The following is a 144,179-nucleotide window of genomic DNA, read 5'->3' on the forward strand; positions in this document are numbered from 1 at the left end:
ATTGATATATGATAGCCTATTAGCTACCATATTGCCTTTATTGGGCATAGGGCTGGAGCCTGGATAATAATAGCAAACATATAGCTAATAAAAATTTCCAACTGTTGCAATCCACAGTATTTCCACTGTTGCAATCCTGCCTCCTGCCAAAATAACATGCAGAACGTAATAACAAGTCAACTCAAAACATTTCCTCCATGAAGATTGTGTAGCCTAGTTAGGGTTATGTCAGAATGGACATACTGGTGCATTATCACTTGTACAGTTGCCGCTTAAGTCAGTTAAGTGAAGACAAATGCTAGTGACTCTTTTGTATGGGACTTAGTAAATAACATGGGTCTTTGTATGCATGGGAGTGATGGGACTTTGTGAATAACAAGTTTGTAGGTCATAAATTAAATGGCTTACCACGGCCTAGATATGGAATTTACGGCTCAAAGAAATGGAATCACGGCTGGCAAACCCATGAAGCTACGGCTCTAAGAAATGGAAACATGACTGGCAAACCCATGCCATGAAGCCACGGTAAAAAAATCTGGTCGTAGATTGCCAACATCAAGTAGAATTAGATATAGCTATTCTATGCCTGATTGGGCATATCCATACATAAGATACATTACCATATTATTGATGTGATATTACCGTAGCCCATAGGTATTGGCGTATCCATAAACATGCCCTTGAGCCTTTACAATGAGATTGTCCACTGCAAGCTTCATATCAGCAGCCATGTAGCATTTCTTCTGTAGGTAAGCTTACAGGACTGCTTATAATTTCACAACATTTTAATCAAGTTGAGTGAATTTACTATAGCAAAAAAAAAAAGATTGTAAAAAACATATCTGATACACAAAGGAATATTTTAGTGACAACCAATTAACCATAATATTTTTTGAAAAAATATTAATACTTCAGGTTAATTACCTTTCATTCTATGTTGCCAGACTGGTGAACAATTCTATCTATGACATTCTATGCACAATTTTGTAATCACCAATTATTCATTCATTTTTAGTTAGAGGAAATCTTTTTGCTAAGCAAGATAAATATAATAAAAATTATTTGGTTTAATTGATTTTTTCATTAACTGAAGCCTTGCCACCCTTTGCCAAACCTAGGTTCTACTTTAACATTTAAATGAGTTTTTATGGGTGTCCCTTATTATCCCATCATGCGGAAATGGCCGCCATTTTGCTTTGGAATGAGATACGCGAATTCTGTCAATCACGTTTGTAAGCCAACACCTTTGTGCAACTTTTATGTAAGTAAAATTTTTTAATATGGCCAATTTTTTTTTCTGCAGATCTTAGCAGAGGTACTTTTCCAAAATCTCACTTCTTACACTTTCTCAGAAATTTTTTAAAGGTAGTAAATGTATGATTTTTTAATTTGCTTTATGCAACATAGATAGTAAAAATGTTGAACTTTACACCACTATTTTTTGCAAAATTTTTGCAAATTTTTTTTGCAAAATTTTGATTAGTTTAGCTGTTATGACATTTTTTCAAAATGTGAGATGGCTGTCCCGATTTACACCACCTGTCCCTTATTACCCTGTTTGACGGTATACCATCAAATGGGGTAAAAAGGGATGGGCAGGGTAATAAGGGACAGTCCTCCAACATTTTGTAGAAATGTTGTAAACGCTAAACTAATTAAAATATTGCAAAACTAAAAATAGTGGTGTAAAGTTCAACATTTTTACTATCTATGCAGCATAAATCAAGTTGAGAAATCATACATTTATTACCTCTGAAAATCCCTGAAAAAAATACCCTGAAATGATCCTGAAAAATCCCTGCTAAGGTCTGTAGCAGAACAAATATTTGTTGTATTGAAAAATTTACTTACATAAAAGTTGCACACTAGTGTCAGCTTAAAAATGTGATTGACAGAATTTGCATATCTCATTCCAAGAAAAAATGGTGGCCATTTCCTCAAAACGGGGTAATAAGGGACACCTCTAAAATTGCATTTACAGTAGAACCTTGCTTAGCAAAGGCTCCATTTAATGAAAAAATCAATTATCAATAAAGAATTTTGATTAGATTTACCTCGCTCAGTGAAAAAAATTTCTCTTAATGAAAAATTACTGCATCAGTCATCACAAAATTGTGCATAGAATGGCACAGATAGAATTGAGCACTGGGCAACAAATAATGAATAGTTATTAACCTAAACTATGATTTATTTCTTCAAAAAATATGACAGTTGTCACTAAAATATTCCTTCCTGTTTCAGGTAGGTATGTTTTTTACAATCTTTTTTGTTATAGTGTCACTTGACTTGATTAAAATTGTGCAAAATTAGAAACCATCCTGTAAGCTTACAGATACTGAAGAAATGATACATGGCTGCTGATATGAAGCTTGCAGTGGACAAGGTCATTGTCAATGCTCAATGGCATGTCCATGGATACAGTAATATCACATTAATAATACGGTAATGTATGGATAAGTTAATATTATATCGATGAAGAAAAACCAAGCAAAAATCCCCAAAAAATTCATTTATTCCACATTCACATCATCTACAAAGGAAGAGGAGGACTTCAGAGTACTGTTACTCTGTTAGTAATAGATGAGTACACTCTGCATGCTTCGAATGTTTAAAATTTAGTTTTATTTCAAGTGTCCCTTTTTACCCTATTTCCAGATTAATTCAGGAGCCTTCTATATTGCATCTAGCACCTTACAAATAGCATATGAAATTTTTTTGGAGATTCCATATGATAGCCCTTGCAAAGACCTTGAAAATGAGCCCAAACTTGTTTATGAAATGTTTCATGGTAAGAAGTTATTAACAAAAAACACTCAAAACCGTCCCTTTTTACCCTGTTTGATGGTAGTATAATACTATATATATAAGTAGCCCAGCAAACTATCACGGTCATGCTCATGGATACCTCATACCAGCATGATCATAGTCTCATTGATAAGATACTTGTTAAAATCTTGGGTAGATGAGGAAATTAACAATGAACTGATTCTAAATAATCTCTGGTTTGATAATAACACTAAGCTGATGACAGATGCAGGATGTGATAGAGGATTGGAATTTTTCTATGTATTTTGGAAATGTTTCAGAGCCATAATGCCTGATGTCAACAGCCACAAAATAAGCTTGCTAAAGGTAAGCATGGCCATACTGCATCTGGCTAAACCTCTTCCTGCCTAACCTACACAAGTTGCAACATTTATCCACCTATAACAAATCACAACATTTATCCGCCTAAAACAAATCTGAGCAGACCTGACCCAACCTAACCTCATTGGCTGTGGGAAGTTAGAAAGGCGGTCCAAGTGTGCTGGTTCAGTCAATCATTGACTGCAAGGAGGTTATGATCTGGGACAGTTTGAATACGTTAGGCCAGAAGAGGTTAGGCTGGAGTAGGTACAGCCGGATGAGGAACTGCCTGCTTATGAGCAAGCATGTGAAAACTTTAGATGAAGACCTACGGTGCTACTATCTTTTGGCAGTGTGTTGCTTGTCTGGATTACAGAGTTCAAGCATAGTCTGCGGCAGTTAACTCTGAGGCTGAGTAAAGTTAATGCATGGTGAAGCTGGGCATTGGCTCCTGGGCTTATTTAAGAGTAAAATTTGTGGCCTCTGGCTGCGCCCCCCAATTCTCAGTTGGTAGTTATTTAGGTATGGTATTATTATTCATGCAAGTAATTCTTGGTTGTCTTACTCCCAAATATCAGTTGAAAGTTATTTACCCTTTTTTTTATTATTCATGTGATGTTGTGAATGCTAGTATATTTTACTGGCTGCATATACATGCTGTTCTGCAAGTTTTTATACTTTGTTTTGTTTTTTACAGTACAATACAACAGTGTAGAATCAACCCATTTAACGTGGCTGAAATTTAATGGATATTGCATCAAATCCCAGAAAGCTGCATTTATCAACTTATCTTTTCCAAGATACCATCTAATGTTCATTCTTTACTGACTTTGTGCTTAATTTCTGGTAAAAATGGTCCTGAAAGCTAGCAAGGTAAGTGTACCAGTACCAAACTAAGAGAACTAACCCATGGAACTGCCTACCTCGAATACTGAGTACTGATATAGCTTGATAGTTAACCTAGAAGATAAAGTAAGAAATAAAATACTTGAAAAAAACTTTTTAAAAAACCACGTTTTTCTTGTGGACTAAAAAGTAGAGAATAAATTATGGCTTGCCCCAAAAAACATGGGTTGGGCTGTACATTCACCAACAAATTTCTAAAATTCGTGTGTTGTGTGTTTTTCGCTTTAATAATAAATCTGCCCGACCCACGTTTTTTGGGGCAAGCCATAATTTATTCTCTACTTTTTAGTCCACAAGAAAAACGTGTTTTTTTTAAAGTTTTTTTGAGTATTTTATTTTCCCCTTTTTAGTCCTACATAATATAAATTTTATTTCAGTTGGCCACGCAAATGCATGAAAGAAAATTCTTTTCGCAGTTCTGTATTCGAGGGGATACATTGGTGCATATAATTTCATTTCATGCACCAATTGAATAAATTCCACGCATTTCATTGAATAAATACGCCTGGAAACGTGCAACAAATTATTGATTATTGTATTGTCATCGGGAGCTGAGCTTCCCTAAAAACTTCAGAACGCTAGCTAGTGGGAAAGTTGGTGAAATATCGATTGCAAGATTTGATCATCACAATCTTGAAATGTGGTGTTTTCTTGTCATGTAACAGAGAAATATAAAACTTTTTTGATAATAATTGATGTTCTCCAGAAATATTAAAATTTGTCAAATAAAAGAAACTCATTATTAGACTTGTTTTGAACACCCTTTGGTAAGATAGATTATAGTGGATATTACAAGATATTTGCAATGAATGTTAAATTAGTTGCAATCATAGTTTACACTGACTGCTCTGCTATGGAACTTTATAATTAGTACCTAAGCTTCAGTTCATACCCCCAATTCTTGAAATGTGGTGTTTTCTTGTCATGTAACAGAAAAAAATGTTATGTCAATGACTGTGCCTGAAGTCTTCCTTTTGATTCGGACTCTCTCAGTTGGGAGCAGGAACTGCTGGGTCATGTCCACCATGTGGACCTGACCCTTTGATAAAAAGGAATTAAAAATGTTCTCAGGATATTGAAGTTGAAATAATCTGTTGAAAACATAGCTTTGGTTTGTATAAATGCATCTAGGCTCTAGTAGGAGCTGTTTTATTAACTAAAGTTAGTAACTTTAGTAAAGGCCAATTTTATTTATTGGCAGTAGCATTTTTTCCCAGAACCACTGTTATGAATGTCATAAAGATAAATATGACTTCTATCAAACCCTTCTAATCTTCATTGCTTGTGTGCATCATCAAAACATAAATATTGTATGAATGGGTCACAATTTTCCCTAGTGTGCTTCTACAGGCCAGTGCTCAACATTTAGCTTTTATTCATATTATAACTGCATATGAATATTTTATTTGATGTTAGCATCAAAATTACCATGTATTACCTATATTAGAAAACTATAATCTTCTATTACATCTGTTTAACTACTATTACTTTTGACCTATTTATTTGACCAACATTACCATTTACTGGTGGTACTTGAACAAATCTCTACTTCAGGTATTGAAAAAGAAGTCGCCAAAAACATCGCAGATGACACCCAAGCCTAAAAAGGCCAGACTGTCTTCTAGTTCTCCAAAAATAGACAGCCAAAAATCCATCCTTAAAAAAGTAACTCCTACAGCAAGAGAGAAAAAAAATGAATCCAAGAAGGAGCTTATGGTAAATTTTTACTTTTGCCAGTTTGTTGTTTGATATAAATTTGCTCATCTATTTAATGAGCCATGTGGTTTTTATGCAAATTAAGAAATTCCCAGTTTTATATGTTGAGTTTGCAGCTCAAATAAATTGTATATTATTGCATCAGGGAGTTGGAAAATTTTAGTAATGTCCGAAATTGATTTGTGTCTAGTAATTACCCTTGCATCAAGCATTAATGATATGTATGATTCCATTTAAATAATTTTTATTGCAAGACATGCAACATGTAGGACTGCCCAATGAACAGATAAGCAAGTGGATAAGTTTAATAATTGACTTATCTCTTGGTTTGGTCCAGTTGATAGTGTGCAAACAGATTAGTTTGCTAGAAGGGAATTTTTCTAACAAATTTAAATATAAATTTCCATTCAAATTGAGAAAATATTCAATATTAATGTGAGTTATGTGACTGACCTTTATTTCATCATTGACTAACAATATTACATATTATTGTTCCATTTGGTGCTAATAACTGCATTCAGAATCGCCCAAGAACTACCGTACACTAGTGAAGGCTAATTTCTTTGTGTGGTCTTGTTTGTTACTGTTTCTCATGTTTCATCTTTGCTAATTGGCATCATATTAAGCCATAAACTGTTTTAAATTAAATATTTTGTTTAAGTGAAGTATAACCTATGTATAAATCTTCTATCTAATATTTTTATTTATGTTTCTTCTACTTGAGGCATGCCTGAAGAGGTCACCTGAAACCCCACTGGCGGCACCCACATCAAAGAAAATGAGACGCACTTTGAGCTCCCAACCTGAAGAGAGTCGGGAGTCCAGCATCAAAATTAAAACTGCAGAAAAAAAGCCTAGCAAAGGCATAAAGAAAAAGCTTTCGGTACTTTTGTTATAATAACACCTTTTGACTGATATAAAAGTTTTTATAGTTTGATGCTATAGCCAATGAGCTTCATTTTAAGTCAAATATAGTTATTACTTTACTTTAACTATTTACCCTCATGAAGTATGAAGGCCTTGCTAAATACAAGCTTCCCTACATGATGGTTAAGATGTTATTGTGCATTCTGTTCTGAATTTGCAGACACCTAGAATTGCTTCCCCTCAACCTGAAGCAGTTGATGATTCCCACAGTATGAAGGATGCAGTTACCCGCCAAAGGTCTTTGGTAAGCTTAGTTTGTTTGTGTGCTTGATTGAACCGTATTATTGATTATGATGTACCAAGCTTAATGCAAATCTATGAAATATGTTGAAAGAAGACATTTGTTTGATTACATTACATTTTATGAAAAAAGCACGGGTACTAAGTTTTCATACTAAGTGTGCTAAAAGTTAAGAAAAGTTGAACTGTTTAAATCCATTTATCAATTGATAATCTTGCAGTCTTGTATTGGTATATACCTATAAATGCTCACCAGGCAATGAATCTTAATTGTTTTCTCTCAAAGATGTTGCCAATAATGCATTTTTTCTATCAAGCTATAAAAGTTACTGATGGTAGTATCAATTAATACTGGGTAATAAAATTACATTGATGGTCATGGAGAGTTATGGAAAAGTCATGGAATTTATTTCTAAATACCAATGCCTGTAAATACCTACTGTAGAAGTATTTTAATATTGATCTAATTGAACAATTTTGCCGGAGGCCATGGAGGAGTTGAGGAAGTTGAGCTCTCCTTCAAATTCTTCATCTTATCTTTATGATGGCTGCTCTTTCAGGGTTACAGTGTGCAAGTTGACGATATCAACAAAGTGACGAGAGCAAAACTGATCCAACACTTTGGCAAGTTTGGTACGGTTGTGAAACTTGGTTTATCCAGTCAGCCTACTAAGATCTCCAAGTCCTCGGCCTCAGAAGTCAGAGGCAACGTTACCTTTGCCAGCAAAGATGTTGCTGACTTGGCAAAAGCAGCTAGCCATCTAGTAAGTTCACATAATGCAAATTTAAGTGGAATGCTGCTGCTGGAATATTGAATTAGTCAATTCATATGCTATTTTATTTTATAGAGAAGTAATTTCAACCAATCGCTCCAAGATATTTCAAATTCATACTAATACATGACCTTTAGTACTTGTATGAGAAATTTTTATTCTGATGTACGTATATGTGTATGTATGAGATAATTTATTATTGATTTAAAGATTAATCAATAATGATTTCTGCTAATGAACTGTAGATGTTTCCTTGCAAATCACCTAAAATAATGACCAAAAATGTCACTCAAAAGAACTTGATTGTTATTTCACTACTCATCCATCAAGTTTGACAGGTTGATGGATGCGAGATAGTCATCAGACCTTGGACGCCCATCCTACAGGTCAGTGTCCGCCTCGAACCACCGATGTCTTCAATCATTGAGTGTATCACATATGTTAAGGGGGAGAACACATAGAGAGAGACCTATCTGACAATTCTCCAGCCGAACTCGCGGCCGGTCTCCAAGATTCAGTGAATATGGAATATCTCCCGAACTAATGAATACAGCTCGACGAAACTTTGCACACGCATTCATTAGGACCTAATGGTGATGTTTAGGTTGTAATAATTTCTTCAATTTCGCCTTTGTTTACAACTTTTACGGTCAAACGGGCCAAAATTCGCAGTGAATATATAACAGTTTCTGAACTAGGTACTTAACGTATTTGAACGTAATCTTGGAGACATATGTATTCCTAAAAGCTCAACGGCGATGTTTAGGTTGAGCAAAAGTTTTCAGCTTAGGCTTTATTTGCAAGTTATTCGGCCAGAGGGAGATGCAACCAGCATTTTTGCGGCTGATTCTCAAATTTGGAGTGAACTTAAAATACCTCCCCAAACTAATAAACTCAATAAAACTTTGCACAAACGATAATGGTGATGTTTAGGTAATGAAAATTTTTAAATTTCGCCCTTGTTTGCAACTTAAGTGAACTAATAAAGTGGTAATGCTTCATAAAAATTAGGTTTATGTATATTGGATTCTGCGTATAGCCTTATACTTTGCAAACGAAGGCGGAATTGAAAAAATTAGTACGACCTAACAATCACCATTTGGTCCAATGAAGAATGTATGAGCAAATTTTCATCGAGATACGTTCATTAGTTCTGGAGACGTTCCCTGTTTCGAATCTTGGAAACCAGCCGCGAGTCCAGCCAGAGAATTTTCCGACAGGTCAGAAAGAAAGAGTGCGGTCTCATTGATGTGAAATGATTTCCACTAGAGCCTACTTTGCTTGCAAACTTGTAAGTGATAGAATAGTCTTATATTACAGATGCTTGGTGCTGGTGAGGTAGCTAAGGTGTGAAAAATTGTTCTAAAGAAGTAGTCAAACTACAAGTTCGGCAAGTTTGACTTTGTGCACTCCATTGAGGGATTTTATCAGGAGGTTTTGGCTCATATTCTTCACAGATTTTTACCTTGTCTGCTCGGAGTCTAAGCGTGCGGAATCTTTAATCAGTCTTTAACTCATTGGGAAGGAAGTTATTGGTTTTTAAGTGTGGTAAATCAACGGTATCCCGACAGGAGCTCAGGGAGCATACTGAGATTTTATGGTCTGGTGCCGCGTTAGCATCATGTCCTCAGCAGATGCTTTTTTGCATCTGCTGAGGACATGATGCTGCATGGATATACCGACTAAGCCGCCATGTTAATATACTGACTAAACCTTCGAAATGCTTATTGACTCATTATGATTGGATTTTTCTCAAATTGCGGTAAATTTTCCTGCAAAATCTACCTCTTTCATAGACTTATTCCTCCAGCTTGTCGAAGGAGCTTTAAACTGACCATTCTGGGTATCTTTCCTGGAAGCTAAATTAGTTTATTGATGCCTTTTCCATCAGCTGATATATTCCAGCAAGCGCACTGGGGCTTCTAGATCTTACCAACATCTGTGTTTTTCAATATCCCTCCCTAGACTTAGATTATTTCAGTTTCAGGCATCTAAACGGTTTATATTTTAGTGACTAGTAACCGGTTCTCTCTGTCTTCATACCACATCGTTACCGCTGCTGCTGATCATGCAACAAGGCATTGTGCAGTCAACTCATTGTATTGGTTCCATGAAAAATTTTGGAATCGAGATGCGATAGTTTTTCTTTAATGCAACAAATATTGTGGTTTGTTTCATTCAATGGTATACATGAGATGTATTTTTTGAAGGTGAAATTTATTGCCATATTTTTCAGATGGATAATGAAGAGAAAGCACCTCAAAGGATAAAGAAAAAGGTTTGTATTTGTGACAAATTGCTCTCTTTTGTGTAGACCACTTCTGCCCAAATTAAGAAATTGAGGCTATTTTGATAAGTGACTTTCACGCGCAGTGACGTTTTAATTTTAGATGTATTTATATCGTATTTTTTATTGTAGACGTTGTATTTTCATTCGGAATGGGGTCAAACAGAAATTTGACAGTCGAATCTATTGGATATATTATTAGCATTGTTCTGCTATAAAAACATGGATTCCATGTTCTGCTATAAAAATACCGACGTATTATTCATTCATCAGATGGCTGGGAGCATAGAGTTGCGGGTTTGAAACAACAGCAACCTTTAAGAATTATGCAAGGTCTAAAACCAGCGATAGTCCAGATTTGGCCCATTCAACTCTGACACCACTATTTCTATTAACAGTGCTACAACAAACCTGTAACTATACAGTCAGTATTGGTTCAGACTAACCAATATTGATTGTATTGATTTGATGAAAGGGCCTACTTTAGTAAATGCTCTATTTGTAGTGAATGATATGAATATTGAATATGTTTTTTTTTCAACAGTATACCAATGAAGATAAGGAACCTCGGGGGATAAAGCGGAAGGTTTGTATGTACGATAATTTTAATTACTGGTATATTATGTTGTTACTTCTGCCGGGATTGAACAATTAAGGTTACTTGCATTGGTGACGTTATCGCAAGGTGACATTTTAATTGTAGTTGTATTCATATAATATTATTCATCATCGACGTCTAATTTATGTTCGGAAAAGAGTAAAACAATTATTTGATAATCGAATATTGCCTTCGGAATGTTAGACTGATATTCTTAGCACGATATAGATAAAGAAGTTGGTGTTGGCTGGGACTCGAGTGCTGCCTAACATTCAGTCATCTATTTCAGAGAAATGAAACTGCCTCTCCTAGCGGTCATAAGATATTTGTTGGACGTCTGCTTCCCAGTGCCACGTCCGACGATCTCGAGAAACATTTCTCGGCTTACGGCGAGGTTTGGGGTGTTTCTCTCCACCACGATAAAAAGAACAACCCGCCAAAGAAGAGTTTTGCTTTTGTTTCCTTCGCCAACGAGACCGCTAAAGATGCTGCTCTCATCGCTGATCACGAGGTAAGACATGTGCATAATGACTTCAATATTAATTTCTGTCAAGGTCTCGGTAAATGCAGCTTGGTACGCGAAGTCTCAGCTTGGGGAAAGGATTGAGTCTAGCTTGGATTTTACACGTCAAACGGCGTTACAGCACCTAATTTGAACGTCACCGGAGTTTCAATTGTATCCCGCAAGACAGTCAGTGTGCTTAATTTTTTTTTATGTTGCTGAACAATGTGCACCGAGTTTTCAGTGTCGACATTACCCTAGTTATAGCAAGTGAAATTGCTTAGCAGCTTGCTAAGCAGCTCTGGTAGATGCGTTATCTATAGGTTTGAGTTGTATTTTGATGCAGCATATCATATTATATTTATAGCATATTGATGTAAATACTATCTGGTGTTGAATATTGTTCTTTTCAAGAGTTTATTTCTGATCATAGTTCTCTAATTGCAGATTGATGGACAACCTATCTATGTTGATGACAGCCGAAAGCCTCCGGTGAGTATAGCTCCTTTGCAATGAATTCGTTTTAGTCCCTATTTACTTATTAGTGGTCGTTGTTGGGAATTTGTATGTATCATTTCTACTTATTTCAATGTCATTTTGACTATAGAGGGCTTTAATAATGGCCATACTAGGCTACCGTGTTGGTGAGAAATTATTGCTGCCAAATCCATCAACTGATTAATCCCACCAAGCTATGAAGAGATTATCATGATATCTGGTACTTCAGAACTTCAAGGGCACGTAACATTTTGAATGATCAATGAAAAAATTAAGTGAGCATAAAAGGAGACAGAAAAGAAGGTAATAGCGATTATGTTCAATAGTTGAAGGCTGCGACAAAATATTTCGGCCTTTATGCTACGACAAAATAACGGCATCGAAGGAGCCGATTCGACAGAAGTTGTAGGCTATCCCAGGTTTTAGCCGCGGCGACCGGGAACGCTCTCGCCAATGGTGGATGGGGGTGTAAATGGTACGATGAGGGCCGCTGTTGATGACAAACGCAGTCGCCTTCTAGAAGAAAATTCGACGCGCGCTGCAAATCGTCCCAGAGGTAGGGAAGTGCCAGACTACGAAGACATCGAGACGTCGGAAGGGAGGCCTTGACCTGCATGCACAGCCCGTGAATATCGCGTAATGTCAGTGTTAAGTGATAGTATTTTAAGCTATCGCACATGAGTTGCATTGTGGGATTCATAATAGATTGCAGTTTATTATGTACTGTAGTATGAAAGTTATAAAGTATGGCATTGCCGTAGTTCAATCTAGGCCTCGAGACAAGCGGCCGACGCTACGAATAACACCTTGCCGTGAACCGTGGAGGCTGGACTGATGGCCCTGAACCACAGCTGGGGAACCGTTGAGACTGGCCCAGGGCCGTCTGTAGTGTGTAGTGAAAGGCCTTTGTTGTTGCCCTATGTGCTGACAAGCATAACGGGCAGTTAGAAAGATACTCAATGTATTCACGGCATCGAAATAACCCCTTCCGCTTAGTTTGTTCGGTGTACATTCCAGTGGTCAAGGGTCGCTGGCTGTGTGCCGACTTTGGCGCCGAAACGAATCTCTTACAGCGCAGATTGTCGAAATGACTGCGCCGCGCATTTTGCCGAATAGTGATGGCATTAGCTGCAAAAGCAGGATTGTCATGTTTGTTCGAACGGTGGGACAACCCGCTGGAGCAGTCAAACCCTTCACTTCGAAGCCCGACATTTATCGTCGTAGCATGGGTCAAAAGTACGCTGGGGGACCCGGAATGAAGTCTTTGAGCGCACGGGTTTAACTCCATGGGGTAAGTTGCGCGAGATCGTCGACTGGTAGCGCCGACCACGAGTCAGGCCGACACAGTCCAGACGACTGCAATCGCTGTCGAAATCGCGCCACGGAGCACAAGTAACGGTTTTTTACTATGCCGCTGAACGAGCGCATGGCACAATTGACTGAAGCTGTCGGTGGTCTAAAATCGCTATTTCGATGACATTGACGGCAGAAGGTCAGCACGCGTGACAACGGTCAGCAGTCCGCCCATTTCTTGCGTCGGTAAAGTTACGTGACAACTATGCCAGAGGTGGATAACTGGTCATTCAGCCGACGTGCCCACGAGTCGTGTCGTCTACGCGACCCCTTCGAAAGTTTTGATTGCCATTGATAAAAACATAATCGGTGTGAGTCGCACGTCTGGTGAAAATATCACTTAGTTTAAAGAACAACTAACGCTTCATAGCAGCCAATCCACGGCGATAAATGATAGTAGCGACGCATATAAGGACGCGCAGGCAACCCTAGCACACAGCAGCTCAAAAGTGGTAGGTCGGGCGCCTGTGTCAAGTGTGGTCAGGTGCACGCCCTTGCCAGTTACGGTCGCTACGGCGCCATAATTCGTCGCAAAAGTGGCAGGTCGCGTGCGGGGCTGTTCGCGCTCGACTACATGCAGTCGTTCAGCGCGAAAACGCGCGACAGAACCAGCGTCGTGCTAAGTCTCGGTCAGAATGATATGGAGAGAGGGCGCGCGACGGATGAGAGAAAACTCATAAAACTTGCGGTTCATATGAATCGGTGTTCTCCGATTCAAGATTAGTTATCAGACTATAATTTAGAATAATATTATGTTCTCTAACTGTGACAAGCTGTGTTTGAGACACATCTAGAGAGTTTTTATTACAGGGAAGAGTATCCACCTCTCCCCAGGTGTCCATACAATATCATCACGTATTGATTGAATGATACACATGTTGGGCCTGAGTTCTCTCAACAGTATACCCATGGTGCTTTCTTTTTAATCTATCATTTTTTTATGTTGACAGCGAAGATAAGGCATCTCGAGGAATACAGAGAAAGCTTTGTATTTGTAACGATTTCATATATAGTTTGTTGAATTATTCAGCCGAAATTAAATACTGTTTATTGAGTTTACCTTCATTAGTGACGATTTAGTTATAGATTTAGTCATCTTCCATTATTCATGGCCAACGGTAAATTTAATTGGTAAAAGAGTCGAACAAAAATATTCAAGTCGAATCTCTCGGATCTGTTATTCGTAATATGAAGCTAATACTGTTACCATGATCACTGTAGATGATCGAGATTTTTTGTGTTGATTTGGACTTGATTGCTGCCTAACTTTCCGTTGTGTTTCAGAGAAACGAAACTGCCACTCCTAGCGGTTATGAGATATTTGTTGGTAGTTTGCATCCAGATGCCACGCACGAAGATCTGAAGAAACATTTCTCAACTTACGGCGAGGTTTTGAATGTTTTCTTACACCACGATAAAAAGAATAACCCGCCCAAAAATAATTTTGCTTATGTTCGCTTCGCCGATGAGACCGCTAGAGACGCTGCTCTTGCAGTTGACCACGAGGTGAGACATGTGCACAATGACTTCAATTTGAATTTCCGTCAAAGGCCTCCACTGAGAGCAGTAAAATTTGTATGGAATTGAAGTAATGGAATGCACTAAGTTAGGGTGAGAGGGAGACAGATCCATGACGCTGTCCCGAGGTAGAGCACATAAAGGCTTAGCTTGTAGGAAAGAGTTCAGCTAGAGTGGTACACTCCGTTAACAGGAGAGTCTCGGTCAAAAATCGAAAATTTCGGATTTTCCGGTTTTTATTATCATTTTAAAGGTCCAGAAATTGCGCATCTAAAAAGCCCAATGCCATGTTTGTGCGATCATTTGTTCTTTGACGACAGCCAGCGGTCGAAGCGCAAGTAAAACATATACCTTCAATGATCATAAAGTTCAGTTTTTTGGCTCTCTCGAAAAGTTTAAATTTCAATCTTTAAAACCTATCTCCTCCTATGATTTTGAAGTTACAGCATTGAAAGATATACCATTCGATTTGGAAAGTAAAGATCTAGAGGATAGTTGTAGCTTTTTGTAATTCTGTTATAGTTTGGATTATATATTGCAAAAAGGGGGAGGAAGGGGGAATCGGAAAACGGACGACAAATCACGGTCCTTACCCGCAAAAATAAGAATTTTGATAAAAGCTACAACGAATCGCTAGATGTGATAGAAGACACCTAAAAAATACATAGAAACATAGAAAATACATAGAAAACAGAATTAAGGGCAGATATCATTTGCACCCGAGGTTGTAGCGTCGTGACACGACAACCCGTGGCGATTAGGGTTAAACGTCGCTAAAAGTTTCAATTGTATCCCGCAAGGCAGTTAGCTTGGCATATACTTTGCTATTGAACAATTTGTACCGAGTTCTCCGTGTCGACATAACCAAAGCTCTAGCAAGCTGAAATGCTTAGCAGCCTCAAGTTGAACTCAAATCCTCAGAAGCGTTACGAATTTGTTAGTGGTATTTTGCTGCAATATTTTGCATTATAGCATATTGATGTGATTAATATTAGATATAGACTATCTATTTAAGATTTTTATCTCTTTTTTTTCTCATCGTGGTCCTCTAACTGCAGATCAATGGATCCCCTGTACATGTTGATGACAACAAAAAGTCCTCGGTAAGCACAGCTCCTCTGCAGGTAATTTCTCGCATAAGTCACTATTTCGTTGTTATTAACTGTCGTTATTGTGATTGTTCGTGTATCGTGACTACCTGTTGCGGCATTACTTCCACGACACCAGCATTTTTTTCATCAATTAGATTTATTTGCTGTTGTTACTATTAACTGAATAGATGATGCAAGATAATTGCGAGTTGTTTACTGCAGTGAAGAGAATAGTCTGTCTTTTGAGCGTGTGAAATTGTAATGGTATTTTTTTAGATTTTCCTTCCACAGTTTTGACCAGTTTCTTGGAACTAAATTTGTGAGTCTTCATATATATTTTTATTATAACTTTTTTTTCATTTAAAGGGTGGCAGATTAATAGTCAACCCAGAACGGAAGAAGCAGAAGAAAAGCGACGATAATAAAGTGTTCATAAGCAACATCCCCTACAGCGTCGGGGCTGAGAGCGTCAAGGAACTCTTCTCACAGTTTGGGAAAATATCAGACGTGCGGATGCCACTCGACAGGAACGACGAGCGTTTCAACAGAGGCTTTGCCTTTGTCTCATTTCTTGACAAGTCGTCGGCTGACAACGCAATTGCCTCTGAGGATCTTCAGGCTAGTGATGCTGAATCCCTGACTTTGTCCTCGTAAATTTGTAACAAAATATCTTATTATATTCTTTTCTTGAGCTGATGGTTATACTTGCTTATGAAATCAACAAATGAATAAAACTAGATATTTCGTATTTCGTTAACTTTCTGATTTTGGACTCATGTGTTCTGTACAAATCAATGCTCCTTGTTAATGTTGATATCACCGTCCTTAGACGTTCTTGAGCTTCCATTCACGTGTTACTTGAAGAGTAACACCGCTTCAGATATCGAAGTTTCCTAATCTTCTACGAGTATATTTTTCAAGTATTTTAATGAATGTGTCAACGCTGACTCCTTTTGTCGCGGAACTTAACACGTATTTAATTAGTTGTTTTTTACGGCTAAACCACGAATATGGAAGAACAATTGGAACGAAAACTTTTCAATTCATTCAAACTTAGTAGCCTTTGGTTCAAATACGAGTCTAAATGCCTAAAAATGAGATAAATTATTAGCGTATTATTAATATTGGCAACAAAATAATGTGAACTTTTTCTAATCCAAAACGTGAAAAACCATTTATCAACATTTGACTAAGCCCAAAAAAATCTTATTTACTCCTGACAATCATGTTTTGAGCATATCAAGTCTGAGGCATGTATGAGAGAAATTAACTCTTTTTGATATTGATATACCGTAACTGCGAGATTAAAGCAAGTCCTTACTTTTCATCCACCACAACGATGTAAGTGACTTAGAGACGCACACACGCTCAACTCAGCTCCTAATGTTGACAGAAAAGTATGATGAGTATAAGTTGGTGGAGTTCAGAATAACTTCCCAAGGATTTATAAGTTTGTATAATTCGATCTTAGTGTTACTTTGAATTGAAGTATCAATGTGGTTGTTTCTTTTTCAGATCGAGGGGCGCACTTTAGCTGTAAAACTGTTCAGCAAGATTGAGGTACCGTACTTGATTCCTTATTCTTCATATTTTTTATACGTTTATATTTATCTGAACGTAGAAAAGACAGATTTCCCTCCAAACAAATATAGTCAATCCCGTTTAATTGGATTACATGGAGTTGCGGTGGTACAGAGAGACTGTTTCTCGCACCCAGCTACCGGGGTCGACTAAGGGCAAGTTCTTCCGTGAATCTAAGCTCATAGCTAACTCGGCCATTCATTCAATTCTGGTTGATAAATAAGTACCTGGCTTGTCCAGGGTGTTGTGCAATGCAGTCAAAATGGTTCTGGTGGGTTAGCTAGCCAGTGTTGGTCGTATAACTACCGGTGGCCTTAGTGCCCTGGAAAACTGAACAATCACCCTTCTCCTTCCCTAATCGCCATTACCAGGATGGGCAGTTGATGAACCCAATAACGATGTAGTAACAAAATAGTGTCGCTTATCAAAAGTTTATTTCAACTAAGCGGCTGATCTGATGAATTTGAATCAACTATACTCTCTGCTACTTATTATAGTGCCATAAATTTTGTAATAACTTCTGTTTTCATTTACTTCACTTATTGTATTTCAGAGAACTAAAACTAACACTCCACGCGATCACGAAGTATTTGTTGGAAGTCTGCATCCAGAAGTCACGTCCGACGACCTCGAGAAACATTTCTCTGCGCACGGGAAGGTTTTAAACGTTTCTATCCACAACGATAAAAAGAACAACCCGCCCAGGAAGAGTTATGCTTATGTTTCCTTCGCCAACGAGACCGCTAAAGATGCTGTCCTCGCGGCTGAGCACGAGGTGAGACATGTGCATTTTGACTTCAATATTCCTGCCTTTGGTGCCAAAAAAAGCAGTAAATATGGTCTCAGGGTTTCTGGAAATTCAAATTGGATTGATAATTAGTCAGAACTGAGTTAACGTGGGAGGAAAATAGATCGATGATTGTGTCCCGAGGTGGAACACATAATGGCTTAACTTGGGAGAAGGAGTCCCTTAGCATGGACGATTTACGCTAAGATTTGTTTTAGCACCTTATTTAAACTACGCTAAAAGTTTCAGTTGTAACTTTCAAGGCAGTGTGATTGACTTAATACGTTGTTTTATTGAATGTTATGGACCAAGATCTCAGTGTCGTCTTTGTTCTGTTCAAGCGAGCAAAATTGCTTAGATAGAAGCGTTACTAATTGGTTTCAGTTATATTTTTATTCAGCATCTCGTTCATAGCATAGTGATGGAATTCCTATTAGGTGTTGAATTTTTTATCTTCCAATGTTCATTTCTGATAGTGATTCTCTAATTGCAGATTGATGGGCACCCTATATATGTTGCTGAATTACGAAAGAAACAGGTGAGTACAGCTTCTTTGCAGTGTATTCTTTTTAGTCTCCATTATCTTGCTATTAGCGGTTGTTGTTGCGAATTGTTGCGTCTAATTCCCAATTTTTCAAGCGTCAATCATAACTATTAAATGTAAAATGTGCAAAAATGTATTTACGCTCTAGCCGCTCATTTGCTCATCGTGCTCTTTAGTTACAGATTGACGGTCATGCCTTGGGTGTTGAAGAAGGAAAGGTCTCGGTAAGTAGGCAAATCATCCTAAAGAATTTAGTCACTTAATTTTTCGAGTTTCTCAATACTTTTTACAGCACTTCTCTTTAACTTCACTTCTTGTTGTTTGTCAGTCAGTCTGTCTGTCTGCTACAAATCTTATAATCGATATTTAACACACTTCTACCTGTCCAATCGATCTGAAATTTGGCACACTTGCGTAAAGTTGGAGACAAAGCATGAATCGATTGACAGAACAAATAAAATTTTATAAATTAAAAAAAAATTTTCATTATTAAAAAATGTAAAAACAATTTCGTCTGCTACAAATCTTATAATCCATATATGACATAATTTGACATGTCCAATCGATCTGAAATTTTTTACAATTGCATAAAGTCAAAGACAATGCATGAATCAGTTAACAGAATAAATAATTTCGAAAATTTACAAAAAAAAATTTATATCATAAAAAATGTTGAAAAATATATTTTTTTAATATTTGAAAATAAAATTAGAAATTCATTGTACATGTGTAACATCTAAGACACTGGATTCTTCAGAAGTGTTGTCTTTTAAAAGTAGATTTTAAACGCATATTATTATTCTTTCAAAAAACTCGATGAAATGCTATAACTATCTTCATTCCAAATAAACAAACAATCGTTTGTCCGCGGCTTGAACACGAATGTAATGACAACTATTATTTCAAATCGACGAACAGCCGCCGTTTGACCTTGGCTTGAACACGAATGCAACAAATATTGTTTCAAATCAACAAACATTCGCTGTTTGACTTCGGCTATAACACGAATATAACCAGAGATATTATTTCAGATGGACAAACAGTCGCTGTTTGTTCTCGGCTTGAACAGGAAGACATCAGCCGCGACGCTTGCGCTTCACTTCGGTCGCTACGGGGAAGTCTCTGGCGTCGCAATGGAGGAAGACGCAAGCGGCGGCAGCTGCGCGGTGGTCACGTTCAGCGACGATGCCAGCGCTTCGGCAGCTCTCGCGGAAGATCACCAGGCGGGTTATGAATTTGCTTACCACATTCATTCTGTTTAAATAAAAAAGTCAATAATTTCGTAATTCTGTCAGAAGATAACCTGTGGCTTTTCAAGCTACTCTCACCAGTCACATACGAGAATGCGGAGTCGTGTACGTAAGCGGTTTTTGATAGGACGACTCATGATATCTATACCTTCCTGGCCTGCAGCGGGTTTTTATTTATCTTGGTTTGTTTGTCTTGTTGTAAAGCGTTTCAGCTGCATGGCCTTTCTTAGTTTCGTTTGGTATGGCTGTAATGTAAAATTTGTCGTTGGTAGACGTCGTACATACTTAGCAGGTCTAGAAAATTGCCGTGACACAATGGATATTTTGAGTCACAGTTGAAAGAAAAATTGATTATTTAACACGTTTTTCTTTATTTACAAATTTAGATTGAAGGAATCAGGGTGGTGGCTCATCAGGGTAGAAACTTTGATGAAACTGATAGTTCTTTTTTTTCAGATCGACTATTCATTCGTCACGATTCACAGGGTAAGATTCTATACGCAAATGGGCTAGATCTTGTTTCACTATTCACAATTCAGGTTCAGTATTTGAAAATTGAACATCTTTTGTCGCTAGTAAAACTTTTTCCTCTTGCTCATAACATTATGAATTACATAATGCCAGTTCCTGTCGAAAAGTAGAAGAAACGTGCGAATTTTTGGCTTGAATGCTTTAAATTTCATACCAATGCCTCGATAATTATTTGCATTTTAAAGATACGAAAAACATATTCTTTGACTCATTGTTCGTTCGTCTATAAGTGAAAATTAATGTTATACATTTAAGTTTTATTATAATTTTATTTCCCGACAGCACAAGATCACATCAAACAATGAAAGGTCCAGAAGAGACAGAGGAAAGACGTGTGACCGGCTCAACCGCAGAAGTGATGAAAATGAAGATGATAATAGTGATATTGATGAAAAAGAAGACGATGATAGTGATATTGATAACAATGAAGGCGATGATAGTGATATTGATGAAAAAGAAGACGATGCTGACAGTGATATTGATAAAAATGAAGGCGATGATAGTGATATTGATGAAAAAGAAGACGATGATGACAGTGATAATGATGAAAATGAAGACGATGATAGTGATATTGATGAAAATGAAGACAAAGATTGTGATAGTGATGAAAAGGAAGATGCGAGTGTAAATGACGGCCGGGACGTGGATAAAAATGGAAGTCGAGAGGGTAATGAAAGCGACTTGGATGAAAATGCAGCCGGCGAGAGTGAAGAAGAAAGTGATTGTTAGCTGAAAAGTTTGATCGTCACCTGGCGAAGAATTCTTGTGGATCCGAAACGTGACGGGTCACTGATTGAAGACCAGAGGGCTAGCGTTGCAAACTCGTGTGCCGTATAATTATAAAAAGTCGACCACGAAAGTGATGCAAAAGATTTTTTCTCGGTATGTTTGAGTTATTTTACCGAGTTGCGCTTTAGAGCTGCGTTTGAAACGTAGTGTCTGACTATTCTGATAATGATAAGCATCTGAGGAACTTGAGAAGAGTAAAAAATGAGCATCCAACAAAATATTGTGCTTTTCATTCTCATAAGTGAAGAAATTAAAAACTTTCACTTACATAATAAATAATATAATAACTTACAAATTTAGTTACGGAGTCAGGATAATGAAACTGACTTCTTGTTCACAATTTTCCGCGGTTGGTACCAATTCTAACAATTTCTTGGATATGAATTTATGAATTATAAGATAAAAAGAAAAGGTGCTACCGAGTTGGCCAAAGTATTCCAAACTAAGTCTAGACCAAAACAATATCTTAGCCGTATTGGCACCCAACTATGAGTTTAAAGTAGTACATTATAAAAATTTCATTTAATATAAAATTGAAGGACTTTAGCTGTAAGAGTGAAGATCCAAACGAGTTTTTTTATTTAATTTTAGGAAGATAACATTGCCCGTAAACCAAGAGTAAAAATCAGTCTACTGTTATAGCAGCGATCTCATAAATAAAAGGCATCACCAAAACTTGATCATTTTCAGATATACAAAACTACCGAAACGAACGCGAATTACAATTATGGGCACAAGAAATAATACTGAAAGTTCAAGGAGATCTCGGAACATCAGAGCTTGAGAAACCTCATTGATAACGTTAATCGTTAAAATTTGCCAGATTAAATCTAGAAGAATTGTTCATTTTTCTTAAACCTATTTTAATACAAAATATTGAGTATTGCACACATATCTCGTCGACCAAATAACAACGTTGAGTTAATAACGAAAAACAAAATCCTACAACACTAAAAATCTTTGGTATACACAGCACAAAGTAACAATGCCTATAGATTTTGATTGATGAACAATAGTTATTAGAGGAGGGAATTATAGCTGCATGAAATTGTAGGTTACGTATGCGTTACTAGAAATTAGCGTGCAAGTAGTTTTGAACATTGCTTGAAGACGGAGGAGTATTGTGCTTTGATTTGTTCAAGAGATGTGTACCAGCAAGGAGAGTAGCTAGGCCTGACCGGTACAACTTTGTGAGCCAGATTAACTTAATTTGGACATATGAATAAATATTTTATAATTCATAATTTTCATACAAATTTTATGAAAATAAATTTTTAAATTTATTTTCATTCATAATTTTTATAATTCATGCCTGGATGAAACAACGTTAAAATTTTTCGCGAAAATATGCAATTGGGAAGAGCACTTTTCTTTAATACTTGCGCTGTGACAGATGACATCTGTCAGAAAAATGTTTTGAAATAGAAGCACCAAATTATAATTACATGCAGGACCTCGCTGAAAGAATTCAACAGCGTATTTTTCAGAACCTGTATATTCGATACGGATTGGCAAATCAAATAACCTTATTGGACTTATATTTAAGTTGAATTTTAGAATCGCTTTCAACCATTCAGGCTTAATTCGCATGATGCAAAACTAGTGTGTAGTGTCTATATAAAGATGCATAAACGTCCAAGTCGTACCGAATTGACTTGGAGCTGCTTTGTTATATATACTATGAACAACCGTGAGAGGCGAATAGCATTGAATGCATTCAACAATCCATCTGGAAATCGTATAAAAATATACTTTTTTTCAATCGACGTCGCATCGTCCAACAAGAATATCGTAAAAATCCATTACTTTAAATAACAGCTAGAATAAATTTAAAGCTATAAATCAGCAGCAGCAGCCGTTTTTCAAAAACTTAATACAACTGATTTTTTTACAATTATTAATGAATCTGAATTATTAATGAATTATCCATTTGTGACACAATAGCACCGTAAACCAAGTGTAAGAGTTGAAATCTCAACAAAACTTATGGTTTAGAATTTTTCTAATTGGCCTGTCTGTTTTGAAAAAAATGCCAAAGAATACATTGTAAAACTACCATAAAATTTTGGCATTGTGTCGCAAGGGATAGTCAGAATATATTCTACATAGAAAATCTAAGGAAGACCAGGGCAACTAGAGGGGGGAAAATGGACACTAACATCACACGAAGATAATGCAGGTCAAATTAGGAACAGACAGAACATGCTTCAGTAAACGGATGAGATAAACATATAACTTGATAATCTTATGGAATGAATTCGACTCGGCATGCCGCGTTTCTTGCTTTTGACGGGACAAGTCGGCCATATAAATGAAAAAGTTAACCATCGCTGTCTGTAAATCAGAACACCAGCGTCCCGTGCAACCAACTTTCTAACCCGAAGTAATGGGTGCAGAGCATGAAAGAAACATCATGTATACAATTCATTTAAAAACTAAATGCTAAAATTTACCATTGATCCCACGTCTACCCATATTAAGTGCATAACTAAGAATCGTAAGAAGAATTTTGGAATCGACAATTAATCCAATCAACTTTGAAGAATACGAAGTCGGATAAACAGGCAACATGAAAATCGATCAGCATTCCTGATTTTCGCTGGGGAACACGGCCAAGACACTTCGGTTATAACATCAAATTTAATTTTGTCGACATCAGCTTAGCGTAATTATAATGATAGAAATGTAAGTACAATCCACCTTTAGTAATCTATGTTGCCAAAGTCGATTAAAAAATTACATTTTAATAATCCAGGAAAAGGTGCCTATCATCGTCGCTAGCCCGTCTTTATGACCAGGCCAGAAACTACCACTAGCCCGTCTTGATAGCCAGGCCAGTAACTACCACTAGCCCGTCTTGATAGCCAGGCCAGTAACTACCACTAGCCCGTCTTGATAGCCAGGCCCGTGTCGAGACCCAACACTTGCTTGCTGAGCTCGTAGACGCTGAAGCTCACAGCCACCATGGGCACGGCGCGCAGGTAATTGATACTCATGCCCCTGTACAGGCCCCGTACGATGCCGTCCGTTTGGTAAATCAGCTTCAACGTCAACCACATGCTCGTCCTGTCCATAAAACACCTCTCATACATAACAATGTACATTAACAATAGCTCGATAATCAAAAGATTCATATAATTTGTATCAATAATAATTTGATGAAATAGATCTTTAGAATGCAAATAGAATAAATTTATACTTGAACAAAATTTACAAATAAACAGTAACCATCAATAGGTTTTTATAGCAAGAGGCTCAATGAGATGCATGAGGAAATGATAGGGTAAGTCAACTAACCCATAATGCTGCGTCTCCTTGCTCATATAAGCAAGTTGCATGCGTCTCCTGGTGACGTCGAAAGGATAACTGAAGCTCTGAGCGACTGAACCAGCGACGCCACCAGCCAACAGCTTGGCCGGTACAGCCAGCATTAGACCACCTTCGAGCACAGGTCTATATATTAATAAAGTAGAGCATCACCATTACTGATCAAAATGCTGTGTAGACGCCATATCCGAACTTGCTCGCCATCATGTGTTAGCTCAGAAATACCTGTCAGATTTTGTGAAAATGTCAGTAGCTGAAAGAATTGCGTTAGTTGAAAATGAAACAAGAAGCCATAATCTTCTATAATACTTGTGCTAAACAAGATATACAACCTAACGACGATAATTAAATATCATCTTAAATTCAGGTAGCAACACAGAAGATACTAAATGTGTTAAACTAATAGACACCTTACTTCGGTAAGCATCCCACAAATACTCAAATTATAGTAAAAATAACTTTCCTGCACAAACAATAATGTATCCCCACCTGTGTTGTGATCACACGGCTTACAAGTTATGGATGGCAGATAGACCATACACAAATATTTAATTTGTTCAAAGCAGGAAAAACTGAGACCAGCGTACGGGATCATCCCACAGACTGTGGGAGTGAAACCTCTGTACAGAGCTCGAACGCCACCTTCCTGCAATTAGAAGACCAATTCCAAATTGATACCAATTACCATCAAAGAATAAAAATTAGGAAGTAGAAGTGCAGTTAACTACAAAAATTATCACAAATTATATTGCACAGGGCAATTTATACCATTTTCTGAAAGATCACCTTTTATTTTTGAACTCTCAAATTTTCACTCGAGTGTCTGCTTGTTAAAACAGCATATCCACCTTGTGGTTACCTCTGTAAAATACTATCATGACCATTGATATTTATTATTGATACAGTTGATCCCAACCTAGTCGGGCTTTCATTGAATTGTGATACCGAAACTGGCATCTATTTTATACCTCTTTCACAATAGTAGCGAATGCATGGAAGATGCCGAGGTACTTCTTTTCCACTTGAAAAGCCAGTCGTGCTCTGACAGTGTCTAGAGGATAAGTCAAGAACACAGCAGTCACGCCAGCCAGGGAGCCTGACAAACCAGACACCAGTCTTCCTCCACTCGGGAACAGTCGGTTTAAATGCTGGAAGAAACAAATTATTGGAGACTGAACTTTCATCTACCTTTCAATAATTACCTTGATGAAATTGACAGGAATTAACTTCTTCATATTCAATGTTAAATGACTGTTTGCTGAATGAACAGCTATTTAAAGTGTTGAACCACAGCTCTTATGAAGTTTCAATAAATTGCAAATTATTTTCCAAAAAAATGTGCTAAGAACACCTCACTGGTCCTATAACAGCTGCTGATATACGAGCACAAAAAGTATTCCTGCAAAAAAAAAAAAACTTTAGATTTTTCACACATCAATAACTTCAGAATACATGAAAATGTAAGCAAACTAGGTATGCTACCACATTCTTGAACCCAACTATCTTCAAAATAAAATAATTTTACTTACCTTTTTGTACACCTCAAATGAAGCAAATTGAGTGGCAGCATAAGGGAAAACTCTGACCATCTGAGCTCCGTTGCCTTTGTACAGAGCCCAGCCGGATTCTTTTCTCACGATTGCAGCAAGGCCAGAAATAACCCCTGCAAAGAGATAACAGACTTAATATCATACTTAAAACGTGAATAATTAGATACAAAAGTAAGCTGAAATGCAATTGACAGATTTTTGTTAGCACACTATTACAAAGTCACTTCAAGGGAAAAGATGAGTTCATAAAAAAGTCTACGATTTCCCTTCAAGGTGCATAAAATTGGATACTTCTTAATAAAAGTATATAAATGTTACTGTAGATGCAATTCCGCAAGAATTATATGTTTACTTGTGATTACCAGAAAACAAATAGTTCGAGCTCATTTTAAACACCAACTGACATGCAGCACAATAAGTTTCAAAATTTGCTTGATGATTAAGATCTTTGCAACTTATGCATGACTACAAAAATACACTTGCACTCTCCCTCTAAAGTAACTGAAAGGCTAGAAAGTGTCAGATTGGAAAGAGAGAGAGACAGAGTGGGAGAAATAGAAATGGAATGCAACGGGACTAGTTGTTGCAAATATGAGACACAACTATGTTTGAAGCCTTTCTAGCTTTTCCAAGCAACTTGCTCAGAAAAATTGTTGGCAAGTAAAAAAGGTTTTCATGTGTCACTTTTTGGGCTTCCTCATCTTTCTCATTCTCAACAAGCTATCCTCCAAATACCCCCCCCACCAAGCTATCTACTTTCCACTCATAATAAAAATTATGAAGGAATCATACATGTAATTCCTCCCACCAGTAAGCCATTAAAACCAATTCCCCTACTCTTTCCTCACCCCTCCATTCAAAATCACCCTCGTTTCTGTAAGCACATAATATGCATAATATTCAGGCTCTGCAAGCATAATAAATCTTATTCCATTCATTCCACCTGCACATACATTCACTCACACTTGGCCAATCTGCTTTAATATTGTATTATCAACAACCATTTGACCCCTAGCACACCAGGCAATCAATGTGCCTATGTACCATGCAGATCACATCAACACTGCTATCTGCACTCACCCTTATGTTCCATCTATAGATCAATATTTCTTGAAACTATATTTCATCATATAATTTTGTATCTAACAAGAACATTTCATTTTTGCTTACATAGGCCTACCGTACCTGGGAATTCTTCATTTTTGTACATCTCATTTGCATCCTATATAGTATACAGGGTGTCTAAAAAAAACGATACCCAACTTTGAATGGCTGTAACTCAAAAAGTAATAGAGTTAAAAAATTTTTGGAAGGTCAGGCTTTGTTCCCTATGTTTTTCTCCATCTCTCCACCAAAAATCAGACAGATCGATGTAGCCATAAGCGTTGGACAGAACTTTCAGTGACGTGTGCTAAAAGCGTGCTTGCGCAAAGTTTTAGTAAAATCATTTTGCATAAACATTACCTTGTCTTGACATGTTTTCTTTTCGCCGTTTGATTTTTAGCGCATTTTCTCATTTATGAAAAAATGCACTATTGTGCTCGCCATGTCCGTCTGTCCATCCGTCCTTCTGCCCGTCCGTGACTTCATGTTTTCGTCAACAAGAAAATCTTTGGTGAGAGGCAATCTTTGGTTTTGAAATTCTCTCTCACCAAAGATTGCCATCATTGTCTTTCACCAAAGATTGCCATGATTGTGTCTCACCAAATATTGCCATGATTGTGTCTCACCAAATATTGTCATGATTGTGTCTCACCAAAGATTGTCATGATTGCCTCTCACCAAAGATTGCCATGATTGTCTCTAACCAAAGATTGTCATGATTATGTCTTACCAAAGATTGTCATGAAGCAAGCACGATTTTAGCACATGTCACTGAAAGTTATATCCAATGCTTATGGCTACATCGATCTGTCTGATTTTTGGTGGAGAGATGCAGAAAAACATAGGGAACAAATCCTGACCTTCCAAATTTCTTTAACTCTATTACTTTTCGAGTTACAGCCAATCCTGACCTTCCAAATTTTTTTAACTCTATTACTTTACGAGTTACAGCCATTCAAATTTGGGTATTGTTTTTTTTTGGGACACCCTGTAGCCTGTATATCCTCTCAATTAGGCCTTATTTCATTCATATATTATAAACATACAAAAATCGGTCCACAATATAGAGTTTGTGCAAGTTACATAGAAAATGTCACTGAGAATTCTGGAATATCAGTAGTTATAGGAATAGTTTAATAGGAAGATTTTATATAGTGCTTAACCAAGCACTTTCTGTAGAAGAGCAGCAACTTGTGTACAGTGACAACTCAGGAGTCAGTAACAGGACAGTGGTTTGATTTGCAAATTATTTGTTATACCTGAATAAAGAGTACGTAATTCTGACTTCACTAATATTATAATATTGAACATAGATTGTGATAAAAGTCCAAAGATTGTCAATAGTTATTGAGCAACAAAAGGCAGGATATGTACTATTTTTCCAGGACCTATACATGCTAGAACTTCACATAATTCCTAAAAAAGCCCAAGATGCTGCAGAGGCTATGTGAGAAATTGAAAAAAAAACAAGTACCCATCAATAAATGATAACAGAAATAAAAAAAGAAGAAAGAAATACACCACATCAAACATACCATGATTTCTATAATGTGTATTGTGAGCTTGAAGAAGGATCTTGATTCTGTCCAGTGGTGCAACTGTTGATTTGGCACACATTCCAGCAACTCCTGAAAACAGAGAGCACTTGAGATATTTCTAAAATTATTAGCAAAAAATGAAAGCCATTTCAATTTGGCATCATATCAACAGCAGAATGATAAAAATGCTTCATATTTTGACAAAGATAATATATTTTTATTTGCTCTTTCTTCACATTTAAAAACAGGTACAAAGGACATAATTGCAGATGAAGTACACAAATTCATTTGCACATGGATTTATTTTATACATCATAAGTCATAAATAGATTGATAATACAAAAAAAGAAAAAAAAATTAATTTCAACAACTTAAACCAAACAAATGTTGCTGTTCATACCTCCAGCAAGAAAACTACGGGCAATAACAGAAAAAGAGAGGGAAGTCATCGGAGTATTTGAATCCCCCATATTCAGTGTGTCTTCAGCTGAAAAGTTCAATCTTCAATGCTCTCTAATGACAGAAACAATGATTATTCTGAAATATTTGGAGAATATTATGCAGCATTAGTTGGCAGGGCTGGAAAAGTCCTATTTTTTCTGAAATATTGTGGCTCTAATATCATATAATTTCAGTACNTTAGATGTGTATAAGAGACAGGCTTTAAATAATAGCTTTTTTTCGTGGGTCACATTTTTAATTTTTTAACCTATTAGATATGCAAACTTTTCAAATCTTTCTATTGTGTTATGTAGCCTCAGTATTAGACCTTTAATGCCCATTGACAAAAATTTTCTATGTCAAATAGTTTTTGAGTTGGAGGGGGTTTTTGTTAAAAAAACGAAAAGTGGTCTAAGTTACCCCGCCGGTCTAAGTTACCCCATTTTACGGTAGGTATGAAATTGAAATCTCGCAGCTCTAATGTCATGTAATTGTGTTTGATTGAAAAAATTGCAGTTTGCACTCCGCATGTATGACATAATATAATTGTTAACAAAAATGCATGATCTGGCCACAAGATTCCAAATGTATCAAACATTTGTCACATTGAACAGTTGAAGCCACAAGATTTCAGAAAAAAAGTGGGGAAATTCTAATCCTGACCTGTCAGTGGTTTAGTTCAGAGTATACCAAGGTTAGAGCAGAGAGGTGTGGGTTCAATTCCAGCTCTGTGCGCCAGTTTCTGGTCAGAATCGGCAAGGAGGCCGGGCGGTTAAGCAAAGAAAATTTGAAGCAGTGAGTTGCGGGTTCATGCCCGCAACATGTTGTGGATGTCTCTTATACACATCTAGATGTGTATAAGAGACAGGCATCTGAGGGCATCACAGACCTGTTATTGCTCTCATTCTCGTACGGCTTCAGAGCCGTCAATCTCTCTAAGAAGAACTTGCACCACACAACCCACTTGCGTGGGTGTGAGCCGACGGACTTGGAGTGCCAAAGACACACGCCCAACAACACGCCGCCCCACTGAACGCAACATCCAGGCCCGCAGGACGAAAAGGCATAACACAAGGCCTCGAGCGCGAAAAACCCACACAAAGTGAGCCAACACACAACAAGACCAAGATCACACCCCACACCCAAACGGGGACCCCAGAGCACGCCACAGGAAGCTAAGCGCACNGGCTTAACCTTATACACCATGCTCACCTTTACCGCCCACCACACAACCACCGCAGCAAAAGCCTCTGAGCCTCAAAACGTAACAACATACAGAAAGCACTCTCAGGCACTTCTTTTGGACAAGACAAGGAAACCCTACTACAAACATACAAAGCCATCAGCTGCCCAATAATTGAGTACGCCAGCCCAGCCTGGACTCCTGTCACCTCTCCTACTCCTACGTCCTACCAAAATCACCCGCCTCCAAACAGTTCAAAATTCTGCTCTCAGAAGTTGAAAACCATAACCAGTTGCCACAAAACAACGGCCAAACAACATCTTCACTCCGAATGTCAAATGCTCACTGTTCAACAACATACAGACCTCCTCTCAGCGACTCAGCCCAGTACCTTCTCATTTCTGCAGAGTCACCTCCCTCAACACACCTGCCACCAAATCACACGACCGCACCCCCAACCCCACAACATAAGATATACTCTTTTCACCAAATACATAAGTGCCTTTCAACCTTCACTCCCTGCCACTGGCACTATTAACAATGCCACCCTCAAAGCAGCTAGCAGCACTCTCCAGTCTCCACTCCAACTGTCCAACGCTGCCATTGACTTGTACCACCCACCGCCACCAGTTCTGCTCAACGGCTGGCCTCCTCCGCTCCCAACAAGAGATAAATCTGAACAAACACTTCAAAGATCCCCCGGAGTCCAGACGGACCCTAGCACAGCTTTGCTCCAGCCACTGCATACTCCTGATCCTGAACAGTTACAAAAGCAGAATTCATAACAACATCAATAACCTATGCAACTACTGCCACCTCTCCCCAGATGATATGCCTCACCTCTTCAACTGCCCTAACAACCCAACTCCACTCAGCACCATAGACCATTGGAGGGAGAGGAGTAGGGACCCATCTGTGCGCATAGTGGCAAACCAGTGATTTTTTAGAATCAGTTCATTTTTAATTTTCTCATATCTATTGTATGATAATGCTAGTATCCATGATACTTTGCTGGTCTACTTATAGGACTTGAAATTGAACTTGAAGGAGAGTCTAAAAAACTCTCTGCTTTGCCACTATGATAATTTCTGCGGTCGTGCGGCGTGCGTTGGCTCCAGCCGTGGCTGAAGTCTGGACCAGTGACGCCGGGATTGGGCGCGGGGCAACAACAACATGTTAAGAATCGGGGACAGGCCTACGCATAGTGGCAAAGCAGCGAGTTTTTTAGACTCTCCCTCAAGTTCATTTTTGAGTCCTATAAGTAGACCAGTAAAGTATCCTGGATACCAGCATTATCATACTTAAGAAATTGGTTTAAATCTTGAGTAAATAAGGAAATTGAAAATGAACGGATTCTATAAAAGCTCTGGTTTGCCACTATGGGCCTACAGCTACGGGCTATGGCCTAATAAACGCTGAAATGGCTATATTAATATTTTACTGCATATTTGGAAAATTATTACATATGAAACATAAAAAGTTGATATCAAATTTTTCAACAGCTAAACAATATAAACGGTGATCGCTGTGAGCAGCAGAAGAAAATTTATTTTTATGCATCAATGCTGTACATGTACAAGTTACAACGTGTACATTAAGGCTTGTAGTCAAAATGCAGCGAAGTCTGAGAGGGAGGTTTTTGCAACCATCGTGTAAAATCCTTGATCTGCCCAAAGCTTGGCCAGTCGCTACCCTCGAGCTTGTACTCTTTGTAATATGATATCCTAGCCAGACTCTCCTTCGCGGCAACTGGTCGCTTTCAGGTGGCCAAGAAATGGCCAACGGTCGGCTATAACTTATTGGATAGGCCGACCACTGGCCACGTATTATTCTTCGCCCCTCATTGACTTCGCCTTTACCATGCCACCCGTTGTGAACTGACAGTTGAGCAATTTACGACGTCTCTTTCCCCTCAAACATTGCACAACATCTCCATTTGAGCAGCTAGTAGTATATGAGGATTTTCCCTCCGCGTATCAGCAGATTCGATCATAAATATTTTTTGGTAGGTAGAAAATATCTATAACAAGGAAGCTGATCAAGGAATGCCAAATGTACCATTCAAATTTCAATTGACAATAAAAATTACAACCCGTTTATATCTCGAAAAAAGTGTAAAAGTCGCAGACATGATGAACAATAATATTCAAAGTTTCTTGAAATTTCCTCTCATTAAAACTCTTCTAATACAAAGTTTACATATTTTTTATTACTGGTCGACGCTTATAAATAAATAGCTGGGCCTGGGTAAGTATGGAAAAATCCTTATCGACATCTCATTTGCGAGTGGAGTAAAGTCTATCCTAATTAGTGAAGAAACGCTTAGGGAAGAGCCGAGCCTGTTCCAAGGCCGAAGCCTCTCGGTTTTCAATCAGGGCCTTAAGGAGCCCCTAAGTTTAGTGCCTCTCAGGACAAGTTGAAGTCAAATAAAATTGTACCGGGCAGGATTGCACGGTACGAAGTTTAAACTATTATAATATTTTAATATTATATTTTATATCATGATTTTATGTCATAATATTATGATAATATAAATTAAAATGATTTATGTTATAATTATTGATAATGTGAATAATATTATGATATTTTATTATAAATTACCTACAACGGTAATTTAGACAACAGAAATGACTTAATCGACAATTCTACGGACCCGCCTGCGGACTCGCACAACTGGGCCACTCATAATTCCTTAAATACTTAACGGATCTGTATGAATTTTGGAATATGAGTATTAATTATCGATACGCTGCCGCAGGAATTATTACAGATTTTTACATGAATTATTTTTTAATTAAAACCAATAAACGTATTTACTCTTCTTTATCTTCACGTCGTCACAGGACAATGTCATATTTGTTTGGTAAGTTTGCAAGGAAGGGAAAACTCCGTACAAATTATTTTCATTGTAGTAATATAACGTTAAAGAATTTCTTCGGTTGTCATAAAATAATTTGCGACGCAAAAAGATGCTTCATATTTTTGTACGTTTGCTTTTACATATTTCTGGGGTTGATTATTACTACAAAATTCATTAGTTTTTACTACATTTTTGCATCGAAAGTAAAAGTTAGTTTTTTTTCCTCTCTACAGTACGTGAACGCCTACAATGCGCTGATTATACTGTTGGTGATGACCATCGTCACGGCATTTGCTTACCATGCAATTCGGAACCTAGACATCATAAAGCATCACAATGATCAAATCAGCAACGTTGATGACATTTCACTCATCATATGCCTTCCTTGTACTCTGCTCTTTGCTTTCTTCAGCATAGTGCCCTCAGTACTAAGCGGCAGCGTTTTATTTTTGGCTGTCAACATTATGCAAGTCATAAAAACCGTACTACAAACCGTCCTCATCGGAGACGGTCTCCGAAGATGTGCCAGCTCTTCGAGCTTACAACAATAGAAACCCAGGCGAGAAGTCTTCACATTCTACTCGACACTATCAAAACTAATCAATGTAAAAATCTGCAATAATTCCTACCGCAGTGTATCAATAGTAACTACTCACATTCCAAAATTCCAGCAAATTCGTTTTGAAGTATAGCAGTTATGAGTGGTTCATGCGTTTGAGTCCGCAGGCGGGTCCGGAGAAGTGTCGATTCCGGCTCGCGGCCAGTCTTACGGCCAATTCAATATACGGGATATATAGGTATTGAATATACATTCCTAGCCTCCCAACGGTGATGTTTAGCTCGTGAATTTTTTTTTTTCTATTTTTTCTTCGTTTGTGAGTTATAAGGATATACGGAGAAATGAGCGGAATTTCTGAGGCCGATTTTTAAATTTACATTCACAAAGAGTATTAACATATTGTCAATATTGCATTGACAATATACGTATATCCGTATAACTCGCAAATGAAGGCAAAATCGAAAAAAAAATGTCACGAGCTCAACATCACCGTTAGGTTTCTTCCTTATTCGTCGTTTCATTCAAATTTGTTCAGTAGTTTAGAATAAATTTCTTGGTCACTGTAAATTTCGGCCCGAATTGCCATATAACTCATGAATGAAAGTGAAATGGAAAAAACTTGTAAAAGAAGGTAAAACCGAAAAAAATTGTCACGAGCTAAACATCACCGCATGTAGGCTAGAAATGTATTTTCAAAGTTTCGTGCAAATCTGTTCAGTTGTTTATAAGAAATTTCTTGGTCACTGCTAATTTCGGCCCTAATTGCTCCATAACTCACGAATGAAGGTGTAGTTGAAAATTTTGCACGAGCTAAACATCACCGTTAGGTCTTGATGAATATGTGTACCAAGTTTCATTGAGTTGCGTTCATTAGATTTGGAGATATTCCTTGGGCACTGAATTTGTAGATTGGCCCTGAGACCGGTCCTGAGTCCAGCCGTAAATTTGTCCCAGACCTCTGAGAATCGCCCACAGTAGTGTCGTGTAGTTAACGATTCAACTGTGCGCCTGCTGCCTGCATAAAATGTTTACATTGCCTACAGCGGACAGGACAAAATTTAAAAATGTTTTGCTAATCACAATTGATGTGGTTTTTGTTTGAATTTGAGGAAAACTTTTCTTCAAGAAGTTCGATGGGTTTATAAAGTTATTTCCTAACCGCCAGGAAAATTGGGGTTATGGTTTACCTATCTATAGTCTATGAAGGAGAATGACAAAATCTGCGTGGCTTGATGGGTTCTAATTCTAAATTATGCCTTCCATCTGATCTGATAGTACGGACCATTTATTTAGTACCTAACTCTTAATGTAATACATGTGTCTTCTTCAATGGTAATGGTAGCGTGTTACCTACTTTTCTAGGCTTCCATGACCACAAGTATGAATGATTCATTGCTAAAGTCATTTAATCTTCATTAGGACATTATGGATATGTTCGACATGAAGTTATAATAATTTTGTACACTATTTGTCACTTGTGTCATGTGTCAAATTTTGCTAGGTACCGTATCTCTAATCTCTAATAATGGAAATGAAACGGAATTTGCCTCCATTAATTGATTCAGATCTTGAGGTGAGTTGCTTGGTCTTCAATCTTCATTTTGCTCTTTTTTAACAATTACTTACCTATCAATGGACTAATGGAGCCAGGCAAGCCTGCTCAGCCAGGTTTGCAAAGTAAAGTCAAATTTAATCTAAAATGACAAGGCTTTGAAGCCATTCTTGAACCTTGAACAGAATTTTCCTTGAAGTGTTGGTAAAATAGGTAAAGAATGTTGTTAAATTAAAAAATAATCCTCAAAAATAATGTGTAAATATGTTTAATTTTTTTATTTTTCTAATATAAATTTGGAAAAGCTATTTAAAAGGGTGGATTTTTGCAATAATCATTGCCCTAACTGGAAATTCTGAAATAAACAGGATATTGGATATTAATATGTTTGTTCAAACCAAGTCTCATGCTTCTCAACTTCTCAAGTAAAAAAGTGCCATCAATTCTGCAGAATGCCTGAAATATATATTTGAATAGATTTGAACTCTGTGGTACAACACATCATTGACTGTTGACACAAATTCAGGGCTGGAAAAGTCCTACTTTTTTTCTGAAATATCCCAGCTCTAATATCATATAATTTCAGTAGGTATGAAATCTTGCAGCTCTAATGTCATATACCGTCATAGTGACAAACCAGAGATTTTTTAGAATCAGTTCATTTTTAATTTCCTCATTTACTTAAGATTTTAACTAATTTCTTATGTATGATAATGATTTATGATGGTATCCAGGATACTTTACTGGTCTACTTATAGGACTAAAAAATGAACTTAAGGGAGAGTCTAAAAAAACTCTCTGCTTTGCCACTATGTATAATACCGTCAAACAGGATATAAAAGGACGGTTTTAAGCATTTTTGTTAATAACTTCTTACCATGAAACATTTCAGAAACAAGGTTAGGCTCATTTTATATCTTTGCAAGGGCTATCCAATGGCATCTTCAAAAAAATTCCATATGCTATTCGTAAGGTGCCAGACGCCATAGTGACAAAGCAGAGAGTTTTTTAGACTCTCCCTCAAGTTCATTTTTGAGTCCTATAAGTAGACCAGTAAAGTATCATGCATAGTGGCAAAGCAGAGAGTTTTTTAGACTCTCCCTCAAGTTCATTTTTGAGTCCTATAAGTAGACCAGTAAAGTATCATGGATACCAGTATTATCATACTTAAGGGGACCGCCCTAGCATACGAAAACTTCAACAGTTATTATCCGATTGTCATGAAACTTCACATACATACGTAAAATGTAAAAAAAAAACATTTTGCTCCTATAAATTTTTCGAAAAAATTGATAGAAAACGTGAAATTCATAGAAAACGGCTATAAAGGGGTACTTTAGAAAATCTATCTCCTCCCACAAATATCATCCTACAACATCGAGACACGTATCAACAGGCCTTCCTTTGTGGAGTGACCAGCGCGTCATTTATCCTCGTAGAGTTTTGTTAAGGGACCTAAAACCCGCCTCCCTTTGAGGAGCTGTCACAAAGTCATTTTTCGACGTACAGGGACGATACTTATACCGTTCGATGCGCAAGAAAACAACCTTTAAGATGAGATAAGAAAACAGAAAAACTCAAAATTTTCAAATTTTAGCTAGGGTGGTCCCCTTAAGAAATTGGTTAAAATCTTGAGCAAATGAGGAAATTAAAAATGAACTGATTCTAAAAAAGCCCTGGTTTGCCACTATGCCAGACGCATAATAAAACCATCCCAATTTACCCCTGGGAAAGGGGTAATCCGGGACACATGCAATAAAAGTTAATTTTAAAACGTTTGAAGCATGCAGAGTGTACTCATCCATTACTAACAGTACTTTGAAGTCCTCCTCTTCCATTGTAGATGATGTAGATGTAAAATAAATGACATTTTCTGTGATTTTTACTTGTTTTTCCTTTATTGATATTATATTACCATATTCATTAATTACCATATTATTAATATGATATTACTGTATCCATGGACGTGATGGACATGCCATTGGGCATTGACAACGACCTTGTCCACTGCAGGCTTCATATCAGCAGCCATGTAGCATTTCTTCTGTATCTGTAAGCTTACATGATGGTTTGTAATTTTGCACAATTTTAATCAAGCCAAGGGATTTCACTTTAACAAAAAAGATCATGAAAAACATATCTGAAACAGAAAATAATATTTTCGTGACAAGCATCATATGTTTTGGAGAAATAAATCATAGTCTTTGTCAATTACTTTTCATTATATGATGCCCGGTGCACAATTCTATATATAGCATTCTATGTACAATTTTGTGATGACCGATGATGCACTAATTTTTCGATAAGTGAATTTTTTTTTCACTGAGCGAGGTAAATGTAATCAAAATTCTTTGTTGTTAATCAATTTTTTTGTTAACTGGGACCTTTGATAACTGAGGTTCTACTGTAAATGCATTTTTAAAGGTGTCCCTAATTTCCCCGTGGGGGTGTCCCGAGTAGCCCCACCATGCGGAAATGGCTGCCATTTTTTTTGGAATGAGATAGGCAAATTCCGTCAATTACGTTTTCAAGCCAACACCTGGGTGCAACATTTATGTAAGTAAAATTTTTTAATACAGCAAATATTTTTTTTGCTCCAGACCTTAGCAGAGGTACTTTCCAAAATTGAACTTTTCACACTTTTTTCAGCAATTGTTTAGAGATAGTAAATGTTTGATTTCTTGACTAGGTAGCTTTATACATAATAGATAGTAAAAATGTTGAAATTTACGCCACTATTTTTAGTTTTGCAATATTTTGATTAGTTTAGCTGATACAACATTTCTACGAAATATGGGACGCGTGTCCCGATTTACCCCACCCGTCCCTTTTTACCCCTTTTGACGGTATTTTTGTTTGATTTAAAAATTGCGGTTTGCACTTTGCAAACGTGTCATTTCATAAAATTTTCCACATTACTACTTCAACACTCCAGGCTCCAGCTAAAATATCCTGCTGAACAAGATAACAATAAGTTAACCCAAAATGTTTCCTTGAAGATTGCATAGCTGAGGTCATGTCAGAGTGGTCAGACTGTATTATCACATGTTCAGTTGCCACTTGTGTGAAGACAAATGTTAGTTTTGCTGTTTGACTGTTTTATAGTAAAATTAGAGATATGGGGTAACATGTGCAAGGACTTTTTAAATAAGTTTGCGGCTCATAAATGGCCTTTTTTGGCCAAGATATGGAATTCATGGCTCAAAGAAATGGAATCACAGCTGGCAAATCCATAAAACCATGGCTTGAAAAATTCATTCGTGGCTCGCCAATTAGATATATACCATGCCTATAGCCTGATTCACAATCATACCAACGTTAAAATATTACTATGCCATAAAGACAGTAGGTACTAAATGTACCAAAACTTTCAAAATTGGAAGGAATGAAGTGAATATTAACATAACATAGCGATGTCGGCGCTAGAGTAGGCTTGATGTGGCCTATCGCCGATTCTTACTTTTCATTACTTGTTCACAGATCTAAAGTCGTGTCATTTGAATGGATCTTTTCAGGACTGACGATAGTTTGTAATAGCTACTAGACTTTACCGGGTTTGATATGGTGCTAGGCATTTCAACTCTGAACATATATTTTTCCATAGCTTTATCTAGTCTGTTCTTGAATGCATTCATACTCGGAGTGCCAACAATGTAATCGGGGAGGCTGTTCCTCATGTCGGTGATTCGAAGCGAGAAGAAATGTTGTTGCATGGATAAGTTGCAGTGCAGTTTTTTTTAGTTTATAGCCGTGGCCCCTGGTGTTAGTTCTTGTTCCAAATTCTAGTTCAGTAATCCTTTGGGGACCTTGTATAAACCATGAGTATACTACTTGTATACGTACTTCAATGAGGTCCCCAAGCAGAAGGCGATAACTGAGGCTTGGAAGCTTCATAATCTTTATACTTTCTTCATAGGACTTGCCCTTCAAGACTGGAATTATCCTTGTTGCTTGTCTTTGAACATTCTCTATTAAATTTTTGTCCTTTTCAAATCTTGGTGACCACACAACATTTCCAAACTCTAGATTCGGGTGCACAACAGCAACGACAACTGCTTCATCGCTTCTGCATCTAGGAACTCGGAAAAGCGTCTGATTAGTCCAAGAAGTTTGTCGGATGTATTAGCTTGCATTTTGACATGCTTCAAAAATTTCAGCTCCTTGTCGACATATATATAAGGTCCGAGATCTTTTTCCACACTAGACTTTTCAATCATTACTCTCTCCTTGTAACTATGTCTTCTCATACTGCAATCTTGCTGTTCATTGTTCTTCCCAAGATGAAGTACTTCACACTTGGCATATCAGCCACATATCAGCCCAGTTAACTAAATTGTCAAGATCATCTTGCAATTGCGCTGTATTTGACGCATCCTTCACTGTATTACATTGAGACAATTAATTGATTCCATGGTAAGATCTAAATATTCCTCCTAAATCTATTGTTATATGCTAAACTCAATTTTATTGCAAGGGCAAAAATTAATACTAGTGTGTCTGTAAGGGTCAGGCAAGTAAAATTTTCTATTGGATCATAAGCACTTTATCTCATCTCATCTTACAGGCTGATTTGAATGATGAAGATTTCCATCATTCAGTGAATTCAAATAATACATGTTTTTTATACTAAATTATTTTTCAGGGTGAACTCCATTTGGTCTTGAGTGGTGCATCAGTCACTCCTTGCCTGGATCCTCACCTGAGTCTTGCTGTCACAGGAGTGTGGTATGGTGACCCAGAAGCCTTTGTATGCAGGCAAGTATTTCTACCCAAGGTTGGCTGCCTATTTCTACTTTTGGTTTGGTTAGAAATGCTCAAAAAATTATTAATATTTCTGAAATATTCATTCAAATCTACTTTTGCATGTGATACTCTTGCATGCTGTGAGTTATTTCATGTTAAGTAAATAAATATGAATAAGTATCATCTCTACCTAATCAAAATGTAACCATCTTCAATTTGAATGATTTCACCCTTGATGTTTTTATGTTACGGTATCCCAAAGTTTTGATAAAAGTTATGGATTATGAGATATGAAATGACCAATGACCATGTGGGTAGGTCAGTAAGAATGTCCCCTATTGCATGTTACTCAATGTGCAATTACAAAGGTGCAACATGGCTAAACAAGTGAAAGTTTTGGAAATAATTGTTTCTGTAAAACATGTTGTGGTGTTCACCAGAATTAAAGCCACATGACTGACTGCTATTACTTTTGGCTCTATAAGGGATCAAAATTGATGAAAAAAATTTTTTTTTTGCAACCTAAATCATCAATCTAGGCATAATTAACTCAAAGGGTTGAAGCTTCATTTATTTTTTAACAGGGTAAAGCTTACTTTTACTTCATCAGAGACTTGTCTTGTATGCAATTAATATGAAAATTAACATTGAATTTCAGGATCTATTTGCTTCATGTAGACCTAGTCTCAAACCAATTATGAACAATGACAAGATTTTAGCTGCGAAGATTTTTGAACAAGAATTATAACATTAGGAAAGCTTACAAGTTATCTAGACATTCCAAACAATTTCCCAACAAGCCTATAAAGCAGGGTAAAAGTCTTGCTTATTGTTCTATTCCAAGATTTCTATTCCATGCAGTCAGTACAGAAGATATACTTTCTCATGTGTGAGACAAGTTTGTCTACCATTTAGATGTTTGCCGTACAACAAAAGAGGAACACACTAGAGACATATATATATATATGTATATATATATAATGGCCAGAGAATTCGTCAATATAAATTTTCAGGGTCGAACAATATTCTTCAGATGACATTAGTTGATCAAAATGCAGGTTCAAAGGAGTAATATCACTTTATTGATGATATTACTCCGATATTATTTATTATTACTGACGATATTACAAGATATTACTCCTTTGAACTAATGTCATCTGAAGAAATTACTCGGAAATTCTTTCAGAGTTCAGACTCTGAAATTCAGAGATTCGTCTGAACTCTGAAAGAATTTTCTGAGTAATTTTTAGTCCAAAATTTTACTGTTGGTCCTATTTACTCATATTATGTACTTATTTCCACCAAAATTTCAATGTGTAATGCTTTTTCTAACTTGAAAATGAATGCTTGTTGCATTCGAAACGTCGTTAATAAAGAAAAACTACTTCCTTAAACTTGCCTTTTTATCTACCGTCATCTGAAGAAAAGTTCCACTTCCTGATAATATAAACCAACAAATTCTCTGGTCATCAATCGCACACATATATATATGTATGTATGTATGTATGAAATAACTTTGAATCTTTCTCTTTTTATTGGTGTATAAATTATTATTTTTGAATTTATACCTGCATAAAAATGAGTTTATTGAATTTTGTTCATAATTGAAAATGACCCTGTATTTGCTAGCCCATTAATTGAAAATTTGTAATTATCACCACAAAACTGTTACTTCTATTATTACGACAGTCAGTACTTCTATGAATTTGGTAATTTTGCCTGCAGAATTGGTGTCATGTATACCTGCTTCCCCTTAGTAACCATAGACTCAATATTGTACCATATTTCTTAGCTTAAACTTTGAGCACAATTAGATTTGTATTGATATGCTATGTATATGTAAGTTTGATTGTAAACCAGAGCATGCTTTTTATTAACAATCTTCTAATTTTTTTTTAATGTGAATGACTGAATGGGAAAATAAAGTGTTACCTACTCAATGCACAAATAAAGCGTGAGCTTTACTGCAGATATGTAGATGAAATTTTTGTTGTCATTTAGACCAAAGAGCACTTTAGTAAACTGCAAAGAGCTTTAGAACATAATTCAGTTCTAAAGTTTACACATTACACTGGACAAAATCACACATCACCCTTTCCTGGATATATAAGCATGAATTGAAGATAATTCCTTTGTCACTAATTTTTGTTTACCAAAAACCTGCTGATGTCAGAAAAGTACTAAACAAAGAAAGTCAATGACTTCAATGCTATAAAACCAGCACTGCAAGCTGTCCTACAAAGAGCACTCAAGACCTGCACATCCGAGAGTGATTTGAAATCTGAACTTAGACTTGTAAACAAATCTTAGTAAATACCAATAATGGGTTTTCAAATAGAACATTTGATACTAAAATATCAAATTAGAAATCAAGAGAAAACCAAACTAACAACAAAGCAACATCTATTGAAACCATCAAAACAATCTTCTACCAAAACCGAATGAACAGCGGCTACAAAATAAATGTAGGTATGAGTCCTACAGTCAATCATCCAGAATAATATCAAGAACACAATGGATAAAAAAAAAACTTCTAATCTACTACAAAATAAGAAAATTAAATTCCTAACAATCTTTGTTCATCAATGTAAAAAAGCTGAAGTGCTACAAGAAACAAAAGTTGTTTATGAATTTTCATTTAATATATAAGGCTGTAGACTTATTCAAAATATAAACTACATTGATCTTTAATAGCAGAACCTTATGCCGCCGATTCAAATGACATCTGCAATTTAGAGGACTTTGTAACCACAAGTGGGAGGCTCACAATGAGAGGCTCAATCACCCAAGTGACATTGGAGTCCTGCACCAGCATAGTTATGCGGTGCCCCAACCCTTTGAGACAGGCAATAGCTGAGGCCCTCATTATCAATTGCAAGTCTCCAGCTATTAACCTCCAAACTACAGGATTTTTCCAGATGATGAAATTATCTTCAGTGTAATTTTAAGCTTAGATTTCAAACTGTATTCACAATACCCTTGACTTGTACTACTGTCATTTCCAAAAGTTTAAATTGAAGTGTTAAAAAAACCCTTCACCTGCTTGATAATGAATATAGTATATTCAAAACGTTGCATTCTATTAAAATGTCATTCGGTAACTGGCTTTTTGATCTCCTGGCAGCAAAAAAATTTTGTTCTACTAGTTGAAAAAAAAAACAAATGAGAAGATTGGTAATAAAAAGCATGCTCTGGGCTTCAATCAAACAATGACTACTGAGATACAAAATTTCTTTGTGATTTGAGATGGTCAAGTGAGAACCCCTTGTGAAACCTGCCATAGAATACCATCCTTGACAATTACTTTTTATTTTTTTTTTTTCAGTAAATTTGTTTGACTTACAAGAAGTTAATATTCTCAACATTATAATTATTAGAAAAAATCACTAATTAATGTTGTAATATTTTTTCTCGCAAATCTGTTTATTGTTTTATTTTTTTATTTTCTAATTTCCCAACAGAATTGTCAGTGCTCAAGAAAGTGGCAAAATTTCCTTTGGAGTAGTCTGTGATGGCCCTGCTTTCCGCCAGTACCTATTGGATGCAAAGAGATTAGTCCTTACCTTACATACAATTGAGACACAAGAATGTAATGCAGTTGATAATGATGATTTTCTCCACACAAATTCTCAGGCTACAAAAGTGTTGGAACCTTTGCAATTTGACAAAAATGCTTCTGTTTATCATGTTTTGAAGCCAGTTAACCTGAGTCCCTCAAAGAGGCCGCAAAAACAGAGCCCAACAAAGCGGTCAACAGGAAGATCCGTCTCTACCGTGACTGCCGCTGCGGACCTCCCAAATTATCTGCATGGCACACCTCGTCATCGGTTACTGGAGAAACGCCGCACCTCATGGCAGCCTGGTGAAGAAGTTGGTCAAGTTGTTGTTGCGAACCTCAAACTGAACTCTAGAGGCGAGCTGGTGCGTATATGTGACATCATAAATCTTTTTGGTGATCACCGTGGCACACTGGATGTAACTATGGTCTATTATGAAAATATTTTACAGTCGTACACACTTTTGGATGAAGTAACCAATTTAAAGTCTGGTGTAGTTCAGCAGTGGGATCGAAACTCGAGCTATAATTACTCTCCAACTGAAAACAAAGAAAATGAATGTGATGGGCTAAGAGAAGCCAAGCTGACAAAGGTTTCTCAGACGCATGTGCTGGATGATCTGACTGAAGTGTCGTCCATGGGAAGAGATTTCGGCTCAGATGAGAAGGAACTGCTGCACAACGAGAGACCAGCGTCGGAAAATGAGCCTGACAAATGTCACTCTTCAAACGTCTCACTTACGGATGAGAGCGTTTTGGATTATCTGAGACAACTTGACCCCAAAGCTTTGGTTGGTGAGTATGGGATGTTTAGTATTGTCTACTGAGGGAGCAGCTTCCCTTGCAACATTTGCAGTAAGGTAGAAAAGTAGTCTGCTATCACCTCGAATTTTGATGAAAGATTAGATGAAATAACGATGAAGTGATTGGTATATACTTCATGTAATATTCTTTTTAAAAATAGTTGTTAAATTGTTTTAATGTAATATTATTTCCATCCCAGAGTGTGGAGCTTTAAGGCAAGCTGATCTTCCCAAGTTCCTGAAACTGATTCAAGATTGCACTATTGATGACAATGCTTCTTTAGCTTCCAATGCTTGTGCACCTGCATCTGACCCTGAGCTCATTGTTAATCCCGATATCAAAGATTATGACTCACCAATTCATGGTAAGAATGTTGATGGCAACATTCCCGAGACTGTTTCTTCTGATGTGGAAAAAACAAAGTCAAGACATAACTTGTTTGGATCTTTGCGCGAAAGGAATACTTCTAAGTTGTATTTGAATCAGGTTGCACAATCAGCTGATGCACATGTGTCAGAAAAGGCCAATGTTTTTTGCTCCGAGCCCAGCGTTATTTCGTTGCCATCTGGCGTGTGGCCGCTGGAGGACTGCAACGATTTTTCTGCTCCTTTTCGCGGTGCTGAGAAGAGCGTTTTGAGCGACAGAGAGAGATGTAAAGCTGACAAATTCCATGCAATTAGATCTGAATATGGCGGTGAAAATGTATCCAGCAATATGCCAGGTCAATCACTCGTGAATCCGCGTATGGATGAGGGTGAAATTTGCTATTTGCAACAGGGAAAGTCACTGGATTTGCTATCCAAGTTGAAATACAAAGCATTTACTCCCGAAGGCGAGGAAGTTGTTATGGACGGGCGCAGCATTGCACGCTTGACAAAAAATATGTCAGACTCCATCAACGGCGATCAATCGGCGCAAAACAACAATGATGTCGGTTATAAGTCATGTGGTTCAGAATTTCCAAGTCATGAAATCGCAGGAACTCCAGGAGTTTCCGGGAACCGTCGAAAATTTCGTGCTTTAGAAAAGCAACATCTTGATTTTCCCGAAGCTGTGAAAACCGTAGAAATGAATTCCCGAAATTGCCCCATACTAATCAATTCATCTGATGTAAGTGCGTCGGCTGGGGAGAGACCTATGTTATCAGATATTTGCGATAATTCTGATAACAAAAGTGACATTTCTGCTGCATCGGATGAAACTTACACCACATCTACGCTCAACAATATAAATGATTCATCGGAAAGGGGTTCGTTATGCGTACATTAATAGCAAATCTCTTGATTTCCTCATATATACAACAAATACTTATTTTTCTTCAAATTTCCATCATGTTGATAATGAAAGTTAGAAACTTTCGTATTATATTAGGATAAGTAATGCATTTCGGAAATTTATCAACTCTCTGTAAACTAAAATCTTAAAATAATACTAATAACGGCGTGTTATATACTTGTTCCAGCAAGCCCCGGCAGCGTGTTGCTTGTTGAGGTGAAAGAACTAACGCTACGCGGCGCCCTGTCCAGACAGCCTACATCTGCAGCGTCTTGCCTCAAAGGTTTGAATACCAATCCCAGTTTTAAGTACATATATATTTACGACATTACACGTATCCTCATATGCTGTGTGGGACTGCGCTTCTATCTTTGTTCAAAACTAAATGACTGTGTATTAGTCGAAGAAATTTTCTTTGATTATTAAAAATTCAAGTACATTAACGAAGTTTGGTTTTAAGTAATTTTGAAAAATAAATAATGTAAGTGTTCTCAATCTTCAAAACTTAAGAATAATAATTTCAGGAGTTGCCAATTTTTTGACGATGTTTTTCAATTACGGAAATGTAGCCGCTGATGCATGTCCATGGCGTCTTAGCTGTGTCAAGATAAATTTAATAGCGCGCCCTCTCGAACGAGACAATATGACAATAATTATGATCTTTATTGCGCGTATTTACGAAACTGAAGTAGCGCTTCTCCTGCTTTCATACACGGGAACAAGTGGGTTAAGATGAGCAGCAACCACGTGTCCATGAAGGAACGCACACATATGACACCTTTGGCCTATTGTGACGCCTGTCTCACACACAGTCGTGACTCGTAGAAATGGGTTTAGGCTAGATCAGGTTGACGCTTTGAAGAAATCGTGTGAATCAGGAACGTGAGATCAATTTTTGGCCAGCTATTGACTCACCAAGTGGGTCATCATAACCCACTCACACCTCTGTTTGTAAAATATGCATTCATGATTCAATAAAGAAACATTTTGAATAAGCGTGGATCAGAAAGAGGATTTCTATTAGTACATGTGTTTCAGTTTGTAGCTTTATTGCAGGCGTGAAAAAGCGCAGCAGCGTTTGCATCCTGACATCGTTAACGGTGACCGCCCCCGCCTCCCCGCACCCTGCTGGTGGAGAAGACCTGAGTCTTGGTGGACGAGACGTGCTCACGACTGACAATGGTCCTACAGTCACTGACGATGGCAGGCAGACTATCACACTTGCTTCACGTCACCTCGAGTATAATAGTGGGAATAAAGATCATATTGGTTAAGGCATTTGCGTGTGTGATTATTTGCATGTACTTTGTATGATTTGTTAAGCCATCTAAGGTGCTGATGAATTTTTTGCGGATAGTGATGAAATGAGTTATGGATAGATCATCACTATCACTCATATCACCTTAACTATGGTAGTTAAAATAATATAGTATATTCACAATAAATACTGTAGACATTTGTATATCTGTGTAATTTTTCATGTATCTATCTATCAGTTTGCCGCACTTCTTGCATTTTTAAGTCAAGGATACCGTAATTAATTTCTGGTAGTCCTAGCGTAACCTAGCCGAAACGAGATTGCTCCGAATCATTCTGATCTTGAAATTTTTTCTCACTTTATTTTGGCTGCGCAAGTTGTTGAAAATTGAGTTTCGGTTTCGTGAAAGACAATTGAGGTACGTAGGTTCAGAAGTCGACGAGTTTTGGAGTAACGAATGATGTATTACTTTGCTACAGAGGTCCGCTACGACGCTGTCCAGGCATTCGGCCTTGCTGGGCTCTGGGATCCTGGTCAGCTGCAGAAAGTCTCGCTGCACATCAAGTACGTTGCCGCGTTTATTTATGTTGTTTGGGTAAATTTCGCTTCATATTCTCTAATTATTTTTGGAGCGGATGGCCTTTCATGGGAATCGAATATATTTAAACCTTCTGGGTGATCGAATTGAAATGTAAATACAAAAAAAAGCACAGTCATTACTCAATCAACTTGAGTTGCGCTCATTACTAGTATATTGTTTAACTCATTCAGATGTTGAATAATCGGCAATAATTGATGCTCAACTTGATATAATGTTATGGGACAATTTTCGCTGACCTTAATCGAATTTTTCTTAATTTTGTATTACAGAGTTTACCGACGTGTTCTGGGCCAGCAGAAGAGTGAGGAGCTGTGTGGCGCAGAGCTGTCCCTGTGGGACGTGTATCGTCTGGTACATGGTCACCTCATCGTCCCTCTTGCTCCTGCTTATCTCCACCACTCGCCTTCCAGGAGCTTGCGTTTTCCCTCACCTTCCAGTGCGCGGTGTGGTCCTGGAATATCCCGTGCGTTTCCCGACTCGACTTCGAGACAAGATTCTTCCAGACGCATAAGTGGGGGAGAAAAGATTTCAGTGAAGAGCCCTAAAAAGAAGCGAGTTACAGATGAGAATATAAACCTCGTGTCAAAAAGACTGATATCAGGAAATGTTCGAAGTACCAAGGCAGATCGTGATGTACCAAGTGTCGGCGGATTGGCGCATCAAGGCCGTGGCTCCAATGTTGCCCGTAGTAACAAATGCAGTAAGAACAAATTACCTGGTAATGGAAGTGCCGTTTCTGGAGAAATTTGCATTTTCTTGAAACTGTTTCTAAATGAACAGTATGGGAATGAGCTACGCAACAGCATCATAGAAGATCCATTAGTTCTTGCATCATTTGTCAAACGCGAAGCCCTCAACAATAAGGAATTGGAAGATTCCGACGAATCTGACGTAGTCACTGTACTGCCTAACTTGGACCGTCATGGAACGACCAGATTACTTGATCAAGTAACTGGTCAGTACCTCGCCACCAAGATAGATGCACACGAAACGGAACATCACTCCAACTCCGGTGATTTTGTGCCATCTTGTCCCACTGACTCCGGACAGTTCGAGAGCACGTCAGGTCGACCGTTCATTCCCTTGGTGTCGGATATTCCTCTACCTATAAACGTGATGCTTTCAGCTCCCAAGATTATGCCATCCCGAGAATCTAGAGATAAACGGGAGATCGAAGCCAGCAACGACTCAGAAACCGCATTGGTGAAAGAAAGTGAATCATCAAGTCGTTGTAAAGATTCGACCGTGCAATCAATGCAAAACCGATTTGATACCTCAGCTGAACAAATTTGTAATAAAAAATACAGGGTTTCAGATAATCCTGCGTCTATTAACTGTCTCCAGAACACGGCCAACGATCCGTCCGTGTCTTTCATTCAAACCCTGAGCCGACAACATTACTTGAGCACGGAATATTTCATCAGAATCCACGTAGAAATATTAGAGGCCAAGGACCTTGTTAGTGCCCGTATGACAGATGATGGAAGGGCCATGCCTCCTACGTACGTCAAGGCCACCTTCTTTGGCAAGAATTTGACGACTGGGATTAGCGACCCAACATCCTGCCCTGTGTGGAATTTCGCCACCGACATCGTCGTGTCCTCGTTCGAGATCAGCGACGTGAGTTGGAATGATTGCATCCAACTGGTATAGAGATTAGGAATTGAGTAATTAGTAGATTGCATCCAACTCTATAAAGATTAATTTTAGCTTAGTGTGTAATGTGTATAATCAGTATGGATTCATGGGATATTACTGATATGATATTTCTTACTTGAATTGACAACCAACATGTGTTTTACGCATGTATAGCATTTGTTTAGAATTAAAATTATTTTCTTACATCAATTGACTAAGTTCCTCCTTGGGCAGGTATCTTCGAGCATGATCGTGTTGCGCGTGTACGAGAGGCGGCAGGAGGCAGGCAATCCGCTGATCGGTTGCCTGGCACTGCAGCCGCCCACGCCCTTCTGGCCAGGCCAGGTGTCGCTCTGTGGCTGGTATCCCTTGCTCAATATGAGGGGTCGGCTGGCGGGGCACGTCAAGGTTAGTACATTTCCTTATATTACAGAGGTACTCTCATCGATGACAGAGTTTCGCCTACTATTCATTTGAATCGCATTTCGGAGTTTTGTCCTTACCCCAAAAGTTGCTGATGGAGATTATAGTGCAACAATTTTTAGCTTCTAGTTTTTAGAAGTTAATTCTGGGAATTTTGTATTTCAGCTTTCATTAACCATTGTGGAGTCGTTGTTGAGTGACGCCGGGAGCTCGTCAGGCGCAGGTTCGACCCCGCGGCGGAGTGATCACCCAGGGCTCCCAGATCAGCCAGCAGCCGTACGCGATGTTTCTAAGTCAGACAGAGATTTCGAAAATGATACCTGCAGTGACTATCAAGGAACATCTCGTTTGACCAATGATCGTTCGCAAACACAGCCCGAACGGCATTCGAAAGTTACGTCCATTAATACACGCTACAAATCTGTGAATTCTGAAATGCCGCACCCGAGCTGTATAATGAAGTTCGATTGTCGGACTAAAAATCAGGGCAGCAATGGCAGCACGCAGTACTTTCGTAATCAGTATTCTGAAGTGGACAGTTCTGAACCTGAAGCAATTTCGGTGAAAAATTATATACCTATCGTGGAGACCCAAGCTGATCCCATCTACCCTCCTCCTGCCAGTTACGCGGACCACCAATACAACGAGGAGAATATTGGAGTCGTCAGTGAAACCAGCAACTGGACTCCCAATGTTGCTAGGTACATGGACAGTCTGCCATATGATGCTGATGGAATTACGATTTCTTTCACTAATGACGATCTAAGATTTAAAGAATCAATAAGTGACCCAGACTATATCTCGGACCTTGAACGTGTAACTGCTCATAGAAATGGAAGCCGTCATTCAAATACGTTCATGGCGAGTGGACAAAGCGTTGGTTCATCCAGGAATAACCTGGCATCACTTTCTTTAGTGTCAAAAAGCCAATACCCCGCAAATTACTTGAATTCCACCCATACATTTACTTCAATGGATTTTACGACCACTGTCGTTGTACCGTCTGGTATTTGTTACCCTGATATTTCCGACACTGCCTCGCCCGGTCAAACTGCCGTTTGTAAACAAAGATGTTCTGGGCTTGCTAATCAATCAGTTATTTCTGGTTCTCAAAAGCTCATATTTTCCGATCGTCTTCATTATTCTTCTACAAGTGATCATCAATCGGAAAATTTTGACTTGAATTTTTGTAGGGAACGAGACGCTGAAGTGATGTTTCGCAAGGTTCCATTGTCTCCGGTATCGTGTCTGAAAACTGTGGATAGCCCTCGCATGCTCTCCAAGAAAGTGCAGTTTGCCGACGAGCCGGACTTCTCTGCAAATCTGGTGTCAATTATTAACTCTCACCGTTCCGATGAACTACAACAGCGACGACTTACTGATGTTGTTGCTAACGAATACCTTTCAGACAATCTTGCTTCGAATTTTTCCGGCCGAGGATCGCCAGTAATGGTTTCAAGAAATTTCTGTGAAAGCGATAGAAGTCGTGACTATATGAACATTACAGAACTTCCTAAATCGGCTCGTGAGCCAGAAAAGGTAAATAACTCGAATGTTTCAGAGAGAACTGTCAGAATAAATCCACTTTTGGAATCATTGTCATGGATGAATTTAGCGAGAGACAATGATAGTCCGTGCGTTTCGTACATAGATTCTTCGAAACGTTCATCTCTGCGGTCTCGAGAGGAACGCGTTCTTGCCTCCAGTTGTCCAGTCATGAACTCGGATGGGGAAATTGTTACTCCAACCTTTGAGAATAACGCGTTCATGCATAAAGATCAATCACCTACCTCTTCAAAATTAGTTGTTCAAAATAACCAAGATTTGTTTAGAGAGAAAGGCGACGCCGGAAGAAGCGAGTGCCGCTCCGTATCTTCGGACACGAATAAAAAATGTTCAATCCTGCCTGACTATTCTTCACAGGAAAGTGAGAACCTAAGTTCACCCCTACAAAAGCCACAGTCCACAGGTGTTCTGCATCCAACCCAGGCTCGCCAAAACGTTTCTAAGTGCAGACTGGCTGCAAATTTTTCATTTAAGAAACAGCCGAGATGAGAGCCATCCCCAGGTATGAAAATATCACCGTGCCTAAACGAATCTCGCCTACAAACTATCGTTGTACTAATTTTTCGTCGATGTAACTTCTATTTGGTTCACATATATATTTTTGTACGTTTGCATTACTTCTGATTAGTTGTTGAATAAAGGAAAAAGTTGCTAATCCAGTTTGGTATCATTTTCCTTCAGAACTAAATAGGAAGCCAATCCTTGAGAAGATTCGTCAATATTCCAGTTCTTTAGAGAAAGTCTCGGTAACTAGGCTAATGCGATCCCCGTCTTTTAACCGAATAAAATGTGGAAGACGGTTTGTTCGTGAGCATTCGTGTTGATGTTGATTGCACCTGGACTCGATTTCCTTAATATTCTGATTATTTAATGGGTCTTTTTCATTCATGTTAAGTTTTTCCTGCATGAATTATTAGAAAGACAGCCCTCGAAATTCATCTTTGATGCGTCTCCTACCAACATTTTTGGTCAGCAGACACGAGACACCAGACATGGATCGATTTAATACTTTACGTTGCACTTGGTAGGTCAATAGCACCAGAAACTAAGTTACGAGCCACTAATTAATAAACTGTTTCGAATCGCCACTGACTTTGATCAAAATTGATGCGTCCAAGTTCACAAATGCTCGTACGTGATTGTGCTTTTTCGCCAACGTTGATGCTCCATTGTGATGTTCTTTGTTTGCGAGGAAGAAGCCTAGCCAGAGGCGTCATTGATTGGTGGCGTCGCGCCGTGGCGTTCGCTGCGGCCGTTGATAAGCTCCATTAGAAGTCCAGCGCGATATGAGAGAAGCCTTGGACGGGCGCACAAGGCTCATGTTTTTGGGGCGCTACACTCATTCTGCATGTCTTGGAAACTCCATCGCCGCCTGTCTGTTACTTGCGATGACGGCCGCTCGATGATGGCGCCGCTGCTGACACTCAACTCGCCCGTAATTGGACGACAAGATTGCCTTAATTACTGCCACAACCCACCTGCAATTATAACCAAAGGACGATACTAGCGCGCCCGTGTCCAGGCCTTCGCTTCTGAGACTCTGCCGACGAAATGAATGTTCGATGACAGCAAAACCGCGTGAGTTACTTCATGGCTTGTGCTACTTTGTCTCAGCGGTACGTGTCGTTGCTGTGAATTAGAGTCGCATTATTTAAGATATTCTCTTCGAGAAATTGCATACCTAGAAAAAATAAGGTCCTGAAAATTTATCGGACTATTTTGCTGATCCATGTTGACAGAAAACATAAAAGTTATTTCTCAATGTTGGCTTTGATATTTGAGTGGAATCTGTTGCATTTTTGTTGTTTGTTGATTTTTTCTTCACACGTTCCCTTAATTGTGTTTCTATAACAAAAAGTGAGGTATTTTTGGCTAAGTTCCACTTTCAGAGCGACTTTTTTCTCAGAGTATTGAATTTATTTTTCAGTAAAGAATCCAAGAATTACCATGTCTTATATTTTTTAATACCTCAGCGACTCGAAATAACTGAAGTATCTACAATGCTTGAGCCGCATCACATGATTGGGCTCAGGCTCAATCGAATTTGTGAAGTAAATGATTCAGTGATGATTTTTATTTTCAATCAAATTAATTTTAGATGGGATGCGTGTCAACTTCTTTTTTAATTTGTTCACATCTATGACTTGTCATTCAAGGTATCTTTTTTTATACCTTACTTGTGACACTGGGACAGACTGGCGGGCTCACGCCGCGTTCTGTGTAGGCCTGCCTAATTCAAATCATGACGGAGGCGGTGCAGCAAAGCATTAAATGCTCATTAAATATTGTTCTGATAAGAGGCCTGCGCTCGTACGATAAACTGTCGATAATTTCATTACTGTCAACATTCCCTGTAATAATGAAACCAATCGACATTTCTTCAATGCATGTCGGTGAAGGTTCTGAGAAATCATTTGAAGTTGTCAACTTCTGTTTCGCGCGACGGTTTGGTTAATTTTTTTCGTTGTTTTTGGCGATTGCGTATACGAATTACGTATAGTTTGCTCAGTACTCAAACACTAATTTAAACTTACGCTTCAATTCAAATAGTAGAGCAACACACTCTATTTTTAACGTGTAAGCAAAACCGCATCGCATTTTTTAAATTGATTTAATTGAATTCAAAGTTCCATGAAATGAAGCTGTCCTGCGCAAATGCCTCTACTAGAACTGATCGAATTGTGTAGTTACGGCAGTTAAGAGATCAATAAACTGTCCAATAAATTCGCTTACATTAATTAACTAAATTTTGCGCTTAACTTCCTTCTTCGAAAGCAGGAGTCTTGCATCAAGTCAGCTTTTCGACTCTTTGTATTAGTTAGATTGTATTAGTGAGATATTAGTGTTTTAGGAACTCTGAAAGTGTAAGAGTAAGTTGCGTAGACTCTTGATGAATTTGATTTGTTTGTCCGTTTACATTAGACAGCAAAGATAAAACAATACCAATCGAATTCAATATGTAGAATCAATGTTATCATGTAATATTGGGAGCATGTCAAGTATTTTATTACATGTTATCTAATTAACTGTATCGTGAATATTTTCATTCTTCGTCTCGAGTTAACCAACTAATTAAATAGAATCTTTTATTATTTTTTATACTCTAAAATGTTATTTAAACTGACTAAATAAAAACTGTTTTTGTGAATGTTAACTGCGTTTATTTTGAACTTGATTCAAAAGTTATACGGAACACAACACATTGATAATAAATTGTGTTCGCACTCTATATTGGTTAAGCTTTATCATTCAACGTCAAGGTTTCAACGTAGGAAACGTTAAATTACATAAATTCATCTATATCACGTCTCTTGTCTTTACAGTGCTGAAAATTAGTCGATATTCAATGTACCAAAAAATATATGACGACCGGTAACCTATAAATTCCTCGCAGTCACGAATATATAGCAGCAGATATCGACGACGATCTGCATAATCTAAAATATTTTCCAGAAATTTATATTGAATGGGATATTGTCGTTCAATATTCCGACCGCTATCATTATTCAACGTTGGTGACATCGTCTCGGCAGAAATGCATATAAGTTTGTCCGGAAATCTGACAGAATTCGAGTCTGTAATCGTTATAGTCGCTTTTTCATCTGCATCTTCAGCAAGTGATTTCTGAACGTCTATTCAGAGGAACGGGTGAAATCTTGTCCGAATTTAGGTGCACCTCTGCCCAATTGTGACCCAGTTTTACTCGGTGAAATGGCGTATCAGTGCTACATTCTCTCTGCTTGTGTTGTGAGTAAGAAAGTGTGTCAATATTTGGACAAAATGACCCAATCATTTGACGAATGTACCGCAGCCTGAATAGGATGCGCTGCATTCAGCGACGGATGGATGTTCAAGCGATCTTGTATGTGTTTACTTTACTGCATGAGAAAGAAGATTGGACTCGATGGCGACTTTTACCGAACTCATGTGGGGCACCATGTAAATGAAATTAATACGAAGCGAACGAATCAAAGCTCAATTGATTATACTAAAGGAAGAATGAAAGGATTTCACATACCAAGTTGGGCAATAAATATATATATTTAAGACATATTTTTTACTATTGAATGTAAGCAATGTGTTTTCAATAGCTTTTCTTCATCAGATCAGGCATAATTAAACGTTTTTAGTTTTGTGTATTGCGAACTATTGTCTTATTTATTCATTGTTTCCCCATTACTTCATCTTCGTCACTATGTATAGAAAATCATTTACGTTAGGATTTTCCATATTGCAAAGTTTCTTGAACATATTTTGTGAACGGTGGAATCGCACACTTGAAGTCATTATCTAAAATCTCAATGATAGAAATATTTCCTTATCAATAACAATAAGGCATATACGTGCATGCCAAACATTTTCTCCACTGTTTGTGTATGGCCTGGGAGATTTAATCTGGTGCATAAATTCTGAAGTAAGATAAAATTCTGCAGTAATTTAGTTATCTCGCAAATTTTCACGCTGTTGGTAGTTTTGGAAACAGAAAGGACTATGCGATACAATGCATCTATATTTTTAAGAAAACTATGATTGCTTTTCTAAAGTGAACTGAATATTTTATTCAAATTTGAGAAGCCCAAATCTTGAGAATGCTGTGTAATTTTTCGCATGCTCGCAGTGCTATGTTGCCTAGTAGAATGCTTTTAGATAAGCATTGAAGGTTATCAGTGAACAGCATTTCTGGAGGTAGCGCGAGACCAAACACCATGTCTTTGGTTCACTGGACATCGGCGTGTAACGTGATACCTTGAGGTATGGACTGCATGCATGCGAGTGTACGATGTTCTCGATCTGACCCAACCGTATCCATGGGTTCGGGCGACGGGGCTATAGTGGCTTCACTGGCTTGATACCTCAACGTTATACGTCACTGATTTTAACTGACATTCTTGCCAACTATTAGAACATTTGTCATACTGAGAATTGTTGTTACAGTTTATCATTAAATATGTTATAAATAATTCATCTTTGAGACCCATAGAGTTGTTAGTTTTATTTTGTTTTTGATCTCCATTTGTCTTCAGCTATGTTACCGACACTCTATTTATATAGCGATAACTTATCTTGTGTTTTATATATTTAAGTTATACTAGAGCCACTCTCACATGAACAGATATGACGCTCAAATAAGCAGAGAAATGATGTGGTTGCATGCGAGTGTCTTATGTGTCAGTTTGTTTATGCCGAAACTATAATGTACACATATCAATTCAAATTCTACATCAGTTTATATGTTCTGATTTTTAAGGAAGATTGTTCAGCAATAGAGGCATTGGGAGCCAATTTATGCCACTACCAGCATGCATTGAGTTGTCAGTTGAAGCAGAAGGCTGGATCTCTGGTTTGAAACTTCAAGTTTGACACAATCAAGTGGTGGTTGTCGACCAGCACGTCTTGTATAGCGAGAGTGAGAGCGATCGGTGAGCATTAACACCTCCAGCTCAGGCGCACGCTATCATCAACTCACGCATCCTGCGATCAGAGTATCTTCAATTGAATGCTATAAGAATGACTGTCATGCAGAGAGACAAATATAAAAACTGCTGAAGTTTTTCCACTTAAGTTGGAATTTTTGAATTTATATAATACGGTGAAAATAAGATGAATTTCTGCGACGTACAAACTGATGATTAATATGTACAATTATAGGGTCAGTGGTAAAAAAATTAAATTTAATTTAGAAGTTTTTGGAGTAGGATGCAGGAGGCTAACTCGATTTTTGCCTCACTGATTATCATAAATAAATACCTGAATGCATATAGTGGTAAAGTATATTCAAATAATGTAAAATGATTTTGACAGCGATGAGTGCTGGAACTGACACTAATTCCATGCGAATGACTGATTGCGCTGCGGTGCAAAATACAAAAGCTAGTATTTCCTGCAAGGCGGAAGACATCGAGATGCGGATAGTCTTTGTCGCCTTAGCGTTGTTCCAAAGCCGAGGATTTTTTTCTTGTTACTACATCGCGACAGTTTGGTCACGACTCAGGTCTCGTCATTTGGCCATCCAGGTCCTGGTAATGAAGCCTTATGCAGGCCTCGAGTGTATGCCTTCACCGGAGAGCTGTCCGAGGGGATCCATTAGACATGTATAGGCATGTCTTGCACGCTAGTTCCTGAGCGCACAATGCTTTTCTGCCTTACCTCCTGATGCGACAGTCAAATGGGAAGAATACCGTAGCTATCGTATAGATGTTTGGCTCATGTATCTGAAGTGGCAGCCGAGACAGAAGCGATGACAATCGACCAAATTTCGAAGTTGCACCGATCGTTTTTCCGAGCAGGCGTCAGCGCTGATGCGCCAACCGTCAATTGGATCGTGCGCAATTAGGAGAGAGAGCATTATTGCAATCAATTATTTAGAGCACAGTGGCCAGAAATCTCAATAGAAATGAACAATACTGATCTATTCGTTCCTTTGCTAGAAGCATTTGTGTCTGCTGTGGTAGCGGAGACATCTTTATGCAACCCAGCTTCCGTTTTGCCTGGCTTTACTATTAACTTGCCATGAAATTTTCTCTCGAGCGAGCGGAAACCAGAAAAAAAGCAGTGACCGATACCGAAAGTAAAAACTAGAATTTAAGTCGATTTTAAAAAATTCTTGCATTCACCGAAATTTTAAGCGACAAAGAATACACTTGCAAATGCCGTGTGGGAAAATACCGGTTAGCGCGGTCATGTTTTGGCCGTTAAGTCACATCCAATTAATTTAATGAGGTCACTTTTTTCATTTCATTTGCTTCAAAAAATTCTTATTTAATTGGTCGATCAGTAAGGCCCAGTGAAGTTTTTATTAATTTATTTTTTATGCAAACTCGACGAATGCGTTGAATTCTGTGTTTAATTAAATACTGAAGTTTCGCTCGAGTGCAAACTATTGTAAATCAAATCTCAACAAATTTCTGAATCCAATGAAGTTATAAGAAATGAGACACATACAAATATAAATGAGAACTGAGGAAAACTATATGAGCAAAGCTCGTAAATAAGAACGAGAAGTGAGCGTCAACTAAGGATTCAACAAAATCAGATTGGTAGCAATCAATGATTTCAAGATTAAAATATGAGTTTTTATAAGGAGCTTAATTGAAAAATTTTCAGTATTTTGATATGAAATTGAAACTTATTGACGCCAAGATGAAAGTCTCAGTTACGAAAAAATCAATTCGTTAGTCCTGTAGAGAAGGTTTGAAGGTTTGTAGTTTTAAGTTACTGAACAAATTTTTATAATACGGAATCCATTTTTTAACTTTATAAGTTGACTTTCAGATAGTTCATAGTTTTTGTAGTGGGTTCCCGCACAAAATCTTAATTTCATCATAAAGTAGTAAGTATTACAAATCAAATTCTATTTGACATTAGAGTATTATCGGTAGATAATTTCATACAAAAACAAGTTGTGGAGAACAGAAATGACAGCTTCGGCGCCCATTTAGCCGACATTCAGTCAAGTCGTCTATATTGTATAATTTAATTAGTGTCTTTTTTTCAACGTTACCGCTAATTTTTCTCATCGTGACGCGTTATGAAATATTAATTTACTTTATAAAAATAGGTTTTCTAAAATCCTTTCCAATTTTTCGATGAAGTAAATCCAAATTAGTGAAGTAAATATGTGATGATTTAAATCAAAACTTCTTATGTAAATACGATGAAGCATGTATAAATTAGAGAAGCAAATGCGATGAAGTAAGTCAAAAGTTGTGAAGCAAATGCGATGAAGTAAATCAAAATTAGTGCTGTAAATATGCGACGAAGTGAGTCAAAATTTGTGAAGTCAACGCGATGAAATAAATCGAAATTAGTGAAGTAAATGCGATGAATTAAGACATCATAAGTAAGTGAAAATATGTATCGTATCCTTGCCTCCTAGGTGAGAGCATCCTCAGTAGTGCAACAGGCTGGACCTGGTGGCTGGCTGGAGTAGACGCAGCAACAACAACAGGTAAGCGGGGAGTAGCCATGAGAGTAACAAGAGTGGGGCTGAGTGAGGCAGTTGGGTCGCTGGCATCAATGTTATTTATGGCAACAATTTCCTTCCAGTTAATTACAAGCGGCTCGAGTGAGGGAGGGGAGGGGCGGCCACGTAGGAGCAGGTCTGCGGGGGGTAGGGCAGTCCTCGGTAGTAACGTGCATGGTTAGGTATATATAGTTCTTCACGGCCGAAATTACGAAGCGTCTAAATTTGATGAGAAAATTTATTAGCTGTAGCATGGATTTTCGCTGTTGCCAAAATTATCTGAAGATGAAAACTGGAAATCGATAAAAACCCAGATTGGATCTTACAAACGGCTAAAAAAATCCAATCGGCCAATTTTATAAGTATTAGCACGCAAAATGTTACTTTATTTACAATAAAACAATTACAAAAAGAATGTCTAACCACCGTCGCAAAGACAAATTCGGGGCAACAAATTAATTGTAACTTTAATTTATGTCACAAGCTGAGACCATTTCTGTCTTAATGCACAAAAGTTACGACTCCAGAAAACGTTTCTAAAACTCCTCCATTACGTTCAACTCTTTTAAGAAATGATTTATAGCTATTTATCCTTTTATATTAGCAGTAGATTGTCGAACTTTGCCACAGATAAAACGTTAAAGAAGCTCTTCGAATTATTATCATCAGTTAAAACCTATTTGACTGAAATTCCATTTATTCTCTACGAAAATTTATTTACTCGATTTATATTTATGAGATTTACGGTAACATCATGGGGAAATATAGAGAAAACAGTCAGCTCATAACGTCTCGTGAACACTGCGATTGCTAAAGTTAAATACTAGCTACATTTTCTATCATTCAATATTAAAAATTATAAGTTATTTATTCTAATTTGGTGGCAATCTGAGTTTTTTTTTATGAAAGTTGGAAATTTATTCCATGGAAAATGTTTGCCGTCACGATGATAATACGCTCGGACGAGCAGTTACCCGCCAGTGCGGCCAGTCCCAGTCCGCCACCATGCATCTGTCCGCGTGAAGTCGTGCTGTGTGGTGCATGTCAGCAGACCTAAGTGTAATAAAAGTGAGAACTCTCTGCCGGAATGAATAAACGATTCTTGACCCGATTTTTCGACTAATTGGCCATACCATACACTTTTACAACTATATCTTCTGTTTATGCATTGAAGAGAAGATTGTACATTGCAGGTAATGAATGATCTTTGAATAGACTGCTAAGTTACGGCTTGTGCTATACCGTGGCTTGAGTTGAACTGCCGGTGCCGGGCACATGCATCGTTTTTGTCTGCTCTGAATCCTGATGCATTCATTCCGTTTACTGTGGTATGGTGTACACTGTACAGGGACAGATTCTTAATTAACCGCGGTGCAAATGCTGTAAGTTTAATTTCTGGGGAAAAATAATATTTCGTCCTGGCAATACAATACTACCGAATTACCGTTAACGTCGTCAAAACACTGCTGTGCCCGGCCTTCAGTGGAAAGAAACTAGGCTGTTTTATAAACTGGGCTAAACTTACTGGAACCACATCTTTCTACTTCTAGCGCGATCAAAACAACTCGGTTGTCATAATGTGGTTATATAGAACCACAAATCATAGTTCTGCCCGTGCCCATATTGACCAATATTTTCGGTTTTAATTTAAGATTTCAAGTGACGCGAGGCGAGGTAAGTGCAACATGAATATCTGCTGAGTGGCAACTGCATGGCGACTTTATATATAGGGTCCTAGGTAGTGTCGCTGACTGTCTCATTAGGAAAATTGAATTTTATTTTCAGGTGTGTAGGCGGAATGGGATTTCCGGATTTGGGACCCCACCTATCTTCAGTTGTTGGCTGTTGCATTAAGGCCTATTTGATTTTCTGTACTACATGTAATCATAATGTGTAACTCATTTGATTTAAGATTGGATGATAAATTTTTATTGATTATTTCTTGTTTTATGAAATTTTTTTCATTGTTTTGGTTGAATTATGAAGCTATAAACTATATTTGTAGATCTCGTTTCTGCTTATACATAGTGTCGATGAGGTAGACGGCTCACGACTGAGCTCATTTGCCTAACTTGCGTCCATCAACCTGTTTTCTTTTGCCAAGAAAATGCGCCGTGTGCACAAAAACTGCTGTTTGTTGACAAAAAAACAAAATTTCTATCAACTATTATAAAATGTGATCCGTTTTCCGTACGGCAAATTAGGGCTGCAATATGGCACATATTATATTAGTATTTCAAATGTTTGGTAAGCTCGTAAGGATTAGAAGGGAAATTAAATGACGAATTAAATGTGATCACTATTTTAAAATTCAAGCCTGCCATAGAAATTTGGATGAAATTTGTAGAATTCAACGCTGCTGTGGCCACGTCGATTGCGTAATGGAGACGAACAAGCTGAACGGGAAGGGAAGAATGGAAGAAAAGCTCGTAGGAGGAGCCGGTTACGAGCATCGTCCGTCTTGCAGAGATGCTTGCTATTGGCGCCTGTCACATCCGCTGCTGCAACGAATCAATCAGTCCGTCCAGTGACAGCAAAAAAAAAAAATGCGTCGAACGGTCGTCCTAATCTTTGTAATCTCACTTGTCCATTGCGGTCCATTCAATGTGTCTGCTCGAGACACAAAGATCGGTGCGAAAATCTACGTATAAAAATGGTGGACTAGATATCCGGTGGGTAGACAGAAAACTTGCTGCTGACAGCTTGCAACTGTCAGATCGCGTCAGGTGGTGATGATCTACGTACGCTCCATCTGTCAACCAATGGCGGCACAAACTGACAGCTCTTGCAACATGCCGCATAATATTAGTATTAGCCTATGAGCAATTTTTAATTTTTTATAAGAGATGCTATAATTTTCAAGATACGTCCATTAGGTTTTCGTATTAAAAATTCAATAACCCAAATAGAACACTGTTTAGCGCGGTTCCAACGAGCGTACTGACCGTGCATCTGGCAACGCGCTAGTGACGAGTGAAGGACAAGATGTCAGTTTCGATCGACAGGTCAACTTGAGTTGCCAGGTACTGTTTACCGCTTCACGTTTGACAGCTCGTGATCCCACACGGCTTGTGGAGATTGCAATACGTTACTCCTGGCGCTGGGATAAAAAGTAATTGATGAGTAATAAGATCGATCATTGTTTCAAGCGGCGCGTGGGGGGCTTCCTACTCAGGTATCCTTTTAGAAACTGTTTTCAACATGCATATATCGAACGGCAGGAACGCTGATTTTGCAATGACCGCTAAAATGATATTGTGTTTATTAACAGCCTAAAGTAAGAACGTTTAAAGAGTCGTGAAAGGCATGTCGGTTGGACCAGACCATAAACAATATTATACGCTGTATTTGCTGGTGTCGTTTGATGGCACATTTTGCTTTATTTTATTTTTCAGTGATGCTGTACGCAGGAAGAGCTTGTTCACTAGCTACAGACAGGCGATCATGCTTGGTTGCTTGCGAGTTCCATGATAGGCCAAGGATGTATATGACGGACGTATTATGTAGGTGGGATTGGACGTCTAATAAGCACACACCAAATGAAGGCCAATACCCTGCAAGCCCAAATTTTAACGGATTTCCCTGTTATACTGTGCACCGAACTCTTCTACAATGTGCGCTTGAGTTGTTCATATTTTCAATCTGAATCCTGATCATTGATTATATAACGACCGTTGCATTCGTTCGCTATTGACGTGACTTTAAATACAAAAATTTACCGTTTTTCTCTAAATTTCTTGTGAATTTGCTCTGAATTCTTGCATAAATATTGAAGGACAAGTTTTAATACATTCAGTTATTTGTCGCCATGAGACTTTCAAATAAAATTTTAAATGGGCGAATTAATTGGCGTGATGAGCCCAAGCAGTCGTGCAATTGTTTCGGATATCCTTCATCTTCTGAATTATTTTTCTTTTCACCAAGCTATTGCTAACCATAATCTAAGCCTTGAGCATATATCTATGCGCCAGTGGTTCCCAAACATAATTAGCGATAAATTGTATTCAAGATGAAAATTTGTGACAGTTTTAATCTATCTTGGTTTGAATGGTTTCCCTTGAACAGCGTGGTGTGGTCGAGAGTCGCCTATTTAGTTGGCTGATAATCTCTTCAGTAGGAACTGAAAAGCTTCCATGGCTCCCTAAACGCCTTCAATATTAGTGTTTTAAGGAAGGTGTTCATTCTCGGGCTGGTCGATCAGTTTTTGGAAGATATTATAAGGTTTAATACGTGCGGAGACTAGGTAAAAAAGCACCAGCACAGAAGGTGACGTTGTTTATGGCCGTATTCAGAGGTAATTGTGGCCTCTTTTATAGAAGGTATCCGTCGAGCGCGTTCGTGGGCGGGATAGAGTTGGGCAGTTTCTAAAGAGCTTCTTTATAACTAAGGCATAACCACATCCTCTCATCCTTGCTTCCAGTCGCTCGCAGGGCGCGCCTAGCTGTTTGTATATGTATAAGAGCCACGGAATCGCAGGATTGCCGATTCTATGGAATCGGTAGCCAGTTTGCCGAATCTGTAGAATCAGCATTTCTATACTATAGGAATATGGGGGTTATGTCAGTCAGCCAAGTTATTATTTTTTCAACTATTTAAATATAAAGGAACTTGACCGAACTTGACCTAATCTTTTCAAACTCTAACGTCCTATTTTCGGAATCAGCAAAGAAATGCTGATTCTAAATAATCGGCAAGTTGGCTGCCGATTCCATAGAATCAGGAACTATAAATGCTGATTCTAAATATTCGGCAAATTGGCTGCCGGTTCTATAGAATCGGCAATTTCTCCATTTCGGCACGACATATATAAGAGCGACGATGCCGATCCGTCCCGACCTGTGTTTTTCGTTATACTATATGTCAGTACGTGTACTGTATAGCCCGTGAAAATTACACGCTCATTTTTACCAATATTTGGTTATTGTTTGAATAAAATTGAGATATTCGAACTGCCTCTTGGATGTTGAAAATTAACTTCAGCTATTGCTCATACTTGAAAATTTACCGATAACCTTGCCTCTGAAATGAGAAGGAAAATTTTAAGAATGGCTCCAAGGAAACTCTCAACTTCATATAGCTTCACTTGCAACGAAAATTAATCTTACGCCTTTAAAATACTTATATCTCTAAACAATTATGCGTCGGAACGTCCAAAAAATGTCACTTCAGAATAAATTATATAAATCATGAGCAAATAAGCAAAACATGGCCACAATGAAAATAAACATAAGTATTAAAATTAATTAAAGATAGTCACTCTTCACATCTGCAAAGACTTGACGGTTATACATTTGATTGAATTATGTTGACGTTTATTTTTATTAAAGTTAAATTTTCTTTATTTATACTCATTTTTAATTCCATGGATATTTTCAAGAAATGTTTTTTTGAGTTATACCTAATGTTTTTTTATGATACGTTGAAAATACAATTAGGACCAAGCATCGATATACACGCTAATTTACAATTACGTTGAAGCCTCTTTGAAAATGTACCTTCTCTCCTATATAGACTTAATGAAAGCTATCTCCGAAATTTTCAAATACAACAAAAATATCTGCCTTTCGACGCTGTCGCATGCAATATGATGACAAAATGTGCTTATAGAGATAATTTGAAGCATTAAATTTTATTATTACACCTGGCGAAGAACACAGTTTTCGGAGCCATAATTGTCACTGGTATACGGCGTATGGGTTTATTGCTTGTATCCAGGAGACACGAGGGCATTCTTGCCGTAGCCAATACAACAAAAGTTATTACCCTGGTCACGACGCTAGCAAATTGCTCAATTAGGCACAGGTGTCAAACCTTAGGGGAAAAGCCCATTTCTAAGACCTGCCCCAAAATTAGCTCTCAAAATATAGTTCGGTCACTCATAAAAGCCTTTTAATTATAGATGGATTGAATGTCCGTCCTCTTGGCGGTTTTGGTCACTCTAATTTTATCATAACGAGTTTAACATCAATATGGTTTATTTACATCGACTGAGGGATGAGAAATGTTTCAAAAATTTTGTAGATATCACTATACCGAGACTTTCATCTTGTGTTGGTTTTCATAATTCTGATATATGGCATTTACCTAAAATTTTATCCGTCGGTTTAATTCTGGTCCTTTGTTTTGTTTCTATTTAAATTCTGTTAAATTTTTGTTGTTTGAAGGTTGAAGCTCAGCTCACGCTAATGTTAATTAACTAATTACCACATCCAGACCATTGTTTATTTCAACAACATCGATACAACATTGGAGTTTGTTCACAATTTTATTATGCACAAAATCGGCTCGATTTGAGCTTTTGTATTTATGAGTCACAGATCGTACGGTGCTATATATCAAGTGGATTTACTCAACGATCGATTTCTGTGGACTCTAAATGTACAGAAGAGATAGCTCTATTGGGCTCAGCTATATAGCTATACAGGACTGTAACCGCGCTCACTGGCCCGCTGTAGCCAACATGTTTCATTCGTGTTGTGCCGTGTTCATGCTAATAGTCCACCAGCCGCCCATATATTTATGGTAATGTCATTATAATACAAGATATCGCAGTACACATGGCCATGATTTAAGGCAGCTAGAGATGTGTATAGCCTGATGTAAGGGGATTGTGTTCCGTAGTTTCGATCGATCGAAGCCACGAAATATAATTCCATACAAATACCTCAAGTCGTCGCGCTGTGCAGCAATGAAGAACATGCCAGCTCTGCTTGTCTTCTACCCAGTCGACAATTCCATGGAGATGGTCCATCTAAAATCACAAGTCTTGGTTGCGTTTAACAACGCGCGCTGTGACACATGATCGTGTCATATTTCATCCGTAGACTAATTTACTTGTGACGTGTCAAGTGGGTAATGTGAAGAGATGTGCTCGTCTCCATGTATATAGCTATACAGTGGCTTCATATTTAAATATATTTTGCTTCATATTTAAATTTAATGTGGAGTCCCATAATCCACAGTTGCCGTTTCATACGAAGCTGGTGCCCGTTCTTTTTCTTAATATCATATATTCATTGCATTCAGTGCTGAAATGTAGTTGATTTCAATGAAAGCTTGCAAACTTGCAATCTTCCATGATCAATCCACTGTGCGTATTTCTTTTCGCCGTACGAAAGCCGTAGCGCAGTAATAATTAGGTTGCTAAAAAATAAGGGGTTACACTATGTCTTTAGTTATTGTGGCTTGTCATGTGTGAGAAATTTTTTTCCTCATTTCGTTGCCACGTCTTTAAATCATAAGCTGGGTTCGTCGTTTAGAAGTCTCAAAGTATTTTTGAAGTGTAGAAAGCGCCGTAAAACTTTATGCCATTCTGGGAGAGCTTGACGAAACTAAAATACTGATAAGAGATTGTTCTCCATCCTTTGAAAAAAAATGATACAAATTTGTGGCTTGACTATAGATGTGATGTCAATATCATGATCATCACCGAGAAGTGAGGTTGAGTGCACTACGTTGGGCTAAGATGGGGAGGTGTGTGGTGCTGGGTGCGGTGTGAGGAGCAAGCAAGGAGTTGCAGCAGCAGCAATAGCCCCACAGGGAGGGGGCCCGTCACGCTGGCCCCAATTACCGGGATGGATGGTCCCCGTGGGGCCCTGACCAAGTCTCGTCCTGCCAGAGGTGACCGCGACACCGCCAACATCTCCCACAATTTGCTACTTCTTAACATTTTATTTAGGATGTCCTTAGGTCGCGCCGAGCGCTGCTCCATATATAGCGACCGATAAAATATGCTAATGATGAAATACTGCCGTCCACTTCCAGCGAAATAAATGCTGATCTACTGCAGTCGATCTCAACTGGATCTCGTATAGCTTCCGCTCGTTTCCTGCCTAATATTACCATTTATTGATTTAAATTATTTTCCTTCATTTGCATTTTCATTTGCATGGTGTGATACGGTACGTTTATCAGTTTTAGTGATATAAGAATCGCGATCATTTTATAATTAATTAATCCTTTCGACTTGCACGAAAGATTCGAAATTTGTTTGGTCGGAAAATTCTGGATTTTTTTGTGGGTATCATTTAAAATGTTCTTCTGTTCCCTTTAGTTATATCGAAAATGACTGAATGCGGTTTACGAATCCTGAAACTCTTCACTAAATATATTGACTGAAATTAAAAGCTGCAAGCTGTATCACCCATCACCAGGCTTCGGATATAAATCGTTCTCTCATTTTCTATACGTGTCAAATTGTCTAGATGCAATACGGTACACACGTGTATTTTCCTATTTTACGGTTTAGTTAATTAATCAGATCCATGGTGGATTCGATCTCGTGTTTTTTATCCAGGCCGAGATGTCTGCTACAACATTTGAATTTTGTACATGTAAACGAATTTCGTACCGCAATCATAAATCCATCTTTTGCATGGCTTGCTGACGGCTTGAACATTTCGGCGTGTCATTTCACCATTCAATATCAGAGATTGATGCATAGTAATGTATTTTTATCGCATGTTTTTTAAGTCATAAATATCACCTAGAAATTCAGTTGTCGTCGGACGAGGAAAACGTCCTTTGAATGCCCTGTTGTTTCTGAAGGGCTTGATGATATTTATGATACTCAGTCAAGCGTACAATTTTGTTTCAGCAAAACCTGCATAGCATCGTATTAGAATAGACCGAGCCGTTCAAGGTGTGTTCGCTGCATGCTCCGGCGTTACGTGTACATAAGAAATATTATGTCATAGCTGAGCAAATTTAGTCAGAATTTCGAGTCAGAGACATCACTTTCCCTGTGCGCTTAAACAAGCAAAATGTTTCATTCTTTGGCAGTCGGTTTAAAAATACTCTAAACATGTGCGATTTTAATAAGTGCTTGTTTAATTGGAGCTTCCTATAGATGACTATATACATCTATACACACCGACAGGAAAGTTATATTTTCTTTCTTTTAATTTTTTTAAGTCAGTATTGTAATTTTTTAGTGAGAATCCTCGACTGATTATCCGTATTCCAAAGAAGCATCTGCTTGCAGCTGGACTGTACTGGAAGTTGACTGATATTGAGTATGGACTGTCGCTGTTTGGTTCTGTGTGCACCAGTCCTGAGCGCTAGCCGGGAAGGAATGCACGGCTTTATTTGCATAGGTCTTGTCCACAGTGAGACCCGTACGAGGGTATATTGTATTTTGTTGTGAGCACTCATTATACAGCAGTTATCTGGCCATCTTCAGCCGTATATTATGAGCTCATTTGCATACCAGAGAATAAGAATTGGGCGACTCGACGTCACAGTTCCTGGTTTAAGCAGCTCGCTGCTTTGGCTTGCTCATTTGGGCTGTTCTCAGTCTCACCGTATATACCTCCCAACTAAACTACTGCATGTGTTATATAAATATTACCCATTCTTCTATCAGCAGCTATACATACGCTGCTTTTTGCATTCACTCTGACGCTCTTGAGGGAAATTCACTCGATAGAAATATTAAAAATGTTTTCTAGTTAAAACTTGGACAGAAACTATATGAAGCATTTAGTATGCAGTATCAGTTACAGCTGGCCTTCTGTAACATTTTGTTTGCTTGTGTGATCTAGAATTTGGACAGAAATTTATGAAAGTTTTAGTATAGCAGTATCAATTACAGCTGCCATACTGTAACATATGTTGTATCGTTGTGTGATCTTCGTTCAGGATTATTTAGTAGCTAATGCTGACAATAGCTCAATGATCAATTTCTTTTAGTTCATCTGTTGTAAGTAGAAAGTAGTGTACGTTGCAGACTATTTCAGCCTATATATTAATAATACTCTATATAAATGATCAGTTTCAGTACATAGTGCTAATAGCTGCGCGACATACCACTTGTTATCGCACGCTCGGCGGCAGCCCCGCGCATTTCCAACGAGTTCTTTCTTGGAATTATTCAATTGGAGAGTAATTGTGGGAAGCAATTTAGCGAAGACGTCTTTAGAACAATTCTCGACGTGTCGGCCCCTAATTGAGCGTACATGAATTATTACGAGTGGGACCCAAATGACTCGTAAGTGCTACAATTGCAGCGCATCCTTGATTGCAGTTTTTTTCTTGTGAGGCGTCATGGACCGAGCCTTCATTAGTTGCTGTCGTCCGCCATGCGACTCGTAACTTCCATGCTCCTGCTCGGCGAGCTTTAAAAAATTCGCATAGCATGGACGGAATTCGTATTTTATCGATAATTAAATTGTGACTTCCTCGTCATGTAGCTTTCATGAACAAATCAACCGTGTATAGAAGAAGTGCATGCGCTCGTCTTTATTCTCAAACATATAAGACTTTTATGCTGACGCATTAATGCACTAAAGTATTTTTTTCGCTCTGTTATTGGCACAAAATTTCGAACATGAAGCTAGCAAGGCTCAGTTCACTCAATAAATATTTGAATATTTTAGAATTTCGATTTCCCGTCTGCGCCTTGGCACCTGCAGGGTGCTTTGATACGCACGTAATTACCGCGCACAATTAAGTATTCAGTACTAAATTAAGTATTTAATTCGATTCTTGTAATGGTATTTTTATCAACTGTTATCTGATTTTAAATATTTATTACCGTAACGATAATCTTGCGCATGCAGGAAGGGTTCTCGCTGCATTAATTAATATGATAGGCAACTTTATATAGCTCTTGGTTATCTTTAATTGTTCTGTGTGCACCAATAGTGCTATCAAAAATCCGGACGTAAAGCAGGTTTTTGCTTAGGAATCTCGAATTGATATCACCTGCTTAAAATGTATGGAAGTTTTTCTCTGTAGTTAAGGCAATAGGTAGCTTATAGGAATTAGAGATGTAGGTAAATCAAAGCTGCTTAAGTGTTAGTGCGGCAAAAACATGAGTATTAATTTGATTTTCAATTGAAATAATTAGTTGACACCCTCTTTGCGTATTGAATGCATGGTGAACCTATATACATTCATGCAAACCTATATGCATGAATGCATATAGGTTTGCAAATTTTGCGAGCCATTTTGAAGGCATCAAGTGTGCGCAAGGTTCAGAGGTGTGCGCTATGATCGCGTCATGCAACGAGCGCTCTCAGCCCCAGCGATCCCAGATCATGACACGCGTCAAAATGGCGTCAACGCATGAACACATGTGCGCTGCCTTATAATACCTCACACTGCATCAAACTTCCTTATGGCCGTGCTTTTACAACCTATGTAACTGGTTTTTATTCGTACCAATTCGATTCATTCTTCATAAAATTTTACCTGCATGGAGTGTAGTGGTACGAACATCCTCGTATGCTTTACTTATAGGCCGGCTTATGAGCGGTATATCATTAGCCGAAGGTCCGGTAGTACATTCAATCTTTGATGCCATGCATGCGTGGTTTTTTCCTTAATATTTGCTGCGGGCGCCGGCCATGTACGTAGCAGGTCACTCGAAAATTTCCCTTCTAGATTTTATTGAGCCTTTTTTGGACAATTTTCACATTTATGCTTACATTTTAAACTAGAAAGAAAAAAAAACTTTTAAATCGACCAAATAGATCATTAGATGTTTACTGACCATTCACGTCTACGTATTTTATTAAATATCTTAGAGCTTTTTCCAACAATAGCGTTAAGTGATCGAGCAGTAATTTTAGTTGGAGCAGCAAAGTTTCAAGTGCGTCTTCCACTGATTCAATCCTGGCATTGATGGGTGCTTCTAATGGATCCTGATAGCTGAATATCGCAGGTCTGGCGCCCCTTGACAGGGATACGAGCACGAGTAGGGTATCGAAGCTCGTGTCCACATACCTCTACGCTCATAACAAACTCCTCATATCCTTGCTCTTACCTCCACGATGACCTTTAGCTCGGACCTGATCGTCTTCTTTTGCGGCTTTGATAGGGGCGGTGCAATATCCTTCAAGATGGAGGAACATCTCGATAATAAATGGCAGATGATAACTACATACAAACTCGATTAGAGCATCGCGCTAAATTATCGGCGGCGTCTCAACCGAAGTTGTATTGCGCGATCGCTCTCTCATGCAGGATATGCCCGCCACTTGATATGCCGCGACTTGCTGTGTACGACTCGAGTTTGTGCAATTTGGAATGCTGCATGTGCATGTGAATGTGACCCTTCATCAATTCATGAGCTCCATAAAATAATATAATAGGTACAATTTAATAGGAGGTAAGCGTGGTCTATGTTATAAAACCTATTTCCGAAAGTATATGCTCAAAAAGTGCTTCACCCCTCATACCGCTTGTATATATACGCTAATATAGGTATTGATGAACGCTCATACCACTGCATTACTGAACGCTGAGTAAATTTAATTGGGTAGCTCGGAAATCTGGAAATACACATGTTCCTTACATGATGAAATATATTATTTATATGTAATAAATATTTCTTATAGATAATATGTTCCTTATATAAACTTTGATGCCAACCGTATGCTGGATGAAACAAACTTGGATAGTTTTAGTTTGAGACGATGCTACAGAGGTGAAAAATTTTTACTTTTACTCAAATCTTGACCGTTGTCAAATTAAGTACTTCATCGTTTCAATTCTTGTAGAGTAATTTTAAACTTTTCACTTAACACTGCGCAAGTTGGCAGCAAATTTTCCCGTGAGACAATTGTGTAACTATAACTGGACGGGGATGTACGAAGGTTGTATCTATAATTATGTGCGTTGTGATGCCGCGTGTTGCCCCTTAATGTTCATGTTGATTTTAAATATTGCATCAACATTAAACACGGCGACTTTTGTGTGAGCCTTTAAAGCAATAACAAATATAAGTGGCACCCCGAACCTGGATTTGTTGCATTACAAATATAGTCGATATTTTTTCGTGGACTTGGAATATAAATAAGTTGATTCAGTTAGATATGTTCTTTTTGTTGTTACTTGTTGCAAATTACGAAATTTGATCCAATTTTATTTTCACGAACACTGAATATTATAGATATTAATTTTCAATATTTTTGAAATAAAACTGTTCTATGATTTTTAACTGGAGTTGTCTGAACAAACTGGCTGTGCGACCCTGAAACGTTTTACCAGGGGTTTGGATAAGGAAGTGCGTTTTTGGTGAAGAATATTAGCAGGGTTTTTCTCTGCATGAACTTGATGCTTTTGGGTGAAGAATGCACAGAGAGGTGCAGATCATGATCATTTCGTTGAGGTACATTAATATTTTATTAGTATGTAATTAAATTACTGATCATACAATTTTCTCTATGCAAAAATTACACTTGACGCATAACTAATAAATATTTCATATATTCCTGCAGGGATGCATTGTTTCGTTGATGATAATATTCCGAATAATAATACAATTATAAAATATGCGATTATCAAAGTTTACATTTATTGCTGAGATAATGACTGCGTTGTATTTCTATCAACTACTTTGCTTTCTTAATTTTATATTGCTTTAACGCTCGGGACGCGCTACAAAACACGTTTTTACGCATGGTATTTTTCATAGGTTGTTTCAACACTGGAAGGCCTCGCTGCGATGATTTAGCTTGTCGTGTATACAGGAAGATTTAGTTTCTTGGCAGAGTCTCCTTTGTGGCGTTTGAAGCAAATTGTCGGTTGATGCTTGGCCAGAACAATAGGAAGGCACTTGGGCTGCCCTCGGCGATGTATGAGCTTCACCCACCACATGCGCGTACCTCCTTCATTGCAAACGCTTCAACTTTTTTGTTACGTCACAAAAAATTGTGAGCCTTAATTTACTGTCCTTAAGCGTACATGTCCGCTTATTCCAGGTAGTAAACTAGAATTTAGGCTGTATCATGCCAATACATTACTTGCAAATCAGATACTATTACTATTACTTGCAAATCAGATTGAACTATGACATTTTTGGACTTTCTGAAGGATTCCACTCCTCAAAAAATTTTTATTCTCACGCCTTTGTTCAATTTTTTAAGCTATAAGTGCGTTGCGTGTGCTAAGTTTGCACAGCCTTTCTGCAGTGTTGAATATTTCCCGACTTTGAATCAGCCTGCATTTTGCAGACAGGAAATTGCATTGTTTCTAGATAAATAAATTAGCTATGTTATTCGATACACGCTATGTAAAGTAGTTATCGATTTAACCGTTCAAATAATAAACTAATGTAGAGGTATTCACATCGTGAATATTGTACTCTCTTCCTGCTATTGCTTTACTCCATTGCAGCTTGCAACTTTATTAGAAGCTCAGTGGGTAGAAAATTAACTATATCAACTGGAAATCGCTAATTAAACAAAAATCACCTGCATGGGAAACAGTTTGCTGTCAGAGAAAATATACAATTTTTTTAAAGGTGCATCCATAATTCTTGGATAAAAGGTGCATCCATAATTCTTGGATAAAAGGTGCATCCATGATAAATATACAATGCATCCATGATCCTTGTAAAAAAACATGTTTTCAATTAATCAACATTACACGTTACTGTGCTTGTTCCAAACGTTAGTTATTTATGACAAATTCATTACAAAGACGTTATAATATATAGTTCGATGACTTTTTTGGGGATGCTTCCATTTACATGCTGCTTCATACGCTAATCAAATTATTCATTAGAAGCGAATTTTTGAGTCGGCTCCTTTAGGGTTCCGCTTCTTTGTGTTGACTGAGTTATGAGCTGGAAATCATCGTTTTGTTGGCGCACTCTGAACACGCGTGATATGCCTCAATATGTTTGCTTCTCATTCTTTACCAAACGCAAAGAAATAATCCTGCTTGTATTCCCAGAGTGTGACAGCAGTCGTAGCGCTTCGTAGACATGTCGCGTGACTTGCGGCCGTTCTAGGCATTCGAATGTATCGTATTGGGCATTACATCAACAGCCGCATGTGTGGGCCAAATAAAACTGGACGTCATGCAATTTAGTTGCAAGATTTAGCTCTGTGTCGCCGCCGGTTGTGTCTGTCACAAGAGTTCACAACATCAATAAGCAAGCATTGCTGCAGGTAGCGGAGCGCTGTATACGGCCATGTGCTTCATGTTGAAGCGGTGGGCTCTTATAACCACCGGACCTTCTGCTTAGTGCCGTCCAACACGCACGATTCCACCATCTTACTTACCCTCCCGACCGGCTCATTATGCATGCAAATTGCCCTCACTACTGATATAATTTGGCATCACTCAGTTTATCGCCCCAATGCCTATCATTTCAGCACTCATAATTCTTGTGTCCGGCCATTTTGCCCGATGCATGCGATCGAGTTAGCCCTGCGTCGCTGTGCTCTTATACTTGAGCCCCAACACAACCCAGGGCAAACGTGGGATCTTCCTTGCCTTTAGAGCGACCTTCCCTTTTAGTTTCGGCCCTGCCCCTTGGTTAATGTTTTTTTTTTCAAGTCTGCGAAAGATCATAAAAAGAATATTTTAACTTATGCAGCTCAGTGAATACTTGTGGTCGGAGACTGGCTACGATTCAAAGTATTTGGAGATTTATGAAATCTAAAATATTTGCATAAGGTACAATTTGTAATTATATGCGACCGGTAATTGAAATGAATCCTATGCTGTTGAACATAAGTATATGGTCCAGAAATACCCTATACGAGATCACTTATAGGTGCAGGGTGACATGACAAATTTATGTCGCATCAACCTGAGGCGTCCGTTTTTTGCCCAAAGCTCTGCTTTGAGTCAAGTCGTGAGGTCAGGGGTCAAATCTCCCTGAAGAGACTGTAACTATCGGGAAATTCAGAGATTTTCTTGCCCCACAATGAGGGGTTATAAATCCCTTCAAATGAAGGGGGCTCGTCTGCCTTAAGATGCTTCGGCGTTCATTAATAGCCACGGGATGGCAAAGGATGATGACTCTCAAGATAAGCTGCTATGGGGGAGCTGGTGCAACGGCCTGCAGCTGGGATCACACATTGAATTTGTTCTCAATGTGCTGTAAATGAACGTATTCTATGAGGACTCTTCTGTCGCCTGATACGCTCTATCATGTTAATCTGACAAAACTAATAAGGCGGCGGATAAGACGCGTTTGTTCGGCCGCTGGTGCAGCGTTTAGATCTCTGGTATATTTTGCAGACTTCAATAGCGTTCCAAACTACATGTGTGTGTTACCTAAAATTAAAGTGCTGCCTAATATTCAGTCGAATTGGGCTGAAATGTGCATTAAAAAATCATTTTACAAGCGTGACTGAAGTAATAATCTTCACTATTTGTACACTTAATTAGTGTACCTACTTAACAATATGTACACTTTATGTTATTAAATTTAATACCTATCTGTTGAACGTTGACTGATATCCAAAGAAACTCACAAGAACCCACAGTCTCATGAGTACTAGGCCATGCAGGCTTGTGAATTACTTATTGTAACTCAACTGGTACCGTATCTATAATGTTAAATAAGTCCATGTGGATAGTATACTGTATACAATAGGAGCTCTTTTCACTAAATTTCAATAAAAGTTCTTGCTTCTGCTAAATAAGTAAAAGTTTCATTATAATTTACTTATTGCTCGAATATTAAACGCTCGTGTAATTTAATGCCGTGAGCAAATCAAGAGTCCAAAATCACACGATATACCTGCGCGCTGCAGTATGCATGCTTTGTCGTCATGTCAGAAGTCTTTATCTATAATTTATATGTGCTGCACTCCGTCTGGCTGTTTTTTCATGATGTTTTCATCTTCACATTTGGCAAGACATCCTTATCGTGAGTACCGTAAATAAACCCTTTGATGTTTGTGCAATGGTTTTAGTTATTAGGCTCCTCGAATTTCAGGGCGTGTTTGCCAGACTCAAGTTCTGCGGTAAAATTGTATCGCCTCGTTTACACTTCTGTTATTTGATTATAGCGTCATTACTCTATGATCCTAGCCATTTAAATTTGTACTCTATCTCAACTTAGAGTTAAATTCATCGAAAATTGGTTCATTTTACTCTAAAATTTCACAATCTGATATTACAATTTTAATGTTGAAATATTGCAGGCTCAGTTCAGTTTTTTTACGTCTTGCTCTCAATTCAGAGCGAGCTTGCAAGTGTTATTGCATCTTTTCCTGGAAAGATATTAAAAGTCCAGAATATAAACGATTTGTTCAATGGCTGTCTGCACGTGGCCTCTCGCTCAGACCTACCCTCATGCATGGCATTGGCGGAGAGTGAAATTAGAATACGCGTTAATGCGCGTCGCGATGTGAAGGGTGCAGGCGCTTCTGAGCATTACTGACGTAAAGCAGCTTGCTATTAAGGGCACGCAATTGCGTGATTTGGTGCGCTTCAAGGCGTCCGCAGGGTGCCGGCTGTATCGGCCTCGACTCCAGCTAATCCTATGATTGTGCCCTCACCGGCTATACTTTGAGGCGCTTCTATTAGAAGGCGCGCGTGCGTGATACACTCAACTAACTTACCGCCCCTGCTCTCAGTTATACCTGCAGACTTTGCTGGCCGACTGTACAGTGTACGGCCACAGCTCTTTTAGCTGTGGCACTGCATTTTGCAGCATTATTTTGCAATGTTACATTTGCACAAAATATTCAGAATACTATAACTAATGCAGTAACTTGCAGCAGGAAAACATATGGTGGGGGCACCTTGGTGCGGGGGCTGTTGAGGGCCTCGTAGTCAATTTTTTGCAATTAATTCCATCTGTGTAGTTAAGAGTTGCTGCTTGTTCATATTTTAGCACTTATTGAGCGATTGTTGATAATTTCCAAACAGTAAAAAATTCTTCAAATTTAGTTGAAGACGTTGATTTTTCGGAGCTCCAGATTTTCCGGAGCACTTGTGTTATGCTGCTTTGAATTTAGTAGAGGCAATTCACTTAAATTCTTGGAAACTCTTGACATGATTTTTTGACCTATGTAGGCTCGGTCTTATTTATACCGAGGAAATAGTTTGGAAATGTTTAAAAAAATTTTAAGTAAATATTACGAAAAATTTTACCTGCAATTAAATCGAGGAGCACTAACTTCAAGTTTTAACCATTTAAATGTCAACGTTCCGTGAAACCGAAATAATTTCTCTGTTGATGCTAAACTAAGGATACGCGAGGGCACCAAAGTTCAACTCGCAGGAAATTTTTGTTGCTCTGCAATCTTGGCTGTCACTGCATGCCATCGTGATGCTGGTGGGCGTTGCAAATCACCCAAGCAATTCCGATCTCGCGGTCAAATGCAACTCTCGTCTCTATAACGTCGGAGTGCGCAAGGCAGGATAAGGCCATCCGACGAAATTTTCGTCTTGCGTTATAAACTCTCGCTACAAGGGTCGGCATTTTCAATGATTTTCGCCTAAAGACGATCACGGCGAAGACGTCTGAGTTGGCACATCGTGACGGCGCTCGTTGCGCGTCCGAGATGCCGTCGATGTTATCTGAAGGAGTTTGGTAATAGCGTCCGTCGTGGGCTTGAACTCCCGCGCACACACGAAGCCAAGCACAATTGTCTGTACGCAGAATCAAGTAGCTTCAGAATGACGCCAACAAAATATGGTTTCTGTTAACGTATTTAATAGAGGGCACAAACTGTGCCCTCGATGTGAATTATAGGTTGTCATGAAACGCGTTTCTATCATGTGTATCAATATGGGTAGGGCTCCCATCGCTACCAAGCCCCATCTTCAGCGTGCCATGGTATCGCAATGTGTTCCCAAAAACATCACGCGCTCACAGCTACGAAGGGCCTGCGTGTTGTCCACAACTGACATTATTTTTGCCGGCTCCTCTGTGAATGCAAATAACCTGTACAGCATTTGCGAGATGTTATCGCTTAGTGCTCATTACTCGTTCCTCCTTGATTACAGGCCTATTAACATAATATTTTTGTTTTATGGATCCACCTCCTCACATTCTCTATGGCAGGTCCTTGCCCCTAATTAGAGAACATTATCACCAGCACTCACTGTGACTCCTCGCAGCGGCGCCTGGTGCGTCTTTGATTGTCCATGACTTTAATTCCCCAAGCTCCGGATGCTGTCGGGACGTATACGTGTATACTGTCAGCCCCAGGTGGCGACATAACGCTTTAATTAGACCCTTATTACACGCCTTTTACTTTGTCCCTGACGCGAAATTTGTGATCTGTGATACTTGAAGAAGTCATGAGGGTGCAACGTTCTTGGGTTGCTGGGATGAGCTATGATAAGACATCAGTCTTCACACTTGCCCTCGAGCATTTATGAGCCTCATCGATTGATCCATTTCTGTTGTTGCATATCTTGGGACTGCCAACGGACCTTACAAAAGTTCCTCAATGTCGCCATTAGGTTTTGCATCTATTGATTATATCGGTGAGGCGCATTATGTATGGAGTAATTATAAGTTTTTGATTAGTTCTATTTGCTATGAATTGTGCATCTCTAACTGTGTAACCATGCGTAAGGCAACAAACATGATTTGACGTAGATTTTTATACTTGAAATCTTCATATACACGTTATTTTTGTGAACTCGGTTTGGACGAGTGAAGTATAGAACATAATTTGGGTTGAAGCAATTAGCCTGGGCGTGCCTGCTGAGCACCCACACAGGGGAACGTAATCCATGTTGCAATCAAGATTAAGTTAATTGTTAAAGCTCTTTTATAGAAGTCGGAGCGCCATATTTGATCAGTTAACTAAAAATAGTATAACATCGTTTTTCATTATTTTGGCCTGGTATCTCGATCGTTCAAAATGTAGCTTGAAAGTAACGAAATCAATGGATTGCGATACATTTTTAATCGAAAGCTATAAGTAAAGTGTTACAGTTACTAGCATTGAGGACAATTACTTATGTTGATGACATTTTGAACTTGGTGAAATAAATCGAACTTGACGCACTTCATACTTACTTAGTGATCAACGTACATCATCTTTAAAACAGACTGCTATTGAACGAGCTCATCATCATTGAAATTTTAATTCCAACATGTGGCGATACTTTTCTATAACCGTGCCTGGTTTGGGTTATTAGGAAGAAAAAAGAAAAGAAATTATTTATTGGGTTACCTTCGTTCAAAATCTGAACAAGAAATTTTCTTTAGATACGCTCTTGATCTCTTCATGTTTGATCCGGCGGACTGTTGATGCATTATTGGACTATGACGATGAAAGCAGCGTTGTATATCAATTTGCAACAGATGAAGATCTTCAAATTCATTAATAAAGCTATCCATAACATGACTTGTATTTATGGAGTTATCGTTTATGCAGCGAATGCTCCTGCTTATGCAATAATTTTTATCACAAGGATTTGGTTCTCTAGTCAAATTACGTTATTTTCTCAGGAAGGTAACGAATGCACACTCGTAACCCAGGACGAGGTAACTGGAGAGCGTTACACGCCTCTGAGCAGGGCTCGGCACAGGTAGGTTATCCTCTTCGAGTTAATTAAAAGCCCTACATAAAAGTCAGGCTTAATAGCATAAATTTGGGTTGTTGGGCGGTCTGAGAGCGGTAAGTAATAGCAGGGAACCGACGGACGGAAGTTTCTTGATGAGTCAAGTAAAACGATCACAAACTTGCCCAAAAGAATAATTTACTCGTTCGAAGAAGGTACAAACAGCACCTGACCTTTTTGAGTGGTACGTCGACTTCTTTCTGTTATGATTGTTTCTTGGCTCTATTAACTTTCATTATACTCGTCTCTCAAGTCAAATGGTTCCCAAGTAAGTATATTTGATAATTATTGTTTTCAGTCATTGTACTTGACTGTTATTCATATTGCGAGATTATAAATACGCTGCGATGACGTTTTGTTCCTTTACGTGTTCAGTTCACTGCACTAAGACTTGAAACAACATTTATATTCGAATCATCTGTCTGCTCTTTTAAGTGCTTGTTTTCTTCGAGTGGATAAAAAAATAAAAGCATGTGTACTATGTATATTTTTCCGAAAATTTGTGTAGATGGTAAACGGCATTTTGCTGAATGAGTTAACTTGCTGCATTTTTATCCCTTCACTATAATGATCAACTACGAGTTATTTAAATGAGAACAAAATGATTGATTTAAACACTGCTCTTCGTTATTCTTGGTAACAAGAACAGTCGCAAATGCCATTATATTTTTTCGTTGCCTTGCTTTTTGAAAATATAAAGAAAGGAAGTCAGTTACGATCATTAATTGTTCATAATTCCTATTTGCTTATCCCAAAAATTTTGCTCTCTCCTTCGATGGAACTATTATTGAGTAAAGTTAAATCGCTAAGTGAAATAATCTAAATTTGTTTGATCAATAATTACTTGAATTTAAGTGTAAAACACGCAGACACGCGGCGTATAGGCATGCATGGCGACTTGGTGAAGCTTGTTTGTTAGAGTTCATTAAGATGTACTAATACAGTCTCAGTGTTTATTAGAGTTTATTAGGTTTGTTGGAGTTCATTAAGATGTACTAATAAGTAATGGCGAATAGGTGCGTGCATGAGTTTGAAAGGTTCATAGCAACATATTCGGCTTGTCGAAGCATGCGTTCGATGGCTAAGCATTGCATGGACATGATGAAGTCGGAATTTTTCAGCTCATTACAGACACCGGCTAGACTATGTGTAACAATGGCTAACAATTAAGACGAGACTCCTGGTATGGAATCGATCACGCAACATTGATACAGGGCCTTCACAAGAACGTGATGTGCATGCCTTGTGATATGCAAAGTGGGCTCTTCATCTTAGCCGCTTGATATAAACGACCAACTAATTGGCGCACAGTCGAGCTGCTTTGGCTCGGCCGTCCACTTTGCATTCGTTTTGTTTTTAAATCCGTCTGCTTCTATTTCTGGCTGCCTTTGAAGGCAGTTCTTGTTGATTACTTTCTGTGCTTCAGAGGAGGATAATACTATTTAATATAATCTGTTTCTTTTTCAAACGATCCTCACGCAACAGTCGATGACCCATGAAAGGCAAGCACTTCTAAAAATCGACCAATGACTAAACTATAAGAACGAAAAGCAAATCTGTTGCTTGGAAGTAGGCTGAATGTAGATTGTAAGTGTATCGCTGGAGCGAACGTGAAAAAGATGCGTTAATTCCGCTCTATTTAATCATTAATTTTTTGTTAATCAGGATACTACTTTAATTTATTTCGAATAGTAAGTGTCCCAATAATGATTAACGTGTGAAAGTAAATTTACACGGTAGTTCATAATTGCAATGAAAGCATGTGTGATACGATTAACTGCTGAACAAATCTGATCCATGTTTGATAACTGATTTATAAGATAACTTCGAAAATTTCTCATACTGCGTGCACGTCGTTAAGTCACTCACAGTATTGTAGCCATGCAGCGGCACACGATCGTTGTTGGATTAGGGACGTCTCTGTGGATACGTCCTGATACTGGGAAACTGTGTTGGCTCATATAGCATTAAATTGGAATGCAATTTCCTATGAATCAATTCACTGGCTGTAGATACTGGCTAATTTCTGGTTTTCCAGTTGTATATACGGCATTGGTGATGGAACATGCGCTACGATGTTTGAGAAGTTATATCATTCCTAAAAGAATGATATGTAAATTTCTCAAACCTAGTTCTAGTTATGTGAGTAAGAATATCAAATACTCCATTATTGAAGTAATTTGTACATACAGAATTTAGACAGCCGATGAAAAAATGTTCACTTTCAAGCTAATTGAATTAGGTTACAAAATTATTGTTAAAAAGAACGAATGTAACGAGCCAATAAATAATACGCTGTTGAGTTATTATTTTTTTTAAATACTTATTTAAGTAACTATTCTCTCAATTTTTTATTGTAATAAGCATTAAATTCAAAACACATTTACACGCTGGGTGTTTGAAAACTGTGAAAAACAAATATATACGAATGTGTTGAGCGGTAAATAATCGCGAACGTTGGGAAGAGGAACGAAGCGGGAAGAGGAACGTTATATGCAGTCGAAGTGGGAAGAGGAACGTCATGCAGTCGGAGAGGGAAGAGAGAGACGAGAAGAGTTTGAACGAGGATAAATATTGAGGAGGCGGAGGAGAGGAGCCGGGACCGTGAAGAAGCAGCGGCGCTACCCCGGGATAACGAACGAGCTGTCGTCCTCACATTCCAATAAAGCCAATTGGACAGCGAATAAAATGCCAGCACGACGCTCTGTGTCACTGCTCTTCAGCTCCTGTCAACTGTCTCTTGACTGCCGTTCCTGCTGATGTCAGAGGCTCCTGTCTGATGTTTAGGTAGTGTTCTTCCTGATGCTCCTGTTTACCTTAGGAGCTCCTGCAGTTTTTGCAAGGGAACTGGTGATTTTCTTCCTAATGCTTCTGTTTTACGTTAGGAGTTCCTGCTTTTTTGAGAGGATTTTGTAATGTTCTTCCTGACGCATTCGTCTACGTTATATTATCATCCGCTTTTGAGAGGATCTTACTTGTGTTCCTCCTGCGATTACTGCTGTTGGAGCGAAGAGTTCACGTGTAATTCCTTTCACCTATACCTCCGCCACTGCTCCATTTTTGACTCTTGACGTACCTCTTGTACATATTGATAACAGCTACAGGCGAGCTCCTTGCCTTGCTGTGTGGAACGCTGGATTTGTTCCCTCAATTCGCTGTGTGGAACGTGCCACCGACGTCGCAGGGATAATGCTGCTCGTTGCACACTATTTTTTGATCGTTGCGTGGCGATGATATCAATCAAGACTGCTTGTCTGACATTGTTCCGAACTCATTGCGTTATTCTGGCCACCGTATGGAATGCCGCGTGACTTAGAACTATGGCAAGCGAGGGAATTAAGAGTGCCAGAAAATTAAATTCGATGAATTCATGTTCGACAGTGTGTTATAAGTGATTTAGATTGATTTGCGAGTAAAACAACACTACCTTCAAGAAACCGTCTTGATCAAGTTTGTTCAAACCATTTTGAATCGAGGTGAATCCTGAAATCTAAGAGAAAATATTTTTCTTTTTGTCAAATTGTCGGTGAGTTTCGACAAATAATTGAGGAAACATGGTTTACAGAATTGAATTAACCCTTGTTAGAGTTAGACTGCGTAATCTCACACCGTTATAACCTTACCGAGTTTGTGTACAATTGTACCTATGCAATACGACCAGGGTCAAAGCATTAATGGTTGGCCCACCTTATTTCTGTTAACTAAAGTTTGCAATACCGATTGAAATTCAGACTGCTTATTTAACTAGTTGGGAGACCTTGATGCACTCGTAGTTTCGGCTCTCCAAGAGTTGGCTAATTGTCTGTGAATTCTCGATTATCTTTGAATGCTACTTTCTCAGGTGATTAATGTTCCATTGTTTATCCTGATATATCCCCACATTATATTATTGCTGCGTCAATAATTTTTTCATTCGGAAGTTGAAGCACGCTTGGACAAATTTTGTTTCAACTTCTTGCGATTACTAGAATTGCTGTTGTTGGACGAAACCATATTTATGGCGACATTGCACATCACCAAGGAAGCGAGTAGCTCTTATTTACAAGCACCATGCAGCAAAGCGGGCACCGGCAACAAAGAGCAGCGCAACAGCCAGGCTGCGCGGGGACGAGGAACGCTCGGCCGGACACATGCACTGTCAGGGTAGCAGCCCCCGCTGTCAGGCCTGGCTCGTAAGTTTCAACGCAATAGCTCAGGTATCCCTCATTAAAAATTTTGCCAAGTTTCAGTATCCTTCATTAATGTAGGCTTGCAGTGCAGTTAGGCTCACTTTACGAGACACCTTATCGCAGGTGCATCATCGCTGGTATTCGCCAAGCTTGCTGACTTTGGAGCTTGTCATGCAAGGGCGACGCCTCTTGATTCTTCATTTCTCCTTTGCTGGCTTACGCCGTCGCTTTCAGAAGCTTTTCTTGAATATGCAAGTTTAACGTAAATCTCTCGCTCCAATGTCGATAATGCGTAATTCAAAACGAACTTGTAGGCGAATTTTCAAGTCACCTTAGCTTTGTTAACTAGGTATCGAAATTATAGTAAATATACGATGGTCAAATTTATAAGCCCATTATTGAAAATTTTGACAATCGAAGTTTTCAGATTTTTCTCTAATGTACCTTGATGCTTCTATTTACCACTTGGCCTTTGTAGTGAATTTCTGAGAATAAATGCAATTTGATCCTCCCTGTAGCACTGCAGCCAGAACTTCTTACGATTGCATCGACGTTCTTCGTATTCGCACGTCCGCCTAACAACTTGTGTAGCGTCGGCTGTAAGGTTTAGTTTCTCTGTATTTGGTGCTCAGGAGCTCGATGCTTTTGCACGTCGCCACCGCCTTCATATTGCTCATTCATTGAACCGCTGTCTGACAATGTGATCGTCTATGAGGAAAGGTACACAAAAACCAAGTTAAGCATAAACTGAACATTAATTGGGTCGATACACAACAATTAAGATGTGATATTTGCTGATTCGCCTACCAGCTGCATTTATGAATGATGCCTAAAATGAAACTCGCTGAAAGAAGATATGATTCTTTTCTCCAGTCGATTTAGGCAACGATGAGTTAGTCGCGTTTAAATAAGTATTTTTGCTTACTTAAATAAGTAATCGATCGTCTTGGTGGCTTGAACTTTGTGGCAGCATGACCACAATATCTGAAGTGTCCTGAAACGTGGCACCAGGCAAATCACTTTGTATTTAATTTTTAGCTGCGCTTCTGTCCAGGTTAAAAATCACGGTTATATTGAAAGATTTCTTGGTGATTTTTTTTCTCGTCATCAATCAATTGGTGCCGATAGTTATTAGATTAATTCACTGATAATACTCATACGTCTGATGAAATCTGGACTCTTGACGTCATTTAGATCATTGCACATCCATTCATCATCTCATTGAGGTCGAATAATTATCGACGCCACGTCATGCATGCTGATACTTCTCATTAATTGTTCACGAAGCAATTTCTTTACAACTAATATAATTTCACGACTTGGCTTGATTTATTTGAACTCTAATTTTTGAATGGGAGTATAGTGCTCTCTTTCATAAACTTGCCTTAATTCTCTAAGTTAGATTAAAGTGAAGATATATTGAATATTCTAATTCGTTCTTCGAGCATGTGCACTATGACCTGACTATGCGGTTCTACGAATATGATCTTGTGCTGAATACTCTTCTAAATTTTTACCACTGTACATGTTGACCTTGGCAAGTTCAAGCTTGCTTTCGAATTTTATTACAAATAATCCAAAACTTGTGCCATACATTTATAATGCTCACAAAAAATATATTAACCTGCTTATGGACACAAGCTATTGTTGTCACTGAATTTCTCTTAAGAAATTGGAGCTTATGGACACAAACTATTATTGTCATTGAATTTCTCTTAAGAATTTGGAGCTTATGGACACAAACTATTATTGTCATTGAAATTCTCTTAAGAATTTGGAGCGTTGCTCGGTACCAGTGAACGGACAAGCTCGCAACATGAGCCTCATGCAGGACACAGGCCGCGTCGAAATTGATCGTCATCGTACACAGCGACTCATCAATCATGCGTATGCAGGTGTGAACGCTAAACACGCGTGCTGCATCGTATCTCTCATTTGTTTATTAACGCCATCTTGCATAAATACCAAACGAATATAACGTTGCAGGAAGGCTGCAACTGGAGTAATTTCATATTGTTAATTTAGTGTACGTGGATTATTTGTCGATCTTGTTTGACTGAACCAAATTCGGTTTGCAATAGTGAAATTGCACTTAGTATATGTTTCGTTTATTACTTGTTTAGTTCTTTGAACTCTAAGAGCCCACATATTTTATAAAGTCGCTTTTGATCCTCAAGGAATGAGAAGTTTCAACCAGTGAAAACTTGTATATATACCGTATTAAATAGTCATTTACTGTGCCGCACCTGTATGCAATCCTGACTACATTATAACAGCTTCGTGAATTCTAATCGTTTCCACATCAGTAGTCCATGAGTCGTGTTACTACATTCATTTTCTCAATCATTTAGCGTTTCTTTCGCTCATGCTTTGCTTTACCTCATTTTTGTTGTACATGCGACGTGCATGCGATTATGATGCGACTTGGAAATGTGCCTAAAACCATGCATGCTTCGCACCGCTACTTTTATTCCCAATTAGACAAACCAGTAAAGGATCGAACTCGCAGTGAGTTGAAGTCAGTGCATTATGTTATTCGAATCCGACTCTAAGATTGCATCTCTTAATTGCGGAATTATGCATCGGCATTTTGGGACCAGCGCCAGCGCTCAGTTGAATTCTTTTGTGCTTATTTATTGCCATCGCATATTTGAAGCGTTTCAGAGTTTGAGTAGCTCCACTATAGATCGTTAATGTGGGTTGTTTTACGACGAGTAAAATAACTTTTAAGAGAAAATATCGCTAGGATCTAATACAGGAGCGTCAGCAGAGTGAAGGATGAGGAGGTGAACGAGGTGTCCCCGTGATTATATGAAGGGAGGTAGAAGTAGGGATAGGGAGCTCGTTGTATAATGTATGTTATTACATCAATATGTCGGCCATATTTCTTGGTGCCTCTGCCACTGTACCCCGCCCTCCTATAGCTCCCTGTAATTTTCCGTCTCTACACTTCACGACAAAAGTCAGCGAGATTAATTCGAGCGGTCCTCCCTTCTTTTATAGGACACGCCGCGTACGTTGTCCTGGGTGTCTGGAATATAAATACGGCGAACCCGCTTGCAAAATTAAAACTATCGCAATCCTCTTCACTATACTTTACAATTTCCTGCGATTATATTAATTTTACGTGTTATGTTATCTTATCAGATAAATTCCTCATTTTAGCTGATGTAGTGTAGAGCTTGAATTACTATCTTAATTTTTCCCATTTTTTACTCCAGACTGCTTCGTTACTTTCTTATAGCTTTAGATTCTGTTATTTCGTCCGCGAGTCATTGAAGTAAGATGGAATACTTTTTCGACTTGTAGCCAATAACAAATAATTTATGGTTGCTAAGAACGGGTGTCCATTTTTGCAGAATTCTTACAGGCCCTAAGGCTTTACGCATAGCTAATTTTTTTTTATAAAGATGGTGGGAAAAACTTTTACTTACCCGCCAAAAATAGCGCCATATTTAAGCTTTAAACAAACTTATTAAGCGAAATAAAGCCTGGATGCACCTTCGAAACATTTGCACGCGTAAATACAACTGGGCTGAAGTATTGTAAAGCTTTAATGTCGCTTGGTTTGCTGACTGATTTATTACATAATTACGCACAAAATCCTCGCTTTAATCATAAATAGGAGGCCCATACGTGACATTTACTCGAAATTGTTTCAATTCCATAACACCGGTGTGCATCCAATTTTTTGGCTCTCGCTCGTATAACAGATCATCTAGAGTTACAAGGTGTTGTTTCTGATGTTATCAGTCATGGTGGTTTCTTATCAGATGGACGGTTAAAATCACTTTAAAAGTAATTCTAACGATGGTAGCCTCTTGAAGCTAGCGTTAATATTCGAAATGGCTAACAGTTGCCAATTCGTGTCAGTGTTAGGTACGATATTTGCATAACACATAGCAGCTAAGGTAAAATTTTACAATGTATCGAAAGCATAAATGTTGTAATCCATCAACAGCGAATGAGATTACCAGCAGTAGGGTTAGAATGACTATCGTAAATTATCAAAACGAAACGTATTCATCTTGCACGCGAACATATACGCATAACAAATAATCGTTCTAATGACTTGCCATTCGAACAAAATAACTGCTTTATTAAATTAACATAACAGTTCAAGGAGAACCCATACATAGCTTGCTTTCTGCAGTTTGTCTTTATTCTAAATGTCTACGTAATCGGTTCTCCAAATCCAAGCTTTATTTTTTTTAGTTCTTATGTCTGTAGAGTCTTTCAAGAAATAACGAAGTTGACTATAGTAGCCTGCGTGCACCGCGTACATGTTCAACTGAACAAATCCGCCTGTTGAGGACTGAGGAAATGCGAATGTGCAGGACGACAGGTCCCCGCGTTGCAGACGGCAGGGCCCCGCGCGCGCCGGCGTTGCAGACGGCAGATCCCCGCGCGCCCGCGTTGCAGACGGCAGATCCCCGAACGTTGCAGACGGCAGGTCCCCTAGCGCGCGTTGCAGACCGCCAGACCGAGCACTCGTTGGACTGCGCGGCTGTGACCGTTTCCGGTAGTTCCTGAGACCGGCAGGAGCAGTGACAGATTGACTGTTAGTGTCGTCCTACGACACAAGCGACGCCGCATGCACGGCGCCGCCCCATAAAACATCGTCACGCTTCGACCAACATCCTCTTCGAATGATTTTTTCCTGTCCTGTTCCTTGTCGTTCTTTATGAACGGTGCAATTCTTTTGTCACTGCACGTATTCGTGATCACCGTTCGGAACTGAAATATCTGAAAATATGGTGTTGCTCGATTGTTATTTTATCTTCGGATTTTGCGCCTCCATTCTACCATTTTTTCCGTCACATGATCTATCCTAGATCATTTTTTGTGATTGATATTGCGGCGGTGATAATCTTTGCCCCTCACCAGGATTCAGAATTTTTATTCTTCAAACTACTTTGCTGAAATTGTGGGTTGTTTGATTCAACGTAATAGTATTGTAAGATAATATTGTTTATAAATTGCCGAAAACTTTTATCAGTTGAATGCATTTGAAAAGATTTTTGTACTGTTTTTTTTTTGAAGATAATTTGTGGCAGTGACGACATCTAGACGAGCATTATCCCCACTTATGACCACGGAACGATATTGAGTCGTCAGAGGATTGTGTGTCACGGGCATTGTGACATGACAGCAACATCCCCCTGCCGTGACAGTTACGTCAGTCGCGCACGACACTCGCGTCACTAGGACGGCCACGATCTTCTCACTGGCGTCTTTTCGCCCTCAAGCTCTGCAAGTGCATACGACAACGACCATTCTGGGCCCATACTTTCAAAAAAAGTTGAGGTCGTAAGTTCATTAGCCAATCATTGACGGCCTTTCAAGCAAAATCCACCAATCATAGACAAGAAAATAGAGCGTAAGTACTTACGTTGAAAGTACGTTGCGATACGATCAAAATACGTTACGTTGAAAGCATGCGAATTTTGAAAGTATGGCCCCTGCTGGTCTCTGCCTCTCAAATCCCGCTTTGTGGCGCGCTTGACGGCCGCTTGAGTTTGCTTATTTGATTCGTCAGTTCGAGTATGGGATACTTGGGTTTCTCTGTAAACACCTGGAATGCCTCAAAATAATTATTTGAATCACCGATCTACTTTTTGGATTGCTGAAAATTACTTTTGGATTATACCTGAAAATTTTCCGTTCAAATATGAGTGGCCAAATGACTGCACTCTCGAGTGCTGCTTAGCTTTTCCTCTTAACCTTACCTCTCATTGCCTCATTATTTATTGATTATTGCATTGGCCACTAAACTTCGTCGTCTTTCAGCATTGGTCGGGTCGAAAGTACTAGATTTTTGCGCTTGACAAATAATCTACTTTTCCAAAAGAAGTATTAACTATAGGTACGAAATTTCCTTAAAACAAAGCTAATATTATTTTTTTTGCCCCGGGAATCACAAATGTTTACCGGAAAAGGTTTAAAAATAATAAACATCAACTATTTAGTAATTAAAACACCATGGGGGGACAAAATCTCATGTTCCATTATATAGTGATTAAAACAACTTTGATGGTAATATGTCATGAACACGTGCCATCTTTGCTCGATGTAATCATGTAATATTATCATCTTTGCTTGGTTTCAAATATAGAAGCATGCTTAAGCTTAACAGGCTTGTTTCCTGCCTTTCATTTGCCATAACTTGGTTAGTCTGTCCCTGAAGTACTCAGTGTCCCGGTTGATGATCCATAATTATCTGATGTTAGGTTTGCTTAAAACTGGATAGAATCACATAGTGCGCTTCTTGAATTGCATTATATTCTTAACTCACTCGGTATACCATTTTGAAATTGTTAACGTAGGACAAACGATTATTTTTGTTATTGTACTTGATTGAGCACTTGAGTTATCTAGACACGAGTTGCTGTTATCTTAATTTTTTCCGGATGAACGTCATGCGTGGATGTAGACCGCGGTGCCCTCGACCGACCGGCATGATTGAGCACTTGAGTTATCTAGACACGAGTTGCTGTTATCTTAATTTTTTTCCGGGTGAACGTCATGCGTGGATGTAGACCGCGGTGCCCTCGACCGACCGGCTAGGTTGGGGGAGCTGCGCTGCGATGAGCGGTCATTGTGCAGCAGACGGCAACTAATGTGACGCTCCTCAGGCCATCTCTTCAAAACCCTAATTGGAGCACGCCAGAAAAACTTCAATGTCAAACCTGAACGCCTTTGATACTCGTCAAGTCAACCAAAAAACTCATTTGATTATCCTCTGCATGTGTGAGATTGTGCGCCAGGCATCCTGGCGGTCCCATAATCCGTTTTTAAGAAGCATCGTGATGAGCTTTCTGATTAAGTTCAAAGCAGTTAGTAATTTCCTTTTTAAGCTGCACTTGTTATCGTTTTATTTGTGATGGTAGGTGCTTTTTACGCGACAAAGTCCTGCTGCTGCTGTTTATCATTGCTTACATTTCTCCTTTTTGCCTTTATTTGATTAATTTACAACTTTGGTCCAGAAACGCGAGAGCAGCGAACGGAGATTGGCGGAAGGAGATTGGATTATCCTATGATTATACCGTCTTGATTGCGCTTTATCTTGTTGGGAAATAATTCGTAGTCAAGAAAGTTATTTTGCCGATTTCGTCTTGGGTGTGTAAAAGCAAAATGTTACTTCCGTGTTTTCACTGTTATCTCCAGAGTAATCCTATGCAATGGCCGTTTAGCTTTCTTTTTATCACCTTTATTGAGCACCATTATGAACTCGTGAACTCTTTCCGTTCGCATTGAGTTGAAAATTGATAGGATATTCTTGAGGCAGCTCTGAATAGCATGTCGAATTGTCGACTGGTATTAACCTAGATCTAAAGTGATCGCATTTGTGCACCGCAAGGGAAACCTTCCTCATCCAGGTAATAAAGTGCAGGTTGCCTATTCACGTTGTATTTCAAAGCTACAATTTTTGTTTTATTTGTTTGAACTCAAAACTCGACGTTTTAATACCATTGCTAGTTGCCGTAGATTGCGCCTGACTTGGACCTGGTGATCCGCTACTTATATCTAAGGCCCATAAGCGAATTATGTTCCAGGTCCATGGGTCTCTTCCACCAGGGATTACAGCCACTGCCGTCGTGCTAGCTGTTTCAATAAAAGCAAGTCTTGGTGAGTATGGAGTGAGCGTCTAGACCCATGACGAAGAGTGAGTATGGAGTGAGCGTCTAGACCCATGACGCAGAGTGAGTATGGAGTGAGCGTCTAGACCCATGACGCAGAGTGAGTATGGAGTTAGCGTCTAGAGTCTAGACCCATGACGCAGAGTGAGTATGGAGTTAGCGTCTAGAGTCTAGACCCATGACGCAGAGTTCGCCTAAAGACGGTGAGTCCAGCACCTGCGTGCGCTGTTATAAGGGGCGGTGTGCCGGAGAGAACGTAAGACTGGCGCGGAGTCTCCGTGACACCTACAAATGACGGTCATTCGTCTGCTTCAGCGGCGATGAAGACGAGCTCTGGCGATCCTTTGCAGCGCGCCTGGCTGCCCGCGCCCCTCCCGCTCAGCCTTCATTACTCATACGCGCCCACCAACACTTCGCTTTTTTCCGCATCATCAGCACCAGCAGAAACCAACCCACGGCTTCGCTCTAAGCCTCGTACGGAACTTTTAACAAAAAATAAACCGCTGAACTGGTTGTCTAGAAAAATAACGATCGCTCCGAAGAAAATAAAGCTTGAACAATCATTCGATAAAACTATTTTTTCTGGCCAAATGTGATTTTTTTACTACTGATAGATTCACTCGTACTATTAGCTGAATCATCAATTTTTGAATTTCGCCATTTCTATGCTCTACTATATAAATTAAATAGCAAGAAAAAATCGGTATTATAGAAGCAGTATTTAATCTAAATGAACGTTTTTCAATTTTATTGTATTATTCATACTCTTTTTAGAATCATTCATTTAATTATTCTTTTTAGAATTATTTCTTTTGTTCTACTCTATGGAAAATTATGAACTGGAAAATGCGTGCCTTCCACGCAGGTGTTGATATATAGAGCAAGGCTAAACTATTAATAAGAATGTTGACTTGGAAATACCTAACTTCATTTTATGATATCTGTTCTTCAAATTGTTCTCTAAGACTCTAAATATTCAATTTGATTGTTTTAGATCTAAGGAGCATGGGGTGGATTAATATCATGGACTCTTGTCTGTAAATTTTCACGGTAGATACAAAGAAAAAACCATAACGTAGAAATGGAGCGAAATTTTATGAATAATCAGGTAAAGATTTCCATTCGAAATTTTTCAATTTTCACTTTAGTATTATTAATGTATTTCCTTTATTGTTGTACCGAAATTCTGTGTTTATTATAGTGTGTTGTTATATGTCGAGGCAGCTTATCGTACGCGTAAAATAAAATGAGGAACACGGGTTTGAAAAAAGTACATCGGGCTTCATTTTAAAGGCTTAAACTCTATAACCAGCACGCCAATTTTTGGAAAATCCATTGCTTCGTTTTTATTGTACGTGTAACTGTGAACCAAGTGCAATGTTTTTTCAATGCTAAATACGCATTATTTGTATCTGTCTTCTATTTAAGTGAACAAGTGGATTGCACAAGCTACTCTGGTATCGTATTGACGTCGCATCTATAAAGTTGCTGTAGCCTGATAGCGCTGCACGCTATCGCTCTCAATTCGAGCACGAGGAAGTCTTTAATTAACCACGAGATAACATCGTGTCCTTTTGTCAAAGGAATTAGATATCAATTGTACTACAATCAAGTGGGGCAATTCTCGTGCCGCATTCAAAGTACTTCACTGCTTTTTTTTTCATTCCCGGTCTCATTTTTTCCCTGTCGTTCATGGCAGTTTCAGCCGTTGACAGTAACTTAATTAATGATTTCGAGTTTCTTTTAAATCTTAGTGAATTTAAAACATTTGATATATGTTTGCGTGGGGAGTTTTCTATCAACAGGGATATCATTTGGTTGAAGTTAGAATTTGAAAAATCTAAATGTAATAGCTGTAAAGAACAACATTGTTTTGTATATCAGTGTGGTTATTTCCTTGGTGAGTTACTGCAAATATGTTCGTGAAGCAATGAAGCTCTGGAGTGTGATCTGCTGCGGCGTGTCAAGAAGCTCGACAGAACTGGTCACTCATACGCAGGATCAGCTCCGCTGGGGTCGCCTCAATCTCTCGATTTCTGGACACATTCCGGTGCCTCCGTATTTTCTATCTTGATAATAAAAATGAATTGTGAGTACCTTGAGCTTTTTCAGCACAGCTCCGACGTTTTATTATATATAGGCTGGTTGAACTACATCTATTTAACATTGTTACTATCTGTGGGGAGGTATATGTAGGATTCACGTGGCGTTAACGGTTATTATCTGAAACAAATACGCTGCTCAATGACCAAATGTTTGAGTATTACTTCAACCCATTGTCATGAAGATGAATTATTACCACTTTTAAATACGGCCTACGACGCGTTATGCAAGACTTTAGCAGCCAGCACACCACAAGCAATAGCTGCGGTAATGTTAACTTCACATTTGACGCTTGACGGACAGCCAAGCGCCGATAAAATATTTGTAACTTATCTGAGAGCGCGGGACGCATCGCACCAAATGAAGCGGCCTCCCTTAATCTCGCTGTCCCCTTTATAACCATTACGTTTTTGCTGTGGTGAAAAATTGATTCCATGAAACCAGCACATGAGTTGTCGAACTTCTTGCAAGAAACAATTATTAGCTTTCTTGCTTGATGAATTTTTAACTGGAATCATGGAAGTAAAAAAGGTGGGCCGTCGTGAGCAATGGCTTGTCATTTTTGATTTTTTAAACTAAAAAATTCAGTAAATTATTCGAAATTTTTTCACATTGAAACGTATAATTTCTTATCGTATGTAATTTATTGCTGTATATGTACTTTGCATTGTATTGATCTTGCTTGGCTTCGGTCCATTCACTCCATATGGATTATTCAATCGGTTTTCAGCAATATTCCGCATCTGTGAAAATGCTAATTCGCATTATTATTCATGCATCAATATTCATAGCCTCAATAATTCTAAGAAACGATAAGCTGTTCATACATATACCCTATTCAAGGGTGTGCAATTCGATCGTTGTTTCAGCTAAGGAAAATAAGCCTTCTCAAATCCAATAATTTCGTTTTCAGTTAATTTACCATCGTAATCTAAAGCAAGTGAAAATTATCTTGGAGGCATCGATGCCTGGTCTTCGCCTGTATGAAAACCGATTGCACATCGACCACGTTCTTTGGTATATATTCGCGATTAACGACTGAATGAGACCGAAATAAAAGGTTAAATAGTAATGATAAAAATCTCTTGTCTGTTTGCACGGAACAACGAGAGAAAGAAAGAATATATTTTATATTATTTAAAGAAAGTTAGAATTTCTCACAAATGACAGTCCCTGTTATGAATCTTGCGATGAACGTGAAGGTCGTCGGCAGCATGAAGGCTCTGATACGCTGACTATTATTGGATCAAGTCTTCCAGGGCTCGACCTTCAGGTTATCCGCAATGGAAAGCGAATAAAAACTCAATTTCTCATTTGTGACGCATTTCCGAACACAGGTACGAGTCGCATGTCAATTTCTGTCTCTCTGATTCTCCTCTAAGAATAAATAACCTTGATTTGGTCTAAAAGACGGAGATTTGAAGAACCATTGACGTTGGAAATCTTGAAATATGAAGCTTATCCCCGTTTAGTTTGCTCATTTTATCATTTTACCGTTGCTCCATTACTTCCTATCTTCGACATGTGCCGAATTCAAATTATCGCTCAACAAGTCTTGCAAGGAAACTTAATTAATGATTGGCTAACAAGCCTTTCAGGCAAAACTCTTGATCGACAATTTAAGTGATTAACACTGACAAATTACTTTTTGTTTTTTACTTGATGAATTTAATTGACGTAATTGAGATCCCGTTCTCATCAGACACGTGAATGCAGTGCTGGCAAAAAGAGCAGTCGCTGATAAAAGTGTACGCCATTTAATTAGCAGTACCGAGAAAAAAGCACCCATGCATAAAAACACCGCGTAGACCAGTTATCCGATGGTACTGGTGCTAGAGGAACTCCATGGCTTGCGTTCCCCCCGATGCAAACTACGGAAACTTTCAAAATACGAATGAATCGTTTGTATTTTATATGAAGTCTAAGATTTTTTGAACAATCGTCTACATCTGTCTGTTAAGTATTAATAGTTATTTAAGTACCAACATTTTCTTTGTTTGGTTAATTTATTTACTAATTTGGAATTGAACACGCTTTGGTTTCTTCGAACTTTGTTTGTAAAACTTGAGTAACTTTTCGTATCTAGTATACCAGAAGCGCATTAGGGTGTGGTACATCAGCGATGGTAATTACAGTGATGTAGTACGACACTGTAGGTCACACCCTTTACATGCGAGACACTGAATTAGAAAAACAAAACAGCGGCACGTCGTCGCGTATCTTCTTTGTTTTCGTAATGAGGGTGTCAATCGCTGAAAGGTCGCTTCCATCGACTGATGCGCATCTTATGGCATTGCCGCTGTCGCACGGCATGCAGCATTAATCTCAACCTATGCCGAACGTGCTAATTATGTCGTATTATGGTGACGTGTGCTGCTAGTACAGCGCTCTTGCATGCTGTGACGGGGGATAAATCTTTCATCGATTGGCAGTGAAGATTTGAGCAAACAAAGTTGACCTTTATGGATATCGCGTTAATTGAAGTTATGATTTGTCATTGTTTTCACGACACATTATATAACATTCAATCAATTTATTGCTCTCCTACTGCTATATTCTTTTACATATGAAATCGGTTCAATTCTGTGTAACATCAGTAGAAGACTTTGATGAAAAACGTTCGAAATTGCTACTGAATTAAGTCACTTTCCTATTGAGCCAGAAAATCTAGTTAAAATTTTTTACTGGCGCATATTCATTCACTTCTTGCTCATAACATTTCCTTCATGTAGTGATGAAATTTTGTTACTATAAATTCTCCATAAATTTGGTGCGAAATTAAGAACAAGCGCCGTAGTAACCGAATTTTCATGAGAATGATACTAGAAGATAATCAATCGCTTGAATAGGACTTCACTTCCTGTGCCAGATGTTTCAGTGAATGCGATGAAATTTATCCTATTCTATATTTTTAATTAGTATGCATAGATAAATCCGCTGCTGAGTCATCTTTCTTTTGTAGGGCCGAGTTATCGCTCGTCTGTTGCGTACGTCAGTTGGACATCGATGCACGTTCGTCTATCTGCAGACGCAATCTAATAAGGCTTTCTGCTGCCTTGATAATTTCCCGGTACGCGAAGATTGAATTTTTGCATCGTTAGCGCATTAGCATAAAACCAGCTTATTTTGACGGCGTAAAATAATTCGCTTCAATTGGTTGGACCGTAGAACTTAGCGAGCTGCATTTTTCCCTGCTGTTGCTGTCCAGCGTCAATAGGTAGCTAGATTTACAGTTTCCGCCCGCTAGTTTTGCTCTTGAATTCCATGCATGCTTTCCATTCGCGATCGACTTGCATCTCGTGCGGCTGGCGATCGAATCTACGGTACGTTACTCTAAACCAGTGTCTTCCTCGTTGTTATCGTGCGCGGTCTTTATATATAGTTCGCTGTTGCATTACGACATCATAATGCAGTCCTGCATATTTTGTTAGTACAGAAGAATGTGGCTGGTATTTTGGTGCCATATAGTTAACTTGCTGAGTTAATAGGTGTTGCGTGTGTGCTAGACTTTTGTCTCTGCCTGGTATAGACATTAGTTTTAGTTTCTGAATAATAAGTTAAAACTAGCTGACAATTGTTATTAGCATCAACGGTTTGGTTTGGTGATGAATGATGCCCTCGTCGAGTGGCGAGAGGAAGCAATTGGCAGGACGTGTTTTTCTTATTAGTTAAGTGCACAGGAGTCGATAATTTGGCTGCCAGGAGTCAAGACGAATATTTAGGCGACCCACTGTGTTACGTTGCAGGTCGCATGTGTATAGGCGCGAATGTCATTGCTCTGAATATAGGTGAACGTGATCGGAGGATTGTGCTGTTGACGGTCTCGCAAATTAAAATTATTTGTATTGAAGCCTTATTATTTGCAATAATGAAGTCGATTCTTCTCAATTGATAAATTATAAACGTATGAATTGTTCACTAAAGAGCATTTTTTAGCTTACTTGGAAAGGGAGCTAGTTTCACAGTACGCAGTAAAAAACAGGCTGTTTTTTATGTCACCCATTACAGCGGAAAGACTGATCTGCTACCATCAATTAAGATCGTACTGCGGTCATTGTACTGTTATGCTTCCTCATGTCGTGAGGTCATAGTTCAAAGAACTGTACTAATTTGCACCAAGCACGTCTGGGAAGGTATAGTGTGCGCGTGAAACAAGCTCGTCGTAAGAGTTTCTGTAGTTACGACAGCGCAGTCGTAAACTTCATTGAAGAGCTTCGTAAAGCGCAAGGATGAGCCATGCGGGAAGCTGCGCTGCTTACCTCCACCTTTATTGCCGTCCAGCGACGCTATAAAGCAAGCAAAACATGCGACTTCTCAGATAACGACCAAAACTGTCCTAATAAAACATACCAAGAAACCCCTTAAGCGTAACTATAAAAACTATCAAAGTCTGATACCATTTTTAGAGAGCACTAAAATACGCGTAGAACCGCGGAAACTGATCTGTCTTATAAGAAGTGTCCTTCGCCTAACTACCTAAGCCAGCACAATGAATGCTTCGTAATGTTTCCTTTGGAATTAGATAATGGACGCTGAAGCATTTATTGAGTGCCGCGTGAGGTGAGGCCTCGCCGTGGCCTTGTATCTATTTCATGCTCGTGCCAATTTCTATTTCATGCTCATGCCAATATCTATTTCATGCTGATGCTCCTGCTTTGCTAATTTCATGTCGGTATCTTCGCTGACGATAAAATGCATTATCTTGATAGTCATTTCGTATAGTTGATTCAATGCTTCTGATAGGGCTATAATATTGTTCCTTAGATAGACTAGACTTTATAAATTAGACTTCATTCGTAACAAATTAAATGACAACAAGGTTATGATAGTCATTGGGGTTTATATGGATTGAGATGCATGATGGAATTTATTTTACGTAGTCGAATATGTTTTTCGCAAAGTTTGTCTGTCAAATTAAGCCTTTTATTTGATACAAGTTTACTCGCGCCTATTTGATTGTCAGATCCTAATTTTTTGATCGATGAACGGCAATCTAGGGAACGTTCGGTGACGGCTCTTTAATTGCTAATTGGAAGGCATAAGACTCACGTCATGAAAGAAGTTAGATTGAATATTTTAACTGAAAATATTATGATACAGTTAAAATATTATATTATTAAAATATTAATAATGCTGGAAAATCGCATGTGAAAGTTCATGGCTGGGACGCACCTGTAACAACGTTGTGTACAATTTCACGATACCTGAAATAATAATTGAACTTGGTATAAATGTAAAAAGTTGACGTGGGTTGGCGCGGGAATCGCAAGAACACGCCCTTGTATCACGGTGTGGCTTGTCTACCTGCTGCTCACCTGCTTTACCTAACAATTGTTGTGTAAAAGGCAAAAGGCAGAATTAAAACTCCCCGACGAAGGGCACTGCTCCGTAGACTTGCCACCAGAGCTGGCAACAGCGCCGAGAAGGCGGGATGTAAGCGCGATGGGCGGGATGCGCAACACCGAGGAGGAACCTGGGAATCCTGGCGGTGGGGTTTATCACAGCGGGTCGGCCTTAGGAATTGTGGTCCTGGGAATAATTGGGAGGTTTATCTTGCGCTAGGAGGAGCCGTGCGCAGTACCGCCTCGACCGTGACAGCTCATTCATTTGAGGCGGCTGCTCTGGTGATTGACAGCAGTTGGGGTCCAGTGACAGGCAGATACGCATGCTGCGCTCAGTCTCAGTTCTTCATGACGTGTTGTTGACGTGCGCTACCCTTCTCCGTTGCGACGCGAGTGTCACGTGTTAGTTCTTCCTGTCCCGTAGCATCAACATGAATAGTTAAACTTTACTACTCGAATTCTATGCTGCGATATCAGTTCGCGGTGTCTGGGCGCGCTCTATAGTAGTCTTGTTTTGTGTGTTCCAAACTAGTGGGACTGTCGAGTAGTAGTGCTGACTAGGTGAGCTGTGAGTGGTGCTAATGTGTAATGGCTGATTCAAGCCGGGTAAGTGTCAGATAATCTCGCAACTAACCTGTTCATTTTACTCCGGCAGTGTTCCGTTCATCCAATAGATTAATTCGGTGCATCTTAGTCAGTGTTTATCAGCCAAAATTAAATAAAATTTGTGCCAAAAATTCAAATTCCCACCCATGATCTGGAACGAGCCAAAAATATAAATAGTGTCATTATAATATTGTCACACGTGTATCGTTTGAAAAAGTTTAAGATTGGTGCTAATTTGTGTAAGTACACACTTGAAGCGGTCGAGTAATCCAAGTGTGTAATTTGTGCGTGTTGTGTGCCCACTCAGCTCGATAACTACATGGCTGGTATGGAAGCCATGTACGACCACAGGAGCAGCGCTGCTCTGCAGCCCGCTGCACTCATGACACACATGAACCATGCTTCACATAACCCGGCCATGTATGCACCACACTCACAACCACAGTCCAACCCTTCTAATCATGTTATGGGCTCCGTACCAGATGTTCACAAGCGCGATAAGGACTTAATATATGGGTGAGTAGCTAGGTCTTATTTTTTTTCAAATGACGTTATTCGATTTACATAATATACTGACTTATAAGAAATATATCGAAAAATATTAACACTTCACGTTTACACACTCGTTCGTCTGTTTGCACGTACCTGTAAATTGTTCATCATCAGTCGGTCAGTTTTTAGTTCGTTCGCCTGACAATTTGCATGGCCAAGGCGATATTTAGAGTCAGTCTTGTCATGGTTGTGTTTACATCAATGGAAGCGTCAGTGCTCAAGCCGTAGAGTTTTTGCCAAAGCATCCGCCGCCGTGGCGCCGCTAGCTTGCTTCATTGCCGCTTCCTGATGGTCTCTCTTGAACTTTATATGCTTAGGGTTTTGTGGGAATTGTTTCCTTTCATCCAAAATTGATTTCAATTCTATTATATAGTATTGTAATGCTAACATTTGGACAATAATGAGCATACGTTTTGTGTTGTTGGAATCCGTTCATTATTGTTCAACTAGCGACTTGCTGTGGTTTTTAATAAATTTGTGGGTATCATTCTGTTACTTAGATATCTGAGGAACATGTTGGTAAAGCTAGAGCCTCCCGACCTAAATAATGTACCATTTCTTCAGAATTTTTTCACTAATTTAGAAGAAGTAGAGAATCTTTCGCTACTATCTTTACACTTGAAATTTATTAAGACCTGAATGAGTTTTTCATGCGAGTTAATGTTTCCATATTTTGAACAATGTTAATTTTAAAGAATTGGCAATTAGATAAATAAGCTTCAGTTCTCCTGAAATTAACCCAGTTATGGAAGGCTTGCTTTATGTTGCAACTTTGCTGGTTTTATGCAAGGATCAATTAAGATTTATTTATTTGAAAAAGATTTATTAAATGTCAAACTTTCCATTGAGGCATTTTGAAATTGAGGAAAAACGTTACGCATGTGATGTTTAATATAGTGATCTCCATTCCACTGAATTATTTCCGTTTCAAATTTTCGTTGCAATAACTTATTATGTGTAGCAAAATTAGAATGATATTTATGATCCGTCAGGAGAAAATTTATTTATGCATTTGCAAACTAATTTTATAAATCTGTCACTAAAAATTGCTAGTTTCTCAAATTAAATTTTTTCTAACCATTTATTCATTAAGGCAACCATTCTTTTGTCATTTTGGAATGAATTTCAGTATAAAACTTGAAAAAATAAATTCTATGATAATTATTAGTCAGAGAATATCTACTTAAGATCTGCTTATAGTTTCATAGGCATTTTGTCATAAATTATTAGTTTAATAATAAATTATGATTTTTAAAATCTTGTCTTGTATGTAATTTAAAAATTTGCGCTTCTCTTTCTTGAAAAAGTCTCAACCTATCAGAAAAATTAAACGCATGCAATTTTTCTAGCCTGATAGGTACTCTCACAAGTGTAAAAATAATGCATATTATTAACGCTACTTGGGGTCAATTGTATACCTTTTTTCCGATACTACTGCGTCCTTTACGACAACAATTGAATATTACTAATACCATCCATATATCATCCCATCAATTAATTTTTACCATCTCATTATTCACGGTTGAAATAAAGTCACTCTGAAATTCTGTGTAGTCACTCGTCTGATAGTTTCTTCTTATGCTTGTATTCGCATTCCCTTAGGTTCTATCTGCGAATTCTGAATTTTTGAAGGCATGTTATGATGCGAATGTCTTCACTCTCTGAGGAGCAAATAATTGAAGCATAACATTCAAGGAGCGCCAGACCGCTGTTTTTTTGCTTTGCTATTTGGGAGCGACTCGTAGCCACGTTACCGATCTCGCTTTTACTCCGCTCAAGCCTTGGACAACTAATTTTATACAATCCTTACCAAGACCATTAATAAGACCGTCGTGACTTCTATTATTCAACGGTCTAATTAATTGCTCTGTTGGCGAGATGAATTAAATGACGTGATGAGTTTTGTTTATATATTCATCGTTGTTGGTTTTCAATTTTAGATTGAATCAAATAATAGATATCCGTCGCTTGTCGTTATGAACGTCTAAGGGAAAGGGTAAAAAATATAACTCAGTACTCACTGCAGTGAGTGACAGAGAGCGCATTTTCTCGTCGACGAAAACTTGAGGTCACGGATGGACAGACAGGATGAAGGATTTTGTTTCATGTAGAAACGATGTCGTTCGTCTTGTGAAATGTAAACTTCTGAGTTTTTGGTTAGTTTGAGAGAGACACCCGCTGCGCGAGGTCGCGGACGGCCACATAACACCCATTCTTGCCATGCTGTCCCGGACCAAGTAACACTTGCGGCTCGCCCGCTCTGCCCGCATGTCCACCCCAAAAACCTGCCTCTTACCTAATTAACGCGGCCTCTTTTGCCTCAAAATAATAAAACCTTTTCTGGAAGTTGTGCGCTGTTTTTAAACCAGGTAATTGGCACTTCTAATCCCTTCGTCAAACTCACAGAGTTCGAGATGTTCATGCGTGTGTTTCATTAAACGTCTTCTCGTCTGTAGACGTTATTGCGTGCCTGATCTGTTTCGATATTGTTGCATGAAATTTAAAAGGAAATCAGTTTTAATAAGAAATACGTTTTAATTGGAAATTCACGGCCACGAGAGGCTATTCTATTTCGGCTTCACGTTACTGCAACTATGTTTATACATTGCTAGGATTGTAAATTATTTTCAGATTGAATATTTTGATTGTACACATGTGAGTTGTCATCTGTACCAGTGATGGAAAGTAAGAAATATTTATCTTTTTTAGTTAGACTACAACGGTTGCGTAGAAAGCTTTCAGTCCGCAATTGTTTTCTTTGATCACTTTATTTGATCACAATACATGCAACTTTATTGAACTCAAAGTTTATTTCAATTAAAAAATTCTACTTTTTTTGCCATTAACGAATTTCCATCATTTGAACTACTTGACTAAGGTATGTGGAACTGATTGAAATGCATGCCAGTCTCAAAATATGTACCGAATGTTACAGGCGACGTCAATAAGTTATCACACATGTGCAACTCGTAAGGTGATATATACGTGCGCGTACATCTCTATTAAAGCTGCCGAGAAAATGACAGCTAGAAACGGCAGTCGTCCTGAACAGTTAATCTTGTGGGACCGCAAGTGTAGTGATCTAAATGTCACAATAGGCAACGAGAATAACATTAATTATCGACCACCGGGAGGCTGTCGCGCTCTGCCACAGATTATGTGAGGTCTTGCGAAGGGACAATATTAGTGCAGACCTCGGAAGCTGAGCAATGCAGCCCACAACCGGAATTTTAATATTATGTTTTAACTTGTAAGATAAAATTTAACTTCATACCCATTTTAATAATTTTACTTTGGTTAGTAATTCAATAATTGAAAAGCATTTGTTAATGTGTTATTAATCTACTGATATAAATTATAAATAGTCGACGCCAACTAAGGAGTGTTTTACTCTCGTGTACAATGGTTATTTATGAGTATGTATGCCGATGGTAAATTTTTTTTGCTCGGTTCGAGAGCCGTCGGTGGATCCTGTCTTCTTTGGGGCTGCCATTCCTGAATTTAAACATGACATCGAAGCGACCATAAACTGACGAAGTTAATGTCAGGAATGGCAGCGACAGAAACAAAAGATGCCATCAAGTAGCAATAGATGAAACAATGGACATCGGTTATGCGTGTACTATTAAAAAGATCTACGTAAGCCTCGTTCGAGACGATTTGATTTCCATTTAGCAGGAGCGCGTAATACGAATCATGTTACGCAGGATCATGTGTCCAATATCTCAACGTCCTGTTTTGTCCTCTCCCGATTCTAGCCGCTGACTCGTGATGCCTAACGCAGCATTGAATCTCAAATCCGAACTCTTCGTTGATGTGCCGTCAACAGCCATGATTTAAGAAACCTTGTAACATTCACCATAGATCTAGAGCGTATGTGTATAAATTGATCCGCCTGCTGAACGCGTATTTGTGCGATGACAGCGCACTGGGCACAACGATTTTGTAGCTTTCTTGTTTGCAAATTATGCTCCAAGTGGAACTTCTACCTATTCAGAACATTTTTGACGTATCTACACCAGTCGATAGTACTTGGTCGGTACCTCAATTCAGCTATTATTTCGAACACAGTTGCTCGGGTTGCTGACAGCCTGCCTGAGATAAATGTGAAACTGCTCGCGTCGCACCTTAATTGCGGTAACTGATTTTAATATACTACTAATCTGTGACTGCTTAATAATCACCCACTTTTATTTTACAAGACTTGAATTGGCAATTCTACTCACCCTCACTCAAACAATCCTAAGATCAAAATTTATTGCCGACGAAATCTTCGTAATATCGTTTGAAAAAGCGGTTCGCGAAATTTTATTGATTGATTCTAATGTAATTCGATTATACGTCATAGCATTAAAGCTTCTACTTTTATCTTACGACTTGATCCGTAAAGTAACAACCAGACTGTTCGAAAAAACGACCCTTCATTTTTGGATTGTTTCTTGACCAAAATCTGATAAAATTTTGATTCAATGAGTCAATACAGGAATAAAAATTAGAATTCAATACAAATGCAATTGCATGTCTCTGGTAAGATACGATATTTTGTGTTATCCGTTGTCATGCATACAATTCAATATACGGTTTTTAACCCCGCTTTTCGGTGCTAGATGTATGTGCAATATGTAGTAGTAATTTATTAATTAATGGAATCCTGTGAAATATGACATGAAATTTCATGGTCGATGTTCTATTCTGCCATGACTAACATGACAAGTATGAGCCCAATTCAATAAGTCGCTTCGCGAAAAAGCCTACGAAGTGCATGAAAGGTTATGACTGTGCATTGTTGAGGGTGACCTCGGACTTGGATATGAAGTAGAGCAGCAGCGGAATTGATAATGAGCCGTGCTGGTGCGCGCGGGTCTCTCGCACGTATGAAAGAGCACCCATATTTCTGCCAGTCCGCGCTAGGCAGCTCGGCTGTCGCCCGCGCCGTATATTGGGGTGTGTTTTCTAAGTCCACACCTGCGCACACTTTATTGGTAAAGTTGTAGAGCGGCTGCCATCATAAAGAAAGCCCAAATTAAAGTTAGTGGACACTCGCGCTAAGTTACGAGGGAGCGCTGCCCCAGTCCCTCCCTCGACGTTCTGTTCTTCCCTGTCCTCGTCCGAGGGCGCCTCGAGTTCTCGCTCCTCCTTCCAAACTTTCTTGGCTTGGCCTTTCATTGTCCCGAAATTTAATGAATTGCGACTAATTCGTTATTTTATTCCGTTGTATATCACGCGAGGACCCGAGTAACAATGCAAAATACTTGATCATTTGAATTGCCGACTTTTCTAATTTTAGTTGTGCGCGATAATTCATTTATTTGCGACAGAAAGACAAATCTTGATTATAACCATGAATGCGCTCGTGTTTAGGTTAACACATCAATGTAGTAACATGTAAATTAATGCTGCTCTATTTATGTAATAATAAGATCGGGAAAGAGAGCCGTGATATTGTTGCACCGTTTAAAGATAACTAGCTTGCATGGTTACATTTTTCTATTCTTTATGGTTTTCTTTAGAAATTGTGCTCTTCCAAGGTGAGTTGTAACTCTGACGGTGAACTTATGATTCATTTCCTCTTTGGACTTGACATATAAATGAAGCCACGGACGTACGGCGTACTTGGTTATACGTGCCGAGTTTACACGGCAACCGTCACATAATTCCTACAAATGCAGCATGATTACCTGGTCGCATGCAGGGTGTTGCAAACTGCCGTGTTCATGGGGTGAGAGTTGCAGCAGCCATAATCCAAGCGGCGGCTCGATATGCAGTCGTAATTCTCGTGGGGCGCTCGACACCAACTAATGCCTATATACGACCTCAGCCCGACTGCTGCGATCCCGTTCTTTGCAGTCAGCCATCTTACGCAGCCGCGTTAACTAGCATGTTGTGTGGTTCTATTTATAGTTTATCTAAAGGTATCTCAAACTTATGCTATCCACGTAAAAGTAATACAGGTGGATCTACAAGCTTGATGCATGTAATACTACTATCTGGCAGAATATAGTAGCTAGGAATCCACAACATGCAGAGCGAAATAATAGCAACCGCTTAACCCGTGCTGTCATTAAATCTAAGACTTGGGAAGCGAGAAATTTTACTTACTACTCCCATTTTCACTCCACTCCTGCCACTCTCACTCTACTACTGCCACTCTCACTCCACTCCTGCCACTCTCACTCTCCGCCGAGGCGGCGGTAGCGGAACCGAGGAGCGATAGCACCGCTGAGTTACAGCCGTGAATTACTGCAGCTGCTGAATTACGGCGGCGCTCTGGCAGCCGTAATTACCGCTGCCCTTACATGCAGCTGCCTTTATTTAACCGGTGCTCTACCCTACAACTGTCCTTATACCTTACAACTGCCGTTATACCGGTGCTGTTCCACCTTAGAACAACTGTTTTTATACCTTACAATTGCCGGTATACTGGTTCTGTTCCACCTTAGAACTTCCCTTATGCCGGTGCTGTTCCACCTTGGAACTTCCTTATAAAGGTGCTGTTCCACATTAGAACTGCCGTTACGCCGTTGCTGTTCCACCTTAGAACGGCCCTTATGCCGGTGTTGTTCCACCTTAGAACTGCCCTTATGCCGGTGCTGTTCCACCTTAGAACTGCCCTTATGCCGGTGTTGTTCCACCTTAGAACTTCCCTTATGCCGGTGCTGTTCCACCTTAGAACTGCCCTTATGCCGGTGCTGTTCCACCTTAGAACTTCCCTTATGCCGGTGCTGTTCCACCTTAGAACTTCCCTTATGCCAGTGTATCTCCCCCCGATAACTGCCCGAATAGCGGTGCTTCACTCTATTACTGATCCTTTTTCTACCCACGCTACTCGTATCTCTTCTTCTAACGCCGCTGCACGGCTTCATGCTGATCTTCTACAGCTGCTGCTCTAATTTTTGGCTGATCTTCTACCGCCGCTGCTCTGTTTCATGCTGATCTTCGGAATTGGTGTTATACATTGTCAATGCTAATCAATAACAACCTTATTTACATTCAGTTATTTTATTTGGTATTCATCAGTTTTGATCACATATTTTTTGTTTGGTAATTAACACGGGTCACGGAAGCCTTCGTTATTGAATTTTTCTTGAGCCTGAGTTGCCTTCTGACTCGGGCCTCACGCGCGCCACGTGCCCCACACCAGGCTCGTGCCGTAAAGGTTTCTTGGGCCTCCTGTGATCCAGGACTCAGCCACTCGGGCCTCACATGCGCCTCGTCCGCAACACGAAGCCCCGTTTCGTGATGGTTTCTTAGGCTTCCCGTGTCCCAAGACTCAGCCACTCGGGCCTCACATGCGCCTAGTCCGAAACACGAGGCCCCGTTTCGTGATGGTTTCTTAGGCCCCGTACCCCATGGCTCTGCCGCTTGGGCCTCACGCGTGCCTCGTCCGCCACACTAGGCCTCGTTTCTCTTCAGCGCGACGCTCGTAAAGCAGGCAAATTTCTCAGCGGTGTCGTGTTTTTCCGGGATTTTTTTCGCTAATAAAGGAATAACGCCGGGCGCCTTGAATCACGAGCATCCAGCGGCCAACCTAAGAGAGCGTCGCAGTCGCCCACATTCTCTCCCTCTCATGGCCGTGTTCACCCTGGGGTGGCGATCTCATGAAATTCTTGATATTGAATTTAACATTGTTCTGATCACTAACTGAATGAAATTATTGAAATGAAAGATTTGTTTGTTATTTCATATTGCTAAAAAAAGTTGATGAAATATGCTACGAAATGAATGTTCGCGATCCTGGACTATACGACCATTCAAATGAGCGCACGTGCATGGTATGTGCGCTATAGATTCTATGAAAGGTATCACGGCGTAATTATCCTAGTATCGCAAAATAGAACATTCCATCAACGTGTATTTGCAGTTAATGAGAATATGGCTGACCTGTTATTTGTGAAGTGAAGGATTCATGTCCCTAGAATTTATCAGGCGCTGCGTAAATGCGTGCAGTTTTAGCTGAGCGGGCCTCTGCAAACAACCCGAGGGAGTCCTGCATCTCAAGAAGTAAAATGCGTCTTGTTCCGTACTCCATGGAGTGCTGAATCTTGTTCTTGATCGCGTTTAAATACTGAGTTTTTGACGCTGCATGTTTCTTGTACGGTTTTATTTCGTTGCCCGGTACATGAACAGACTGCCGAAACACAGCGTAAATGCGTGCAGTTTTAGCTGAGCGGGCCTCTGCAAACAACCCGAGGGAGTCCTGCATCTCAAGAAGTAAAATGCGTCTTGTTCCGTACTCTGGAGTGCTGGATCTTGTTCTTAATCGCGTTTAAATACTGATTTTTAACGCTGCATGTTCCTTGTACGGTTTTACTTTGCTGCCCGGTACATGAACTGACTGCCGAAACACCTTGATTATGATACAAATAAGCCCAGTTCTACGTATTTTCAACTCGTCCTAAAACCATCTGTAGAAATTATCTTGGGTCCGAGGAATCTACATGCAAGCAAAATTATGCATTATGAGTTTCGATAAGCAACAAGAAAGCAAATAGATGGTCCCGAGAGTCATTATTATTTTCCACCGTATCCTGCTGGTAATTATGTTTTTCCGACGGCTTTCTAATTGGCGCTTAATTGCGGAGCGCACTATAAATCGACGGACCAGCACTATCGCGGACATAACGTGAGTGTTATTACTTCCTTGCATTCTCGGCCAAATTTTATTTTGGTATTTTTGAAAGATTGAAAGCTTCCAACATTAATTAATTTGATGTTGATAAATTCTAAGAAATATTTCTTATATATTTCGTTGTTCAGATGTTGGTTCAAACTATTTATCTTATTTTTTGTAGAAGTTTTAAAGTTTAATGTGTTGCTGATATTCGGCTGTAATCAATGTCAGTAAATTATTTTCATGTCCCTTGCTCTGAAGAAATAAGGGATCTAGAGTCCTATAATTTAGCTTATGTTTGACGTCGGACCTACCAGGCTGCGTATCCGAATCCTGAATTCAGTTTCCATGATCTCGGAACTCCAAAGTTAACCTCCATTCCAATGACGCGTATGATCCGGACTGGTTTCTTTACTGAAGATATTTCGCAAACTGTACATCGAGTCGCTCGGACGCCCCAAATAGAACTGGCCTTAGCGCTGCTACTAAAGAAGCCGCTGGGTGGTCTCTTTCATGGCTGAACGTACAGATATGCACTATATGTTGCTTATATGCCCTACAGATATGGTCATGTAGCCCAAATATATACAGCACTCATAGCTCAATATTTTACGCTCACGTCCACTTTCCGGATGCTGGCGAAATGGGTTCCTCAGAGGCTCGCTTCAGTCTTGCCTTCCTGAACGTAACTCGGCGAAAAGGAACGACGTTCCCTTAAAATGCACGTGCTGTTTATTTCTTTCCATCCTTGAACTAAATTTTGTTACTTGGTTATCAAAAATTTGATTTGAGGATTTTTGCTCATTGGGCATAATTGTTTTTTTTTTATCGTAGAGGCGTTTTCTATGTGCTTCTACTAAAAAATTGTCCTTACAAAACAAGTTTGCGATAAGATGATCATAATATTTCCTTATGACCTGCTAAGTTTATGTTATGTTCCTTATGTGATCTGCTAAGTTTAGTCAGTTGGAAACTTATATTTCCTGTTGTTTCTGAAATATGGATACGAGAAATTCTTATTGATAATTCTAAATGATGACTTTTATTTTCATTCATATGGCATAACCTACAAAACATAAATTGTTCTCGCATGCCCCGTTTCAACATAAGAACAAGATAATGAAATGTGTTACATCTAACACCAGCTGGCGCACTGCGGCTGAGAAAGTTACTTAAATATCACTTGCGTTGTCCGTGGACTTTTTGTGGAAACGTCCATATACTGTCCATCGTGGCCAACACCGAATCTGTGTACATTTCTCGTCATTCATTCATTGAGACATTCAAATAAGTGTTGAGTTTTATGAGGTTTTCTTCCTTCTTAAGAAGACTTGCATATTAACGTCTGCTTCTTTTGTTATAACGTGCAGTGATCGAAAAAATCGTGATTTTAGTCTTAGTGTAAATGTATATACGTCGTTTAAGTACTTACTGAAGCTTTTCATACTATTGATATGACTGGGATATACATGATTGGTCTTCGCTGCATGCATTTAATTGGGCATCGATATTTATTCTCTTCCTATACTGACCTGGTAATGTTAAAGCTGTTATCCCGTTTCATGTTTCGTTGAAGGTGGAGTTTAACTCTGTTTATAGCAATCGGTAACAATTTGTTGGCGAATTGTTCTGAATTGTCTGAGTGTTTTATCTAGAATGTGATGTTTTTGCTCTCAATAATATTTACTTTACTGAGCACTAAGCAGTCGTTTCTGACCAATAATAATAATAATTATTATTGACCTAAAATAATAAGTAATAGCAGCTACGAACATTTGTCGAGACGTCGGAAACCTGTCCGCATTAAATAAATCCACATGCGCACCGAGTCAGTAACGACTGACTGACAACTTATTGGTTATCAAGCATAGAAAAAATCATTGCGAGACTGGCAAGTTTCACTTGAGAGATGAGTTATTATTTATCAGTAAGCAATGGAGTGCAAGCTGCGGGCAAGAAGGGAACATATAGCGCGGTGTACCCGCTTGCTCTGTCGGGTTCGGCCGCCGCCTCGCCCGGCAGATCGTCTCGAGTTTTGTGCCGAAGTTGCGAGAGCAATTTAAGTTTTATCGTGAGTTACTGCAGCTTCAGAGCGAGCCAAGAGTAAAAAATACAAAAAATATGAATGGATTGGTCAATAAGATAGACAAACCGGTTATTTTTGATGTAACCCCTATTTGTATGGCATATATTCAGTAAGTTTGACTCCCGTAATATTTGATTATGAACTATATTTCATTTGTGTAAAGCAACAGCTCAATGACATGGATTTATAAAATTAAGTACAAATTTTTTAAGAGAAATAGGTTTTGTTATAATTTATTGTCAACAATACGACGTTGAAGAGTGCATTCATAATAACTTGTTGCTATGTGATGAGGCTGCACGATGATAAGCAAGAAGATGAGCCTTGCATGGCATCATTATGTCGTCTACAAATAATAAACAACGATACAAATTTCGTAAAATAGGGTGTGATTGACGGTACGCATTTGCTATTGCATGCGGGCTCAGTCTTTTGATTTCATGCGGTCAAATGCTTAGCGTTTGAGTTCAGTGAATATATTATGAGTTTTAGTGAATATATTGTGTTCAGAAGCCTTATGTCCAGTGAATATATTGTGTTCAGAAGCCTTATGTCCAGTGAATATATTGTGTTCAGAAGCCTTATGTCCAGTGAATATATTGTGTTCAGAAGCCTAATGTTCACTGAATATATTGTGTTCAGGAGCCTAATGTTAAGTAAATATATTGCAATTGTTCAGGAACTTGATCAAAAAGGGAAAAATTCGTGTCCTAATTCGCACATACTCGTTTTCTGTAGAATTGTTAATTGACCTTGCTTATTATTATTGCATCAGATTTGTATTAGTACATTACAATAACCTCATTATAATATTTTCATGTAATAGATTATTGTTGATACGATGAGTGTATCAACATGCTCAGTATAGGGACTTGACCTCGTCGATTGGGTATAATTTATGTTTGAGCGAGTTTTTTGACTATATATAGTCGCAGTCGAAGAGTTTTTTAATAATGGGCATTAAATTATTTTTGTCACCAACCTGTGCAGCTTTTTTATGTAAAAAAATCTATGCAGGAATCACTCATTTTATGAAATTTTTAATTTCATGCTCATTAATTTGAAACTATAAAATTAAAATTGTTAATTTGAGTAAAATATCCAAACCCTTTAATTCAAATGACGCATGATTATGCCCTATAATGTATAATGATACAAATTTTAGTAATAGTATGCATGTTTCAAGCCCGTATATTTCATTGCTCGATTTTACTATGGCATTCATTCATAATATTTCAAGTCTTATTTTGCAAAAAATCTACGGAGATAGAGTAACCTTTACGACTTGATGAATTTCACAGCGGTTAAAATAAATTAATAATAGTCTTAATCACTAGTCAGTAGGTACAGTTATATTGAAAAGTGAATAGCCCCTACTTATTCATGTATTTACTTAATACTACATTATACGTTAGATTGAATATATTTTACAGCAAAAAACAGTTTCTGATATCATCAAAGTTATACATAAGATCATTTAAATTGATAAATACTTTTATTTTTACGAAATGTATTGTCTGTGTTTATTGTTGCTACGTGTTAAACACATTCTTAGATCAGATTGTGATATTGAATTGAAAGCACTGAATTTTTAAAATCTTTTTCTTCATATACGATGCATTTTAATCAAGGGATATCCGTCCGCAGCCGCATAGAATTTAGTCGTAAGAATGTTTTCTAATGTAGGATGAAGGAAGTTCTATGATTTTCGACTTAAGCCTAGATTTTTGAAGATTCCCTTGTCTTGGGAATATGTTAATTTCCATGCGTGTTCGATTGAAATTAACCTTCAACTGCATGAGCAACTGAAGTCAATCAAGCAAAAACGATTTCGTTGTCGAATGTTTATCGCGGTTTGTTCCTTAATATTTAATATTGCATGTTAATTCGTGTGGTTTAGCAGCTAGCCAGGGGTCGGCAAAGTAGTCGATATCGACCCCTGGGGGTCGAAGACCGACATCAATTGGGGTCGATAAATTTGTGGGGTTTTAAAAGTGGTCAGTAAGCAAGAAAATATGTATAAAGATTTCTTGTATGAATGAAATTGAACGTCATGAGTGAATAATTGCTTACAATGCCGTATATATGTTAAGGCATTTATTTTATTTTTTCACTGGTTTGTAAGCGTGGACATATATGGTACGAAATAGGTACAATATAATCCTATATGAAAGAGGTCGTCGCGAGCGAAAAAGGGGAAATTTGGAATCGTTTTATCCTAATCAATGATCAGATTCACGGCAAATTCTATTTTAATTGAGAGTTTTCACGTTTATTGGGACGTGATCAATCAGTGTCTAGTTTTCTATTCGATTGCTATGATTTATTTTTGGCTTCTCAATCCAGTTTATCTTGAAATTTAGCTATGGATCTGAGTATTGAATTCAACACCTGAAAGTATATCTTGTAATATAAAAAATTAGCTATTCCACATCAAAAAGAAGAAATTGTTACCAATTATATTAAAAAAAACATTCTGCGAATTGAACTTTTTCAAGTTTCTGGATTTTGCCTGGCAAGTAATGTCTGCACACACAGTTGTGATGAACTGTGAGCTTTATTAGCTTTCGGATCATTTTTTAGTACTCCAGATTTTTTATATCAAATTACCGCACTATTCAATACGTCGGGGTCGCTGGGAAGTATATAGTATATAATGCTGTATTATTAAGCGATTATTAATCATTTATCTTGCTCTGTATATAAATTCTGATTGCAAAATTGTGGCGTACCTATGTTTCATACATTTTGTTACAAAGAATTGTCAGAAAAAAATGCGTTGAAATGAAGTTAAAAAAATAGTTAATTAAATTCAGATGATCATGAAAAGTCTACCTGAAATAATAATTGAACTTGGTATAAATGTAAAAAGTTGACGTGGGTTGGCGCGGGAATCGCAAGAACACGCCCTTGTATCACGGTGTGGCTTGTCTACCTGCTGCTCACCTGCTTTACCTAACAATTGTTGTGTAAAAGGCAAAAGGCAGAATTAAAACTCCCCGACGAAGGGCACTGCTCCGTAGACTTGCCACCAGAGCTGGCAACAGCGCTGAGAAGGCGGGATGTAAGCGCGATGGGCGGGATGCGCAACATCGAGGAGGAACCTGGGAATCCTGGCGGTGGGGTTTATCACAGCGGGTCGGCCTTAGGAATTGTGGTCCTGGGAATAATTGGGAGGTTTATCTTGCGCTAGGAGGAGCCGTGCGCAGTACCGCCTCGACCGTGACAGCTCATTCATTTGAGGCGGCTGCTCTGGTGATTGACAGCAGTTGGGGTCCAGTGACAGGCAGATACGCATGCTGCGCTCAGTCTCAGTTCTTCATGACGTGTTGTTGACGTGCGCTACCCTTCTCCGTTGCGACGCGAGTGTCACGTGTTAGTTCTTCCTGTCCCGTAGCATCAACATGAATAGTTAAACTTTACTACTCGAATTCTATGCTGCGATATCAGTTCGCGGTGTCTGGGCGCGCTCTATAGTAGTCTTGTTTTGTGTGTTCCAAACTAGTGGGACTGTCGAGTAGTAGTGCTGACTAGGTGAGCTGTGAGTGGTGCTAATGTGTAATGGCTGATTCAAGCCGGGTAAGTGTCAGATAATCTCGCAACTAACCTGTTCATTTTACTCCGGCAGTGTTCCGTTCATCCAATAGATTAATTCGGTGCATCTTAGTCAGTGTTTATCAGCCAAAATTAAATAAAATTTGTGCCAAAAATTCAAATTCCCACCCATGATCTGGAACGAGCCGAAAATATAAATAGTGTCATTATAATATTGTCACACGTGTATCGTTTGAAAAAGTTTAAGATTGGTGCTAATTTGTGTAAGTACACACTTGAAGCGGTCGAGTAATCCAAGTGTGTAATTTGTGCGTGTTGTGTGCCCACTCAGCTCGATAACTACATGGCTGGTATGGAAGCCATGTACGACCACAGGAGCAGCGCTGCTCTGCAGCCCGCTGCACTCATGACACACATGAACCATGCTTCACATAACCCGGCCATGTATGCACCACACTCACAACCACAGTCCAACCCTTCTAATCATGTTATGGGCTCCGTACCAGATGTTCACAAGCGCGATAAGGACTTAATATATGGGTGAGTAGCTAGGTCTTATTTTTTCAAATGACTGAAATTCTGTGTAGTCACTCGTCTGATAGTTTCTTCTTATGCTTGTATTCGCATTCCCTTAGGTTCTATCTGCGAATTCTGAATTTTTGAAGGCATGTTATGATGCGAATGTCTTCACTCTCTGAGGAGCAAATAATTGATGCATAACATTCAAGGAGCGCCAGACCGCTGTTTTTTTTTGTTTTTTTGTTTTTTTTTTGCTGTGCTATTTGGGAGCGACTTGTAGCCGCGTTACCAATCTCGCTTTTACTCCGCTCAAGCCTTGGACAACTAATTTTATACAATCCTTACCAAGACCATTAATAAGACCGTCGTGACTTCTATTATTGAATGGTCTAATTAATTGGTGTGTTGAGATGAATTCAATGACGTGAGGAGTTTTGTTTAAAGTTATCGTTGTTGGTTTTCATTTTTAGATTGAATATATATATTATATTCAATCATTATATTCAATCAATATATATTATATTCAATTATATGATTAAAGGTTATGTAGACAAATTTCCTCGTTTGTTTTTGTTTCAACGATAAATGTTGAAAGTTCAACTTCGAATAGTTAAGAAATTTATACAAGAAAATACCATTAATTGCCTGAAATGCATTTTGATGGTTTGCTTGAATGTGTCTAGGTTACTTTCAATTACGTACGTTACTTGTTTTACCTTATTCTGCTGTAGTACAATATCGGAATCAATTAAATTGTTCCATATTTTTACATCAATGTGGTGTTATATAAAGATTCAGATAATTTCTTATACTTAAATATTGGTAGAAATAAGATTTTGCTAGATTAATTTCATTCCCTAGAAATGCAAAAAAAGTTCCCATTCCCTATAGGCAAAAGTTTTATTATTCTGTCACAGCGTAGCTCCGCATTTTCTTTTATTGTTAATTTTTTTTTCGTTTTAACACTTTATTTCAATTATTAGTGCAATTAAGCATCTCATAATTGAAAAATGTGTTTAGCCATCTATTTTAAAATTTAATTTTCTACTGGCTTTCCCAACCTCTCATCTGTGTGTATCATATTCAATCATTCCTAGTTCTCAGAGTTTAATATATTGAACACCTTTTCAAATGTTATTTGATAGCAGGAAAAATCTTCTTTGATGTAGGTACTGGAAAACTTGGGAGCCCGTAATTAATATTTTACTAGGAAAATCGAAGAAAATGTAATTTTGAGACCTCAATGTTGCACATAAAATAATTGAACATTTCTTTACCGCTCTCTTTATTTTATGCCGTTTCATTATTGTGAGGACCGTGCTTTAGAAATAACTTATACTGCTATTCATTTAATTTTTTTTAGTTCCGTCGCTTCACCTGGAGACTTTTAATGCCGTGTTCTTATTTAACAATTATTTAAGTGTCCTGAAGTGACACTTAAATAATTGTTAAATAAGAACACGGCATTAAAAGTCTCCAGGTGAAGCGACGGAACTAAAAAAAATTTCAAATGAATAGCAGTTTAAGTTATTTCTAAAGCACGGTCCCCACAAATGAAACGGCATAAAATAAAGAGAGTGGTAAAGAAAATGTTTAATTATTTATGTGCAACATAGAGGTCTCAAAATTACATTTTTTTCGATTGTCCTAGTAAAATATTAATTACGGGCTCCCAAGTTTTCCAGTACATCAACGAATATTTTTCCTGCTATGCATGAAACACTTTGCTTATAAGGAAATGGATTGATTATTGAGATGTAAATTGCAGTACCTGGTACACGACTACTGCAATGTGAGTTGTGCATTTGAGGTGAAGGGTTATATCAGGGAAATAAAAGAATATTCATCTTCTTGTGCACTATGTAGAACTTACATCCAAGTTAATGGATAATTACTCAAATTGGGCTATATATATTATAATTGGTCATTCATTCTAGTTTTTTTCCTTCATAAGTGTCATCAAGACGCTCGTATAATCAAGTAATCAAATAAAGTTATTTATTCGCATTAGTAATTATGTCATTAGTTACGTTGCTTCATGCTAAATTATTTATTTAATTTATTTGAATTCTTCAAATTTATTCACTTTCAAGTAATCAATTTGATCCTAAATTAATTTTTTTTTCTTTATTCTTAACGTGTTTGTTCAAATGATAAGCACATTTTTTTGTCATCACCTATAATTTCGCTCCCAGTTCTAATATACGTGAATATTTTCCTCGTTGTTTCAAACCAGCCATCAGCGTCAAGTTGGCAGATTGATAAGATTCAATAAATTAATAATCTTGTTAGTGTGCGTACGATGACCGCTCCTTACCTTGTGTCAAGCTTCAAATTAAAGGTTGTTCTAGGCCTCTTACGCATGCTTCTAATGTGATCCATTGAGAATTCATGACAGCGTCAAGAGCATGAAAGGCACCCAAAAATTTTCGTGGTGAATGTCATTGATTTGCCTTAGCCTGTGATGGATGGCGTATGAGGCAGCGGTGCTCCATCAAGCGCAGCGGCATCAAGGAGCTGTCTCTTATACACATCTAGATGTGTATAAGAGACAGTACTAATCCCGTGTGCGTTCTGCGTTTGTCCCTTATATTTCGCGGTGCTTTTCTTGACAATATTTGATACTTTACTTTACTAATGCGTTCGTCGTACTGATCCGTGTGCGTTCTGCGTTTGTCCCTTTTATTTTGCGGTGCTTTTCTTGACAATATTTGATACTTTACTTTACTAATACGTTCGTCATGCTGATCCCGTGTGCGTTCTGCGTTTGTCCCTTATATTCCGCGGTGCTTTTCTTGACAATATTTGACACTAATACGTGCATCGTATGAGGGGTCTGTTTACGCTGCAATCCAACAACATTTATGTTACAAGTGTAACCATTACTGTCGCATCATGAAACGACGAGGTAAATAGTAAAAATATATTCTGTTTGCCAATTCAGCATTCATTTTGGTTTAAATGAAGCAGTGGAAATACAAATTACTGAATTATTCAAGTTCATGACTACAGTTAGTTTATTGTAGTTTTTGGTATTTTTGTTATAAATGCCTTGATTTTCACGTGCAATATCAAGTTCAATTATTCTCTAATTTTGATCTTGTAAACGAATAGATAGCTACGTATTATGTTGATTGATTGTTTTATCAGGCACTTCTTATAGTTTTGCAGATTCAACAGCAGCTTCAAATAATAGTTATGTAATCTATAGTTTGTGTTCTTTTTTTGGAAGTTAAGTTGACGGTTCCCTTGCATATATTTATTCTATATGATCAGGGTAAATAAATACCTGCAATACATTTACTCTATTACTCTTTACTCTATATGATCAGACCCAAGAGAGCTATACGTCTTATGCGTTGTATGTGGTATGCTTTTAATTTTAATTTTTCAATTAGAAATTTTAATTAAAATTTTAATTAATTTTTAAATTAATTTTTTATGCTTTTAATTTTAATACTCAAAAGGAGTAATTCGCATCTTAATTGATGTGAGGAGTAGTAATAACAGTATAACTGGTAGCTGTTTCAGTGGTTACAGAAGTTAGAGTATATATAGCGCAATGAATGTAGCAATGAATGAGTATACTGACTGCAGCCGACGATACCGCAGGTCGAGAACCGCTCGATATGTAGGAAGCATGAGTGCGTGCTACAGCGTGTGTGATTCCACAATTTAACGACAAGAGCCCTGCAGCTTCGATCAAAAAAGTTCCTTTAAAACAAGACAGGCTACAAATTTTCATACTCTATAATTACCTTGTTTTTAGGGCGTCAATATATTTTGCTAATTTCCTCTCCATGTAGTGTAGGGAGGAAGTGTGTGTGGAGTGAAAGGCTTTAGAGGACACGGTTATGTGTCTCCGCCTTCGCGCTCCAGGCTCTCCTTCGAGCTTCGTACAAATATCCTTGATATTACTTAACGCCTTTCGTTAACTAATATTGTTATCGTAAAGTATTCGTGCAGTAATGTCGTTATAACTATGCTATTCAAATAGTCAAATATTACAAAATTTTTAAGTCAAACCCATCATCCTCGTTGAAACATTTTTTTAATGCTGAAGTCTGTAGTACTCGTTGGTTCTTGAGTAAAAGAGTTCTATATTTAGTCGTCTTAATATCTCGTTTAGTGTTCATTAATCTTAGTAATTATACCAGTTATTCCTCGAAACATTTAATGACTTGGGGCTGATTGCATGGTTTCAAGAATAACTTGTTATTATTAAAATGCAACAGCTGCATTTGTTAAAATCTATAGATATGCACTAATGCGGTGTATCGCTATTATGTCGACAATATTAGAAGGTAGTGCTATAGTCACTCACGAGAAGCTTAGAAGTAAATTTCTTGCTCTCGTAAGAGCACTATGCTTTGATAACAAATGCAGAAATGTTCTGTACCTTATTAGGCATTTATTCAATGTGGATACATGCATGGTGCTTGTCGTGCTTTCTGCATCAAGATTTTCTTTTGCTGCTACTCTCACTTGAGGCGCGAGTTAAACTCGTGAGGTATCGTATTTTTATGAAGATTAGATTCTTGACTACAGATCACCAGCTGACGAATTTATGTTGACTCTTTACTCAACATGGGTACTAATGTTATTTCAAATCCACGCGTATAGTCTTTTCAGTGTACTTTTTATAAAGTACCGTAGATTAGATAAATCGAAGTTTGAAAATCCAAGGAAAATTGCATAATAGGCAGCATTCTATATAGAAGAGAATAAGAATTTTGTATATGTACAACTGTACATTATACCACACATTATTTTTACTGGGCCTCTAACGCTAAAAATAACTTGAGTCATTACTATGAAAGGAACCAATATGTTTGTAAGACTCTCTTCGGGTTTAACGTTCTGTTCATTTGGCACGATGTAATATTCATTATTAAATAAAATGTACTGTTTAGAAAATGTATAAACATTTTTGTTAGTCCCAGCTTGATTAAGATGCTTAAATTCTATTTTCGGTACGAGATATTTTTTTCTGAGGCGTTTGCATACATTGTGTCCCCCATTCTACTCCCGCTTGATCGTCTAGACAATTACCCGATTCTACGACTAGGAAACCAGTAAGCGAGCGACTTGTAGAGCATTTTTTCTCTCACGCACCAACTATAAAGATTTGCATAAGCGAAATGAGAACACATCCAGTAAGGCAGCCATCGACCACATGATTTCTGTGAAGCAGAGAGGTCGGCCACTAGAACTTCCTTAATTATATCCTCATCGCAGCCAGGAAATGTGATGGCTACTTATGATACGTGAATACATTAACCGCGAACTCAATGAAACAAAGCCTTCGTGCTTATGGTCATACATGAACGCTTCGTAGACGTGGTGACGAAATGGTCGAGTTCGCGAACTGTATGTCATGAACGGCAAGTCGGCTGATTGTCCGNGTTCTTGGGTTGTGGGTAATTTGATCTAAGAAAAGTCATTTGTTCTCTTATTTCACGAATTTATTGGTATGGCGGATATTCTTACTTTAAATTGGATTTTTATTTATTACAAATCATCGAATGGAAGAATCTTCTAATTACTATACTAATTATGTCGTATAATTTTACTTCATGCCGTGTAATTCGTCTTACGTCCGGCACAAATGAACATAACATACAAACACGGGATTCATGTATGATGCAGGCGACGTGACGTCATTGGTTAAGGTTGTGGTGGTCATGCATGCTTTAATGTTTGATGACGACGAAAGGTGCGCTTGTACGTTCGTGCACACTTACTTACTTTATTTCCCCTGAGGCCCGAACAAGGCTACGAAAATTACAGGTTTGCTCATCCATCCTATGCTCGCGATATTCCAACCCTCCACCCGTCCTTACTCCCCACCTGTATACTCTATACACGCTCCCCCTGCCCCCACGTGTATAGAGTGGACCATACCCTGCGTACAAGCTGTATACGTATTCCACCCGTCCTTACTCCCCACCTGTATACTCTATACACGCCTCCCCTGCCCCCACGTGTATATAGAGTGGACCATACCCTGCGTCCCAGCTGTATATGTATATACCAGGTAGCTTAGCAGTTCGCTCAGTCCGTCGCAACTGCTACTATAAAGTCTACTATGGAGTTGCCTCCTCTCCCGGAATGCATCGTATTGCTCAATCGATGTTTAACGTTCAATCATTGAAAGGAAAGCGTCTGGTCCTGGTAGTAGTACCATTGAGCGTCGGTGAAAATTCCTGATTCAGCTCTTTAATGGCTATAAAATTAACGTGAACTACAATAAAGACCTATTTATGAAAGATTGTTTTATGTGCGTCTCATGAAACGAGGATCCATATGTCCCAGTAAAATTTCTCCATGAATTTCGCTGTTCCGCGCTGCAAACGTATAATGAATTAGACCAGATTTATTTTAGACTGTGAAACCTGATGAAGTAACCTCGGTAAGGGATCCCATTATTGTGTATTGGGGCTAAAAATTTTTTTATTTGTCTCGGCGTTTCTTTTCAAAGTCTAGGGAAACACGTAGGCCAATTATTGTTCTGACATTAGACGATTGTACTGGTTGTGTTCCTAGTATCCTTGTTTCTCTTGTCAATGGAGTAACGACTTTGCAACGCATAAGTATGACAACTTCAAGTTGTATAGTGATATAATTGCAGCTTTAGGTTGATAAATCAAAAGGGTCTTGATGGCTAGTAAAATTATTCTCGAATCTAAGCTTCATAATATTGCTTTTAGACGTTGTTCAACTTTGCCATCTTGGGAATATATTAACAATTCAATTTATTTGGCATTCGAATTAGGTCCGGAAAGTTCTCCGGATAACGTGATAGTAAACTTGCATGAGGAGAGCTCTTATTATAACCGATGTTTTTATACCAGCGGACTTGGTTGTACCATCGGACTTGGTTGTTTTAGCAGACACATGTCCGTCTGTAGGCAATGAGGCGCAGTATCCTGTATACGAGTGTATTTATTTGGCCGCTTGAAGGGCCGGGCAGCGAGCGTATCATGGCTACATCAGAGGACGCACGGTGGCGTGTCACTTTGGCCAGCGCCACGACTTCACTACAAAAGACTTGCTCTTTTTCTCGGAGACCGTATTGTGGTTTGCTTTTGTTAAGACTCGCTTTAAAACCAGTAATTATATTTCCCCTGCTCTGAACCTCGATCCCGCGTGATAACAGTCTCCGTTCACGATCCAGCTTTCGGACGTGGGAAAAATGCTTTCGTGTCTTGGCTGAGTGTTGCTGCGATTATGAACTTATTCGGGAGATGGAAAGTTACTGAAACTGCTGACCCATGCGCTCCCATTTATATTTGTTTTTAAACGCACAACATTTTTAGTCCAGATTTATTGAGTAAAACTCAATGCAATCTTACTTACATTATCTTGACCTGTAATATAAATTATGATGCACTGAAAGTATCGCCTGAATTTTTATTCGAGTTCTCCTTTAGACCCAATTTCCATTAATAAATCTACTTAAAAAATATATGGTTGTTCGCATTCGACTTATGGTTGATGGATATCGCTGGTTTTTGTTTGAAGTAGACGCCATTTGGAAGTAATCACGTCCTTTATCAACATGCTCTCTCAGTTTTCCTAATAAGTGAATTAACATTGACATTTGGAACCTAACATACACGTTCATTAGTTTCTTTTGACTTTTTTCATTTTAATTATAATTTTCTATTATAGTTGAAAATTTTCGGGTATTGATCCACTAAAATAATTTTCTAATAATATTTTTTTACCCCGAATTCTATTATTTGGCAAAATCATTTATAGTCGTAAGTTAGTTGGCTCACAATTCACAATAATATTGTGCCGTGAACTTTTATTATTTTTATTATTTTAAGCATGTAGACACAAGTCTACATGCTTGGAGCGACGATGTTTAGGGTCACGTTTGCGGGTATTTAGTGTTGAAAAAGTCGATTAAACGTAGTCACAACGAAGTCAACGTTTTTGAGACGTCATTTGCCTGGGGAAGTCATTTATCAATGCTGGAAGCAAGCAAAAAAAAAAAAAAAAAAAAAGGAGCAGTGTTGTATAACTTTTTGCAACCATATACTAAGAAGTCAGCTTTGGGACTTGTGTAGAATTTCAAGTACTTGTGTAATTTGCAAAACTTTTTTTAACGTTTTTTCATATTTGAGGTGGCGTTTATAATTATGAAAAATATTATGTTAGACAGCTTGCGGGTACACATGACTGCAATAACTACTTAATTTGTGCCAACAGAGTTGTGGTGCGGCAAGAGGCGTCAAACAAGTGTTGTTTATTTGCATAGAACGTGCAATGATAAATATTTGTGAAAGTGATAAATGTCATGATTGACGCTTTAGCATCTTTGTTGAGAGCTGAGCAAAGTATCGCTTTTAATTCTCATGACAATAATGCATCTCACAGTTTAAAGCACGTTTCTGAATTTAATTACCGCTATAAAATGCACCCGTATTAAGTGACATAAATGTTCCAGAACATCTAACGTACTATGGTAGCACATTGTTCTCTGATTTCTCCTCCCCATGCCAAATATTTCAAAAGATAAAAACTACTATAATTCGTATCATAGTGCGACATGCTCTGGACCAGGCTAATGAGCTTGCGAAACCTACCATTGCTAAATGTTTCTAAAAGTAACTATAATTCGTATCATCGCGAGACATTCAAACAAAAGCGTAAGATCTGTAATGTAAAAAGAAGCTTGTGACTCCTGCCAAAACAAAATGCTTTTAAAGGTTACTATTATTATTCACATCGTCGCGAGACATTCAAACAAAAGCGTAAGATCTGTAATGTAAAAAGAAGCTTGTGACTCCTGCCAAAACAAAATGCGTTTAAAGACAAATACTATGATTTGCATCGTCGCGAAACTTTTCCTCAGACTAGGCCACGAGTTGTAGCTATCTAGCAGCTAGCGATGCGGGCCTCGTGCATGGAGTTGTAGGCGCAGGCAGCAGCGGTGTAGCGGGCGGTTCGGTCGCCACGGAAGTGCTGTAGAAGCGTCCGTGTGCTTGTGACGAAAATGGACACTAGTTGACGTCTTCCTGTGTTCACTGACATTTCTGTCGATACTTGTGTCCAGTGCTGCTGCCTTATACTCGGCTCATAGCGCGCAGTGGCGCGTTATCACTGACACGCATCTAATGCGCTTTTGTGGACAATACTTGGCAAGAAAATTAAGTTCCATAATTTTTTATGCAAGTTCCAAATTATGATGAAAATAATAGGCTGCACAGAGTAATGTAAAGTAAAAGTGACACCGCCGCTAGTCCCAAGTCATAGTTTCTTACAAAAATTTCATTAGAGTGGTCTGTATGAACGAATTTTTTATGCGCATATCAGTATACCAATACGGATGTGAAAGGAATTCCCTATATATTTACATCAAACCCGACCTGCTTTTGGGTGGGTAGATAAAAAATACTAGTCACCTCAGTCTCGGCTTCCTTTTGAAATTTGTCGACTAAGCTTAAACTGGCGGTGATAAACGACTGAACGTCAAATGAAGATAACCTCACATTCATGTTGGTAAATAGCTGAAGTTTCGGTGGTGGCGGGGCCTTCCGCCTGTCATGATTGCTCTGATCAGAAATAGCTGGTCCAGAGGAGACTCTCTGGCAGCTTGATGGCATAATGCCCGTAATTTCTTTAATATTCTATTTCCTCGACAAGGGCTCGACAAACGTCAATACATCTGTTGCGAAATTAAATGCACCTGCACGTCTCTCGTTCTCTAAATGATCCGCGAAAGAACAAATAAATGAAATTACTCACAGAGAGCTTATGTGTTGGATAGGCGTAGTCATCGCCTTTAGTTTCGAGCGTGGAATTTGAAGTGAGCTTAGTTTTCGGGAACGAGGAATTAAATTTTGTCTTCATTTACGTTAATTAGGGCATTTCAAAGTTGTAGCACTTGTAACAATATATGAAAACAAATCGTGTAATTATGAATAATTATTCATTCCGCTTTATATTGGCTCCTAATCTTTTCAATCTTTTTATGTGACCTTGCAAGCGATGCCTCTCAAAATATTCACCGTGATGGCTGATGGGATAGAGTATTGATGGTGGAAGCGCTCGAGAAAGTCGCTATCAAGGGAAAATTATCAGCTTGCTATGTACATACCTGCCCTTTTTGTATACAGGCTTGGACGTTCTTGATTTAGCCAAGTATTATAATTTCTGAAACGTTCTTCAAGCGTCCTGTGCTCCAGATAAAATTCCATACACATATTTATTTGAGACAAGTTCAGAGATGGTGAAATATTAACATAAATTATTTTGTAGTGCGAACTCCACTAAATATAGTTAATTATTGTATTAATTTTTCCGACGGGTTAAAATTCTTTATAAAAGTGGTCGCCGTGCTACTGTTGGTGAAGCTGTTTTGAATTACTTGGAGCAATACAGCGACTCCAGGAGCTGTGCGTGGAGTGCGTTATCACGCTTCTGCCACCGCGCTTACTTACCTGATGCCAATAATAAACTGATGCGCCCACGGCCTCCCTAATTATTTGTTCCTTGATTTTACGCTAAGTTCAAAATTGATTGCCGCGTTCGTTACTCATTTTTATTTATCTCAGCTTCGGTGTCCGCTGCTTGCTTCTCAGTGCATCCATAAATTTGAGCTTCTCAACAGGTGTTCAGAACACATTAGTTGAAATTAGTGTTCGTCGGAATCAATGCTTCACCTTGTCTCTGTCGGTCAAGTTTTTGTTGTGATGAAAACATGGCGAACGTTCTAGCTAGATGTTGTTAATTATCTTTTTCAACGCATAATTCGATCAAAAATATTGATCGATGAAAGATTTCGGTTTTATTTGGCATCATCCTACATGGCTTGCAATTCTTCAATTCTCTCCCGGTATTCTGTAAATCGTTTTCGGGGCGGTTCCATCCTCAGAATAACTACTAATCCTAAACTCTAATGTTTATTAATTGTGTGCGAAATGTCCACTCAACTCCATATGCTCCCATTTATCGTTCATCTGCCGGACGGGGTCACAAACTTATATGATCGAGCTCTTTAAATGGGCGATGATCCGACTTACCATGGCCCCAACATAATACTTCTTGATAGACCGTAAACAATGGTTTACGTATGAGTTATTATATGTGATGTTTTTGCTGGAGCATGCGCATAATCGCACAGGATAGCTCATCAATAATATTCGACGCATGTGTTATATTTGATATTATGTTCTGGCAAAGCCTGGGCGTAATTTCGCTTGATGGTCCATCAATTTAGATAAGTAGCAACTACTGAAGCTCGAGTTCCGTCCCGGAGCTCCGAGGTGTTGAGTGAGAATAAAGCTCGACTTTCGTGGTAGAGGCACTCGTGTAGATCTAGGACTTGGGGGGGGTTTTATGGTTTGAATGTTGGGGTTATATTTTAAATATTTTGTATTATTCAGTACTGAAGGCAGTGTAAGAATTGCATGTGAGATAAGGATTAGTGCAGAAATTCCATGAATCTCCGGACGGATTTGCGTCGTTGCGCTGGCGTTTGTACAATTTTTTTGCGTTTTGTTCACTCCTGATTAAATAGGACTAGACATGAAAATTTCCTGAAGATCAAGTTAATCGTCCTTTAATATAAACACCAATCATTTACAGACTTTGCGACGCTGTTCGATTTAGGGATGACCTGTGACCAAATCAGAAATATACAATTTGTTCCGTATTTGAAGCTCTTTGCTTGAACAGATTCAATTCTTAAGGCCTCTGACGTGCACCCATATACTTTTATTTTTTGCTGATTATCCATTAAAATCTTATGAGGTTTGCTCGTGCGTATATACTGAGAGCTCAAACACACTTGTGCCATGTGCGTTTACAGCTTCATGCAACTTCAGAAGTCATTTCAGTTATTCCTGCTATCTCCTTTCCGTCCTCTTCATGGCTCGGTAGCATCCAGTTTGATTTTCCAGGGTGAAGGCATCTCATTTGGCTAGTTTCAAATGATCCCTATTGTGTCGATTGTTACTGTTTTACTGTCGGTTGTTTTACATTTTAATCACTTGTAGATTTATATGTCCCTGCATGCGGATGTAAGTTGTATATTATTATCTATTATCAAATTTAATTTTATTATTGATGTATCTTTTTAAAATTCGGCAAAACATCTACCAAGGTACAAATTTTTCTAGGGAACACATTTTATTCAGCACTAGTTTTTTAGCTTGATAATGTATATTATTCATTCAGAGTAATGCTTCATCGGTATGTTGTACAACGATAAAGTATTTAATAACTAAGACTATTGCCTGTGATAATGTATATTATTCATATTCAGAGTAATGCTGCATCGGTATGTCGTGCAACGATAAAGTATTTAATAACTAAGACTATTGCTTGGTGTTGCAGGCACCCTCTATTACCGCTGCTGGCGCTATGTAACGATAAAGTATTTAATAACTAAGACTTATTTGTTTGGTGTTGCAGGCACCCTCTATTCCCGCTGCTGGCGCTAATCTTCGAGAAATGTGAACTGGCGACGTGTACACCGCGAGAAGCGGGCGTCGCAGGTGGCGACGTCTGCAGTTCTGAATCTTTCAATGAGGATATCGCCGTTTTCTCTAAACAGGTGAGTACCTTTGTTTACCTGCATAATTAAATGTTAATTCATATTAATAGTTTTCTCGGAGATTTTCTCTATTTGTTTACCTGCATAATTAAATGTTAATACATATTATAGTTTTCTCGGAGATTTTCTCTATTTTGAGATACCTGCATAATCAAATGTTAATACTTTTAATAGTTTTCTCATTAGGTTTTCTCTATTTTGAGAATTTCACTTTTTGGAGGATTTCAAAGTTCGAGTAAAAGGTTTCATATTGATGTTTAATTGCTCTCAGATGTTTTCAATTGATATTAAATTGCTCCTGCAGCAAAACTTCTGCCTAGCTATGTCAAAATGGTTATTAATATAGGCGTGGTTTTTTTACGGGTTGAAATGATTAATATTTCGGCTAGCTGGGACAAGAAAAAGGTTAATGGCACATGGTGTCACTAATGATTATTTACTTTCCGTGGCAATTATGATTTTCTGAATTCAATGTTCTGAATTAACTAGTAAAATATTCAATATTCATAATGTGAATGTTGCGATGCGGATTTACGTATATGTATTTTTAAAATTTTGTTTGACACTTGAATCGGCGGGTTAAAGTACGTGCGTAAGTAAGATGTGTTATTTATTCAACTTCAAGTTAAAAATTTCTGTAACACAATTTAGAAGTGAATGTTCTTCATGTATAAACAATACAAATAATGAGTTATATACCGGGCAACATTAATATTCATTATTGTTTCACACAACATTAGTTGTCACGTCACTGATTAGTGCTTGTTCGAGCTCTTGTACATCCGATCCTTACACGTGGGTGTGAAGCTCAGCGATCAAGTGTACATACATGTACATGCATATAAGCTTCAGAATATCATGTGTGCGTGATGATGGAGTCACGTGGCATGGACACTCAACATGAGGATATATTTGTAGCTTCATGCATGCTAGTGTCACTCTAGCCCTCACATCGGGGCGTCCTGTATTTTACTCTATGGATAGTGTGTGTGTATGACTGTGTGCATGGTTCGCATTAGCCATTCTCCATAGGTTTCACACAGCTTTGTAACGCGGTTAATTTTTAATTGAAATGTCAAGATCAAGTTGAATAAAAACCATGTATAAAAACTTGATCTACATGACGAACAATTTGAACTTTAAAACTCCTAATCAATTAATTAATTCATCCTTTCGTCATGAAATGGATTATTACTTTGGTTGGCAATACGAAGTATGATTCTGCACCTATAATTTGCTAACATGTTTGCACATGTCAAACCTCTCGTAAATCCTTACTAATTTTCTATTGTCGCTAGGTTCTCACATGTTTCTCCATTGCCCGTGTCTGAGTTGCAAAACACTTGTATGTGTAGTATTTTAAAATATATTAGTGTTCTTTTCCTCTGCGAATGTGACTGCGTTGATGTAATTAGCATGAGAGAACGTGCCTACAGTTGTTTTTCCTTAGCACCGCGCCTATGCTAAGATTCGTGTGTCAAAATAGTGTCTGAATGCGCGTCAAATTCACTTTGATATTGAGCGTGTGTAGGTGCAGCGAGAACACGATTATTTATATGTTCGTAGAATCATGTTTTACTCTGGCATCTTATCGTAGCTTCTTACAACACATTTACATTGTTTCACTAGTCTATATTTACCAAAAGTTGCCAGTGTTCCACCCAAATCCAAAGTCGATAACTACTAAGTATAATGCGTCTGTTACTAAATAAACCTCATTATTTCATGTCCTGAGAAATGTTATATTTTGAACCCAACTCGATAACATAAATGTATCAATTGTTAGGCAGAAAGATTTCGCAGTCTGTGTTTGAGGCGCGTCTAGGATCGGTTACACCCTAACGAGCTTTACGGTTTGCCGGCTGTCTCTGGGCCCATGAAACAAAGGAAAGCAGATATTTTCTCGGATTTGTGAAGGGAATTAAAGGTCGCGGGTGGTCATTACAGAGGCATGTCAGGTCACCAGTCTTTGGCTTGTCTAAACTTGCCCAATGCGATCTCAATACTTCAGCCTGATTATCTCACTTCATAAATCAGTCGGAGCTCGTCAGGCCTAATGACTTTGAAACCATGCTTTGTTTAATGCTTAACGGTCTTGTATAAACTGTCTTATATACCTATGTAGATATTTTTGCAAAAAAATATTTCTTGCGCATTTTTTCGAAGAAACAATGATAGTTTGCGCTCTTCTTGCTTCAACTGCATGCACCTCTCTTGTAATCCACTTTAAATTTGTTATTCTCACAACGCGATTGTTAATAGCTCTGCCACAGTTACTAGAACGAACGCTGTAAAAAGACATTGATTCAATTCAGATCATTTGTTGTATTATATGTTATGTACTGCACTCAGGATGTCTTCATTACAAGAAAAAAAACATGCTGCCTACCGTGATCGTTGAAGTTTAAAATAAATCTTTGAGTACGATTTGCCTTCATCCACTTTTTTAAAATAATGTTGTTAATGATTATTATTGTTAAATGTGCTCATGATATGCTTTCTTTGAATTTTAAATACAATATTAATGTTTGGTGTACTTGGGGCGGGTATTTCTGTACATTTAGAAGGATAGCAGTTGAGTGACCTGAACGAGTATCATTTACCGTAGGTCAGTCAGTCATAGGATGTCTCCCCGAACATGAGACGAACAACTGAACGCTGCGCTGGTACACAAAAGCGGCGTGTTCTTGAGACCTGATGGCGTGCAGGAAGCAGTGGCATGTGACTTCTAGACGGCGTTCAGGATCAGTGATTCGGTCAGGAACTCCCAACAAATAGATGAATTGTGGATGTTCTGAGAGCGCGTCTTGTTGCGGGTGTATGCATATTGGGTACACTAGGACTTTTTTATGAATGGATGCTGCATTAGGACTTTTTTATGAGAAAAATGGAAGAAATTTACACAAAACTGCTTAACCGGCTTGTTGGAGGATGCGTTTGTTATCATCCGGAGAGTCGTAGGTATTTTGTATAATAGTATACTTAATAGCTTCAAATACAAATTATTACATTTCTTGAACTTATCGACTCTAAGCGAATGGCCTGTCGGGACGTCTTTTGCCTGCCGGCGATCAAATATAATAATTGAAGCGACCGCAGTGATGATGACACGCATGCATAAGGTTCTATTAGTGAGGGCTTATATGGCACAGCATGATCCTTCCAACTCCCCTTCGCTGCCTTTGCTGCAGTCAGTGAGAACATTTAACCACCAATTCTTGATCCCTTTACAGCAATCCTCCCACTTCTGCCCTTGCAGTTGAACCCTTCTCCCCTTCTCACAACCACCATTATAGTTTTTTTTCTACCCGGAATCACGACGTGCCGTCACTACGAAGTCTCGTTCAAATATCGATTAACAATTTGTCTCTTCGATGTACCAAGCCCAGGCACCGAAATTTTAAAATCAGTGATATGGTTTAATTTGATAGTATTGATGATAAGTAGATAATCTACGTAGCATTGAGACATCAAGTGAAACAAATAGATGCGACATTTGTTCGCGAGCTGTCGAATGTTGCCGTAAATTTTTAATCTTTTCCCAATTTTTATCGTTTGTTAATTGAGTAGACGAGTAGATTGCTTGCGTGTCGTTTTTAATTCATATTTAAAAAACTAATAAAAATTAACGTACGAAATTAATCGAACAGAAATAATACCTAGACCGAATTTGATTACTTATTTTCATTTTACTTAGAGCGGTAAGTATTTGAAGTGCCTGTTTATCTTGCATGCTTCGCTGCATCAGATCAGGACATTGAAATTAGACATAATTTGATAGCAGAGATTTAGACCTTCCTTTGATCGCCTCATTGCAAATTATATTTGGCTGTTCTCTCATTTGGTATACGTCAAATATGACTTCAAAGATGATGAACGGTATGAGAAACTCCTAGTTTGTGGAGCCGGTTGACTTTGATGAAGCCATCATTCGTCATGTGGTGGCTGTCTCATGAAGGCACAATAATCAGCTCATGAGGGATCACACCGCGTCAGCCGTTACTCCATGACTGCCGCCGTGGCTCTTATATACCTGATCATTTTTTGTCCTTGGGAAACGGTCCGATCGCATTTGTCACATGTACAGAGCTCCTCCATTTTCTATGAGCTCTTTTATTGTGGCACATTCAATGAATGGAAGCAGCTGAACGCTGTAAAGATCTGCCTCGATGGAGACCCGCCATATCGCGTCGCTCGAATGCGCATTCCAAGCATTCACTCAACCCAGCAACACTCGACTCTTCTACTATTGCTCTCCCCTTGTAGTGAAATTCTCTTTTTTCCCCCTGAATTAGCTTTCAATTTATAACAATTAATTTTTAAATGATTTTTCGAAGTCGTTTTTTTTTGGTTCCTACCGTGAGTTCCAAGTTAGCTATTTACGATAGCTAATTTATTTTATTTACTTATTATTATGATTATTAATTTATTTATTATGCCCGCTTGTAAAAGCATGTTTTTAGTTCTGTGCCGCTTAATCTTGTTTTTTTTTTTAAATTGTCACTCTTGTCACTCTGCGTCTTTAATAATAAAATTAAAGATTTACACTACTACTATACAGTTTAATACAGTTTAATACAGTTTACTATACAGTTTAAAAATTTGCATTTATCAGCAGACGCTTCTTTTCAAGCACTTGCATAATGTACCGCGCCTATGCACTCTATCTTTATGTTTTATATGTCAATATTTCCTTCCAATATTGTCAAAATTATTCATAAGCTAGTAAATGTTTTTGTTGAAGTCATGTACGTGTAAAGCTTCGTAATTAAACGACGAATGGCATGCAGTATTAATGTTAGTTTATGTTCTTAGGGAAAAGTTTCGTAAGTTTTTGTAACTTGCTAAGTTGGCGGCGCCTCGATGTTTACTCCTGAACCCCCGCCAGCCCTCACCCATGGCACGACCCGCCCCCCCCTGATCCTCCCTACTCCTGCTGTGACTATGATGTCTGTACTATTGATCATTATTGATTCAAGAGGTGAAAGCCGAGCAAATTTGTGGTGTGGAGAGTGGCAACATGCCCTTGAAGTGTTACTCTCTTGATTTACGACAAAATGATTCATTGCTCTACAAATTACGAGTTTCTCGCAAAATGGACGCAATCGCTTGTTGTTGCTCTACATCGATCTTTGGATGGCCAATTAGCGAGTAGTTTTTCCATAAATTGTCGCTTGTGCTATCATTTGCATGAGGAGGCATCGATTGTTTTATGCTCTTATACATGTAATTATTCGCATGCGATTTATTTTATGTAACTGCGATGTTCTAACGTGGTGCCAAATATTCTTCGCCCAACGAGATGTTTATTGCTCATAATTACTCGATTATACATGCATACTTGAATTGAAATGTGCTCATTTTGTTGCTGATGTGTGCTGATGAAGCCCTCTATATAATAAGTCAGCAGTAACAATGTAATGCAGATTGTGGTTCAATGACTGCATGCATAAATTTCTCGCATCAACCATAGTGTGGTGCTTTGTGTATAACATGAGCCTCAATCATGTGTGGCCGGAAAACAGATATTCATTAAATATACTCAAATTTATAAGTGACAATATATGCATTAACTGATGTTTAAAAAACTGGAGTCTATTATTTAATCCAATTGATTCTGAATTTATATTACTTGGTACGCTGTACTCCATTCATCATGACAGAGTTAGGACCTCCTTGCATATGCATACGCGAAAGTATTGGATAAAAGATAAAACAGATGTCCCGATCAATGTGGCCTTAATGAACATGCCGTGTGATGATTAATCGTTCTCTTGAAAGCCAGTAACTGGCCACTGGCTGTAAGAGGAAGCTATTGCTCTACCTCCTCTCACTAATGACTCCTGGTCTAATCCGCTCTTTCGTTTCTCATTCTGTCGAGCTCGACGCTCTTCTTCCTAGAATAAAGCGAGAAAATTTGATGCTAATCAACGCCAGGCTGTTTTAATTGATGCTTAAATTTGCTTCATATCATTTATCTCGCAAATTCATTTAATCAGTTGAAACTGCATTCTTCTATTTAAATGTCCACAAATGTGCTAGGGTTATATGTGTCTGTATCATATGTATTTATTATCAATTTCTACGCTAAAATTTAGTTGATATATAAGCAAGTTTTGTTAATTTTTTGATGCGTGTCTACATCTCTCGGTACCCACTGTGTCAGTCGTACTGCAGACACGATCAGCCTGCTGGCCACCTCTCTCGCTAATTTCGTTACGTTATTATTATGCGGCTGTAATGCGTAACTTTAGTGCTCTTGCACTGCAACTCCCATCGAAACTATAGCCACGCATCAGCACGACTTGCCCTCGATCCTCTTATTGAAGAAAAAAAACATGCCCGCTCGCCGCCGGCCGGGTTGCCGGATTGGATATACTGTATATGTATATAATAGGGTCTCATTTGTATGCCCGCTGACCTCGGTGTCCTCGTAGCAGGATATGACAGTCAATCTAATACAATTTCAAGGATATAAGTTGCATTAGTACGGTTTAAAAATGATACGGTTTAAAATAAATATAAAAAAATCAATAATACGGTTTAAAAAAGAATTGGTGAAATATCTGTGAAACACTTGGATCAAACTTTAACACTATAGAGCGAATGTAGGTATTTGAACGATCTAAGCTAAGTTAATTATCATGATGAAATTGAGGCTAGCTATAGCTTGATTCAGACAACTTTGCAAACTTTGACATTATCCTATTATAATTCAGCCTCTCCATGCTAACTCTCAGCAGACGAGCTGTAGTTTTTTTTAGGTTTATAATTTTAATTGAAATTTTTGTAACTTCTCATGTGGAAATAAGATTGCAATGATCTTATCTGACTCACCTTAATTGTTTACTATCGAAATGTTCAAGTGTTCCGACGTAGCGGTTTCCGTAACTGGCTATATAGCTGCTGAAATGATGGTATTCAATTCTAATTGATTTTAAAATGCAATGTCACTGCCTGAAGATGCCGAGTACAGGTGTGCAATTTACAAATTTATTATATTATTAATTTCACGATTAATGATTTATTGCTGAATTTATCATTCCGCCTCTCGCATTTAGCTTCTGCTCTTTGTAATTATAAGTATATAACGTTCATGGCACGCTTTTCAGAAATACTTTGAAATATCCTTCGATATACATACTTTTATTGAAAGCATATTTATGTCTGCAATACTCATTGAAAGGTGACCAACGTCTCTCCCTCATTTAGTGTGTGTTCTGTGCTTTACTTCTGATCAATTCAGAATGAACTTGAATAAAATGAACTTGAAAAAATTGTTCAAGTGTAAATTTATTATGTATTATGACCTTGAAAGATCATACAATTTCATCCATTGTATTTACGATCGTGTTGAATGAGCTGAAGTTTTGCATTCTAAATTTTTAGTTATTTTGTTATGCCGTATAGCCATTAAGGATTATTTGTTTTTGGCCGATAAATACTTGATGGTAAATACTACATTCTGTACACTCTTCTGAAAATAATACGTACAGGATAAATATTGAAGAAGCTCGAAGGTATAAGGTTATGTAACGCGGTAAATACTACATTCTGTACTCTTCTGAAAATAATACAGGATAAATATTGAAGAAGCTCGAAGGTAAGGTTATGTAGCGCGGGAAATACTACATTCTGTACTCTTCTTCAATAATACAGGATAAATATGTAATAAGGTAAGGTTATGTTAACTTATGTAGCGTGGTAAATACTACATTCTGTACACTATTCTTCAATAATACATGATAAATATTAAAGAAGGTAAGGTTATGTAGCGCGGTAAATACTACATTCTGTACACTCTTCTTCAATAATACGCGATAAATATTGAAGAAGGTAAGGTAATGTAGCGCTACATGGGCTGCCGCCACACACGTACAGATGGCACAGCTCATGTGTTGGACAGATGTGAAGCTGGTCTTGCCGCCGCCGCCGCCTCTGCGTCTGGCAATCTGTGAACCAGCCTCGACTACGCCAATGATTACCTTCACGAGCGAGGACCAGCTTCGAGCCTGACATTAATTAGATTAATAGCCACCTAAAAAATCCCATCACTGTCGTAACTAAATGTTCGAAAGAGAAAGCAACCTGGTCGCTTAGTTCATTCTGTATTTTTTATAGCCGTACAATTGAGTTCTGTCTTTTGCGACGTAACTATTGTTTTTTTTTCGCCGGCTCTATGTATTCTTAGCGCCATTATTATTTTAAGCGCTACAATCTTTTAATGCTTGACGAGCTCTTCACCATATCTAAGTGCGACTACTCGTGTTTGAAGTGCATGTCTTTATAATTGATTGCTCTTCATAATTCGTACCTAAATTTCAAGATGTTTTACTTGGGAAAGTATGTAAGAAATATTTTTTCGTACGAGAACATTCCCATGGACGAGAACATGCTTCGAAACTGTGTTATTCAGAACTGAAGTACAAATATGTAGCGTGGCGGACATGGCGGTATTTGATGCTCTTTTATGATTCAGGGCGACGGGAGGGTTACTAATTTCCTGCGTACCTACATGATTTAAGTACATTAAGTGAGTACAATTAAGTTTATAAGTACATGAATTGCTCATTTTTATTAGGATTGTTGTCAAATATGCATAAGAACGTGCGGGTTTTTCCTCACTTCTATACCTAAAAGCTGGAAACTAAGCAGACTTTTCCAAAAAAATGCCATTTTTCTTTTAGAAAACGATATATTTACACCATTTAGATTTCGCAGCGATGAAATGCTAGAAGTCAAAAACAAGAGAATTGCAATGACCCGCTGCTGAGTACGTTTGTTTGTGTTCATGTGTTGTAAGTTATGCATAACTCTCAAGATGCATGAGCTGGACTATGCTGGATTTTAGTACATCTTCAGCGTCTAGGCGATGAAGCGAGTAGGCATCTGTCAGGCTTGCATGTGTAAGTTATGCATAAATCTCTAGGCGACCTGGACTATGCTGGATTTTAGTACATTTCCACTCTCCAGCGTCTAGGCGATGAAGCGAGTAGGCATCTGTCAGGCTTGCATGTTGTAAGTTATGCATAAATCTCTAGGCGACCTGGACTATGCTGGATTTTAGTACATTTCCACTCTCCAGCGTCTAGGCGATGAAGCGAGTAGGCATCTGTCAGGCTTGCATGTGTAAGTTATGCATAAATCTCTAGGCGACCTGGACTATGCTGGATTTTAGTACATTTCCACTCTCCAGCGTCTATAGGCGGTGAAGCGAGTACGCATGTGGCAGGCTTGCATGTTGTGCACTCGGTGGTTGGAAGAGCTACAGAGTTGACAGTCTTATCTGTGAAGGTGTCAGATTGCATCACATAGGCTCCCCCATATAGGCTGAGGGGGTCGAGGTTCCGGCTCGTCATATCTGCTTGCAACCGAACCCACTTGTCAAAGGATTTAATTAAAAATGATCGATTTGGGACTATTGGCTTCCAGCTGTTATCTGACCACTGTAATGAATGGTCCTCTCATGTAGACATTAACTTATTTGCATGTGAATGCTTTTACTAATTTTATGTTGATTACACGAGTCTAGTCCATTGCTGTGTGTTTAATCGTGTTTCTTACTATCGATTTATTTGTCTGTCATGTCTAGATTACAATTCATTCGAATGCATTAACAAACATCTTTTCTAGCGAATGTATCGCTTCAAGTCCTAGCTATACCAGTGCCGAGGCAACGTATACGGTGCTCCACGTCTGATGCCGAGTGTGCCAAGAGTTCTGTCGTTAATCAAGGAGCTCACTTGTGCTCATCGTCTTAATTACACTCACGTATATATGGCAAGTTTTTCTTTGATTATTTCAGCGAATAAACTTGGATGTACCGAGGCACATGTTTGCAAATAATTTGGTGAAACTGTGCGGCATAAATATTATTTAAAATTCACGATATATCCGTCGATGATACGATATATACATCGAAGGATAAATGCCGATCAAAATGCAACTGATTGAATGTTGATACTTTCAATGAACTATTCGCCAATGCATGTAAAATTAATCCAACTTATAGATGCTTGAGTGCAGAAATGCTTTTTGTAATTTGAGTTAATAAGCTGATTTTCCTATTTCTATAATGTATGGATTCTGTTACTTTTATTACGAATCACCGAAAGGTTCAATGAGCAGATGAGTGATGAAGATATATGGTGTCATGAATTCGTGCCGCTGCATAATAGATATCAGCTCCTGCGCGTGCGGTTCATTCCTGATAATAATGTTAGAGTCGAAGAGATATCGCTGCAGTTGGGTGTGAACATGATGAGGTTAGTGGTGTAGATGCATGTAGTCGTGAAGCAGCAGCATCATCACGTAATAAGACTATTCTCATGAAAATATTTGCAGTCCTCTCGTTAGTTGCAAGAACACCAATTATAAGCAGAACTTCCGTGTTTCAGACCAGTCTACTTGGTGTTTGAAATTTATTACCTTGAGATATTCTAGGAAAAAGAGTAGAACACAAATCTACTGAAAGTGCGTCAGTGATTTGTGAGAGCAAAGACAAGGCCTTCGGAGTCGGCATCCCGCAGACAGACCAAGACTCCCCTCATCGCCTCCCGCAAGTGTCGGGTTTCTGAGAGGAAGCGCTCCAAACCAAACTTCACCACAGCCTAGCAACACCAGCTTTCCGACTCACACTCGAAGCTTCCAACTTTTGCTCCATAACAGGAAACCAAAAGACAAATTTGATATCTGATACAGCCCAGGTCGAGCAGCAGAAAAATGCAACAGATCACTCAAATTTTGCCGGTTATTGAATTTGTGGAGGTATGACGAAGATAAAGTTAGCGCTCCATGCGTTAAATGTCGAGGGCAGCATTCGACGCTTGCACGAGACCGTTAGAATTATTGCCAAAAACGTGGCAAGAATACAAGCAGTCCAAAAAATGTTCCAAATTGGAACAACTGGAGTAAAGTTTTTGTTTAAAAATCACAGATTGTTGATATGTTGTCGATAATAGAATTGATTCAAATTTGTCATGGGCTGACGTTCAGCTGACATGTTATATAAATGCATTAAAAAATTACGTTTTAAGCCCAATGACGCATGAGTTTAACGAGTTTATATGTAGATGAAACGCTTGTTTCTGTTCGTGTATTCAACCTTGTATTGTGTTCAGATAACCATTTATTTTTGTCGAGATGTGTAATGAATACATTCATATAAATTTTTTGATGCTCCTGCAGGTTCACCAAACCTTACGATTAAAACCCATTCGATTTGCTGCCGGTTGTGCACCAAAATCTGTCGAGGACACAGATGCGTTCATAATGCCTCTTGAGCGTTTGCTTTCCCTGATGCTAAGTCGCCTATGGATCATGCACATCTCGTTTTTCACCATTGTCATGTGAAATTGAAGCTTTTTCGCAGTTCGTTCTTTTTTCGGGCGACTCTCATATGTCTTTCTTCCCACGGCCTTTTTATTTTTACCGTGTCGTGGTTTGTGTCTAGAGGTTGTATTAACCTTGATCTGCATCTGAGAGCAATTATCGAACGAAAATGTATGGGATTTGATCGAAGCGGCCCTTGCGCTACCTCATATATTCGTGATTCAATTTCCACCGATAGCTGAGCTCTAGGTCACATTATCGTGTATCATAACGTATCGATACTTTTATTATTTAATAATGATTCTCATATAGGACCCTACCTAAAAGTCAAAACTTGCACTAGAAGTGACCTGAAATATTCTGTAAAATGAGCATTCTGACGTTTTAATTACACTTCAGGTGAAAGCAAACGATTTTACACTGTAAATAAATGTGTGTATTATGAGCATCGGAGTTCTAAAATAATTTTCGCGCTTTTTATGCGCCATTTCCCACGCTTGCAGAATGTGCACTCCAGCACAGCAGCGCATCCGTATTTTCTGAAACGCTCGTGAGCAGCTGCCAGATTCATGGACTCGTAGCTTTAACGAAAAAAATTCGCCTGCTTTATTTTTTGCGGGAACTCGGGCACAGGAGAGTGTTTGCTCTCGGGTCTAGAGTACGTTAGCCTGCCTTTGTGGAGTTCGCTTATCTTGTTTACTCTCGTATTTATACGTTGACTTTGTAAGTGTTCTCGCGACCTATAGTCTGCTGCCCTCCACATGTCCTGTCAATTTCTCTGCAGCAATAATTACTTTATTTTATTCGGTGTGATTGTTGTTAATGATGCCGTTTCCAGTTTTATTGTTTATAATATATCGAAGTTAACTCACTTGATCAAATTAGTTGTTTTTCATTCATAACATGAAAATATTTCGTGTCACAGTGGAACCTTCTTCGAAGTATGAATTTTTCAACTCTAGTCAAATCTTTTAATTATTCAAGATATTTTTCGCTATGGATTTCTTACGAATACCAATTTATCAGGTAAGCGACGTTGCGCAGCTTGTTCTAAATTTTACCCGTCTGACTCCAACATTGAGCTCAGATTTGCATGCGTTGTGAAAAAATCTCGCGGAAATTTGGATTTGGTTTCGGGTGCGTCACTATCTTTTGATGGCATCGGAGTTCTGTTTTTTGAATAAATCATCAATCATTTCCATCGTTTCATTAGTTGAAAATGAATAAATACGAGCTTTCCGGGTATAGTGATTATAGACCGGAGCATTGAATTTGAAAGAGTGCAGCATGCAGGTGTAAGGCTTTGTGTGATTGTACCTGTACAGTCAATATGATGTACACCTGCTCTCGATTAAAACTGGTTGCAATTAAAAGTAAATGTGGTTATGTTTACGCTCAGTTGAACATGAACATGTTGGAGTGCATTGTAGAGCTTGGTTAGAATGCAACAGCTGTGTGCACATAAGTAGGCAGCTTATGAGTATACATGACCCTTCTCTCAAAAAGCAGGTCAGAAATTGATCAAAGATGGAGATTCAGATTTAAATTTTTATAATATTGTTAAGGTAATATGAAGGGTAGTGTAAGCCAACATTATATCTTAAACAAAACTTTCATTATGGTTAATTTTCTTAACTTGATAATATATCTTGTGCTCTATCTGGTTCAAAAAAATGCTCACTGAGTATATTTGCCAATTAACACCGTGGTCATACTACCGTTTAGATACTCTCACCCCTAACAAAATTTAGAGTCGCCCCAGCTTCTGGTAATCCAAATCAGAAGCTGCCGCGTCTGTAAATTTTCACTGGGGGACGTTGAGAGCGCAGCGGTGGCGACGTGTCAATATTCCGTCATTTGGAGCCCGGAGCGCCGCCCCCTAATCCAATCGAGCGACTCATCAGCCGCTGACAGCTCCTGCGGTCGCTGCTCCTCTTGCGCTCCTTTATTCGCTCCCTTGCAATAACTCCAATCATTCGATAATTACAATAATTCCTTCGCTCCCTTTCAATAACTCCAATCATTCGATAATAGCAATAATTCCTTAGCTCCCTTTCAATAACTCCAATCATTCGATAATAGCAATAATTCCTTCGCTCCCTTTCAATAACTCCAATCATTCAATAATTGCAATAATTCCAGTCGTTTAATAATTTCATCATTTAACAATTACTGTCTTTCAACGATTTCAACCATTCTATCATTGTAATCATTCAATAATTCCAATATTTCCATAATTGCATCCATCCGTTCAAAAGCAAATCGATCTTCCAACATGACTTGCATTGGAAATGAGCTTATCGATATATATGTGCTATATGCACTTTCAAATTTGTCAAAAATATTTCTTATTAGTTGTTCATCTTTCCGTAACTTGTGTCATTTTCATTTCATGTTTTTTTTTTCCTAACTCGAAAAATTATTATTTGAAAAGATCTATCTAATGCTGAATCTGCCCCATGATTATCTAGCTCTGTTTTATTTAAAGATGGCATACACGTGTGTGTTTTCGTACAATTAAGTTCTCGACTGTCCTGTTGCCGTAATTTGTATTAATCACCAATTGCTTCATGCTTCTTAGCTATTGCTTTCTTTGGTCTAGCTTGAATTTCACTATCTTCTATTTCTCACTATATGGACTGTTCACTGCTTCCGTCTCACTCCGTATCGCTATATTTGTTGATCCCACCAAGCATCTCTAATCAGAGTCGGTCGCAGGAGCTCCGTGTAGTCGTTGTATATTGGCGTACGTGTGAGAGGCGCGGTTCAATAGGGCTTCTAACTGCTCTACACCTCACTTAACTCCTTAACTGCTTGCTTATCTTGTGCACTTTTCCACTTAAGAAGGCGCATTTTGCTTTCTTATCTGCTTCTTGGAGCAGTTTGGAGCCTCTACAGATCCTTTCCGAGGCTCTCAACAACATAAACAATCTCATCATAGGCGGTATTTTATCTCGGGACAAGTCTTGCTGCCGACTTTCAATGATCCCACATACTTTTTATTAGCTACCTGTAATCTCTGACTCTGCTGGATGGACATTCCGGCTCTCGATTCGTCATTACTCTAACCAGCTGTAGCTACTATATTGTAATTTGAAAATTACGCTGCACTCTTGAGAAATGCACACTAACCAAGCCTATCGCGCACACATAGCCCATAACTTGCCACTAGATTATCTTCATGCATCGCGGACAAGATCTTGTGTAATAAGTTTGATAGTTATTTTCTGTATTGTTCATGTGGCTGGCGGATTATAAAAAACCAAAGTGCGTTATCCCGCGTTGAACGTGTTTGCCTTAAAGCTATCAAACTGGCGAGCATGTCAAAATTACAGTGACATCAGCTTGGTGCTTCATAACCCTGGAAAAACCGGCACCCGCATTCTGACCGCGCGCTTACACGATCTGCGAATTCTGCGAGGGGAGCCCGCTGATGCGCCGTTGTTTGCGGAGGCCTGCGTGACTGCTGCTCTGATTCTTCGCTGAGCTCTATAAGAGGCTGAATTTGAATTATAACGCATAACATAATATAACATATAAAATAAATGGTAACCTATGTTGTTTAACTAAATGTTAAACAATACTCAATTTATTTTTAATACATTTGGTTTTATTTGGAAACGCCAATTAATGAACTCGGGCAGTAGCTTCTAATGTCAGGTGCTGGTGATGGCAGATGAGCAATTTTGATGCATTCGAACATGCTTCAAAAGTGCTCCAAATAATTTATGATCGGTAAGGATGTGTGGAAAATTTTGCTGATTTCTGTTGAAAAACTCATTTTGAAGCAGATTTCTCCATAGTTTTTTTAGTGCTATATTTGTTTTATTTCTATTTTATATGCTGAGCTAACTATCAGACTGATACGTAATGTCAGTGCACTTTAGCATGAGAATTTGAGCATGTGCAGTGCCATGCAAACTCATTTATCATGATTATTGAAAAATTTACCATCAAACTATCTCGCACAAATTTAGAGCCAAGTTGACCTAAACAAGACATATGTACATATAACTGACATAGTTCAAGGCGCAGTGGGTACTAAATTTTAGTACCCATGTCCAAGTTCTAGTGAATGTGAATTCGATTTGGAATTTGCTTACTTCGGATTTACTAGATAACGAGAATTTCGAAATTTTATCTGCGAAGCATTCAAGTGATGGAAACTGAAAATCATCAGTAGTTTGGAGAAATTTTTACGTTTATATGAATTCGTGAGAGGAAGCTTCGAAAATGTTATCAACGCTCCTCTCGTTGAATCAGGCTGTTTCGTTGTTTCACAGTGGCACAAAAAAGTACGTGTAAAAATGGCTTGGTTATCAAATATATGGATGAGATATTTCGTTAGCGTGGCGGCGATCGGTGCACGTCGTGCGTAACGCCCTTATAACGCACTTAGCGCATGCGTTAATTGAGTTTGTGGGACGCGTCGCGCTGACTTTGTTTCGCATGGCTCTTTTCTGTAGGAACTTTTGAGCGAGTCATGTGTAAGTCAGTCCTGAGTTGAATTCATGTGTAAAATTTTTGGCGCTACAGCATTTGAACGATTATTGCACCACCATGCACCGCGCGGAAACGAAACAAGACTTATTTTATTAAATTTCATCGTAAAAAGACATCGCTGGAGAAAAGTCATATACTCATTGATTCCTTCCCGTTTAGACTAGGCATCCGAACAATTCGCCTTATGTAGTTTAAAAATTTTCACGGATCAGGTCATTGGGTAGGAAATTTTAAACTCGTGTCGTTTCAATTCTTCCTTCCAACAAGCGTGATTGTTATGTAGAACAATACTCCTATAAATTTCGTTTTCACCATCTCTGTTACATTCCCATTCATTTGTTCTCTCCAGCCTCGTCTGAGGCAATTGCTTCGAACGTTGCGGAGGAGCACATCGAAGTCGGTATATTGCTTCGTTCAAATTTTCTGCCATCGTTTCCAATCTGGTTGTGGGTCGCCCTGGGAAGGCCCTCGTCTTCGTCTTTCTAGGCCATTTAGTTCGTAATTTAGATCTTCTTCGCCATTGCGTTCGCCGTTCCCGCGAGCAGCGCCCTTGCCTTGTGTCTTGCAATCGTATCTCCCCTCAGGCTCCACTTTTGCCTTCCGCAGCAAAATGTGCGCGCTATCAAGATCACGCCGTTACCAGCAGCCAAAATACGAAAAAATCTCTTTCGCTATTACGACCTACATCAACATTCTACATTAATATTATAAAATTATCTAATAAAATTTCAAAAATAGTCACAAGTCTTCACCACCTTCTGGCCGTTGTACCATTAAGAAAACGAAATACATATATGCTCGCAAATAGTTACAGAAAAAACTTTGGTTAAGTTTCAGTGGCTTGTGCCATACTGTGAAAAAATCCTTGAGCATACTGTGACAAATATAAACGAATATCAAAGTAATTTTTGATTTTAATAACTGCGTAGAGTATTCACATTGATGACGCTAAAACTTATAACATCAATCACTGCAGCATCGTTGTCAGTCGTACGTTGGGCCCAACTGCATCGATGCTGTTCACAATGAAGACCGGAGTCTCGTAGGATAACGATTAAGTTTGTGTTGTTGTGTCAGAGCATCTCTGTTTTGTATTGCCTCCGCTTGCCATTGATCATGTCTAGTATTGCGTCCGTTGCCATTAAGCGACCTCCTTATCGCAATTTATTGGCCGCATTCTGGCTACGACGGCCGTCCTTTCTCCCACAACCACAAATTGTCAGTTCCCATTCACCCTATTATTCTTATTTCCCTAGTTCTCTTTGTATGTGAACAGACTTGCACTTTGTGAAGCAATGCGACGCATATAATTCTATTCATTATAATTACTCTATGGAAGATTAACCAATTTTG

General features: G+C 38.5%; 4 protein-coding genes across 11 annotated transcripts in view; 3 read left to right on the forward strand and 1 right to left on the reverse strand.

Moving 5' to 3' along the window:
• The first annotated feature begins 3,821 nt into the window (after positions 1–3,821).
• On the forward strand, positions 3,822–21,100 carry LOC108673460 (probable RNA-binding protein 19). 7 transcript variants are annotated; one of them, XM_018161310.2, is made up of 21 exons: positions 3,822–3,999; positions 5,587–5,748; positions 6,473–6,631; positions 6,836–6,919; positions 7,476–7,679; positions 8,027–8,074; positions 9,925–9,966; positions 10,520–10,561; positions 10,863–11,084; positions 11,523–11,567; positions 14,211–14,432; positions 15,503–15,568; positions 15,902–16,153; positions 17,051–17,095; positions 17,670–17,891; positions 18,397–18,441; positions 18,624–18,671; positions 19,479–19,670; positions 20,154–20,183; positions 20,511–20,958; positions 21,010–21,100. In XM_018161310.2, the coding sequence occupies exons 1-20, from the start codon at positions 3,979–3,981 to the stop codon at positions 20,955–20,957; spliced, it is 2,598 nt and encodes an 865-aa protein (XP_018016799.1). In that variant the 5' UTR covers positions 3,822–3,978; the 3' UTR covers position 20,958; positions 21,010–21,100. The 7 variants fall into 7 exon arrangements, with proteins under 7 accessions (XP_018016799.1, XP_018016804.1, XP_018016811.1 ...); XM_018161315.2 differs by having other exon boundaries at positions 18,630–18,671; positions 20,511–21,100; XM_018161322.2 differs by having other exon boundaries at positions 15,503–15,547; positions 20,511–21,100.
• Positions 21,101–23,361: 2,261 nt separating this feature from the next.
• LOC108673515 (graves disease carrier protein homolog) lies at positions 23,362–29,129 on the reverse strand. Its single transcript, XM_018161363.2, has 7 exons — positions 28,937–29,129; positions 28,534–28,626; positions 25,874–26,007; positions 25,313–25,492; positions 24,834–24,990; positions 24,315–24,456; positions 23,362–24,083 (listed from the first exon to the last, which is right to left on the reverse strand). The coding sequence occupies exons 1-7, from the start codon at positions 29,004–29,006 to the stop codon at positions 23,900–23,902; spliced, it is 960 nt and encodes a 319-aa protein (XP_018016852.1). The 5' UTR covers positions 29,007–29,129; the 3' UTR covers positions 23,362–23,899.
• A 5,822-nt stretch (positions 29,130–34,951) lies between these two features.
• On the forward strand, positions 34,952–51,652 carry LOC108673581. The gene is made up of 10 exons (XM_018161437.2): positions 34,952–35,152; positions 39,774–39,886; positions 43,336–44,225; positions 44,434–45,483; positions 45,697–45,792; positions 46,566–46,757; positions 47,247–47,331; positions 47,638–48,988; positions 49,241–49,414; positions 49,595–51,652. Exons 1-10 carry the CDS (start codon positions 35,105–35,107, stop codon positions 51,482–51,484), a joined length of 5,889 nt encoding a protein of 1,962 aa, XP_018016926.2. The 5' UTR covers positions 34,952–35,104; the 3' UTR covers positions 51,485–51,652.
• A 61,943-nt stretch (positions 51,653–113,595) lies between these two features.
• LOC108673414 (homeobox protein homothorax) overlaps positions 113,596–144,179 on the forward strand; it is a 152,896-nt gene continuing 122,312 nt past the window's right edge. For both annotated transcript variants that reach the window (XM_047884554.1, XM_047884555.1), the window contains exons 1-3: positions 113,596–113,926; positions 114,234–114,442; positions 126,851–126,992. In XM_047884554.1, the coding sequence (XP_047740510.1) occupies positions 113,909–113,926; positions 114,234–114,442; positions 126,851–126,992 (369 nt within the window). In that variant the 5' untranslated portion in view covers positions 113,596–113,908. The remainder of the gene's footprint in view (positions 113,927–114,233; positions 114,443–126,850; positions 126,993–144,179) is intronic.

Source organism: Hyalella azteca, unplaced genomic scaffold (genome assembly GCF_000764305.2).
Source record: "Hyalella azteca isolate HAZT.00-mixed unplaced genomic scaffold, Hazt_2.0.2 contig15593, whole genome shotgun sequence".
Lineage (NCBI taxonomy): Eukaryota > Metazoa > Arthropoda > Malacostraca > Amphipoda > Hyalellidae > Hyalella > Hyalella azteca.

Excerpts from the sequence above, each read along its gene's own strand:
- LOC108673460 (XM_018161310.2), top strand. The coding sequence starts at position 3,979 with ATGGTCCTGAAAGCTAGCAAG. Across the intron at positions 9,967-10,519 it reads CTCAAAGGATAAAGAAAAAG|TATACCAATGAAGATAAGGA; the intron begins GTTTGTATTTGT and ends TTTTTTCAACAG. Across the intron at positions 11,568-14,210 it reads ATGACAGCCGAAAGCCTCCG|AGAAACGAAACTGCCACTCC; the intron begins GTGAGTATAGCT and ends GTTGTGTTTCAG.
- LOC108673515 (XM_018161363.2), bottom strand. The coding sequence starts at position 29,006 with ATGGGGGATTCAAATACTCCGATGACTTCCCTCTCTTTTTCTGTTATT. Across the intron at positions 28,627-28,936 it reads CCGTAGTTTTCTTGCTGGAG|GAGTTGCTGGAATGTGTGCC; the intron begins GTATGAACAGCA and ends CTCTGTTTTCAG. Across the intron at positions 24,991-25,312 it reads TCGCTACTATTGTGAAAGAG|GAAGGTGGCGTTCGAGCTCT; the intron begins GTATAAAATAGA and ends TTCTAATTGCAG.
- LOC108673581 (XM_018161437.2), top strand. The coding sequence starts at position 35,105 with ATGGAAATGAAACGGAATTTGCCTCCATTAATTGATTCAGATCTTGAG. Across the intron at positions 45,793-46,565 it reads TGCAGCGTCTTGCCTCAAAG|GCGTGAAAAAGCGCAGCAGC; the intron begins GTTTGAATACCA and ends GCTTTATTGCAG. Across the intron at positions 47,332-47,637 it reads AAAGTCTCGCTGCACATCAA|AGTTTACCGACGTGTTCTGG; the intron begins GTACGTTGCCGC and ends TTTGTATTACAG.